General features: G+C 40.0%; 1 protein-coding gene across 4 annotated transcripts; it reads right to left on the bottom strand.

Annotated features, from left to right (window-relative positions):
• Positions 1-25,101: 25,101 nt before the first annotated feature.
• Positions 25,102-126,844, bottom strand: A1CF (APOBEC1 complementation factor). 4 transcript variants are annotated; one of them, XM_072628928.1, is made up of 13 exons: positions 126,741-126,837; positions 94,305-94,448; positions 70,374-70,508; positions 67,105-67,235; positions 64,980-65,218; positions 55,179-55,343; positions 48,769-48,866; positions 46,342-46,615; positions 43,588-43,796; positions 38,793-38,929; positions 37,943-38,079; positions 31,343-31,506; positions 25,102-25,773 (listed from the first exon to the last, which is right to left on the bottom strand). In XM_072628928.1, the coding sequence occupies exons 2-12, from the start codon at positions 94,401-94,403 to the stop codon at positions 31,355-31,357; spliced, it is 1,776 nt and encodes a 591-aa protein (XP_072485029.1). In that variant the 5' UTR covers positions 94,404-94,448; positions 126,741-126,837; the 3' UTR covers positions 25,102-25,773; positions 31,343-31,354. The 4 variants fall into 4 exon arrangements, with proteins under 4 accessions (XP_072485029.1, XP_072485030.1, XP_072485028.1 ...); XM_072628929.1 differs by having other exon boundaries at positions 25,102-31,506; positions 43,588-43,772; positions 126,741-126,844; XM_072628927.1 differs by having other exon boundaries at positions 25,102-31,506.
• Positions 126,845-139,536: the final 12,692 nt, after the last annotated feature.

The following is a 139,536-nucleotide window of genomic DNA, read 5'->3' as shown; positions in this document are numbered from 1 at the left end:
CCTTGGTTAATTTGCTTCACCTCTCTGGTCTCCCCTTTTCTTAGCCATGACATGAAAAGATAGCGTTGACTGGCTGCTAAGATTCCCTTCTGGCTGCCAAATGCTATGGTTTATTTATTACAAGGACAAAGGATAAAGTTCCTTGGTCTGTTGGAACATTGATGCCATTAACTAAACAGGCCACTGGATGTCAGACTTGATCTAACCTAGCTCCTGTCCTCTCCAGGAATGCTATGGCTCACCCATAGTGATTTTGGCTGGAGAAAGATTGAATCCCTGGCTTCCTGTTATAGTTATGTTTGTGAGAAGTCACAGCAGGAGGAGCTCAGAGATGGTGAGGCACAGGGAGAGAGAAGTATTAAGCAGAAGGCAGGGCTGGTGGTGGCTGTTGAGAAACAGAAAGTTGCCAAGGGAGGAGAGGAAGGATATATTGAGACTTGTCTAAAAGTGCACACCTGAACTGAGTGTCTAAGGCTAGTCTGAGAATCACTGGGGATAGACACATGGCATAACCAAAGTGAAGTGATTAGAACTCTGCCTTAGTGTGTGGAAATTTAGAGGACTCTTACAACATCTAGAATCTTCCAGATTCATAGAAACATTTGAACCTGGCACCTGGTTAACAAGAATGATAACTGGGCTTCTTGGCCTTCGGTGGGGACACCCCAAGTGTACATTTCCTGCACTTGAATGAAACAGCTCCCTCAAGCTTCCTTTTCCTTCAGCCCTCAGCCCTGGAGATGATTTTCCAGTATTAGCCTAAAGTAGCCTGCGTTCAGGGATTCTGTCTCTCTGACATAGGGCAATATCTTGGGGTCTACCTAACAACTGAATTTATCTTGAAAATGCTGATTTTAGAGATTGTTTTATGAAGCTTGGCCCAGGTACCCAAGCTGCTGACTATGGTTCTGGCTACTGGGAATATAAGGGCAGCAAAGAAGCCAAAACCTGGGATGAAAGGGTCTCAGCATTTGGTCTGGCTCTAGGTATGAGTACCAGCCAAGGAGTAGGCATGGCTCACTACTTAGTGAATCCAATTCCATTTTATTAAACAACAACAGTAACATCACTATGCTCATCACCACCATCACCACCATCATCATCATCAACAACAGCCATAGCATTAGCTTGTATCACACAGCACTTTAAGGTTTGCAAAGCACTTTTCTTATTAACTCATGTGAGCATTAAGCACCTACTGTGTGTCAGACGTTATGCTAAATACTAGAAATACAAAGACAAAAGGCAACTCTCTGCTCTTGTGAAGCCCTACTATGAGTGGGGTGGGGGCACAACTTCTCCATAGGTAAATGCATGCTAAGTAATATGATGGGCACTGTGAATCAGTGAAGATGTTGGAAGATGACTCCCAGGAAGTGGAAAGTGCCCAGGTCTAGAAATCAGAGGAACTGAATTCAAATCCCACTTGTGACATTGAGTGCCTTTGGGTGAGTCACTCATTGTTCCTGAGCCTCCGTGTTTTCATCTAATGGTATTGATCTTGGAGACTCCTTTTAACTTTAGAGTTATGAGCCCGCAGTGTTTCCAACATTTGCTTTGAACATCTCCACCTCAGAAACTCAACTTATCTTCCACCTTTGAAACTCACCCCTTCTCTGTTGCTACCATCCCCACCTCCCTAGTCATCTGAACTTGAATGCCTGAAAGCAAATTTGATAGGACCTCCCCTACGCCAATCAGTTACCAAAGTATATGAGTCCTACTTTCAAACTACCTGTTGCATTTGTTGTTTTTTTAAATTAATTTGTTTGCAGTTTTGAACAACCACTTCCATAAGTTTTAAATTTTCTTCCCCTCCTTGCCCCTTCCCTCCCAGAGATGGCATGCAATCTTATATGGGTTCTATGCATACATTCTTATTAAACACACTTTCATGTTAGTCATGTTGCATAAAAAAATTAAAATGAATGGGAGAAACAATGAGAAAAACCAAACCAAACCACAACAAAAGAGAAAACAGTCCGCTTCATTCTGCATTCAGATTCCATAGTTCTTTCTCTGGATGTCGATTGCATTTTGCATCAAGAGTCCTTGGGAATGTTTTAGGTCTTTGTGTTGCTGTGAAGGGATAAGTCTATCAGAAGCAGTCCTTACACCCTTTGATTGTTACTGTGTGTAATGTTCTCTTGGCTCTGCTCACTTCACCCAGCATCAGAGTTCATATAAGTCTTTCCAGGTTTTTCTGAAGTTCACCTGTTCATCATTTCTTATAACACAATAATATTCCATTACATTATACTACAACTTGTTCAGCCATTCTCCAATTGATGGGACAGTTTTCAGAGGTAAAACTATCTATAGTCATATGAAAAAATGCTCTAAATCACTATTGATTAGAGAAATGCAAGTCAAAACAACTCTGAGGTATCACATCACACCTATCAGATTTACTAACAGGACAAAACAGGAAGATGATAAATGTTGGAGAAGATATGAGAGAGTTGGAACACTAATTCATTGTTGGTGTAGCTGTGAGCTGATACAACCATCCTGGAGAATAGTTTGCAACTTTGCCCAAAGGGCTACAAAAATGTGCATACCTTTGACCCAGTAATATCGCCTCTAAAATGGGGAAAGGTCCCACATGTACAAAAATATTTATAGCAGCTCTTTCTGTGGTGGCCAAGAACTGGAAATCGAGGGAATACCCATACCTCTTGCATTTGTAATGGGGATTGAACAGAGCACGCATGGACAAAACTGACCTTCTTGCTTCTGATTAATTATGTATGTGACTCAGCCCAAAGAATGACTCAGTATTTTAATATGACTTAGCAAACCCTGAGTAATCCTTTGGTCCTCCCGCAGTCTTTGATGGTGGCAGAGAAGTGGGTTTAAGAAGATAAGATGATTCTAACTTGTTCTCTTCCTTCAATTTTCCCATGTGGGATGCTGATTGTTGTGTCACTAGACTTCCAATGAGAGGTAAAGAAATGGTTTGTGTTTTTTCTCCCCTCTCTGGAGTCATGGCCACATGGATCATGGATGTGTCTGGTTAAACTTGCTCTTTGGGCCCCAGCTGTCTTTTTTGCTTACAGTTTCCTTTCTTGAATAAGTGACCCAACATCATTCTTGAGAAAGTTATGCTCAGACTTGGAGGTGACCTTGTGAGCTTGAATGGCCTTGATTCATTAAGTGGAGTTGACTGGTGGCAAAGGGTAGTTTCTTCACTGGAGAAGTTGACCACCAGCTCAAGAATGCCCCAGAGTTGTTTGTACAGCACAAAAGTGAGGTAAAATGTAGTCTACTTAGCACTTCCTCAAATGGAATCCTTTTCTAATGTTTGAGACATGACTTACAGGTAGAAGATAGAAATATTTCTAAGTTACAGATTGCTTACTTCCTATCAATGTGTGTTTGTGAGTCATTTGTGTTTTGCTACTTCTTTTATGTGTAGGAAATAAATACCTGTCCTATACCTGATTCACATTGCACATAGACTACTTTTCTATTCCCTTTTTAGGAGATACCTTAGATATGAATTAAAATCTAAGTTTTAGATCATTCTTGGAGAGCAAGGGGAGACCTAATGAATCAGAGTGGAGGAAAACGGAACCTAAGACCTTTCAGAGGTCAAGCTCACCTAGGAATGAACCCACTCTGGACTACATGTTAGTTGCTGTCCTTCCTAATTGAAGAGGACCAAAATGACACCACTATGTTGGGCTTAAAGTATAGTGGGTCTGACTGTGGCTCATCAGACCAATATGAGCCAGGAAGGCTCTACCATAGGTTGGGCACAGATAGTCTGTGTGAACATTTGGAGTGGAGATGGCTCTAAATTTGCACATCTATGCTTCTTTTGAGCTACTGCAATTCTGCTTCTTTCATAGAACACAGCACCTTTTTTGCTGGGTGATCCTGTACCAGTACCATGAATGGAGAACAGAAGGAAGAAAAGGTAGCTGGTATATCTCCCCTGCCTTATGTATGTATGAGTCCAGAGTAGAGAGCCCCTTTAGTGAAAAGAAATGGGTACAGAGTCTCTAGTAGCTTGGACACAGGTGCAGTTCCTTCATGTTAAACATCCAAAACCATTTCTCCACTCATAAGCCACTACCATAGCTTGGGATCTCCTCTTTCCCCACCTTGATTATTATAATAACCTTCTACCTAATTTTCTTGCCCCTAGTCTGTCACCTCACCAGTCTACCCTTCCCAATTTTTCCAAAATAACCTTTCTAATTGGTAATCTTGAGAGTAGGAATTGTTTTCCTCTCCTTTCTCTGTATCTCTGTACTTAGCACAATGCCTGGTACATAGTAGGTATAATAAATGCTCAAAGCTTATTGATTAACTCTTCAATGATTCTTCCTTCCCTATGAAATAAAATCTTCTCATGTAGGGAAGACAGTATTTGTGGTTATTAGGGAAAAACAGGGCAGAAATAATCAATTTTACTCAGCCCCTCTGAGTCTTGCTAAGGTGGCTTTCAGAGTGATCTGGATGAACCAGGACATGACTGGAGTTGAAAGTAATCTTCTCACTTATCAAATTGATAGAATTGTGAGAGTAGGAACAGTTGGGGCAGAAGCAAAGCAGTTAAAAGATGGAAATACTGAAGACTTTTTCTAGTTGGCTATGGGTCTGAATCTCAAAAGAGCAGAGATAGTTTTTGAAACTATGAACTAAAAGAACTAATAACCCCTCTCACTATGGAAATAAGCCTCAAAGCTACAGGAATTCAGTAAAAAAAAAAAAAAAAAAAAAAGATCCCACAAGGTGGCAGCATTGGAAGTCCTCTTTAGAGAACTCTGAAGAGACACTAGCAGATGGCAGTGTAGTAAAGCGAATGATCAGGTGCGAATCAGCAGAAAAGGTGATCCACAGACTGATGACATCATGAGATGAGTAGATGACATCAGCAGCTTCATGGGGAGTGACATCACAAGTCATGACTGAGATTGAGCTCTAGGAGCCAGAGGGGTCCTGGTTGGGACAGTCTTCCATGTGTGTTCTCTTTCCTGTCAGTGGTTTGGGATTATCATTTTGAAAAATGCACTTTTTTTTTGTTGTTCTGTACCTGACAAATATCATCACTCACAAGCACTTCTATATACATATTGAAGAAAGGTAAAAGAGGATTATATTTGAAATTCTAAATCTATTATGTACAGCCTACTTAAAAAAGAAAATATAATAAATTCAACATGTTAATTGCAAAGCTGTCCTGTGCATATCTCCTTCTGTTCTCTTTAGTGTACTTACAAATGCTACAATGACCCCCTTTTCCCTTATTTTTGGCATCTTTACCCACAGTTCTGCTCTCAAATTTTTACCCTCTTCTATTAACAAACAATCATAGTCAAGCTAAACAAGCCCATCTATTGGTCATGTCTGGAAATGTGCATCTCATTTTGCCCCTTTGCTTTCCCCCACCCTCTGCCAAAGGGTCAGCATCATCCTTCACCATTGATCCTCTGGAGTGCTGGTCTTAGCACTGATCAGAGTTCTTAAGTCTCTTTTCTTGACAATGTTCTGTTTTTTCTATATATTGTTCTATTGGTACTGATCACTTCACTCTATATCAATTAATACGTTTTCCCAGTTTTCTCTGAAACCATACCATTCATCATTTCTTATTGCACAATAAAATTATTTTCATATGGCATAATTTGTTTAACCAATTCTTAATTAGATATCTCCTTCTTATTTGTTCAGTTTTTTAATCTAGCATAAAATACCAACATAAACATTTCTGAATATGTGCTTTTTTTCCTCTATTAAAAATAAGCTCTTTGATACAGGATCAGTAGTGATGACACTGAGTCAAAGAGACTTTTTGAGTATTTGCAATTTACTCTGCAGAATGGCCAGTGTGATGTTCTGCGAGAGTTTGTATCCCTACTTGTATGGAGATGGAGAAGTTTCTTTGTCTCTTGCTTTGTTATGAGGTTTAATTAAATGTTCTTGCTTTGAACGGATGTTTTCCTGAATTGGACTGCCAACAGAAACATCAGTGAGGGTTTGTGAGCTGTGGTTTTGAGTGAATACTGTAATATGCAGTTGGAGTAATGTTGAGAAGGATCAAGACAGAGAGTGTTTCAGGCTTTATGTGTCTTAATAAAATCTCCTTATACTTTAATAATTCAATGGACTCATGATCTCATCAAGTTGAGTACTCCCTCTTGTGGTATATATCACCACTTATTCCTGTCTTCCCATTTGATGATATTCTCATCCATATTTCTTCATTCCCCTCACAAGGATCTCTCCTGCTTATTGGAGGTCTTCTAGGCCTCACAGCACTTTGTGGGTACCAGTGCATCATTAAGCCTTCCCATCTGTCACTGTTCGGTCTCATTGAATCCTTGGGTCCTTTTCTGATTGTACACGTCCCCTTCAAATGTCATCATTCAATATTATTGTGAGTTATTATGACAGTGATTCTCATAAACCCTTGTCAGGAAGCCAGGGGACATATTGACCATAACTATTCACCACTTTTCTCTGGAAAAAAAAAAAGAACACCTCAAGCAGCATCACTTAAAGGTTGCTAATCTCCACAAGAAGACACGCACACTCCCATGCCCATCAGTGCTGAGTATCTAAGTAGCCTTAAATGCTGCGTGGAGAATTCAGGCTAATACTGCTTAATAACACTTCTCTAGTTGAGACATTCTGCTCGCTGCCTAACTACCTTTGGGGAGGGATGGGCCTTAACTCATAATTATCTCTTCTGTTTAAGTTTCCTTGGTTGTATCCTCATGGTAATGGTTGGAAACGATTTCTCTGATTTTGTCTGTACAAGTGGAGGACTTGGAAGCAACTGCAGAGACAAGAGTGAATCAGACCTCATTTTCTAGACACTGAGTGTTGCCAGTATACTGGCCTCCTACACAGTGTGTGTGTGTGTGTATGTGACAGAGTATGTATTTGTATATGTATATGTGTGTGTATATGTGTGAGTGTATGTGTTTGTGTATGTATGTGACAGAGTGTGTATTTGTATATGTATATGTGTGACTGTATATGTTTGTGTATGTATGTGTGTGTGTGTGTGTGTGTGTGTGTGTGTGTGTGGTTCAAGATGAGGTTGTGAAAGGTGATTTCTGGTATCATAAATGAAGGTGCTCTGCTTGACGGGCCATGGCTTTCAGTGAATGAAAATAAGTCTGCAAAGGACTTGAAAGGCCAGTTCAGATGCCACCTTCCACATGAGGCCTTTTGTCATCCCTACAGTGGTCACTAGATGTGGTTTGTCCTTTGTTCTTGAAGAGGACTGGATGGGGTTTTGTGGGGGCTGTTCACCCTGAGCCGACAGGTCTTATCTGACCAGCAGGGCCTGTCGTCCCTGAAGGAGCTCGCTGTGAGTAATGGATGAGGTGGGAGGCAAAGATGTAAGGCAACTCCATTTATTCAAACTAGCTCAGGCACTTATATAAGGCGTATCGTGTATGCCTTAGTTACATAAGCAGCTCAAGCAAGATTAAACTAGTTTAAGCAAGTTTTGCTACTACTTTCCAGCCACGTTTCAGGAAGTATCTGGTGGTAAACAGGGGAGGAACCCTTCCTCCCAGCACCATCTTGTTCATGCCTTACCAATCTCCCCTCAGTTTACCTGAGCCGTGATTGGTGTATGCCATCCAAGAGAGCTGAGGGTTGGCAATTCCCTTACAGAGGACCATGACAAAAGGGAGATGATGACATGACTTGCAGTTGACTTTGATTTGCGGGACGGAGAGCTGTGCAAGGTCATCAGCCTTGCTTTCTCCTCCACAGCCATCTGGGTCCAGTAACCAGTTATTCATCAGGATGACTGGAGATGGCCCAGGATGCAATGGGAGACCCTGGCCCTTTGAAACTAAGGTCTTTTCAGGTTCTCAGTTTGAGTGAGGCAAGGTCCATTCAGTGAACAAGCCACTTTAAGAAGTAAATCAAGGGATGGCTCCTTCAATAAAAAAAAAATCAGTCTGAGAGGGGAAGACTGGCCAGAAGAGAAATAGTTACTGTTGACATTCACTCTGAGCCAAGAGGGTCCAAAAAATAACCATTAAGCTACTTGGGCAGGGACCTATTGTTGTCTAGTCCCTGAGATCCAGAGTGAATGGGGTTTAGGACTTGGACTAAGAGAAAGAGATCTAACCAGTAAAACTCAAATTAACTAGGCAGCTTTTAGTCATCAAAATTTACCTTCTTTTGGAGAGAACACCCTTAGGTGAGGGAGAGGAGAGGAGAAGAGAGGAGATTAAAGGGACTTTGCATTTGCTTTCTATCTCTTTCCAAGAGGCAGAGTGCTATGATGGACCAGTAAGCGGTTTTGAAGTCAAAGAACCTAACTTTGAACCCAGGCTCTTAAACTTACTGCCTGGCAAATCCATTTCACATCTCAGTTCTGTCATCTGCAAAATGAAGGAGTTGACTCTATGATCTCTGATGTCATTTTCAGCCCTAAATCTATGTTCTCATCATCTATCTACATGCTGTCTCTACTAGATAAATGTTACCTCTTCAAAGGCAAGAAATTTTGTATTTGTTTCCATATCCCTAGAAGGTTGTAGTGACCAGAGGGCCAGCCTTGGAGGCAGGGACATCTTGGGCATATTCTAGCTGTGGGACCGTGGGCACTTAACCAATCAGTGGTAGGACAAATCTGTTAGCCTATCTATTGCAGAATCGAATGATCTAGGTCAGTGGAGAGAATTTCTACACTGGAACTTCCTTGTCCTAAAAAACTCACAGATCTTGACTAAAAAAAGATCTTGAGAGCCTAGAACATTGTCATGTCCCCAACAGATCTTCAGCAGTATTTCTTGAAATGAATTGGTGAATGAGAGATTACCTGTTCCAGAATCAGCCAAGATGGTTCAGAGGGGCTGAGAGTTAGAAGCTGGAGGATCAGGTAATGATTCCTGTTGGTCTCAGTAACTCATGAAGACTATCTACCATACTATGGAAAGGTAGCAATGCATGCCAGAAAATGGATCACTTCCACACCATGTGGTGAAGGGGAAAGAATATTGTTTTTGAAGTTAGAGTGAGACTCTACAGGCTCTGGAAACCCCTTTGAAATTTCCTTGGATCTTCCCACATGATATAGAGTTCACCTGAGGCTATAATCCTCTCAACTGTCCTATCATTATCTCCATGCCCAATTCTCTGTTACCCTTAACCTAGCCAGGCCTCCATTGTCTGTTACCTCCAATCTGACTCTTTCCGATGCTTGATCCTATCTAAACCTCATTCTCTTGGTTTGTCATCCCAGCCTACTCCCATAGATTTTCTCCCTACACCCCTCCTCCAATCACCCCATACTACTTGACCAACCCTAGATTCCTCCTATAATCTTTCTGTGTATAAGATCCATCTTGTTTCCATGTAAGTGCTCATATTTCTTTAGAGTTTAGACAATGCTGAGATTCCTTAAGACTCTGGCCAATATGGCAGATTTTTAATAAACCTTATTTTTTTGGCTTGAAAGAAGGCTTGGGTAAAATTCATATGGTCGGGACCTGAAGTCACTATTTTTGGGTTCCAGCACCCCTAACCTCAACAAAAGTACTCTAGTTCAAATCTTGCTACTTACTTCCCATATTATCTGGGGCCAGCTACTTCTGCTCTCTGGCCACTGTTCCCTTGGCTATATAATGAGGCTGGACTAGATGAGCCATAAGGCCCCTTTCAGGTTAAAACTCCGATCTGATTGGGTTAAGCCACAGGGATGAAATCATGGGTCTTTTGAAGTGTGGAAGGCAGTTTACCCATGGGATCCACTTTGGGCCTGATTCAAACTCCTTTCAGCCAATAGAAATTAGGTATGAACATTCTTGTGGTCAGAGATAAGAAGCCCAGCTCTGAATGTTCCTGTGTTTCTCTTCCAAATAAAGACATTTAGCCATTGGTAAGTAAACCACATAATTGTTTTGTGGCAAGGCCTTTTATAAAACAATCAATCTCATTAAAATCTATAGTTACCAAGGCAACTGTCCTTATAGGAGACATTAAAATATCTGGTATTTGAGAGCTGGGAATTCATCAAGATAAGATAGCTCTAGGGGGTGATTCTAGAATGGCACCCAGGGTTTCACTAATGAGTGTCCTCAGAAGACCACCCACACTCTCTCATGCTCACATGGTGCTTCTTTTCTAAGTCCTGCCCCTACCCGCTCCTAAATCCTCTTCTCTCATCTAATTTAACAACTCACTCCAATTCAATAATTTTTTTTTCCAATTTCCTACTGTATGTCAGTTACTGAGCAAGATTCTGGGAACCCAAAGGCAAAATAAAACACCCCCCTACCCTCAAGGATCTTGGTTGGTTGTTGTCCATCATCTTCGAAGAGGACCAAAATGATATCACCATGATAAAATGAAATTTCAGTGTGTCCGACTGTGACTGATCAGATCAATGCAAGCTCGGAGTGCTCTACCACAGGTTGGGCACAGATAGTCTGTGTGAATATTTGGGGTGAATATCCCAAATTTGTGCATCCTACGTTTACTTTGTGCTATCTTAATTCTGCTTTGCTCAAAGAGCACAGCACCCTTTCTGATGGGGGCATGCCATGCTGAGCAGTCCTGCGCCAGTGTCTCCCATGTTGCACAGTCAAATCCAAAGTTCTTGAGAGAGACCTTGAGAGTGTCCTTGTATCACTTCTTCTGACCACCATGTGATCACCTGCCCCATGTGAGTTCTCCATAAAATAGTCTTTTTTGGCAAGCATACATTTTGCATTTGAACAACATGGCTAGCCCATCAGAGCTGTGCTCTCTGAAGCATGGTTTGAATACTTGGTAGTTCAGCTTGAGCAAGGTCTTCAGTGTATGGTACCTTATCCTACCAGGTGATCCTCAATCTTCCTAAGACAGTTCAAATGGAAGCGATTCAGTTTCCTGACATGATGCTGGTAGACTGGATCAAGGATCTTACCTTCTACTTAGAGGATGCAGCATGTCCACAGAGAAACATATACCAACTTGGTTGGTATCAATGAGTCTGGGATTTGGAATTAAAGAATCTTAGTTCTATGTCTTATAACCTGGGTGAGCTTGACTGAGCATTTTCATTTCTCTGGAACTCTGTTTCCTCATATTTCTTATGGTGGATTGATCAAATTGAGCTCCACGTGCCTTCTCAGTCTAATTCTATGATCCTATGAAGATAATTTGAGGAGGGAGAGAGTATTAAGAGATAGGGAGAAAAATCAATGGATATAATTTTTTTTTGGATACTATGTAGACACGGTCCTGTGTGTGTGTGTGCGTGTGTGTGCGCGTGTGCATGTGAGACAGTAACAATCTCTAGTCATCCAGAAGTTTATATTCTAATGGGATCAGTAGAAAGTGGCAATTGAATGGAGCCCTAGAGTTCTCAAGAGAACTAGGGAGAGAGTGCATTCCAGATGTGAAGGAGGGCTCATGCAAAGGTATAGAGATGGAAGATATTATGTCAAGTTTATATGACAACAAGTAGGTCAATTGGGATGGAATCACCATTTCCTGGATCATGAATCTCAGCTGGGAGCAGTGTACCTTCTAGGTGCTTTTCAGGGCAAAAACAAGCTAGTCAAAGGAAAAGATAAAAGCCCCAAATGCTTGCAATCTTTGACACCTTCTACCACTTGGGCAGTTGTAAGCTGTACCATGTATAGATGTTCTAAGCCATTATTCTTGAAATGGCTTTAGACTTGGACTCCTCTCTGACTATCAGAGACAGGTTGACAACTGATAGAAAAGAATATTAAAGGATTTCATCTTCATTTGTTACGAGTTACTTAGAGCTGATGACTTTCAAAAGAATTCTGATCTTTCTTCTCCATGTGTTTCATTACTCCTTGGATATGTCTCTTGTCAGTGAATCACACTCTTGCTGTGTCATTCTCTCTAATAATAGGAAACCAAGGACACATTCAAGTTTGGAAAGTGTTTTACATATGTAAGGGTGGAGAGATATTGATTCAGTGGATCAATGACACCCTCCCCTCCTTAAGAGTAACTGATACAGGTCTGATCTCTCAATCAGATAAGAGCACATCTCAGACTTTACATTAAACTTAAGTTAACCCTCGAATGTCATTGGATGAATTAGTGTGATATTACCCAAGATATGTGTTTGGATTGGTTGGTCAAGCCTTTGTTGACCAAGCCTGGGTTATCTATAAAATAGTGAGCCAATTTGGGATTCAAAGATTCAAGTATCTAGAGACATGGTGGTGCACATTTCCAGCCAAGCCTTTGACTTAAATAACTTAGGGGAGAGAGGGAGATCATCTCTGCCTCCTCTTTGACTGACTCCCTTCTTGTCTGGAGGAGAGCCTTCTGAGCATCGGAGGATCTGGAAGATTTGGGAGGTCCACTATTCCCCTCAGAATTCTTGCATCACCTCTGGGACAACTGCGGTTGACAGTTGATGCATTGAGAGCTGAGAACTGCCTGGATGTGATAATGAACGAAGACTGAGGATTCTATTAGGAACACTGCAGATGAAGCTATAGCATGTCTAAGTGAAATTCAATAAGTATCCCCCAAGGAGGAGAAAAGTACTTCCGGTCACTAGGGACTGTGAGTTACTCTTTTGCTACATCATATGCTCTGAACCCAAGTCTGCTTTTCCTTGGACTCTGCATGTATTTGTGGGTGAATATTTTCTTATATTTTGGGAAAAAGGGGATGTTTTGTATGAACTGTATGACCATAGTAAAAGCATGTTTCTAAAAGCCAATTAACTTTAGCTAACTAATTGATATCACTGATGTTTGGAAGTAGACAGAACACACCAGTGGGGGCTCATGCCCTACAGCATTAGAAAAGGCATTTTCTTCTCTGTGCTCCCCTTAGAATCCAAGAGAAGACCTAACAGCTGTTCTCCAGGCATTCTGCTCATGAAGCTTGGGAGAGTAAACCCTGAATGTGTGACCTCTTGGAGTTTCACAACATCCCTGTGAGCCACATTCCTTCAGATCTTTTTAGTTTTTCCCAGAATTCTCTCCTTTTCCTAGTTCTTCCCCACCTTGGATTTTGCTTTTCTGTGTTTCTGTTGTGTCTTTGCCCATCCCAGGTAGACTATAAGCTACTAGAAAGTGGGAACGGTTGTTTTTGGCTTTCTCACTTTATCGTAATTCCATCCCTTTGCAAATTCTAGTATATGGTCTAGCCAAACTGGCCTTCTTGGGGTTCCATCTTCATGCCTTTGCACTGGCTGTGCCCCCTGCCTGGAGTGTACTCCCTTCTTCCCTTCACCTCAAAAAAATCCCCTACTTCCTTCAAGACTCAGCTCACATGCTGAGTGGATAAAGCCTTTTCTGATCTCCCTGACTACCAGTGCTCTTTTCCCCAGACTACCTTGTATGTATTCTGTATTTGCTCTGTATGTACTTAGGTCTCCTCTAATAGAATTCTTATTTTTTTTTATTCTGACCTTAAGCACCAAATAGGATGTAAGCTTCTTAAAGGCAGGGACTGTACCTTTTTTGTCTTTTATATACCCAGCATGTAGCACAGTGTCTGGTACACAATAGGAACTTAATAAATGCATATAGATTGATTTCTATCCTAAGCATCTATCATAAAGGCTCCAATATAGTAGGTGCTTAATAATTGTTTTTTGGGTTGAGATGAACTGAAGGATAAGATTGGAGGAAAGAGAAGTAAAAGGTTGCTAACCCCTCTGATCCTAACTGGCAGGACTCTTCAGTTCTGGTAGAGTTTAGGAGGAAGGACTCCCAGGGCACAGGGAGAGAGGCATGCTCATTCTCTTAAATGTCCTGCTTACTAATCTTCTTGCTGTAGTCACATGAGGCCACTGTGGTTTCTATCTCAGGTGTTGCAGCTCCAGAAAATAATTTGTTTCCTCTTTATTTTTCAAAATCCTTAAATAGGGAGTTTGTTGTAAAGCAAGCAAGGAGTTAAGTAGAGCAACCTAGACCCAAGGTGCTTGGGCAGGGAAGAAACAACTGAGCTTGGCAGAAGGTTCTAAAGGAAAATTAGTTTGACTAGGAGATGACCAGCTAGTCTTCTTCTCTGTGTGGCAGAGCCCCTCCTGCCCCCTCCCACACTAAAGTGTGATAGTGGAGCAGAGTGGAAAGAGTGAGTTAGAAGTTCTGGGTTTGAGTCCTGGCTTGGATACTTAATAATTGTGTGAACACACAGCAGAAGGCTCCCAGGATTTGGAATCCAGTGGTACTAATCTGATTTCTGCCTGCTTTTTATCATCTCAGTGACCTTGGACCGGTTATATTCTCTTTCTGGACTTCAGTTTCCTTAACTAAAAAAAGGATATTTCAGAGGAAGAAAGCTTCGGTTTTCCTCCCTCAATTCTATCCATCACTGAACCCTCTCCTCCTCTCCTCCACCAGTAACTTAACAGCCAGTATTCGAGGAGCATTGCGGCTTCAGAAGTCCTCATTCTGTGGCCAGGCTCAGGAGGACTCCCTGCGCTCAGTCAGTCTAGTCTGCTCCTGTGATGAAAAAAGTCACCTTTGGAACTTCTGTAGTGCGGTTGGCCTTAGGAGAGCCTGACCTCTCCTGGCATTGGGGCAAACACTTCGGTGCTGGGAGTGTGCATTTTTAAGGGTTATCCTAAGTTTTACAGCAATAAAACCAAACATTTCTATCAGTAAAAACTTGGGTCACTGAGAGACTAGCCTCTGGCGCCCTCTGGTGTCAGGAATGACTCTTGAACATGAGAAAGGACCCCTCTGTCCATGACCCGCAAGTACTGGTCAGAAAAAGTGGAAGGACTCAAAACCCTGGAAGACCCTGATATCTGTGATGGGGCTACTCTCTAGCGCAGAGGGTGAGCACACTGTGGCTGCTAAGGATGAAAGTGTTGGGAGGACAGCCTCCCCTGATGGAGTCCGGGAAGCACAGGAGGAATTGACAAAATGATGAGACAGAGAGAAAAAGGGGAAGAAGAGGGAGGCTACTGTAGACAGAAGAAGAAAGAGGAAACTCCATGCTTTAGAAACAGCTCCTTGGGCTGGCTAGGGGCAAGTCAACAAGCAGCTTTTATTCAGCGCCTAGTTTGCATGTGCACTGACTAAACTGGTGCAAATTTATTTTTAAAGTTTAAAAGTTAAAAAAAATTTAAAAGTTTAAAAAATTCTACCTTATGTATAATTTGTCATCATTAAAGTACTAGACTAAGAGTTGCATTTCGGACCCAGGACAAGCAAGCTGTCTCAGTGCCTAGTCATAACTTTCCCTGTTTTGTTTTTCTTCTAAGCCTAGTTCCTTCTCATTGTTGTTTCTATCAGGAGACAGAAAGTAGAGCCCATCTGTTACTGTCTGTTCCCTAACTTTCTCCTGTCATAAGTACTGGCTTTACCATGTCACCTATTAATACTTCCTGGAATTGAGAAAATTTGGAGATTTCTTATTATTTGTCTCCAATTCCACACAAGTTTCTCATGTCATGATTCTCTATAATGAGGCTTCTAACAAGAGAGAAGTCGATGTCATTAAAAAAAAATTACCACCAACATTGGCAAGCCTGTTTTAAATTTAATTATCTGTTAGGAATAGCACATTTAAAAAAAAGTTTTGATCTATCTGAGTGGGGTTACAACTATCCACACTAAGGTAAAGAATTGCTTACTTAGTGTTTATTGATTAGAAAGTAGTATAGTTTCTTTAAAATTGATTTCCATGACAAATTATGGTCTTATGGGGTCTTTAACTTCTATACTTTTCCTCTTCTCTTTCCCTCTCCCCCACTCCCTTGATTTTCTCATTCAACTTGCCCTTCACTTCCATCCTTCTTTGGTGCTAGTTTACTGATAGTACCATGGAGGCTTTGGAGACCTAGGAAAAGTGAGTCACCTAGCCAGTCCTAAGTCTTCTTTCAATAGCAGATCCCACAAGATGATAACTTTGAGCATAAACTGTCTACAGAGGAACTAGCAAAAGGGAGTATGTAAATACTCATCAGCAGAAGGTTGAGCATGAGGGTCTCAATTTTTTATTTTGCCACAACTTACAAAAACCACCTACTGAGGCACACAGGGGAAATGTTCTGCATTGGCAAAGAGAGTACTCACACTCACAACAATGTATAAGGTCATTAAAGTTATTTAGAATGCTATAAAAATATGGTTAAACTCAAAATGAAGCTTAAGGGAAAAAAATCTTTGCATCACATCTCTGAAAAGAGTCTGTTATCGAAGCTACACAATATTAACATATGAAACCAAGAGACTTTCCCCAATACACAAGTAGTCAAAGGATACAAAAAGTTCTAAAAACAACTGCAATGTGTCAAAAATAAATCAAATCAAAGCAACTCAAATTCTACCTCATACCCAGTAAAAATTGGCTAAAATGAAAGTAGAAAGTGCCTAAGGAAACAAATATAAAGAATTCAGGGAAGCCATTCATTGAGGAAGAATACAGCAAGCAGAAATATAAACACAATATATACAGTTCCTGTAACAATGTAAATCTAAGAGCTACCAACACCAAAAACCCTGAAACTAAGTAGTTACAATGACCCAAAGAAGCAATAAAAAATTCAAACACATCCCTCCTTCACAGATCTAGGAGATTACAGGATCTCAGAATTAGGTTGTCAGAATTGACTGACGGGTTGGTTAGCTCTGATGAACTACTTTCACCCTCTGTAAGAAGCGATGACCTGCTGATTCAGAGATGAAGGAGGAATGTATTCATAAATAGGTGATCTAAAACCAAAATATATCCATTTTTTAAAATGAAGCTTCAAATTGGGAAGGGGAAAAAGGGAAGAGGAAAGACAAATAGCACATACTATGTACTACCAGACATTGTGTTAAAAGGCTTTTTTACAAATATTCTTTCATTTGATCCTCACAACCACCATGCAAAGTTAAGTGCTACCTACTTGTTATTCCCATTTTACATTTGATGAAACAAAAGCGGAAAACAAGAGATTAAGTGACTTGCCCAGGGAAGACAGAGCTAGTAAGTGTCTGAATCTCCATTTGAACTCAGGTCTTCCTGACTCCAGGTTTGGTGCTCTATCCACCAACTTTCCTTCATACTGCAATTAAAATTATCTTTCTTACCCATATATATGGTCATATAAATAAGCATTGCTGATGTCAGAAAAACGTAGTTCAATGGGAAAAAAATTACAAGACTTAAAAAGTCAAAAAGACCTGGAGGTTCTAGCCCTGGCTTTGAAACTGGCTGGCAAATAACTTCATCTCTTCAAAATTCAGTTTATCTATAAAGCAGGAATAACAATGCTTAAAAGCTCTCTATCTCAGAGGATCACTGGGAGGAAAGCTCTTTATAAAACGTACCGTACTATATAAATATGAACTATTATTTTGTTAGAGGCAGTAGGGTATAGTGGAAAGAATCATAGATTTTTGAGTTGGAGGACCTGGGTCCCAAATTCTGATCCTAAGTTTTTGGGCAAGTCACTTCTTTCTGAGTCTCATACCATGGAGGCTTTGGAGACCTAGGAAAAGTGAGTCACCTAGCCAGTCTTAGTTTGAGGTCCAAGGTCACCCAGGTAGTGTCATAGATAAGGTTCCAGCCCAGATCTCCTACCTCCATGTCTGTGGGCAGCTAGGTGGTGCAGTGGATAGAATACCAGTGTAGGAGTCAGAAGGACCTGAGTTCAAATATCACCTCAGATGCTTGACACTCACTAGCTGTGTGACCTTGGGCAAGTCACTTAACCCCAATTGCTTCATCCTGGGTCATCTCCAGTCATCCTGACGAATATCTGGTCACTGGATTCAGATGGCTCTGGAGGAGAAGTGAGGCTGGTGACCTGCACAGCCCTGCCTCACTCAAAACAAAGTCAAGTGCCAGTCATGTCATTATTTCTCTGATGACATAGTCTTCTTTGGCAACGAAGGATGAACACACACACTGTATGCTAAGCATTGCAGATACAAAGAAAGGCAAAAGAGCAAAGAAGAAAGCCAATGACAGAGATTGTGCTGTAACTGGTGATTGGGAGTGATGTTAATAAATAATAATCATAATAAAAACCCTAATATAACACTTTAAGGGTTTGCAAGGAGGCAGCTGGGTGGTACAGTGCATAGAGTGCCAGGCTTGGAGTCAGGAAGCCTTGAGTTCAAATACAGTCTCGGACACTTACTTACCTGGGCAAGTCACTTAACTGGGTTTGCCTCAGTTTCCTCATCTGTAAAATGAGCTGGAGAAGGAAATGGTAAACCCCTCCACAACCTTTGTCAAGAAAACCCCAAATGAGGTCATGGAGAATTGAACATAACCGAAAAAATGACTGAGAACCAGCAAAAAGGTTTGCAAAGTATTTCATATTTATTTTTTAACCTCATTTGATCCTCACAACAGTCCTATGAAGTAGATGCTTTTATTATGCCCATTTTGTAGATGGAGAAACTGAGAAGGAGAGATATTGGGTAACTTGCCCAGAGTAATTGGTTGAAGGCAGGATTTGGAGTCAGTCTCAGTGATTCAAATGCCAACTCTCTGTCTACTGAGTCATCTACTTGCATGGGGGACAAGGGGCAAAGATTTCTTTTTTTAATTTTTAAATTTATTTATTTCTAAAAAATATTTTATTTATTTTCAGTTTTTTATAGTAAGGGGCAGAGATTTCGAGACTCTTCAAGGCTGCTGCAAGGGAGATGCCACCAGGGCTATGTGTGTAGTTGGACGGAGGGCTGGGCAAGAAAGGAAGCCACCATCTGGTAGATTTCTATTTTAATGAGTCATTCTTGCTAAAGAAGTGCTAAACTCAGGTCTTTCTGAAGAACTAAAAGCGTACTCAGTGTCCTAAACTTCAGTACTATGGTGCAAAGCTCTAGCTACAGGACCCTGGGAGCATTTTCAGACAACTTCAGGCTTAGAAAAGGGAAAAAAGTAAATCATGCAGAAGTGTGTGTGTGTGTGTGTGTGTGTGTGTGTGTGTGTGTGTGTGTGTGTGTGTGTGTTTGTAGAGAGAAGTCTTTATACAGAATGGCACTTCAATGGTGTGGTCTAGTTAACAGAATGCTTGGCTTGGAGTCAGAGTGAATAATTGAGTTTGAGGTGTCTATGGGATATCAATGAGGACACATCCTCCAGGGATCCTGTAATGTGAGTCTGGGATTCAGGCAAGAAATTAGGGTTGGATTTGTGTAGAGATCAACATTTAACCCATGGCAACTGATGTCACAGCTGTTAGAGAGAAAAGAGAACCCTGACCAGAGGGTGGGGAGCTGTCAGTGCTTCAGAGTTTCATGGGCAAGAGATGGCTGATGATGCAGCAGATAGACTGAGAAGGGAGGGACAGCCAGGTGGGAGAAGGATCTCAAGGTCCCCCAATGTTTTAATTCCAACTCTCCCTCTTAGTCCTTGTGAAACCCTGGGCCAGTCACTTTGACTCAGTGAACCTCAGTTACCTTCTCTGTAAAATGAGGGAGGTGGATCAGACAATCTCTAAGATTTCTTCTAGCTTTAAATGGAGGAGCTTATGACCTAGGGCAAGGCACACTTCCAAGATCAAATAGAAAATCTTCCATTTGACTTTTAAAGCCCTCCATAACCTGCTGTCCCGGCAGAGCAGAGCTAAGATGCTCAGTCTAGTTTTCCAACCCACTGGTGCTGAAAGCTCAGTGCCCTAGATTCGTTTAGTCCCTACATGATTCTGCACAGCAGAGGCTCCTGGACCTTGTCATACCAGTGTGGAGGCAGATAACATTTTCCAGCATTCTGTCAAGACCTACCAAGGTTCACTTTGAAAGTTCCCGTGTTCAAACACCAGGTCGAATCAAGCATACTTTCCTATCTCTGGGGGAACATACATAGCTCAGAATGTGAGAATTAGTTCTTGTGCTAAGGGAGCTCACAGGAGGTTGCCCAGTATCCTGGATTCTGGATCAGGGACTGGCAGCAGTTCTGACCACTATAAGGGTGCATAAGCCATTGGCCAAAGCTGTTATTGTTGTGTCCGTCCTTCGTTGCCAAAGAAGACCATGCCATCAGAGAAATGATGACATGACTTGCACTTGACTTTGTTTTGAGTGAGGGAGGGCTGACCAGCCTCACTTCTCCTCCAGAGCCATCTGAGTACAGTGACCAGATATTCATCAGCATGACTGGAGATGACCCAGGATGCAATGGCAGACCTTGACCCCTTTAGGCCAAGGTCTATTCAGGAACTCACTTAGTGTGAGGAAATGCCCATTCAGTACTCTTTAAGAAGTAACCAGGGGATGGCCCTTTTAAGGAGGCATGGGGGGAGGGGAAAAGGACATCAGCCCGGGAGGGAAAAAGCGACAGTTATTATTGATAATCACTCTTAAACTGGAAAGGTCCAGAAGAGAGCCCTTAGGCAGGGGCCTAGTGTCCTCCAAAGTAAAAGCTTCAGAGTGCAGTAGTCTTAAGGTTTGGAGAAAGGAAAGGAAGGGAAAAGAAAAGAAAAGAAAAGAAAGGAAAGGAGAGGAGAGGAGAGGAGAGTAGAGGAGAGGAGAAGAGAGGGGAGGGGAGGAGAGGAGAGGAAAAGCCAGTAAAACCCAAGTTAACTGGGCATCTTCTGGTCATCCAAAATTAACTTCCTTTGGAGAAGAGAAGGAAGGGGAGGGGAAGATGGACAGGAGAGGAGGAGCTGATTTACCCAGCTACCTGGGTCCCCATTCAGGCAACTGTGTCTACTCATAGATGTTGTGTTCATCTTCAGTTGCCAAAGAAGACCGTATGAACAGCCAACACTTCTATTCCTCATCAAGGCTCACAAAGTCACTTAGCATATGCTATCTCATTTGGCTCTCACAATAATCTCTCAAGGTAAGTGCTATTGTTATTTTACAGTTAAGGAAACCAGTTGATGAGACTTGCTGAAAACGAAGTGATTTACAAAGTATCTGAAGCAGGATTAGACCTCTTATTCTTGCTGACTCCAGGTCCAGCGTGCTGTCCACCCCAGGACCCAGATAACCAGAGCTGTACCTTATTGAATGTTCAAAGTAAGGCACATGTTGCTAGCTTGTTGTTTGTCCTTTGTTTTGGAAGAGCACCAGCAGCATCATGGGTGATATATTGACTGGTGGATGAATTGAATTTAAATGAGGCAGAGTCTCACAAAGTTGTCAGCCTCAGTCTTCCAGAGTCACAGAATCCAGTGACAGGACGAAAGTCAAGACAACTGGTGATGGCCTGGGTTGCAGTGGATGACTATAGTATTCTCTCTCTCTCTCTCTCTCTCTCTCTCTCTCTCTCTCTCTTTCTCTCTCTCTCTCTCTTAGTGGTGGTGGAGTATGAATGGGAAACTTCTTGAAAGTCCTTTGAAGACCAAAGATTCAACAGTTCAATTCCACAAACATTAATTAAACCTTTCCTAGTCAGATTCTAATGAGAAGGATATATTTACTTAAGGATAGGTCAGTAAGTCAAAAGTCTATAATTCTGGTATAAGGGAAAGAGCCCTGGCTTTGAAATCAGGAGACCAGGGTTCCCATCTTGGCTTGGCCACTAACTAGCTGTCTAAATTTAGGCTAGACCATACATCCTTGGATGCATGTCTTATCTTTCTGCTCATATGTTCATCTTTAGTATTTAGCAAAGTGATTGCTATACAGTAAGTGGTGTCTTAGCAGTGATTGACACATGATAAGTGTGTTGCAAATGCTTGACTTGGCTGCTAGGCAGCTTCCTTCACTCAGTCCCATGGTCTAGTTGACTTCAAGTCTTTCTTTGCTTTTGGACACATCTCTGAAGTAAAACAAACATTCAACATTTCTGACGTTATCCAGACCTGAAACTTGGCAGAACTTCCAGTAACCTTCCCACCATTCTATGCTCATGTTTATAGCTTGAAATACATCTTGTAGAGACATCATTTAGGCCTCCTGTGGCCTTGAGCATTTGGGCTCAGGAAATGATTACACTTTCTGTTTTGAGTTATTGGTCTGGTCGATCTTTACTGTAAATACAGTATAACTGTCCACAGGGACCTAGCCTCTCTGAGGCAGAGTCATTGTAGCTTAGAGCATAACTTTTGTAGACAGCTTGGCTTTGTATTGTAGACATATTGTAGACAAGTGGCTTTGTAAATCTTCTCCACTGGAGAAGGAAAAGGCAAATCATTCTGGCATCTTTGCCAAGAAAACCCCATGGACAGTGTTGGTGTGATATAGTCCATGGGGTCCCAAAGAGTTGAAAACAACTGAATGACTGAACAACAATAACAACTATAGATAGTCACATAGACTTGTTTCACATTATAATCATAGGTTGTGTTTTCTGGGTATCGGTATGAAGACAGGGAGGGAAATTCTCTAGCTTACACAGTGCTAGGTTCTTCGTGTATTTCCATTTGGTCTCATGTATATATGTTACAGTTAGCCCAAGCTTAGCTGGGAGTTTGGATGAACAGCAGTGGTGGCATTGTCCTTGTGAACTGTAGGTGCCTGATATGGCTATTTCCAGGTAAATACACATTTATACACACATATATGTGTATTCATCTCATTGGTTATGACTTTTGGTAAGTGAAAGTGCACTTTAATTTCCATAAATACAGAAAGATGTTCACACAACTTGGAGTTCATACAAGGGAGATTAGCAAATATTTTCATGTGCTTATGTCCTTAACCACAAAGCCAAAACAAACTAATAGACTTCAAAAATACAAATGTAAACAGAAGAACACTTATGTAACTGCTTATTCTTCTTTTGTGTTGTGGTGTCTAGTTAAATCTTTATCTATGATCAGGGCCTATATATGCAATACTGACTTTCAAAATTACGTTTTGATGAACTCAAACAAATCTTTGGATATCAATAATTTGTTTCCATTTATGATTTCTTCTTTTGCAGTTACTCCTCTCCTCCCCATAGAAACCTAGATCTGGACTTGAAAGAGATGTAATGAGCCATTTGGTCCAACTTTCTCATTTTACAGATAAAGAAACTGAGGCCCAGGAGAACTAACGGTGATAGGAATCATTGTATATATTTATAAGATCCCTTAAAGATAAAGGTTGTATCTTAGGGTCTAGGCTCTTTTCCTCTCCCTCTTAGGATTTAGCATCATGTTGATCACCTGCTAGGTACCCAGTAAATTTATTTCCTCCACTAAGGACCTTGGTTTCCTCACTTAAAATGAGGAGGCTGAACTGTTTTATGCCTCATCTACGTTTTAAAGAAAGTCTACGCTTAAGTTGATCAACTGAGGAGTATCCAGTGGAGGGTGACAAGGATGGTCCAGCTTCTCAAAATTATGCCACGTGAAGAGAGATCAAAACAACTGGGGACACTGTAGCCAAGGGGTGCTCAGGTTTAAATGGAGGGAGCTCCAAGACAGCAAGAATCACAGCACGGTAGCAAAAGGACCTTTATTGAATAGAGGTAAGCTCACATCTTCAGCCTCCAGGAAAACTCCTTAGAGACCATGGGGAACAGTAGTCCATAGGAGAATCTTCTCCAACATTGAAGAAGTCTGTAGATAGTGGAGTTAGAGTCATCCCTAATGCTCAGAGTGCTTCTGGGGATGCAAACTAAATAGACCTACCAAGCCTCTAGGCAGTTCAAAATGGGGGAGTTCACTTGGCCAGAGGCCCCTCATCTTCCTTGCTGAGCAGATCCAGCACAACATTCTATTTTCCAGGCTCACACTGCCATCATTTTTTCTTTTTCTTTTGGAAAGGAAGGAGTGGACCAAGAGAGATCATTTTCCCCCTTTGTCAGTATAAAAACTCCAAATTTGGTCTCTCTCTCAGATGTTTATTTTGGAAAAGAGAAGAGAGTGAGGACTACTGGTCTGGAATTGGGAGGGATATCAGAGCTCATCTGGTTCAAGCTCCTTCATTTTTTAGTTGAGGAAATTGGTCTGGGCCTGGGGCTATCTCCAAACATCTGAAAGCTTGTGATATGGAGAAGGCTTTACCCTATTTCTGCTTGATCCAACAGGGCAGAACAAGAAGCAAGGGATGGAGATGCAAAAGGGACCTTAGGGAGAATTTCCTAATCATTACATGTTACCCCAAGGAGAATGGACTGGCCTGGGAGGTTGTAGATTCCTCCTTATGGGAAACCTCTAAGCAAAGGCTGCTTGTTGAGGGTTTGGTTGAAGGATTTCTTCTTCAGATCTTAGCTGGACTAGTCAGTTTCAGGCTTTTCTAGGCCTCTTCCAAACCCTAAGATTCTATGAACTTCTCACCACAAAGTGATTGTAATCAGAAAAAACACAATGTGCCAGGTAAATCTGTCTCCAGTGAACAAAATGTTCTTCCCTTTAATTTTTTTTTTAATTCTAAGTAATCAGGTGGAGGATTTCTGGGTAGAGATCTGCAGAATTCATAAAAAGATGTCAGAAATCTTTTCCTCCACCAAAGGGCAGATTTAAAATTTCATGAAAAAAAACATCATGAATGGGAAATCAAAGGCTTCACTATTGTGAGCCTCTACAGTTATCCCTTCCATATCACAACTTCATCATTGTGGTTTTGATATATGGCAGGTCGCTATAAGAAATTAAATGGAATTTTTTGGGAAGTTTTGTGGAAACTTCAGATGACATGTGAAGGTCAGCAGAAGAGACAGAAAAACTTTAGAAACTCAGAAATGCATAAAGTATATGTATCATATTGTATAATACTGACCCAAATTTTACAGTAAGGTACTGTAAACTCCCCATAAAAGAAAAAGAAGAAATTCAGACTTCTCTGGTACAGTGGAAGGGTCAAAAATTTTTATGTGAATTTTCCAGATCATGGGGATACCACACCCCTACTCCCTGGGATGTGGAAGGGATAACTGTACTCACTTCTTGAAAAAGTCAGATTCTGAGAAACTATTTGTGTTGAGTTTGTCTCATGAAGGTTGCCTTGTGTTGTAATGTCAACTTTTTGATTGAAGGGTCTGTCCTGCTTTTGTTGGACAGAGTAAGGGCTTTCTAAATATTTCTGGTTCATTTAATGAAAAAATTCTATCTGTCTGTCTGTCTATCTCTATCTAGTTATCATCTATCTCTATTTCTATTTATCATTTCTTTCTCTTCTCCCTCAAGCTTAATTTTCTCCACGAAAATGAATTTTTTAATTTGTAATCTCCTCCCCCAATCCAGTGCAGTATTTAATTAGTGCTTGTTGATGACCAATTGGCTTCTTCCCCTAAAAGAAGTATAACTCCTCTCCTTCCTGAAATGGTGAACCGATAAGGAAAGAATGAATCCAGAGCTTAATTTAGATATTTAATAATGCCTTACAAGTCAATTAAGAGCATCTGATCAGCCTCAAATTATATAACATCTTACAATACTTGGTAGTTTATGGTTCCATTTGATTGACTATTTGAAGGTGCCATTATGTTTATTTATTCCAAACCAATGATTGTTTCCCCAAACATGTAGAAGATGTAATTTTGACTCACTCCATTCTGGGAGTTTACAACGAAAATTCTATACAAATATTGTACTAAAAGGTCAAAATAAGTGCTTTTCACACACTCTTAATACTGTTCATGCCCATTTGGTTTTTGTTGCCCAGTGAAAGAACCTCCTCAGGTAAATAATAGAACAATAATGGCAACATGGAGTAACAACATGGGACTCATGCAAGAAATGTGTTTGTCCAACTGCACGGTGTTTTGTAAGGTGGGGTGAGGTCTGAAGTGATTATTTTGGGCAGTTTTGCCACTCATGATATAACTTCCCCCAAAAGGGAGAGTTTGTCAGAGACAGATATAGTCAGAATTGAATTAAACACCAATCACTAGAGGAAATATTCCAGTTTCTGATCCTGATGATTTGCTTTAAATAGACTTCTCTGCAGTGTGCAAAAACAAAAGTTCTCCAGGAATTGGAGAAGTGAATGCCAAGTTTCTGAGCAAAATTCACATTTGTGAGGAAATCTAAAAATAGAAAAGAACATTTTCATTCATTTCTCTGTCTTTACCACAGGGCAGCTCTGCTTTGTGAACTGCATCCTGGATTTTTCTGTCCGGGAATGCACTTATGAAATTAAAAGAATAATGAACCTAGTGATTTCAGGCTGATAAGAAGTTTGGCTCTTTACTAATTAAGCTATTTTGGCAATTCTGGAATTTGTATTTGACTTTAAAATTATTTTTTAAAAGTATTTCTTTATTTTGTAACGACTCTTTTTTTGTTTAGTCATTTATTTGGCATCTCTTCCCACCTCCATAAAAAATATTTGAAAGACTTTTAATGTAAGCTAGAAAAAAAGAAGATCCAGCTTTTAATTGATCTAAGCTACTCAGCTCAGACAAACTGGGGGTTGGAAACAGAAAAATGCTCAGAAAAGAGCAAATTTGTCATTTTAGGCCTCAAGTATAACTGTTGAAAACACATCTCCCCAAAGTTAAAAAAAACTTTTGGCTATTGATGGGTTGAAATTTAGTGTCATTATATATATTTTAAAAAATGGCTGAATATGTAGAAAGGGAGTTGCCTTGAAGAGAATATTCACTGAAGAACAGGTGTTTCTGTAGCCTCCAAGAGAAGATGCAGTGTCAAATGCTTACTATGGTCTTCTACAATAGTGGTAAGAGGAGGAGGAAGAGGAGAAATTATTTTTTAAAAATATGTTATAGGGTAGTTCTCAGAATCCTTCCTCTTCCATCTTACCCCCGTCTCTCATATTTTTATTTTAAAATATGGAAAGGATTGGGATTTATGTGAATATCTAGAGTGGAAAAGGTCCAAGATGAGGGATCATGATGGAAATAAAGTGAGGGCATCTGTGTGTTTGCAGCCTGTTGTTTGAGAGAGATGTATGTGGGAGGGAAAGTAAAAGGGGGGTAGAGAGGAAAGAGAAGGAGGGAGGGAGGGAGAGAGGGAGGGAGAGAGAGAGAGAGAGAGAGAGAGAGAGAGAGACTTTGTAAATTAAGAGTGTGCTTGCAAAGTTCACTTTTCTTTGGCCGGTTTCTTCATCTTACAGATGAGGGAGGTATACTAGATGAGGTCCTGTCCGACCTCAGATTTATGAAACTGGTGGTCATCAGAGGTGTAACAAGTACTAGGAAAGCAGGCACTTATTTTAGGTGCACAAAGCCAAGGGCATAGATAAATATATCTGTTCCATTCTTGGCATCACTTAAATAAAAAGCAATAATGAAGGCTGAAGTGGAGAATTTAGTAATGATACTGTTGCTATTTCTTATTTTCCCTGTATAACCTCAGGGAATCATGGTGACGCTCATGTATAGACTGCAATGTCCATGAGTTTGCTTTCTCTTATAATATCCTCTAGTTAAATGTTATACAAAGAAGGCCACCAGCTGTACATTAACCACAAACATCTTATTTTCTTTGTAATTGCTGCTAGAAAAAGTTGGCTATTTTAATCAAACACATTTCTGAGCAAAATAATATTATTCTGCATTCATGTTGCTTTTTTTCTGGCCACATTTTGTTTCTTATATTGTGTGATTAAGTACTATCAGATTAAAGTAGGGTTTGGGACCAGAAAATCCTATTTGTATAATGATTTTATATTTCAGATCTAAGGATCTAAAGAGGAGAAAACACAGATATCATTTTACTTCCTATAATTATGTACTGGGGATATTCAGAGCATCCTCCTAATGCTTTTAGAGTAAAGTTAAATCTCAGGCCAGATCTTCAAAAATCAGTTCCACAGGACCCAAAGTTGGATATTATTGTCTATGGCTGGTTACTGCGGTTGTGGATGAACATTAGTTGTTCACATTCCACAAAATACTGGGCATGTTGTGACGAAATTTCACTCACTTGTTTGCTAAGTATCTCAAGGCCTCCACATTATATATATATTTTTAAAAAGTCTGATCACAGAGTTCATTAATAAGTGTGAAATGGAAGACTATTTCTCCAATGTGTATTTACAATATATAAAAAGTGTATTTGCAAAATCTAAAAAAATGCCAAGGATCTTTTTAGGTTTATTTTTTAGTATTGCCCTCATCCATTAATTACCATGCATATATTGGTCTAAGAAGGTTAGGTAATAGAATTAGAAAAGGTCTTTAAAGACAACTTCATAACCAAGCACACTGGAATACAAGCTATAGAAAATAAAAATCTCACATCATCTAAACAACCGTGTGACCTCCCTTCAAGAAATTTAAATACTCTTACATTCACTTTTGCTATTAAGCAAAAACTAATCCTAAACTAGGATAGCCCCGGGCAATGGGTGAGCCAGTTTGATGACTCTGCATCAAAGCCACGGCCAAGGATAGGTATTGGCATTCAACATCTCTAACTCAACAAGTGATTCAGGCAGACTGCTCCTGATCCCAATCAAAGAATGACTCAGTAGCTCCAAATAAAATTATAAAATGGAAGTAGTTAAAAGTCTAGTGACACTCAATATAAACTGAAATTTAGATGGATGTTGTTTTGGTGAAAGGCTGCACTCTGGGCTGGGAAGAACATGGGGCTGAGTGTTTGTACATAAGTAAAATAGTGTCCAAGAAAAAAAAATGTTTCTTTGTGGTTAATGCTGGCAAATAATTTACAGTCTCATCCTGATTTCAGTGCAAAGGAATACCTGAAATGTAGCTTGAAAAGGCTTTGCTTTCTCTTGTGAGAAGTACTCTCAATCCAACATTTTCCTGACCTGAGGGAATTTCCTGGTCACCTTCTGGTCACTTTCTTGCTAAGAAAATCATTGGCTAAATATCCAGACATTTGGGATAACATTGAACTAGGACCGGGAGGATCATCCAAAAGGGTGATTGAAGTCAATGGTTTTCTTCCCGTAGGGAAAGACAAGGCAACCCAACAAGGACAGAACCATGGAAAGCTAATTGGGACAAAAATAGCATAGATTGGACTGCCTCATTCACACTTATGGAATGAAATTTACATTGGGCTATTTCCCAACAGTCTGTATTTTTCTCAGTATTTGAATGTCACAGAATCTGATGATTCTAGGCTTATTCCATTGCTGTTCTGACTGGGGGGGAGGGGAGGTTGTTGTTTTTTTAGCTGTGTGTCTGTGGACAAATCAGTTAAACTTTCCGAGCCTTAGTTTCTTCATTTATAAGATGAGGGGTTTGGACTAGACATCCTTGAATATCCCTCGCAGCTCTAAATTTACAATTTTATGTTTTATTAAGAAAAATTCCTTTTGTGTCTTGGCCCAATGATAAATTTTCTCACCCTAAGAAATGTTTTTCAATTCCCGTCTCTTGTCAGCACATGTGACGGGAAGATGGGATGCAAAGCTTTCTATTAGGAGGTGAATTATTTTTGTTCCCTAGCTTGGTTTTGTTTGTTTTTCTTTTTCTCTGTTTTTATATTACCGAGTCAGGACATGTGATTTCATTGATAAGGAATATCCCTGTACATTCTTTTTAACTTTGTCTTATTGAGTTGCCCAGAGCATTGACAAGTCCTGATTTGATTTAGGGTTTCCACTGCCTTGAACAGCACTTGGCACATAGTAGGTGCTTAACAAATGTTTGTCAGATTGGATTGGATTTGATAAAAAGAGACAGAATTATGAACTCAAGGAAACAGGATTTGCGCTGAAAGGAAAATGGATGCAAGTTGGAGTCCCATTTCCCAGAGGATTGAAAAGCAAAATGTGCTTAGTGAGATACAGCCAGAAGGAGAGACAGAGAGGCGGAACACTTTGGGGCTTTCAAGGCACAAGCTGCCAGTAGGTTCTAACAGTGTTTTTACTGCTGGACTAGGCAGTGCCTGGGGGTTCATGGGGACAAGGTCAGCCTTGGTCTGCTTTGGGATCCCATTATCCCTTTCGGGATCTGACATCATTTTCAGCCAGTCTTTTGATTTGCGTCTTATAAATGTTTATGGGGACTCAGGGATTTCTGAACGGGAATTTGAGTATGTTTTATTGATTTTCCATTAATGAAACCAGAAGGGGGGCCTCATCCAGGAAATAGGTGCCTGAGTGGGCCCACAGCATACAGCATGCTTGGTCTGTTTCACAAACCATCATTCTGGCAAATGTGGGGCTGGGGCACCTTTTCTTCATTTCCCTGCTCCCATCAATGTTTCTAGAGAAGAGGGTTTGTTTGGAATGGTGATAAGAAACCCAGTCTCTGGAGAAATAGCTTGTGATTGTTGGGAGGATGGGGGAGAAAGCTTTCCTGGGGAAGACACATGAAAAAATAACTCTGATTAAGCAAAGTTGTTTGATGTTTTGGGAATAGAAAGAAATCTAAGGCAGTGAGCTCTCATATTCATTGTCTTATAGTCAGATTTGAAAGAAGGGCCAGGGAAAAACCTGAGATAACTTAATGGTTCATGATAGCTAGGAAAAATGGAAAAGCTCCTTTCTTTCTTCTTGCTATAAAGGCACCATTTGTACTCATTTCTCTGTAGCTGGTAATTCAGTTCAGGAGATATGAATTGATCTCCTAATTAATCATGTGATGAATAGAGCTCTGGCCTTAGAATAGGAATGTCTGGATTCAAATTTCACCTGTGACACTAGACATGGAAAAGTAGTTTAATTTGAGTCTCAGGCAACTTTCTTAGACTATAAGTTATAAAAGAGTTGCTATTTAACTCAGTGGAGGGATTTATCATGCCAGGATTTCTCTCACCAATTAAACAGTAAGTCTGATGTATTGGCATCTGTACAGGAAACTGTGTTATGAGCAGGGAGACACAAAGATGAAAAAAAATGAAAACTTTCTCTCTTGAGGAGCTTACAATCTGCAAAAGACTAGGTCAGAGACTTCAGGAGCAAACTGAGATCTTGCTCTATTTCCTAATGTACAGGGCCTAAACAAAATAGATTCAAAGGGAATCTACCTGGGAGTCTATTGGAACTAATTTGAAAATGGAGTTAAAAACCCAGAAGTTGAACCATTTTGTGTCTACACATGGTGCTGCTTTCCAGTGGGGTCACAGACTGTCTTTAATGACTTTAAGGAAGATCTGAGTTAACTAGAAGAGTATTTGTGTTGGAGAGATAAGAGTGTACAGATCCAACAGTGATTACTAGAGAAATCTTCCTGGCCTTTAAGGAGGCCAGAACTGTAAACAGAGCCCAGGGTAGAGACGGGACCTCCTAGAGAGGGACCAGGGAATGTTAGTCTTCTGGGACATTGTACCCCACAAGTTAGGTTAGAGTTTAGTCTGAGCTGCTGCTGGTCCCTCACCTCTATAAATGGCTCAGCCCATGCTTCCTACTGGCTGAAATATCTGACTCCAGTCTACACTTTCCTTTGTAAACATACCAAGGGAACACCTAAGGTCTCCAATAATATAGGATATATCCTGGGGCCAAAGTTGCTTCCCCTTCTACAATAGAAAATGGATTCATAACCATTTCATTTAATTTTGGAAAATTTGCTGAAACAACCCCACTGGCTGATGAGTAAGAAAATGTAGGAAATAGATTACTTTAAAATTATGTAGAAAAATTAGGAGAGTTAGGGGAGGTTTTGTCTACATTGAGCTTTGTGTCTCTTGCTTTTAAATAAAAAACAAACATACAAAAACTAGTCCTTAAAAGGTCCCATATCCATCCCCACGAGCAGCCATGGCAAAGGCAGGGTAGGCTTCATACGTAGCATATGCTGCCAAGTCTTGACCTAAGGTGACTGCTTGTTTCAGCTGGGCTGCACTCACAGTGGCTGCTGCATTGGCGATGGCGTAGCCTGTGATGGGACACAAAGGAAACACATTTAGAAGGCCTGTCTCCCAACTTTCTGATTTATTCACTTGTTAGACCTGAGCTTAAGGGCTATCTCTGAACCATCCTGGCTGGGTGACCCGAGGCAAAATGCTGAGCTTCAGTGCTCCAATCTGTACTGCCAAAGAGAGATTCCTTCATGGGAGTTCCTGAGGATACTGCAAAAAGAAAAAATGGCACCCTAGGCACAAAGTTCTAGTCACTCTACCTTAACTACAGCTTTGTTCAGGAGGTCTGTTTGGTAATTTGAGATTTACTACTTCAATATCATATGGGCTGGGGTGGGAGCTCTAAAATTCATTCCAGCTCAAAGTCTATGACCCAATAAGCGTAGTCTGGAAAGGACCTGAGAAGCCGTCTATTACCCCTTCCCCCATTGTACAGAAGAGGAAACCGAGGCCCAGAAAAATGAAGTGATGCCCAAGGTCTCTTCCTACTCTAGTCCATCCTCCACTCAACATCAAATTGATCCTCTCAAGGTACAAGTCTGACCAGGCCCTCACCTCCAGGGAAAATGTAAAATCCTTTGTTAGAAACAAACTTTGTAACCTGGTTCTCCCTCATCCACCCATCCCAATACCTTTCCAGGCTTCTCATACCTCCCCCAACTCTGTGATCCAGAGACATTCCATCTCCAGACTCTAGGCATTCTCATGAGCTTGTTCACATTCCTAGAATGTTCTGATTCCTCATCTCCTCTTCCTAATTCCTTCAAATCCCATCTCAACCCAACCTTCGGCAATAAGGTTTTCATTATCCCCCTTATCATCAGTGCCTTTCCTTTGGGATTATCTCCAATTTATCCTGTATGGAGCACAGTTGTTTGTATGTTGTCTGCCCCATGAGACTGTGATCTCCTTGAGAGCAAGAACAGGAACTTGAGAGCAGGATTTCTTTCTTTCTTTCTTTCTTTCTTTCTTTCTTTCTTTCTTTCTTTCTTTCTTTCTTCCTTTCTTTCCTTTCTTTCTCTCCCTCCCTCCCTCCCTCCCTCCCTCCCTCCTTCCTTCCTTCCTTCCTTCCTTCCTTCCTTCCTTCCTTCCTTCCTTCCTTCCTCCCTCCCTCCCTCCCTCCCTCCTTCCTTCCTTCCTTCCTTCCTTCTTTCCTTCCTTCCTTCCTTCCTCCCTTCCTTCCTTCCTTCCTTCCTCCCTCCCTCCCTCCCTCCCTCCCTCCCTCCCTCCCTCCCTCCCTTCCTTCCTTCCTTCCTTCCTTCCTTCCTTCCTTCCTTCCTTCCTTCCTTCCTTCCTTCCTTCCTTCCTTCCTTCCTTCCTTTCCCTTTCTTTGTATACCCAGTGCAGAGCGCAGTGCCTGGAATGTAGTATATGTTTAGTAAATGCTTGATGACTGGATGGGTCTCTCACTTCCTACAGAACTATCCTTTATTACAAAGATTAAAAAAAAAGATGAAGATAAAAAAACTCAGCAGAATTAAGCAACACATTAAGAAATAAACATGATGCTATACACAATGTTCCAATGGACCCCTACCTTTGCAACAAGGCAGAGGAAGGAAAGGCCTCACGCCTCTTCTCTGCAGCCAAGCTTGGTTTAACAGTTTGGAAAAGCTCACTTTTGATTCTTTTGTGGTTGTCCTTTCCACTCACACTATTGTAGTCATTGTGTCTATTGTTTTCTTGGCTCTGTATCAGTTCATGTAAGTCTTTCTGTGCTTCTCTGTATTTATCAAGTTTGTCAGCTCTTCCAGCATAGTCGTAGTACCTTACATTCATGTACCACAGGGAGTTTAGCCACTCTGCAATAAATGGGCATCTAATTTGTTTCTAGTTCTTTGCTACCAGGAAAATGGTCACTATATTTTTATGTATACAAAGTCTTTTTCTTTTGTCAAAAGACGTCATCGATATATGTATGTATGTGCACGCACACACGTACATACACCTAACAGTTGTTTGGTCCATTTTTAAAGAGGACCAATGACATCATGGTGTTATATTTTGAATTGTGCAGAAATTATATTAAAATCAAGCAGAGTTGCCCAAAGTCATCAGCCTCATTTTCTCTTCAGATAATAACAGTGGAATCTCTAGGTCAAAGACCACGGGAATTTTAACCACTTGATTTGCATACCTCCAAATTGCTTCCCAGAATGGTGGGATGAATTCATGGCCCCACAAAATTTGGGCCAATTTTTTTCAGATGGTTGTTACTAGTTACTGTTCTTCTTTTGAGAATTATTGGTCACTTATTTATTGGAGAATGGCTTTTGGACATACATTTCTATTAATTGTTGATATATTTTGGACGTCAGAATCTTATCAGAGATGTTTGATATCAAATAATGTTTTGCTATTGATGTGAGAGGCTGATTCTGAGCATATTTCCTCCTACTATCTGAGAAGCAGAAGATAATGTGTGTGTGTGTGTGTGTGTGTGTGTGTGTGTGAGAGAGAGAGAGAGAGAGAGACAGGGAGAGAGAGACAGAGAGAGACAGAGAGACAGAGAGAGACAGAGACAGAGAGAGAGAGACAGAGACAGAGAGACAGAGACAGAGACAGAGAGAGAGGGAGAGACTTAAAATTAAGGAAAAAGCAAGAATCAGCTTCGAACAATGAGTCCATTTGGCTGATGTGCTGTGTAAGCCTGCCCAACCCCAGACAAATTGATTTTATACACGTATGTGTGTGTGTGGCTTTTGCAAATCTCTGTGGCAGGAAACTGGCTGGACCCCATCATTGTCATATTTTCTAAAATTGAAACCACTCCTTAGTCATTCTTCACTGCATTTTAATGTTCACTAATCCACATTTCAGCTGTCTGACTTTTTTTTTTGTGCCTCTGAGAAGTTCACTGAGAACAACTTCCATACCCCAGGATACTTCTAAGAGAAATAATACAAATATACAGTCTAGGGAAATTTACATCTCAGGGGCTTCTGAATTTTCTTTCTCACATTGGGCTGATGACTCAATTCTGTGCAGTCTTTGGACAGAAGCTTTCCTTGGGTTCATTTCCTTGTCTTTGCTTGATCCCACAGGGAGCTATGACATATGACTTCCTACTAGTCCCGTGGTGATGGGGCAGCTCTCATGTTCTAAGTATTTCTCTCTTTTGGCTTCAGGAAATGGAATCAAGGACAAGATAATAAAAACAAAAAACTTCCATGGTGAAAAGAAAGTTTACATATATGTGGAAAAGAGTCCAAACTTTTCTGGCTGTTGATAAAATAAGATTATCTGTCTATCTATGTATCTATCCATGTATCTATCTATGTATCTATGCATCTATCTCTCTATCTATGTATCCATCTATCTATCTACACATGAGCAACCACATGCATTTGCGTTTATATATGTGTACATATGTCTATAAATACACATATATATCTTGCAAACATTAATACACTACATAAATACTAGCCACTATCATCATTGTCCACCATTATCATCATCATTCAAACGTGTAATTTCGTTAGCATAGAATTATAGTATGGTATAAATAGTATAGTACATATCTATAGTATAGAATTAGAATAGAACTCCATGAATGCAAATTGCCACCTGCTCTGCAAGTTACAATATGAGAGTTGCCTGAGATACTTAGAAATTAAGTGACTTGCTCTGGGTCTCACAGTCAGTGAATTAAGGGGAGGATTTGTTCCTAGATCTTCCTGACTTTGAGGCCAGCTCTCTGTTTACTCCACACCACTGTCCCCTCTTATTCTTATGGTTGATCATTTTCCCTAGTGACCATGGCTAGTGGTTTGGCTTCCTACAACATGATGGATGGGTCATACTGCTTCATGGGCTGATAGATTCAGAGCTAAAAAGGACAGTAGAGATCATCTAGTCCTACCTATCTTATCAGTAGTGGAAGAGACTGAGGTCCAAGGAAGTGACTTACTCAAGGTCACCGGTAATTAGTGGCAAAATCAGAATTAGAACTCAGACCCTCTGACTTTAGATCCAGTGCTCTTCCCCCTAGACCAGCACATATCACCTTTCCTCAGGCTTTGAAGTTTTTGGCTTGAAAGTCTTAGTAGGTGTTTTCCTGCATAAATTTCCTTTATCATCTCCCACTCTTCCTTTCAACACTGATGCTGAAAGGACAGGACCCGGAGCAGAAGAAGAGTAAGTGACTTGCTCAAGGTCTCGCACTCTGCTCCTTTCTTGGATCCCTAACTCGGGGCTAAATAAAGTCATGGGGAATAAAAATGACTGGAAAATGAAAAAGTATACTAACTAATTATGAAAACTTATTAATTCATCCACCAAGTACCCACTAAAATATCTTTGTGTAAGGCACTGGGCAACGATTAAGAGCCAATGTTGTGATCTGGGAGGCACGTATCACTCCCAAGCTTTCTCCTCTCCATTCCATCCTCCCCAATGCCACATGAGGGTGCCAAGAGCAAAGTTCTGATCTTGTCATTTCCCAAGGGTCAGTGGCTCTGTCACTTCCTCTGCTTGGGCTTTCAAGCCTTTCCTGATCTGGCTCCAGTCTCTTCTTCTTGTTGCTTCTATGTTCCTGACATCCTGGAATGTTTGGTCTTTATGATTGTCATGTTCTATTTCCTGCCTCCTGTCTCTGAAGTGAACTTCTAAGAACGTCTAAAGTACAAGACCTGCCAAGTCCTATTATATTTTACAATGAATTCATGAAAAATGGGCAACATCCACTGTGAGCAAGTAGTAGATATGGGAAAGTCCTTGGGAATATTCCAGACTGTTCATACTCTCATCCTGGTCAGTTAAGAGGATCAATATACAGAAAACCAAACTTAAGGAATGCATCATGATGATAATCAAGGGGGAACTGGCTGGTCACATTACAAAAATAATAACTTAATATACATGTATAGCACTTCAAAATTTACAAAACATATTACATATATTATCTCATTGGATCTTCCCAACCTTCTGAAGTAAATATTGTTATTATCTTCCTTTTACAGAAGAGGAAACCAAGGCAGACACGTAAATAGTTTGCCCAGGACTGCACAGCTACTAAGTGCCTGAGGTAAGTGGTGAGCTTGGGTCTTACTAGCTGTGTGACCTTAGACAAGTTCCTAAATCTCTCTTGGTCTCAGTTTCCCCCTCTGTAAAAAGGGGATAATAAGAGCACCTACCTCCCAGGGTTGTTGCGAAGATAAAATGAGAATGGTACTTCACCATCTTAATGCACTATTGCTGGGCAGAGTCACGTGGGCAGAGACAACCTCCTCACTTGGCAGAGGAGGGACTTGCCCAAGGTCACGGAGGCAGTAAGCCACAGAAGTGGATGGCAAATCAGGGTTGCTGACCCCCAAATTCATCCTGCTTTCCCCTGGGCTACACAATCTCTGCTTTTTCCTTGAAAATAAATTGACAAAAATTGTATCTCTTTATAACTTTCAGAAATTCATCTAGAATGCCAAGTGAAATGGAATCATACTTTTTTTTGAGCTAGAGGGGCCCTTTGAAGTCCTTGTTTTAATATTTCTATATATGTTGTAATCTTGGGCTCTAGGATGGTGTAGTGGATATGACTAAGGACTGGACTAGGAGTTAGGAAGACCTGAATTCAGATCCTGTTGTTATTGACTTATTGGCTCTATGACCCTGAGCAAGTCACTCTCTGAGTCTCAGTTTCCTCATCTGTAAAAAGGAGATAATAATATCTGTAGCATTTAACTTATAGGTTTATTGGGAGGATGAAATGAGATAATATATGAGAAATAGATCTACAAACATGTATTTGAGTCCCATCTCAGACATTTCCTAGGCTATCTTCTCTAGGCTCCAGTTTCCTCCTCTGTAAGATGAAGGTGTTGGATTTAGTGACTTCTAAGGTCACTTCTGTCTCTAGAGCTAGGATCCCATGATTTCTCCTATAACATGCAAACTCCCTGAGAACTAGGGGTTCTTTCATTTGTTTTTGAATTCTTAGCACATCACAATTTGCCTGTCACATATCAGGCTCTGAATTGCTGGTTGACCAATGCAGTTCAGTTTTCCTCCTTCCATTGTACAGATGAGTAAATTGAGGTCTAAAGGGAAAGTGACAAGTCCATAGTAACACAACCAGTAAGTTGCAAAGAAACCCCCCCCTCCAAATTTTTAGTCTTGGTCCAGTCCTTTTTCCATGAGAAAATGTTGTTAATTTCCTTGGCAAACCCTTTTGTTCATGTGTGTGGCAAAGGTAAATTTATCATGAACATAGTGCAAATATATTTTCATGATTCTAAAAAGAATGGAATTTAACTCAAAAGAACCTCAATGATATTCTAGTCCAAACCTTTCATTTTACAGATGAGACAGCTGGGGGTCAGAGAGGGCAAGTCACTTGCCCCAAACCACCCAGCTAATAAGTTCTGGCTTGAAATCAGAAAGTTCAATTTTGTATCTAAGATGATTTAAAATGGAACTTTCTTGGTGGAGCACAAATTAGTGCCAGCTTTCACCTACCTGGAAAAGCAGCAGCAGCAGCTGGCAGAGCCTCAGTTCCCTCTACAGGAATGCCCAGGGTTTGAAGGGTGTATTCAGCTGCATATGTCTTGGCTTCATCAACAAAGGCACTAAGTTTGGGAGGAGTGAAGGGGTGACTGTAAAAAAGAAGTCATGTTAGATTTGGGACCATTTTCCACTTTTCTCAGATAAATGGATGTTGTTACTCACAGATTATTACTATAAGAAAGTGGGACAGTTTAGTAGAATTGTAGGATTCAAAACTGAAAGCTAGAAGAAACATGAAGCTACAGACTATTCACAATGTATGATGAAGATGATGATAATGGTGAAGATGCTCTTTTTTTTGGGGGGGGGGAGTCGGGTTTGAGCTCCTAGATATAATTTTTTTTTGCATACAAATCATCTTAATTCTATACTCTAAGGCTTGACTTCCAATGAAAAGTAAAGGGAAATGCTGACTTTAGAAACTGTCAGAAGTTAATGGCTATATGTATTCAACCCAAGACCTTTCCCAATCTCCCCATGCTCTTTCCTATCCCACAATGTCTTTATAATCACTTGATATGTGGTTTGTATTAGTTTACCTGGGCGTATATTGCTTCCACCCCCATCCCAGTGAAATGTAAGCTTCTTGAGGCAAAGGACTGTTTTGACTTTGTTTTCCTAACTCTAAACCCAGAAAAGTATCTGGCATATTAAATTGACAGGTATTTTTCAAATGCCTGTAGGAAGCCCCTGTCCTCAATAAATTTGTATTCTTTTGGGGGTTTAATAGATGCTTGTTGAATTGGATTGAGCAAAGAGAAACCACCACAAGTGAACAAGAAAAAATGGAAAAACTACCCACATTGCTGGGTTCTGGTTGGCAAGAGCTGGAATGGAGATTTTGTAAAGGAAAAGTTGTCTTTGGTCTTGGCCAATGGCTGAGTGCAGCTGGTATACTGGCTGCCCCCAGTTATTCTTCTGGCAGATTTCTTCTAAGACCTAGAAGAATAAAAATCATGACCTTTATTTTATGTGTTTTTTTAAACAAATGTTACACTTGAATTACTTCTCTGACTTTAAGAGTCTTATACTTCCATCTTCTGCATTCATGCTAATATAGGAAAGGCAGAAAATACCTCATGGTTTAATGACTCATAGACCTTGAGTTGAACTCAGTTGAAAATTCAACAACCATTAATTCATAAAGATGATTTTCCCACCACTTGCTCTAATATGTTTTCTGCATGGCTGTTAGTTGTTTACCTTTGTCCCAAGTACTGAAAATTGCTATTTCTAGCTTTAATCTCAATTTTGTTTGCATTCAGATTGCTGCTAGATTGACTTTTCTTTCCTGTGATCACCTTAATTTATGCATAGAACACAGGATGAAGATATACCTTCCTTTCAGTTCATTGGATCAGAGCCATCAAATGTCATCTTTGTGTAGAAAACCTAAGAAATGTGCTGCCAAGGGAAAAATTCCAAATGGGCAGTCCTGTATTATTTTATTTGATCCCTTTTATTTCTCTGACATATCATATTGACCATCTGTGGAATCCTCTGCTTTTTAGTCATTTCCTACACTTATTTTTTTCTAAATATCTTGCCTCCAGACTTACTGATTTAATTGTAATAACTGTCCCAGTCTTTTCTCCAGACTAGAGCCAATTTGGATGATGACCAGAGTCTAGGACAGACTACAGTAGACCATTGCCCATGCAGTAACATGTTTCTAGAAAAGCCCACAAGGTATAAGGGAGAGGCAAGAACTAAGAGTACAGGTGTATGAGAATAATCCTCCAAAGTACCAAGTCTCTAGAGGGATGTTATTTCAGTAACCTTTTTGGAATTATATCACAGAATCACTGAATTTTGGCAGTAGAAGGGACCTCAATGGTCAGCTAGTCCAGTCCAAATTTGAACTGGCATTATCTCTGTAACATATCTAGTGTTATACATAACATTATGCATAATGTTATATAGAATATGATATAATATAGAATATAATTATTTAACATATCACACAATCTTGGCTTGATCACCTCCAGTGAGGAAGTCTGTTCATTTGGGCGGCTCTTAACTGTAGGATGCTTTAAACCCTGAAATCAGCCTAAATTTACCTCTCCTCATCTTCTACCCATTATTTCTAGTTCTACCCTATAGGGCCTTCTACAACAAGACTCTTTTATGTAGAATCATAGAATTTGAATTGGAAGGGACTTTAATGGTGGTCTAGTCCAACCCATCAATAGAAGAGTCACCACTATAACATAACCAGAGAGTGATATCCAACTCTTTTTGAAAACTTCCTAGGAGGAGGAACCTTCCACCCTTCAACATTAATCCCTTCCACTTTGGATACTTGAGGATAACAATCATATCCCCACCTTAGTCTTCTCTTGTCCAGACTAAGCATCCCCAGTTTATTCAGCAGATTCTCATATAATATGATTTTGGTATCCTTCACTATATTATTGCTTTACCTCTAGGTACTTACTCTCGAGATTTTCAAGGTCCTTACTTTAATATGATCCAGAAGGGAACAGAACACTCCTGTACACTGCTCTGGATGTGGTCCTACACTGCATGAGATGTGGTCTCACTGGTGTTCCAGGCAACGCGGTCCCTGTCCTTCATACTCCAGGTGTGGTCCCACTGTGGCCCTAAAGTGCTCCAAATATGATTCATTCTAAGAACCATCTGGGTTCACATTTGGCTTTTCAGTTTGCTCCCTTTCTACATCCAGTTTGTGGGTGCCACATTCAGCTGCCACTCTGGGGTTATAACTAATATACCTTGAACATAATGAAAACTACCATGTTTGGGATAGAGTTTTCAACGGGAGCCATGACATCTCCTCTGAACTTGGGAGCATTGTTGATCAGAGACCTCCTGAATAAGCTAATGTTCTCCCCACAGCACAATTCTGAAGTCACTGAAATAGCCACGGGTAGCTTTTTCTCTATTAGGGGATATAAGGCCCATAGGCCAAGATCTGACCAAGTTGAAGTAAGCAAGTCTTTAACAAAAATTTTTTTCAATGCAGAAAAATCAATTTTTACTTGCATCCATCGCCTTTGAAAAAGAAAAACATAATTGTTGTAATAATATTGGTCAATTCTTAAACAGCGACATATAGTAATTGACATTTATACAGCAACTTAGGGGTTGTCCTTTATCTATATTGTCTTGATTTGATCCTCACAAAAACCCTGGGGAGGTAATATCATCACCCCCATTTTATAGATGGAGGACCAAGTCTTTCAGAGTTTGAGTGACTTTCCAAAGCCATAGATAGTAGATATTGGAGGCAAGATTCAAACTTAGATCTCCCTGACTGCTCTTCTGGTATTCTAGTGAGTAGATTAAACAGTCTCATAAGAGTACAGGGCAGTCTGAATTTTGCTGGACAGAATGCTAGAGTCTCAGAGTTAGAATGGGCCTCAATGGAATCCCATACTGGAAAAAAAGTGTCTCTTTGGTTAATTTGGAACTGAATCCAGTGTGTTTTATAAACTGACAAATGATAGTTCAATGTAGTGTGCCATCAGCAGGGACTTGGAACTGTGGCTACAGGTATTTATGGATTGGGTTTGATTTCTAGAGCTTCTAACTCAGTATCATCCTCTCTCAGGATTTCCCCTGGAGAACATTAGGATTTGTCTCAGGCTCATATCCTACAGAAAGGGTAAAGAAGGAGATGGTATGGGTAGTTGAGTGGTGCAGTAGATAGAGCACTGGACCTGAAGTCAGGAAGACCTGAGGTCAAATCCAACCTCAGACACTTCCTAGCTGTGTGAATCATGACAAGTCACTTAACCCTGTTTGTCTCAATTTCCTCATCTGTAAAATGACCTGGAAAAGGAAGTATATATACTTTGCTAAGAAAACTCCAAATGGGGTCACAAAGAGTTAGACGTGACTGAAAACTGCTGAATGATAGTAACAAGGTACAATGGAAGAATTTAAAGGTCCATTTATATGATGCTGGGTAAATAATTTTGCCTCTCTGTCTCAGTTTACTTATTAGTAAAATGAGAAAATTGGAGTGGATGACTAGTCTACTCCATACTTAGGCTGCTATGATCTATGATTCTTTAGCTCCCAAGCAAGTGGTTGTGCTTACAATCTATGAAATACAGGATAGGTTTTATTTCCTGCAGCTTGTACTTGTGCCAATATGCAGTCAAACCACAGTCCTCCTTCCACTCCCATGAGTCTCCACCTCTCCCTAAGAACATATTTGATGTCCAAGAAATGATGAAGAAATGTGGAAATAGTTCTATATGATACAGAACAAAGGAAAAGGAACGATGATGTACAGAGAAAAACAAAGCCAGTAACAAAATTTGAGGTACATTCATAGCGAAAAGATTAAGGGGAAGAAGACACTTGTAACTTCAATGCTATTGTGATTATTTTGGCAAGCTAGTTGATGAGGGAAATGCTGTGGATACCCATTTACCTAGATTTTTATCAAAGCTTTTGATAAAGTGTCTCATAGCATTCCTATGGAGAATGTGGAGAGATATGGATTAGACCGATATAGTTGGATTCTGGTGGGATAGATTTGGACTCAAAAAGTAGTTGACAATAGCTCAATGTCAACATGGTAGGAGGGTTCTCTTAGGGGACCTAGGGATTTGGGCTTGGTGCTATTCTCTTTAATATTTTGATCAGACTAGAATAAAGGCATAGATGGCATGCTCAAAAGTATTGCCAACAGCACAAAATTGAGAGGAAGAGTCAACACTGAATTCAGGATCCAAAAGCATCCTGTTAGTCAAGGGCCAGAATTAAACAAGGATAAAGTCTTACACTTGGGTTCAAAAAATAAACATCACAAATCCAAAATGGGGGAAGCCTGAGTAGACAGTTTCAAGATGATTTGAGGGTTTCAGCAGACTTAAGACCCACTATGAGTCAGAATAATGCTATCTTGGGGTGCCTTGAGAGAAAGAGCTTTGAGGAATAGGGAAATGATTGTTCCACTGTAATCTATCTTCATAAGACTTCATCTGAAGGATTGAGTTCAATATCGTGGTTTAAGGGAAACACTGGACAAGCTATAATGTCCAGGAGGGCAACCAGCATGGTGAAAGATGTTGAGTCCATGACACATGAGGAATAATTGAAGGAATTGGACAAATTTAGCTTGGCAAGAAGACTTAGGGGGAGATATAATGTCTTTCTTCAAGTATTTGAATGGCTACCATGAGAAGAAAAGATAGGCTTTCTTCTATTTGAACCAGGAGACACAGGTGGGAGATGTGAAGAAGCCAATTTAGATTGGATATTAGGAAAAGCTTAACAATTATAGCCACCCCAAAGTGGATTGGGCTCCCCAACTAGGTATTGGCTCCCTCTACCTGGAAGGTCTTCAATCAGAGGGTAGAAAACTACTTTCTGGTATGTTACTGGGGGAGGAATTTTCCTTTCATGTATTTGTTGGGGTCCCTTCCAAATCTTTAGTTCCATGATTCTATTCAAATTTATATCTAGTTGGCTTCCTTTGAACCAACTAAAATAGTTAAGAGGTTATAGGTTCCACATGCCTTTATTCTTTATTTTGCTTGGTTGTCTATGAAGTTAGTTATTCATTTTATTATTTAAGCATTTAAAGGAAACAGGACTTGGTGCTTTTTCCTACTACCTACCTGAGGAGCAAGTTTAATCCCTTGAGGCTTTAAGGTAACTGGATTCATGGGAGTGAGCTCCATCCCGGGTAAAATGTCGTAGAGTTTATCTTCTCCCCTCTTGTCTCCTTTGGCCTGATAGCCACGCCCCCGGCCTGGGTAGGCCAAATATCCACGACCGCCCAGTCCTCTAACTCCCGCAGCCCCTACAGGGACATTCATGTAAATTTCTAGGAATGTAAGAAGGTATTAAACTGAATCAAACCACCAGAAAATCACCCTGATTCTTACTGTAATGGAAAAGTTAGCCCCCATCACATTGATTATGACCCTGAAGATAGGACATGAGGTTGGATTCTAATGGAATGAAACTCAATGCAAAGTATAGTTCAGAAGAGAAAAATGAGTGACCTTTGAAGGACACCAGTACCATAGAGATTTGCCTTTAGTACCTATAGCAGGCTGAATCTCTGAGCTAGAAGTGACATTTTCAATTTTGGCTGGTAATTAACTTAGCTCTCAGAGAGATTTAGCCAGAGAGTAAGATGGTAGAATGGTTTATTAAGGCATCCCAATGCAGTATCACCACCCTGCTTATAATATTCTGTCTTGCCTTTGAACTCTCCTTTAGCAACAAAATCAAAGTCACTGCCAGCACATTAGGATACTGGTCTAGGAAGCAAACTGCTATTTTGGTTAAGTTCTCTGTATTTGCTTCTTGCTCTGTCAATGAAAGTTCAACTTTTCATTGAGTTCATGCATGGATTACTTTTGATTTTAGCTTTACTATTTTTGTGTGTGTGTGTGCTCCATATTGTTGATTTGATCTGCCACGGATGGCATAAAGGGATAGGAAAAATAATTACATCAATTACTCTTCCTTTAGTCAGCATCATTGGTTCCTAGTCATAAGACATAGATTTTTCCCCCCTTGCTTAAAGCATAGAACATTCCCACCTCCTTCCTCTTCCCCCATACACACATTACAACTGGTTCATTTTAAAGGTATGGAATTTTGATTATTCATTGACATGATTCTCCCCAGAAAAATGTAGAGGGCTGCTTCTGGAGACAGAGGAGGTCTTCAAGCAAAAGCTGAAAGACCACATGAGGCATACTGTAAAGGAGACTAAGGGGAGGGTGAGGGCTGAAGAGTATTTAGCTCTGGGATCCCTTTCCACTCTGAGATTGGGGTTGTATGCAATGTTTGATTGGGGGTGCAATTAAGTGTTCCTTAGTCACCTTCCTCTCTGCTCAAATGATCCAGAAGCTGGAAGTCTGCTTATGTGTGGTTTTTTCTCCCCTGCCTTCATTAGATATTTTATAACAGGAAATAGAAATTATCTAGCAGCCAGGCTGATTGTTTCCTTTTCTGATTGGAATTTAATCCCTTATTTTCTAATATCATTCAAAAACAAGTTAAGTTCCATATTCACATCCCCAGGAGAAGATGCAATCCATATTTCTAAATGGAGGGAAGATGAGAGTACCCGTTATATTAGGTGTTATCAAACTAATAACAACATGCTGTTCATTGACAAAGATGGTACTCCTAACCCACTACCGATAGAATGTGTATTCTGAATTGTTTCTCCATTAGTGGTGAGTGAATTATACTGAGTCTGTTTGGGTCATAGGATGCAGAGCAGGGAAGGAAGGATCTTCCTATTTGTATCCCTAACTCTTAGCATATTAGGCTCTTAATAAATGTTTACTGAATTGAAATGAATTGAGTCTAGTCCTAGGCCCTCATTTTTACAGAGGAGGAAACTGTAGCCAAGAGAGAGGAAGTGGCTTATCCAGGGGCCTGTGGGTAAGAACTAGCAGGGCTCTTCTGTGCTTTGTGGCACACATTTATTCCTCTGTCTCCCCTCTCAGCTACATACAGAGTTGGTCTTGATTATACCCTTGATCTTGCCATCCCTTTCAAGTGGAATGCCCCTAATATTCCACTTACATGATCATGAACTCTGAAATTCCTTTATTTGTTTGTAATCTATTGTCATTCCACCTGCCCCTCTGCCCTACAACCCCAGACCTTGTTCTTGGTCCTCGTTATGAACTCCAGTTCTTTCACCTCTAATCTTTCCCAGGCCTTCACTCCTGCACCAGTTATCCTCTCTTTCCTTTCCCCTCTTGACACTTTAGTGAAGCAATTCTACTTTACCCTGTCCTTTTCTGATTAGTACCTTGCCCCATTTCCCTATCATTTTATCTTGCCCTGCCAAGTCTCAACCTTAGATGATTCTTATCTGCAGGGCCAGGCAGAGTGTCCCATACCAATGAGCTCCTATCTCTATCTAGATACTCATAAAAATGGCTTATTAACATGGTGATGGGGGTTGGGGGGAAGGGAGTGAACCGTAATTGAGGTCTCTGGATGGTGTATCTATACCGATAAAATCACAGATGTTTTGAATAATGGTAACAATGACTACTGCTACTCTTAGGAATAGGGTCCAAACTGGGACTTGGGCTTTACATTGTGCATAACCAAATGACTCAGCTCAGAACAAATCATTTATCCATATTTAATTGACTCTCTACGTTTTCTCTCTGTAAATCTCTAGTGAAAATGTGAAATCGTTTACCAGTTGTAATGTGATTAAAAAAAAGATTCCTGGCTTAATATAGTGGATATAACATGATTTTTCTATGAACAATTTCCATTCTCTATAACTACAATATTCCCCATGTAATCATCTAAAGCTATTGCAAACAAATTATCTGAGATCTTTCGATGAATCTTTGACATTTCTAAATGGCAGATGTTACCTCTGATAGAAGGGGGCCGAATGATGGCTCTATTGCTGAGGTGTCCCTTGGCCACTGGAAAGTGGAGGTTTGGAATGGCTGCATAGGCCTGGGGGGCATAGAAGACAGGTGCTCCCAGATAGGTTGTGGCTGGGTCATAAACATGACCCAGTGAGTAAGTATATTCCCCTTGCAGGACAGTGCCCCGGCCACCTGTGCCTCGAGTGTATCTCACGTAACTGTCTTTATCCACTGGCTTGGCTAATGTCACTTCAATAGGAGAACCATCCAATACCTTTTATAATAAGAGAAAGAAAGGTAAAGTGAGGAACCGCAAAGGCAACCCAGTTCAGGTAATATCTGCCTCACCTGTTTTCTCTCACTTTCTAAGTTTATTAGGGCAAACACATTCTATGTCCCATGGTCTTACAAAATAGCTAAATCACCAGTGGGTGGAAGGTGGTGGGAACAACAAAATGGCACCGTGAGGGGCATGGTAAAAAATAGGTGTAACTTCCATAACAGGCCCAACCTTTGGGGACATGTCCCCAAAGGGGAGTTGAATAAGGAAATTGAATAAGGCTTGATTGAATAAGGGAAAAAAAATCAGTCCTCCCTGATACTCTTTGTATCTTACCTCCTGTCCCTGGATTCAGCTTGTAGCTGATTCCATATGCCTAATCAGTGTTCTGAGCCCATCCAACTCTGTCTATAATTCTGATTCTATCATCTCAACCCTTTGAATACAAAGTTGAGATCTGAAGAAATCCTGTACCAACCCAGACTATTGACTTTCCGTTCTGATTTGGACCCTACACATATCCCCTCAAGGATTCCTTATCTTTCTTACCCTGATGCTTGACAGAATCATAGGCAACCTAGGTGTTTCTCTGGGTGGGATATAGTATCCTATTCCAATGAAGACATACTCCTTTTTTCCTCTTCTTAGTACATTACCGCATTTTTCATGCAAACTAACCTTACAGGACATGGCCAGTCTGACAGTACACCAGCCCTGAAGGCAGTGCAAAATTAGCTTAAATTTAGGCTCTTTCTCTAACCCATGTTTGTATGGAGAATCATAAGTTCCTGTCCTAAGTGTGGGATCAACTGGGTTTCTCTACTCCTAGGCCCACTGCCTATGCAAGATAGATTTAACTCCATGACCAAATGATTGTTGACATATGACTGCAATGTAATGAAACTGTTTTCAGAAGCAGCATGTGGAAATCACCTTCATTACTTCTTGTTTGCCCCTTGAATGTAGGGATGACAGGGAGGAGAGAGGAAGAAAGTAAAAAAACAGGTAGTGGAATACAGTGGAAAATGTGCTAGTTTGGAAATCAGAGGCTCTGGGTTCAAATTCTGGCTCTGCTGCTTACTACCCTAGGTGATGTCAGGCAAGGAATTTAGCCCTATGGGGCATAGCTTCCTCATCCATCAAAAGAGGTGCTTGGAGGGTGAGGTGAATAGGAAGGGATCATATCTAAAAAAATAAAATTAAGGGGTGAGAGAGGAATATGTTGAGAGGAGAAAGGGAGAAATGGAATGGGGCAAATTATCTCTCATAGAAGAGGCAAGAAAAAACTTTTCCAATGGAGGGGAAAATGGAGGAGGTGAGAGGGAAAAAGTGAAGCTTATTCTCATCACATTTGGTTCAAGGAAGGAATGCACGCTCAATTTGGTGTGAAAATCTATCTTACGCTAAAGGAAAGTAGGGGAGAAGGGGATAAGCAGGGTGGGTAGGGGATGATGGAAGGGAGGGCAAATGGGAGGAGGGAGCAATCAGAAGTAAAAACTCTTGGGGAGGGACAAGGTCAAAAGAGAGAATAGAAGAAATGGAGGGCAGGAAATGTAGTCTTACACAACATGACTATTATGGAAGTCATTTGCAAAATTACACATATATAGCCTATATTGAATTGCTTGCCTTCTCAGTGGGGATGTGTGGGGGAGGGAGGAAGGAAGAGAAGTTGGCACTCAAAGTTTTAGGAACAAATGTTGAGAATTGTTTTTGTGTACAACTGGGAAATAAGAAATACAGGTAATGGTGTATAGAAATTTATCTTGTCCTACAAGACAAGAGAGAAGATGGGGAAAAGGCAAGGGAGGGGTGTTAGAAGGGAGTGCACATTGGTGGAAGGGGCTATCAGAATGCAAGGCGTTTTGGGGTGGGAGGAGGGGAAAGATGGGGAGAAAATTTGGAACTCAAAATTTTGTGGAAATGAATGTTGAAAACTTCAAATGAAAAAAATTTAAAAAAGAGGTACTTGGGCTAGATAGCTTTGAAGTCTCTCCCAACTCTAATTCTACCTGTGAAACTCTGACATTATGAAGCTAAATGTTCACATCAAACTCTTATATTGGACTTTGGTGGTCATTACACAGTGCAGGTATCTCTTCCCCCTATATATGGAAGCCACTCATTGGCTCATGTTCCTGTAGTACCTTTCCATTTAAAGCCTTCATGGCGTTCACCGCATCTTCACGGTTATTGAAGTGCACAAAAGCATAGTCACGGATTTTCTTCACTCGCTCCACAGAACCTACAACGAATGAGGGAAAATGAAGCTCTTACCAGAAGTCATGCCAGGCTGACTGCACATGCCGGCTTCTCTGGCTACCTGAACAGCAGAAGAATATTGAGGTCATGTAGTCCAACTCCCTCATTTTAAAATGTGTTTATTTAAAAATTCTTATATTGACAGATACCAAATCAAATGGCATCCATATGCATTATAGTCCAGTAGGAGAGGATTGTATGTGAATCGCAAAACTCTGTTACATAGATCTTATGTTTCATTTTATATGTACAATAAATACAGCATGGCTTTCTTTCTGTTCTCTTTCCTTTTGGGAAAGGGGCAAGAGGGGCAAATCCTTACCCCGCTGCTCTCTGCCCTCCCTCCCAAAATGAAAAAATTCTTCTAAAATATTGATAGTATATCTATGATATATAGACCACGTATATTATTGATAATGTATGTAGTATTGCTATATATACTATTGATGTATAGTGTATGTGTATATATACATATATGTATATGCATATGTATATAATGTATCTATCTATCTATCTATCTATCTACATACTATTGATATTGAATATTGAGGTCCTTCAGAGGTGTGTTAGTGATGGCTGCTATAACAAAATGGATGGACCACCAGTTCCGATTTCTTTCTACAATGAATACTACACACATACACACACACACAAATATATACAGTATATATGTATATGTCTACATATATACATGTGTACATATTTTTATATATGACATAGCCATCATGGGAATTTGTGTTACTTATCAATATTAAAAAAATTTAATATAAAAATTCATACATGTATATAATATATTTCCGTATATGTATCTATACGATGCACATATATTTACACAGGTGCACATGTACATATATGTATATGTGTACATATATTTCTTATGCTGTAACTTGAGTCCCTCACGTGTTTGCAAGGAAATGAGGAGTATGCTTCATAATTCATACTCTAGAAATGTAGTTGGTTATTTTACTGATAAGCACTCAAGTCTTTCAAAGTTTTTTTGCACATTATTCTATATAATTTTTCTCATGGTTCTGTTCCTCACTTCACTATATGTTTATTCAGGTTTTTCCCAGATTTCTCATTCTTTTAATCATTCCTGATGATATATTAATATTCTATTACACCCATATGCCGTATATAGGTAGATTATCCAACTTGCCTAAGATTTCACAGGTAACACACAGAGCAGGTTTAACCTGGGCCATCTCCCTCCAAATCTAGCCCTCTTTCAATTGCCCCATGTTTTGGCTTCCAGTTGTCTTTTCAGGAATACTTTAGTTGAAAAAAATAAAACACACCTGTGTATCCAGGTGAGAATTAGGCAAGTAAAGGTCATATCTGGAGAACCACCAAAAAAAGGAAGCCTGTGGAGCTCTGCTTGGCATAGGGTTCTATTTCCAGCCTATTTCCCTATAATGATGACAACTTGTCTCAGGAGGAGACTTTGGCAACATTTTTACAGTGCTGTGGTCAGAGGGTGATGGAATTTTAGATGTCTGTTAGGCCCTGGCAATTGAAAATAAAGTTGGAAGTTTCTCCAATCTGTCCTTGCAGCTCATTTTCTTCTTAGACTTTAAGAGAAGTGAGACTCTAGTGGAGTTGAAAGTGGCTCCTTAATAGGACATCCTGGTGCTTTGGTATCTTCTCTCTGTAGGCCATACTTCTCCTTCCATGAAGACTTTCACTACCCTCCATCAGCTCTTTTCTATTTATTCTCTTCTGAGCATGAAAATGAGTAAGTATGATGGGCGTCATTAGGGAGCTTAGGAGGCTAGGTAACAAATTAAGGGGCCTATGCACAGCATCAGCCCAAAGGGAAAGTGATCTTGGGAGAGAAAGGTGGATGGTTTTTCATTATTCGTTTCAATAATGAGATCTAGACAAAGCCTTAGCTTACCACAATGGTCTGGGAAGAAATGCTGATGAATGTCGGGTCTTGAAATCTCTTTAAAAAATTTCATCTGTAATTGTTATTCTAAGCATCACTTGCTCCTGGTGGGTTGTATGACAGCCAAGAACAGAGAAGGAAAGTGGCTCAATTCACATAGATACACAGGAATGTATATGTTTAATTATGACTATTATTATTGATATCTAAGTATGTGTTTATGTAAATATATATGTGTGTGTATGTATGCTTATATATGTATTATACACATATGTATTATACATATATACACATGCGCACACATACACATATGTATATTTATATATGTGCATATATGTATATACACATATACATGTATACATATACACACACATATATCCATACCTAATTGTAACCTTCTGGTGGGGAGGGGAGAGAAAAGGGGAAAAAAGAACAAGGGAAAAAGTACACAGCAGAGGATAAAAGAAACCTTACAAGGAAGCAAAGAAAAGACGAACAGCTCTCAACACATTGCTTGGTATTTATTATACAGACTTTCTTGAAATGGAAATGTATTGCTGTATATTTCAAATCTCCTCTCACATTGTGCTGTGCACATGGCAATGCTTTATTTCTTTTCTCATTTTGTATTGTTTTAATTTTAATATTTAAGCTAGTTTTTTTTCTTATTTTGTATTTAAGTTAAAAAAGAAAGAAAGAAAATCATTCATGCCACCAAAGACAAGCCAAATTCTGAGTCAACAGTATAACCCCAGAGCAGGTAACATTCCTCCCTCCTCTCAGTGGAGAGGTGATGGACTATGGGGGCAGAATGGTGCCAACAATGCCAGAAGTGATTGCTGTATTAATTGTTTTTGTATGTTTGTTTTGTCTATTTTGTTACATGGGAAGGTTCAATTCTGAATGAACAGATGGTAGCATCACAGATGTAGAGCTGGAAGGGACATTAGAGGCCCCAAATCCAACCCCCTTATTTTACAGACAAGGAAACTGAGGCACAAAGAGATTAAGTAACTTGCCCAGGGTAGTGGAGAGTAGGGAGGAGAAACAATATCTAGAAAAAACTGTGTTATAAATACAAGAGGATCAATTAAAAATACTCTGAGTGCTCTTAACTAGCTGCCCCCAATCTGAACCAGGACTCTGTGAAAATTGTCAGCTGTTGTTATAGAACTACTTGTGGGCATTTTGGAGACACCTAACAACTGCAAAATCAAGTCATAGCAAACCAACTGTCATTTTAATAGTACTTCGTGATTGGTAAATTGTCTTATTGTGGTACAGTGGATAGAACACTGGATCTGGAGTCAGGAAGACCTGAATTCAAATCTGACCTCAGATACTTGCTAGCTGGGTGACCCTGGGTAAGTCACTTTACCTGTTTGCCTCAGCTTTCTCATCTATAAAATGAGCTGGAGAAGGAAATGGCAAACCACTCCGGTATCTCTGCCAAGAAATTCCACCCCCGCCAAAAAGGGGTTATGAAGAATCAGACATGACTGAAGTTGACTAAACAACAACAGAAAGTATTTTATGGGAACTGTCTTATTTGATCCTCATAACATGTGTGGGAGGCCAGGGTCACGATCAATATCATTTCCCTCATTTTCTAGGCAAGGAAACTGAGACTCAGAAAATATACTTGACTTGCTCAGGGTCACAGAACAAGTAAGAGTCTGAGTTAGGACTTTAACCTGGGTCTTTCCTGGCTCTGAGTCCAGTGCTCTGTTCACAGGAGCATGGTGCCTTTTAAATGGATGACCAATGGTTTTGCAACATCCTGGGAAAACTGAAACCCTTTGACTTCCAATGGAAGACAGTCATTCCTAGTTTTGGGATTAAAGGAATTGACCAGGTACACATGGAAGCTTCACCTGGGCAGGTGGGAGCTATTAATAATTTAGAAGAGGAGAAAAGAATTCAGGGTGATCTTGAAAAATTAGAGAAATAATTCACCTAGATGAATTTACACCAAACAGTGAGCTATGGGGCCCAAAGCCAAGAGTCTACATACAGGCTGAGAAAACACCCATGAGGCCTGAGTATGGTAGAGGAAGACCTGGCTTCTAGTGGAATACACATTACATGTGATTAACAGAATAGTGTTCTTATAATTTAAGACTTATGGATGAATGAACATTATATCAAACTAGTCTTTTTTTATGATACTTCGTGTTTCTTATACTTCACACACTAATTCATAGGATCATAGATTTAGAGGTAGAGTGTTAAAAGAGCTGCTTTTGTGGTTGAAACAAAGATTATCATGAAATTAATAGAGGATAAGTGATGAGAGGCAGTCAGGTGGCACAGTGGATAGAACACTGGGCTTGGAATCAGGAAGAGTCATCTTCATGAATTCAAATTTGACCCCTGACAATTATTAGCTGTGTGATCCTGGGCAAGTCACTTCACCTTGTTTGCATCAGTTTCTTCATCTATAAAGTGAGCTGGAGAAGGAAATGTCAAACCACTCCAGTATCTTTACCAAGAAAACTCCAAATAAGGTCACAAAGAATTGGTCATGACTGAAAGGACCCAACAACAAAGATATGAAAATAATATAATTAATGGAATATCAAATAGGTTTTAAAGGGAAAGGAAACTACTTGGAATTTTTTTTTTGTGGATGAAGATGACTTTTAAAATTCAAGTAATTAAGATGTAGTTCCATGTTTCTCAAATGTTTCAGGCAGCACTTGGTACACAATACATAGTACCCAGGACTAGGAAAAAGATAGTCTTAAGTACTGTACTCTGTCCAGATCACACTGAGAGCTGGGCACCATGGAGATAAACTGGAGAGCCTGTAGAAGAGTTAAGAAAGGCCCTGGAGCACGCATTCTGTAAAGGGCACTTGAAAGAGTTGGGGATGGCTATCTTGGAGAAGAAAAGTCTCAGAAGAAGGGAGAACAAGATAGTGACCTTCAAACATCTTATGGTCTACCATACAGAAAAGGGATTGGTCTTGTTCATCTTTGTGTAGGAGTAGTGGGTCAGAGCTGGAAAGAAGTGAATTTGGGCCTCATGTACAGCTAAATTTGCCAAGAACAAGAGCTGTCCAACAGCAGAATGGGCTGTCTTGGAAGGCAGCGGGCTTCCCCTCAATAGAGCTCTTAAGAAAAGGGTGGATCAATACGAACTGAGAGTATTGCAGGAAATAATATTCTTCAAGCAAGAATAAGTTTAGCTGCCTCTGAAGTCCTTTCCAATTGAAATTCTATGATTCTGTGACCTTGTTTAGACATCCATCAGATAGACAGCTGATAATACAAGGCAATACAATAAATTCTCCATTGATACAAAGATAATAAATGTCCTTCAGTTTTGTACAAGTGGTATGTCCTTTCAACCCTGTGTACATGATAGCTCAGGATAAGCAATTTATGTCTATGAAAAGCAGGGGAACATAATGTTTCCATGGAGTCTTTGGTGAGGCAATAGACTACACAGGTTGCCTTGGCAAATGTGAGCAGAAACCCCATGTTATAGTGATTCTGATCCAGTCTTAACCTAGATTGCTTCCAATACTTTAAGAATTTTGCAGAGAAAATGACATTTGGATTAACTCAGAATATCAATACAGAAGCTCAACACTGGCTGGGACTCCCTCAGGGTTCTTCTTGTCCTATTAGCTCCCCAAAATAAATCCTTTTCAAGATCCCTGACAATTGTTCTTCCTATCTTTGCTTAAAGACCACCAGCAAGGGGACCCCCCCCACCTTCTGAGGCAACTCATTCCACTTGGGAACAATTTAAATAGTTAGGAAGTTCTTCTGATACAAGTTTACTTCTTTGTAATTTCAACCCACGGCTCCTCTTTTTTCGTTCTGGGGCCACACAGAACAACACTAGCCCCTCTTTCACAGCACAGCTTTTCAAATACCTAAATATCACTCCCTTAGTTCCCTGAATCCTTTCTTGTCTATGCTAAATCCTCAATTCCTTCATATGGCATGCTCCCAAGTAGCTTCACCATGCTTGGTGCCAATGCCCTTCTTGAACTGTGATACCCCGACCTGAACTTAATACTCCAGACTGACCCACCCAGGAGGGAGTATGGGGGGAATTATCACCTTGCTAGTCCTACACACTGGGATTTATTCATGAATTCAATAATTAGATATGAGATATGATTACCATATCTCATTGTTGACTCATTGGGATTATAGTCCACTATCCCCTAGATCTCTCTCTGATGAACTACCTTTTTGACTTAATTCCAAGGCTGAGTTTCACTATGCTTATTTCACCTTTTAATTTTCTCACTAAACATTCAACTATAGGACTATCTGAATGAAGCCTTTCTTCATCAAAGCTGTGAAGAGTTGTATCAAGGCCAAATGCATGAATATCCTCCCCTCCCCTTTTCAAAATGGAAGAGTCATCTCCCACAGAAGTCCCTACCTGGTCTAATGTTGTTGAATTCTTTTTCAATGGTCTCTTCAGATGTAGACAGCATGAGGTTTCTCACATAAAGGATTTTCACAGAAGACATTGTATCTTCATCAACTTCTACTTCTGGTTCTGCCCAGTCTACAGCAATAGGATGTCCCCACAACTGAATTCTCCCTGTTGAGAAGGACCAGAAGAATGATTGATAAAAATGATAATTTAAGTAGCAGGCTATCCTGGTCCTTTGAATGGTTTCTTACATGCCATTTAATTATAGGTTCAGAGATTGAAGTCTCAAGGGGAACTTAGTAATCATCTAATCCAACTCCCTCATTTTACAGATGTAGAAACTGAGGCCCCGAAAGATAAAATGACTCATTTAAAATTATAGACAGTAAATGGCAGAATTAAGATTTGAACCTGAATCCTCTGACTTAAAATCCAGCATACTTCCTATTGTACCAGGCTGCCACATACAGGAATTCCACCCAGCCTCTACCCCTTTGATAATTATCAGCCCTGTGAAGGTTATTTTCTTTCTTTGTTTCAGTTTCCCCCTTTACAAAATGAAGAGATTAGACTAGGGTCTCTAAGGTTCTTTCCCACTTTAAATCCATGAATCTAGAAACAAGAGAGGAGGAAACATTTACAGTAGAAAGTGAACCTTGGGATGCATCCTGGAACAGATCTGGTAGAGAAGTCGGGATGATACATGTGTCTGCATAAGTAAAGTGGAAGTGGAATTTGAAAACAGGTAGGAAGGAGCCTCTGGGATATTTCTGGTTCCTAAAACTTATTGATTGATTTAAACAGTCAATTACCATTCTTAAGTACTCATCCTGTGCCAGGCACTGTGCTAAGTATATGGGATACAAAGAAAGGCAAAAAACATTCTCTGCTCTCAAGGAGCTTAAAGTCTAATGGGGGAGATAACATGCAAAGTACTATGGATAAATAAGGTATAGAGATAAATTGAAGATTATCAACAGAGAGAAGGTGCTAGAATTAAGAAGATTTAGGAGAGTGGGACTGGGTCTGGCTTTTGAAGGAAAGTAGGGAAGCTGGGAGGTGAAAATGAGGATGAAAGAATTCCAAGCATAAGGAAAGCCAGTGAAAATGCCCAGGGTTTGGAGATGGAGGGTTGTATTTGAAGAATAGCAGGAAGTCAGTGTCACCGGATCACAGACTATGTCAATAAATGGGTGGGATATAAAAATATAAGAGTATAAGAAGATTGGAAAAGTGGGGAGGTGAATTTTGAAGGCCAAAGAGAGGATTTTTGATTTGATCCTTGGGCTAATATGTAGCTATTGAAGTTTATTGAGTGGTACATGTGTTGTATTGTATGTGGCATGTATGTGTGTGTATGCGTATGTAATGGTCAGATCTACATATTTGGAAAATCACTTTGGTAACTGAGTTGAGCATGGACTGGAGTGAAGTGGACTTGTTCAGGGAGCCCAAGGAGGAGGTTTTTACAATAGTCAAGGTGTGTGGAGATGAGAATCTGCCCTAGATAGGTAATAGAATCAAATATAGGAACATATAGAAGAGATGTTATGAAGGTAAAATGGAAAGGCTTGGGCCATAGATTGGATCTTGGATGGAGGAGTAAAAACTTGAGGGTGTCATCTAGGTTGTGGGCATAGATGACCAGGAGGATGATGGTTCACTCAACAGTACTGGGGGATTTTGAAAGGAGAGAGGATTTTGGAGGCAGGGAAAGATGAGTTCAATTTTAGACATGTTGGATTTAAGATGTCTACTGGATATCCAGTTAGAGATATCAAAGAGGTAGTTGGAGATGTGAGACTAGCATTAAGCAGAAAAGTGAGGGCTGGATAAGTAGACTGGAGAATCATCAGCCTAGAAATGATAATTGAATTCATGGGAGTTGATGAGTCCACCCTGGGAAATGTGCTAGAATGACCTCCACTAACATCATTTCCTAAAGTTTCATCATAGCTTGGAGGTGACCCTGAGTTCTGGCAGGCCTTTCTAGTAGAGCACAAAGTCTAATATATCCAACCATGCTGAAAAGATAAATATGATTCCAGCAATATATTATAGCCCATCAGATCCATTTTGCTGAGTTTGGAGATGCTTATCACTAAATTGGTCACAGGGTGCTCACCCAAAGACATTGTGCAAGGTGGTTTATCAAGCCCTAGTTCATGATGTGTGTCCATGATAAGATGATTCCCACTGATGAAAGAAAGGATCTTTGGAATATTGAAGTATGTACCATAAGAAAGATGTCTGTGAATGGAAATTCCCAAACTGGTTAGTGTTCTTGACTAAACATGGTCTTACATCTCCATTCAGTGGTTGAATGTAGGGCACACTTCTATTGAAGGGAAGGGAGACAGGCCACTTAAAGGGAAAAAAAGATTAAGAAAGCATTAGTTTCTTCTTCCCAAGCAGTGTGGGGTAATGTATCCAGTGTTAGAATTAAGATGACCTGAGTTAATCCTGATTCTGGCAATGGCCAGCTGTGTGACCCTAGGCAAGACTCAACCTCTTTCCAATTCTTGCTTCATCACCTGTAAAATGGAGATGATAATAGCAGTATGGTACAATATGATGCAGAAAAGGATGGCATGGTCCTGGAAGTTGGCTTCAAAGTGAGGAAGATCTAGGTTGAAGTTCTGCCTTTGGCACCATAGTGCCAATGCACTACCCAGAGCAATTGCTATATGCATGTGTATTTCCAGAGTAAATTCACAAAATGTAAACTCTATTCCTCAAAGATGAAACCAAAATATTTATTAAGATCCCAGAAAGCCAATTCCACCATAGTAACATTGAAGTTTGTACACATTACCAATAAAGGGAGAACAGGTATCCCCAAGCCTTCCCTCCATCAGGTATCCCCACAAACAAGCTCCCTTAGGAAAAATCACTCCCTCTGTCACTCATGCTAGCTGCTCTGCTCTGCCTGCTCTCTCTCAGTTCTGCCTCACTCTTTCTTCCTGCTACACCCTTCCTGCTCCACCCATTCGGCAAGCTCCTGCCACCAAACCAAGTGACTCAGGTTCCATGTGACTTAGGCTGTGGGCAGGGCCAAAGCTCAAAGGAGGTAACACGGGCCTATTAGGGAGCATGGAAGATCTTTAAATTCCATTATCATTACAGGCACACACTAGTTGTGTGAATCTGTTTCACTCACCTTACCTTACCTCTCCCTAACCCCCAGCCATTTTCTTGCCAGCTACCTTGCTAGCTGTTCATGTACCCTCACAACCTTCATGATCTCTTCAACTCTGGAGCCATAATCAAATCCACTTTGCCATTGCTCTAGGAAAGGGTCTATCAGTATGTACCTCCTCCTACCATCCCTGTAATTTTCTAAACCAGAGTAATCCTCCCTGACTGCCACCCACTTATACATGTTGTCCCTCCCCTCAGAATGTAAACTCTTCAAAGGCAATTATTACCTTCACTTTTACATCTGCATCCTCAGTGCTTAATGCAGTATTTGGACTTAATCTGTACTTGTTAAATGCTTTTTCATTCATTTACTCACCCATTCATCAATTCCTTCATTTACTCAATGCTCTAGGAAACTTTCTTAGATAATAAGTTGTGGTACTACCACTGACATGAATTGGTAGAGGGAGTTTCCTCCCCAGGAGTTCCCTATTCCAGTGGAATAACAGATCTAAAAAAAAGCCCCTACCACAGTGTTGTGAGGTTGAAATTAGGCAACATATGTGAACCATTTTGCCAATGTAAGAAGGCTATGCACATTTTAGCTTTTATGATCATAGAAAAGATTTATATTTCACAAGCAACAAATAATGTGTCAAAATAAATACAAAAATCTAGATGTTGTAAGTTTTGGGATTGCTTAATTAAACATATGGGAAACTATGATCTCCATTCAAAAACTATTTTTGTTTGTTTTGGAAAATAGTAAAAGCTTCCAGGACATGGAAGAAAGGAAGGAAGGAAGAATGGACAGATGCTGTCTACAGAGAGTCCTCTATTTTCCAAGTGTAGTTTGTCTAACACATCTGGAGGCTAGTTTCTTACTTCTCACTGCCTAGGCATATGATTGAGCACCCTGGTTGGAGTACATACAGCACACTGAGGACCAGACCTTCACAGTTATGTGTTGGGGTTTCATTATTGCTGAAGGAGAAACTGTTAGAGAAATCTTGACAGATCTTTACCACTTTTGCCTGTTTATGGTTCTTTTTGCAAAATGAATTTTAAAGACTCTTGGATGATTTGTCTTAATTGGGACTCTTTAAAACATATCAATCTGCCTATAAACTTGTCACTCCCACTATGGTTTTTTTCTGTTTTCATCTGTATGATTTTCCCTTGTTGGGCATTGATTTTGATCTTTACGCTGACAAGTCAGTTATCTGAGTGTACAAAGACATGTTTTGAAAGCTGCTGCATCCGTTACTAGTCATTTCCTGTCTGTTAAATTATAATCAATTTCATTTTTGTGAGGTTATTTGTTGGTTTCACATCCTGTGCCACCTGACACTTTTTTTTCCATTAAAGATTTCATAAAACACAGGTCTGATTTATCACATAATCTAGAAGCTTTGGGGTCTTTTTAGTTTCTTAATCCTGAGCCATATTTTCTTTTTTTGAGGGGCATCTTCTGTGTCCAGGTTGCATTGAATTCACAGAATATTAAAATATATGTTGTTTTGATTTGCAAAGGAATTATTGAGTTCTTAATAGAATATTTCTACATTTTCATTTCTGACACAGATACTAGAACTGTCTTCATGGTGGTCTTTTTTTATAATATGAGATGACCAAAGGGACCACTAAAATATATCTGTCATTTTTCTTTCTGTTGCTGTACATTGTGTCTGACTCTTCATGACCTCATTTGGGGTTTTCTTGGCAAAGATATTAAAGTGGTTTGTCATGTCCTTCTCCAACTCATTTTGCAGATGAGGAAATTGAGACGAATGAGGTTAAGTGACTTGCCCAGGGTAGCATAGCTAGTAAGTATCTGAGGCTGGATTTGACCTCAGGTCTTCCAGACTTCAGGGTCAGTACTCCATCCATTGTGCCACCTAGCTGCCCCATTATTTTCCTTAGGTGTAGGATAAGAATTAACTTTGCATATTGCTTCTCTAACGAAAACCTTTGAGTAGTCTTTTCATTTAGTTGAAAATTCCTTTTGCCTTCTGTTTCATTTATAGCACGGATGTCAGTATAGACACCATCCAGTTTCTCCTTTTATTATGTCATTACTTATTTGAGATATACTGGTATGATTTTACTTTGGCCAAGTAAAACTCTTCTAATAAAGTGCCTTTTTCTGGCCACCTCGTCTTAGGGATCACATTTATACTCATTCTGTTGGGGTCAGAATCATTGTAAGTATGGGTTCAGAGCTAGCATAAGTTAGCTTCAAGTCAACATGATTTGCTGAGATGAAAGAGTATAACAAAAAGAGAAGAGAAAAAGCCAAATATATCCCTAGTCATCCAAAAGGGAGCTGGAGTTTTCCTACTACTCCTACCACCTCTCAAGTGAGAAAACAGGTCTGACCTAAGAAAAATGCATTCTATGCCAAGTTTGTACTTTGTAGCCACAGGCTTCCATTTCTAGCTGTATCAGCACCCTGGCCAGGGACAGTGACAAACCTGAGAGCGGTGAGCTGAATCAGCATCCTGGCAGAGTTTCTGAACAGCTCTCAGTTTTGCCACAGGGACATTACGGAAAAGGGAGGAGAGTGAAGTGTAGTAGAGGATTTAAAGGAGTTTCACAAAGATGTTCGTCTTCAAGTATTAAAGAGGGGAAGAGAGATTTGGCTGTGTTTGGCTCCAGACAACAGAGCCTGGCTCAATGGGTAGAAATTAGAAAGAGTTTAGGCTTGAGGTCAGAGAAAGACAAAAAGAGTTGACACTGAGGAGTGGAATGTGGAATGAGATGTTAGGAAGTAGCTGGAGATCTTCAAGCAAAGCTTAATGAATGTGTTCCAGAGAGAGTTCTTCTTCAGGTATGAGTTAGACTAGGCGAACCCTGTGGTTCTATCCCCTGCTGTGATTCTGTGATTCTTATGAAAATGGGCAGACTTAATTGCTCATGTCAAGCAATAGCCATCATTATGAAACCTTGAGGCAAAAATTCTCGAGGTTGCATACAGAATGCTCCAGACCCAGGTCAGCCTCCATGGTTGGGAAAAGTTGTGGCTGTCCTTTGTAGGTTCCCAGGAGATTTCCCTGATGTGGGCATGTCTCTTTAGACTTTAGTAGGATGTTCATTCATACCTAACAGTCTTGTGCTAATTCACATCCATCTTGTGTGGCACATGGAAGGTGGCCAGGGCAGCAGGGACCCTGTGTGCTTTGCTTTTCCTGAATTGCTATGTGTGTTGTGGCTGTATTTGGTCCCTCTCCATTGACCACCTGTTAGACTTCTCATATCATGTGTCTGTGACTCCAAAGACTTTCTGAGGCAACCTAGGTCACATCTGTTTGAAACTGCCTGGTAATTTCAAGGGCTGTGTGAGAACTCAGAAATGATGCTCGATCCCTGTGCTGGGGGTGAGGATAGCATAAGCCTGTTCTTTCTTCTTCTTGCTGTTTCTCAACCATCCATGGAACAGAATTTCTAGTGCTATAAGTATACTCTAGTTGGAGAAATCAGTGGAAATGAAATGCTAATAGCACAATAATGACTGGCATTATATAGTTTTAAGGTTTATAAAATGCTACAATTTTACTATTTCTTACAACAATTTTGTAAGGCAGGTGCTACTGATACCTTCATTTTACAGATAATGGAACTGAGGCTCAGAGCAGTTGTGACTTGTCCAGGGTCACAAAGAATTCAAATTTAGGTCCTCCTGCCTCCAAGTCCAGTGCTCTATCCACTATACCATACTGGAAGCCCTAGCTATGGTTAGTTACTTCTGTTCAACCTAGTCTTTTCTCTATGAAATCTGGCAGGAAGAATTTATTTTTTCCTTCTTTCTTGGACTGATTTAAGTGGCCAGTGGTAGAGTGGACTTTGACTTCTTGTAACTTGGTCTTCCTGAGACTATAGCTTACCTGAATCCTTAAAAGACAGTAAGTATTCCTGGGCTGAACTTGGAAACAGGAAGACCTGGGTTCAAATACCATTCTCTGTCATTTATTGGCTCTGTGTTGGGGAAACGCTTATGCTCTCTAGGTCCAAGCATCTTCCTCTGAGAACAGATGCTTGTTGGGTAATGTTGTTGTTGGGTAATGCCTGTTAGGCTCTACTTCAAAGGTTCATTGTGAGGCTTAAATCAAAAATGCTTTGTTGACCTTAAAGGACAGCTCTTGTCATTGCCATTGTGATACATCTTGTCCTTCCCTTCTTTTTTGAAGTGAGGCTCTTCAGGACTCCCTCTTTAACATCAAAACCATATTCTGGCTCTGTTTTGGACAGGTGGTAACAGGTGAGGGTGGGCAGAACCCCAACGGACTCAAATGATTTCCCCCCAAAATGTTTTGTTTTTTAGCAGTGGTTCTTGACATTTTGCATGGAACTGGAATTCAGGTTCTGACTCTTTCTCTTATTTTATGTATGATTTGACTAGGTAATTTCAGTTTTTGTTAGTTCAACTGTAATGAGACTGACCTAGATGACCATATTCTACATTGACATTCCTATGACTCAAGGGTGGCATGCTTTAAAAAGAGATACTTTCCATGAAGATATAAATCCTCTGGCATTTTTAGTATATTTGAGTGTATTTTATATCATTTTAGTACACAAACTATGAGTGTAGAACTGATTTAAAGACTGTGATAACCAATAAAAGTTGAGTAAATGTTGTGGCACTTTAAGGCAACTAGTTCAAAGATTATAAAATTGGCAAGAAGCATCCACTCCCATTCATGAGTCTCTTTTGGTGTATTATTGTTTTCAATCATAGAGGATGTGTAGAGGATGTGGAGTTTCAACTATCTCCTGTGATGTAATGACCCTGTTATTCATGAGATTAATGGTGGTCCAGCTTTCCATTTCTCCTTTGAGTCAACTTGTCTGTTTGTCATTTTGGGTGTTTTTGTGATCTTGCAGGTAGCCAACAATTCTCCATCTCCTCCATCTCCAGAGATCCTCTGTCTCCTTTGATTGTTGCTCTAGTAAAGTTTGTGGTCAGTCTTAAATTGTTTGTTTTCTGCGATGTGTTTTCTCCACCTATCACTTTGTCCTTTAGACTTGTACTTTTACTTGTTCATAAAGAGAATCTGGAGCTTCTGATATGCTTTTGTTTTCTAAATTTTTCCTTCCTTTCTTCCTTCCTTCCTTCTCTCTCTCTCTTTCTCTTTCTTTCCTTTAATTGGGTCACATGGAATTCTAGGGTTTTTTTATTTGATTGTTTGCAATGTGAATACTAGTTAGGTATTGATAGAATCTTACAAAACCTCTTCACATATCTTCAAGAGCTATCTTCAGAGTTAATTTTACCATAGTGATCATCCTTAGGAATAATGCAATAATGGCCAGTAAGAGCCCAGTTATCAAGATTGAGCAAGTTACTTAGCCTCTACCTATCACAGTTTCCTTAGCTGTAAAATGGGTATAATAATAACATCTAACTCCCATGATTGTTGTGAAGATCAAATGAGTTAATGTTTATAAAGCACATTGTAGACCTCCAAGGGCTGTATAAATGCTGCCTATTGAGAACTAATGCATATACTTTTGTGTGTAGCTTCCAAATTATTTTTATAATTTTCTCAAATATTGTGGGGGGCCGTGTTTGCTCATGAAGGTTATTGCAGATTACAGCTATTTTTCAATGATTCTGTTCTGAAATGATTAGTTTTTTTAACTGGTTAGACTGGTGCCCACAAACGCCAAAAGGGGTTTTTTGAGAGTTCTGTTTAAGCACATCCTTTTTCAAAATAATTTCAGACAGCAGGTTTCTTTTGATCATCTAATTTATCATTGGGAGAAATCTGAGAAATTTGTGTTGTGTGTTTCAATGCCTTCAGATTCCACAGTTTTTCCCTGTTTTGATTTAAGTATGTTCACAATTTGTGCTCTTTTTTCACTTACCCTAAGCCTAAGGATGAAATGATATCTTATGATTGATCTTAGTGCTCTGCAATTCATTGTTGTGTGACTTAGAGCTGAAGGTCCCACTAAGTAAATGCATTAAGAAGCCCTTGTCTCTAACTTGTAAGATCTGTAAAGTTTTGAGGTTATCACCATCACCATTACCGTCACCACCACCACCACTACCATTCCAAACTCAAATAAACAGTGGTATAATAACCTGAAACAAGGAATATCCTGATTACTGCTGGTAGCAGTTTAGAAATGATGTAATTCCAAGAGAAGCACTAACAAACTCAATGTCTTCATTGGGCAACAATTAGTCATATATATAGTATATACACAAATATACATATATGTATGTATGTTTGGAAATTATCTTGTCAACTTAATGTATTTGTACTTCTGAGTATAATTTATGATATATAAGCTGGATGAGTCATCCATTTTAGGATCCTGGGACCTGAAGCTGGAAGAGACCCCAGAGACCACTGAGACCAATTTTATCCTTTTCTAGGGGAAGAATGTGAGACCCAGAGGAGGAGGAGGGGCAGGTCTTGCCCAGTGTAACACAAGTAGGACCTTACACCAAGGTCCTCTGACTGTATTCTTTTTTCTCATCCATCCTGTTTGTATAAAACATTCTAAAATTTAAGGCACAAGACCAAAAGAAAAGAATATTTGATTTTGAATGGCAAAGGAAGAAAACTCATTTTCTGTCATTCGCAATACCAGTTGTAGAGAAGGGTATGGTAGGCTCTTTCCTTTGGTAGGGGGCTGGGGAGAGCTGCAAACCTGGAAGTAGTTTCCTCCTGCCCATGGCCGCAGCTCGGTGACTTTCATATTCTACAAAAGCGAAGCCCCGGTTCTTGGTTTTGTCTGCAGCGCTGGGGTAGACGATGACATCAACCACGCCTTCTGTGACCTTTCTCATCTCTGACAAGATCTCTTCCCTCTTTTTGGTCTTGGGGATTCCCCCAACAAATAGTCGACAGTTGTCTACACTGGCACAAACCCCGAGCAGGCGTCCGTTCCTGCAAGAAAGCAGTTGTTTTACTTGGTGAGCCCTATCCTGGCAAGTTTTAAACACCTTTGGTTCTCCAGATGCAGTGCCAGATACTTACTCATAGATACCATGGTGGGATAGGAAGGATCCTTAGAGAGACTGACATTGAAACCCCTCACATTTTTGGTGAGGTCAAGTGATTTACCCAGTGACTTGCAGAAAGTGGTGAACACAGGCCTAGACTCTAGGATTCCTCTCCCTTGCAGAGAGAGTTCATTTCAGGACCATCACTCTGTTTCCCTATGAAAGGCAGGCAATCCCAGGCAATTCTGCTTAAAAGCTAAGGATTAAGGTCCAAACCTGAGATTTCATTGAAACAAGTCGCAGGTGAGGTAACAGTCTTTACCAGTACAGGTCAGCATCTCTTCAGCAATGTATGGTCTTAGATGCTCAGGGAACTGCGATGATAAATAACTTGCTAGGATCACTCAGTCAATGTGTGTCAGGGCAGGACTTGAACCCAGGTCTTCCTGACTCCAAGGCCAATTCTGTTTGCTTATTGCCTATCAACAGTGTAACATGAAGGTAAAAAAAAATCCCTATTGAAATCTTGGACTATACTAAGAGATGATTTTATACTTTTCTAAGAATGAAGAGGTGATAGTCACATTCATTTCTGGATGCTACATTTTTGAAAGACCAATGTTGGGCTGAAGAATGTCCTAAAGAAGGCGAATCAGATGAACAGCCTTGAGTGCATTGCATATTAGGGCTCACTGGAGCAACTGGAGATGTTTAGCCTGGAGAAAAAGAGACTAGGAGAGGGAATGATTGTTATATTTGATTATTTGAATTATCTATCATGTGAAAGAGCTGACTAAATGTGTCCTATTTAGCTCTAGAGGTTAGAATGGAAGAAGAGGAAAGAATCTCTGGAGGCAAATCTAGGCTTGATATTAGAAATTACTTCTTTCTCCTCCTCCTCCTCCTCCAGAGGTCATTCCTAATAACTTTCTAATGGTGTGAGAGGAATGGGCTATCTCAGGAAGTAGTGGGTTCCCCATCCTCAGAAGCCCTCAAACTGAGATTGGATGACCACTTGCCATGTGGGTCAATATGGGGATTCATTTTGGGGTTGGGTTTAGACTGAGTGGCTGCTGAGGTTCCTCCAACATCCTATAATTTTGTAGTAGCTGCCATTTATGTAAACTTGCATTCTTTTCATACTATGACCCTGTGTGGTAGATTCTCTGGGCTTTCACTTCCCTCCTGACTTTGCTCCCAACTTTCCAGGATTCAAAACCAGGCTTCAGTGTCACCCTGGAAGCTCCCTTGGTACCTAGGGTCTCCTCACCCTGGAACATCCAATTCACCTTCTAACTCTGAAATCGTTCTCTACCGGGCTGGCCCACTTCTCCCATTTGTGAGTTTGTTCTGAGTCTTCTGTTTTGCTTAGAAGTTCAAATCAACCAACCTTCATTGTCCCCCTGGTTCTGTTGCTGAATTTTAGGACTTTCAAGCCACCCTCCTGCACTGGGTACCTTCATCTCTCCCATCATCACCCCATGTCCTTCAGTTCCTTTCTGTGATATCTCCCCAATTTAGAATATAAGGGCAAGACCTTTATCCCCTTTTTGGTTTGTATTTGTACTCCCCGCCCTGTGCCTTGCACACAGTAAGTGTTTAATAAGGGCTTATTTTCTTCCTTCTTATCTCCATTTTAGAGATAATTAAACAATGCCACTGACCTATCTTCATAGTTAGTGGATGTCTGAGATGGGATATGAGCCCAGATCCTTCTTGACCCCAATAGCTGCACATAGACCATTATGCCAAGTTGATTCATGCATACAGTCCGATGAAAGGAAACCCTGATGGTGCAGTCATGATGACATGCAGTGAGAGAAGTCTTACCTAATTTCATAATTATTCAGTTGCTTGATGGCATTTTTGGCTTCCTGCTTGTTGGAGAATGTGACAAAAGCATAGCCTCGGTTATTTCCGTTAAAGTCCATCATCATCCGCATTTCATAGATTTTACCAAACTATAAAAATACAAAACAGAGAGAAGCCTTAACACTGAGTTGGGATCCCACATGATCCCAAAGTCCTTTCCATTCTCATCTTGGTATCCATGTTCTGGGGGACTGGTTCTTGGTTCAAGTCTGCTTTATGTCTGGTTCCTGATTCCTTCTATGCCAAGGTTAAAGCATTCTTTATCAAGAGATAGTGGTAATGGGGGTGGGTGGGATGGATTTGGGGGAGGAACTAGATACATTTCCAGATTTCTGGAGGGGCCTTAAAGTACACTCATCAGCAAAAGTCGTAGTTCCAGGAATTGACTGAGTCCTTCCCCCTAAAGATAGAATTTGAATCTCTGGAAATGCTGACTCTCTTTTTTCTTCTTTTATTTAGGAAAAAAGCACTGGATTTGGAGTTAGCAGTTCTACACTTGGATCCTTGCAATGTCTCTAATGGCCTGTATGACTTTGGTAAGACATATCACTCCTTTGGGTCTCAGTTTCCTCAGTGAGAAAACTAGGTTGATATAAACTGCCTGAAAGGGTCCCGTCCAGGTCAAAATCCTTGGATCCTATAATTTTCTTCTTTGTGAAAGGAGATAAAAATAACAAGAAATACAATAAGAAATACAAAGTATCAACCAACCATAAACTTAGAGAAAGGGACACCAACTTGGAGCACACCAATCAGAAATAGAACTAGAGTGGGGCTAGCAGAGCTTTGTCACAGAGTGCCAAATTTTGAGGCTATTGATTCTTACAGACCTTTGAGGTCCTAGAAAGAGAGCACCTCCCTAGCTCAACTCCAGTTCTCTATAGCAGCCTTCCTATGTTGATATTTCATGGTCTCCACCCCTACCCCCAACTGCCACAGTCTGTGGCACTTGCCCCAGGCACAAACATTCCTAGTTACAGTTGTGGTGACTTCTTTCTCTGACCTATTTCTATCCTTATTTCCATATAAAGCAAAGTTGCTAGTTGATGAAGACAGCTGTCAAAAGAACCAGCTGGGAGCAAGCCCCTATCATCTTCGGAAAAAAAATAACATTTAAAGTGTAACTTTAAACAGGCTAAATTAAACTTCTACTTGTAACTGCTTTGCATAGATACATGTATGTATATAAATATATGCATATTTCCTTTTACATAGATGCAATTAATTTATATACTGATTTGAGTCTTCTTCACATTACTTTGTATATTTTCACATTTCTTCATATTTTAATAGTAGTATTAGTAGTAGTAGTGAGGTCTTTGATTACATTGAAAAATCAGATTTTTAGCCATTTTATTTCTTATGTTCAGAATAAACCAAATAAAATAGTGCCCTCCAAGTCTCAGTTAAACTATATTATGCAGTTGCAAATAATGTTAATATAAGTATATTAGAACAGAATGTTCTTTTGGATAATTTTGACAATTTTTTTTTAGGATTTATTTCCCTTAAATAAAATTATTGGTCAAAGGGAATGGTTATTATGGTAACCACTGGGGATTTTTAACCAGATTATTCCCCACAACAATCCCACTAATTTGAAATTTTGTCAGCAAAGTATAAGAAATTCATTGACTGTTAGAGATGGAAAGAATCCTAGAGATCATCTTACTGAAACCCATAATTTGCTAACAGTAGAAAGAGTTCCAGAGAAGTTAAATTATTTACTCAAGATCACATAGTTCAGAATAGCCCAGATTCTCAGATGCCAGAGGCAGTGATCTTTCCACTCCACTCTCCTGAATTTGTTTCATCTAGCCCTGCTGACGTTGAGTTTAATTACCAATTTGATTGGCTTGAGTTGATATTTGAAATGGTTTCAATTTGTATTTTTTAATTAGAGAGTTTGAAGAGCTTTAAAAATGTTTGTAATGTATTTTGTTAATTGTCTATTTATAGCCTTTTTTTCCATTTTTCCACTAGTGATTTTATGTTTTCCTGGAATAGGATTGGTTCTTTGCATAATTTAATGTCAAATTTACTCGCCTTGCAATTGCCATAAATGTTTTCCATATCTTTGCTTTGTCTTTATCCAACTGTGCTCCTTATAATTAGTTCTCTGTCAGTCTTCCTATTTCTTTAATAGACATTTCATTTCGAAACATTCATTCAATCAAAAATAATTTATTTTTTTCTGGTATTGTTCATTTAATTCTTTTTTAGAATTTAAATTTATGGAATAAAACAAGCATCTCCATAACATAGCACAATAAAATAAGGAAATTTACAAAAAACATTTATGAAACCATTTTTTATGTCCTAGCACTGCTTGCTAACCTATAGAAATACCGAAAAAAAAAAAAAAGGAGTCTACCCTCAAGGAGCTAATATTCTAATAGGGAGACATTATGTAAATAACTATGCACAGCCAATATTCAGGAAGCATTTCTGACATAGTGTGCACCTAGTACCATGCTAAACTCAGATTAAAAAGAGAAAAATAGAATGCTCCCTGTCCTTATAATGATTACATTCCACTGGGGAGAAACATGTAAAGTGAATGCAAAATATATACATGTAATTACAAAACACATGCAGAGTAAATACAAAAATATGGGCTGGGGTAGGATGGTATTATGTGCAGGTGACATGAGATGACCCTTGATGGAATGTAGAGATTCTAAAAGGCAAAAAATAGGAGTGAGCTCATTCTAGATTTGGAGACAACTTGGCCAAAAGCATGGAGATAGGAGATAGAGTGTTGTTTGTGGGGAACATTAAATAAGCTATATTCATCAGATCAGAGAGTGAATGAAGGGTAATAGTTTGTATTGTCTGAGTAGGTACCATCCTACCTATCTACCTACCTACTACCTACCTACTGTGGAGGACTTGAATTACCAAACTGGGGTGTTTGTATTTTGTTCTAGTACTACAGGAGTTTACTGAGTAGGGGAGTGACAGTCAGATCTATGAATCAGGAATATCACTCTGCCTGCTGTAGGGAGGATGATTGGAAAAGGAACTCAACAGACTTAGCCAGGGGGCCCAAGATCAGGAGGCTGACATCTGAGCTTCAAGGGATACCTGTAATTAGGGATAATTAGGTGGACACTGGACATCTAGTGAAGAATAGGCTGGAGGGAGGCTCAGAGGAAAACAGTCAGCCCAGAGACTGGCAGAAATTAGATGAGAGTAGGTAGATTATAAAAGGGACCACAACTCACTTTTTCACAGAGTGGTATGAGTTCATCTTCAAAAAGGTCTCGGGGGAGTTTTCCAACAAAAATTTCACAGCCCCGTTCTGGGGGTGCAGCATCCCAGCCAGGGGGAGGTCCGCCATATTTTCTTTGTCCATTTTCCTGCAAGAGGAAGGAAGAAAGGAAAAGGAACATAAGTATAACATGCTTCATCTCAGTTTTCTTTGTAGATTGCATCACAGTTTGTAGCATATATTGTATTATTGCAAAAAGAAGACAGAGCATCCCATATAACCTCAATAGTTTGAGTTCTAACCCTAGTTTTATTATTTATGTGACTATAGATTCAGAACTAGAAGAGACCTGAGATATCACCAAGTCCATTCTCCTTATTTTACAGCTGAGGAAACTGAATTGAAGTAATGGATCTAAAGTCATGCAGCTATTAAATACTATCCAAGAGTTGGACTCATACAGCTAAGGTGGCCAAATGGATAAGACTGCAAGATCTGGAGTTAGCAAGACTTGAGTTCAAATCTGTCCTCAAACACCTTCTAAATGTTTGACCATGGGCAAGCAATTCGCTTAACTGCTATCTGACTGCTTTCCATATATAAAACAGAGATAATAACAAACCCTATTTCCCAGGGTTGTTTTGATGATAAAATGAGATGGTAAAACCATTTATTATACTATTTCAAGCCTTAAAATTTTATATAAATGGTGATGATGATGATGATGATGATGATAAGAATAGTGACTCTTATTCTTTGTACTTTGGCTCATGGATATGTGAAGGCATCATAATCGAGGCTTTAGTATAGATTACAACATAATAGATTTAGAGTTAGAAGGGATATTGAACATCATTTTGTCCAGTCTCTTCATTTTTTGGATGTGGAAACTAAGTCCTAGAGATGTTAAGTGACTTCCTCAGTGTCACCCAGGGATTAAATGGCAAAGGTCAGATTTGAACTGGATCCTCTGACTCCATATTTGGTGTTCTTTCCAATATATCATGCCATGTTTTGTTATTGTAATTTTTAAAACTCAATTTTATTTCATTTTTTCATGAAGTTCTACTTTCCCCCCCCTCCATCTCTACTACTCACTGTGAAATTAAAATAGCAAGAAGAATAAGACAAGAAACACCTTAATTACAAAAACGTGGTTGAGCAAAGCAAATTCCTACATTGGCTGTGCTCTCCCTGTCCTCTCTCCATATATCTCAGTCTACACCCAAAATGGTAGGCAGTATGCTTCAGGTTGAGTCCTGTGGAATTGTGGTCAGTCATTGTGTAGATCAGAGTTGTTGTTGTAATGGTTTACATTGCTCTCTTGGTTCTACTCCATTCTACATGAGTCCATACAAGTCTTCCCAGAATTCTCTGAAATCATCCCCTTCAACTTTCTTTTTATAATAAAATGATATTCCATCACATGCATGTGTACCATCACTTGTTCAGACATCTCCCCATCGATAGGTGGAAATTCCTTCAGTTTCCCATTCCTTGCCACCACAGAAAGAGTTATTGTGCCATATTTATAAATTTAACCAACAAACATTTATTTAAAAAATTCATTAGATGTTTAACCAGATATAAAGTATTGATATAGTACAGTCCCTTCCCTGATAGAATTTACAGGCTAGTACAGGGGTAAAACATCTCTCCTTTCTGTGCCTTGATTTTTCTATATAACAAGCAAGCAGAGATATAACTGGAGTGGAGTAACTGGACACCATCCCAAGGCATTTACAGTGATAATTTAAAGGGTTCTTACTGCCATTTCAGTCCAGAAGCCTACAAACCAATGGATTTAGAAAGATGACCCCAGGGCATTCACAGGGAGGATGTGAGGGGGAAGCTTTTTCCGCCAATTATCTCATAACAACTTCTCCAACAATAACCTAGATTCCATGCCCTAGAGTCCCCAAAACTGAACCATGGGCTCATGCTGTATAGCTCAATGGAAACAGAACCAATTTTAGTCAGGGGGCCTGAGTTTTAGAGGAGGTTGTTCTCCTTAATGCTTGAGTAATCTTGGCCAAGTCATTTGCCTGCTGTGGGCCTCAGTTTTCTCATTTGTACCATGTGGGAGTTGTACTAGATGCCTCTGAAGTCCCTTCTAGCCCTAGAACCTTTGGAATTCTTTAAAACAAAATAGACACAGTGGGTGGCTGAACTTTCGTATTGAGAATCACAGTTAACTCGTATTATTACGTATTTCCTCCAATTTTCAATAGTGGCACACAAGGAGAATATGTGATTTCATCAGTGGGGTCAACTCTCGGCATGAGATCTCCTCTCCAGGGAGAGCTCAATCCATTTCTGACTCCGTAAATGACATTTAGTCTTTAAAGAAACAAACTGACTTCTCTAATGCCACACAGCTAGGGAATGTGAAGGGCAACATCTGAATTTGAGCCAGTCCTTGGAGGTCTTCAAGTACAGAATATATAACTACTGGCCAGGAAACTTCTACTGACATGGGGTAGACTAGATGATCATGGTGCTCCCCCCAACCCTCAGATTCTGTCTTGAAAGCCAATCTTCCTGTCTCTAAGACTAGTATCATATCCACTGCGCCATGGTGACCGTAAGAAACTGGCATTAGTTGTTTAAAATCAAGGCACTCTAGCTACTAAATCATGCCAGGGCTTGTCCTAGTCCTGTTGACAGTTTTCTTATTCAGAGTATTGCTTTATGAGGTAATGAGTTAATGTGGTTTAGGTCAGGACTAATTATGATTTTAAAATACACTATGAAGTAATTATTTCAAATATAGCAGGGAACGGAGATAGGAATGCTTCTCAAGTTTTAATTTTAACTTTTGACTTCAGTGAAGCTGGATTCATTTCTGCTACATTAAATATTTAAGTTTTCAAATTTCTATACCTTCATTCTTTCTCTATATTTGTGTCTAATTAAAAAATCTCTATTTTGGTAACATGCGAGGTGATTTACTTTATACTAACCAGATACTCTTGGATGTTCAAAAACCTAGACTTATATGATAATTAGTCACAAATGATATTTTCAGAGTGCTGGTGATCTCATCTGAGTCTTATAACCTTGTGAGACAGGCTATAGATACTGTTATACCATTTTACAAAAAAATTGAAATTCAGAAATTGCTTAGGGTCATAATTAGTAAATGAAAGAAGCAGATTTGAACCCAGGTCTTCCTGACTGCAAGTCCAATACCTTAGCCACTATACTGTTCCTTTGGTGCCAACATTTAAAGAATTTTCAGTGTCAATTTGACATTTCTAGGTACAGTCCACAGAAACTCCCACTATTTACCTGAAGAAGCAAAGATATTTTATAGTACAAAATATCTCTCCATTTTATGAAACAATACAACATGTTTTTTAAAGCTATCAGCTTCCTAGGACATTTAAAATTGGATTGATAGATCACAAATCTAGACTCAGAAAAGATCTCAGGGATCATCTACTCTGAATTCTGCCCATCCCTACTCCCCCAGCCAAGGTTTACATGTAAGGAAATTGAAGGCCAAGGAAGCGAAGTCCCATTGATTTGTTGTTCTGCCGTAGTCACAAAACTTTGGGAGATACATGTGCTCATCGTGCACAATTGAAACACACACATATATTCCACAAACATTTCTCTTAATTCAGAGAATGAGCTGCTATTCTGAGCACATTGTTTTATAAGTCACTTGTTTAGGCTCAGCAAAAGCATCGCTTTGTCTATGAAAGGTTTCCTGATTCTCTCAAAGTTAACGTTTTCTTCCTTTTCAGTTTTCTTTGTATTAGACTTGGCTGTGGCCAGGTTGAATCTGCAACACTCCGCTCCCCATAACCCACCAAGTAGAATATATGTTCCAATGGTACAAGGATTGATTCTTTTTTATCCGTGTATTCCCCAAACGTGGCACAGTGCCTGGCATCCAGCAGGACTTAGTAAATGGAGGAGGAATTGAGTTGAATTTTAACATTCAATGAAGCATTGAGATAAACTGAGTGTGATTTTAGAGGATTTCAAAAACTTTCCCTTTTCCCCCTTCTCTTTCCCCTCTGCACCCTCCCCACCACCAGCTCTCCTCTCCTATTTTCCTCTAGTCTAAAATTCCATCCAGTGGTAGGTAACACTGATTTTCCACAATTGTCATCTTATTTGATTTATATCTTATGATCGTCTGAAATAGAGAGGCAATCAACACACTGGGCCATTCTCGACTTGCCCCAATGGCTAAAAACTGCACCACCAAAATGGTGTCATGTAGGTCTGGGAAAGTCCCTTGCCATTGCTGAGTTCCTTCCAGCCCAGTACATGGCCATAGAAGGTTTGATTTTCTTAGGAAAAGAAATGATTGGTTGGGAAGCCTCATGATGTCTCCTCCCCACTAAGTCCTGGTGTGGCTTCTCCTACCATCAGGAAAAAAGACCAGGGGATCCTTTGAGGTCGGTAAAGCCCCTGGCAAGCCCAAAGATGCTGCTAACTCAACACATGGTGGGGGAGAGGCGGTGTGCCACGTGAATGCTGTTTGGAATTTGCCAAGGCCTACGAAAGACAGGTGTGGAAAATGAGTCACACAAGGACAGAGAATAGCCCTCTGTTGCCCATGGACGACAGATGAGGCCTGGAACTTTGGGTCTTTGGGCCCTATTTTTATAAATCAGGGGATGTAAATAGCCAAAGCCAGTTTAAAACTACCTTTTACCAGCTAAAGTCCTTCTCAGATGACACATTCCCCAGAACAGGAGAGCTGTATTAATAGGAGGCCTAGCAGTGCTCAAAGAAAACTAGATATTTCTGCTTTTAAGGCAGGAATGTTCATTGAGCACTCAGAGGGGCCCAAGAAAGTTTTTGCCCTCTAACAGCAAATAAACAAGAGAAAGCTCTTTCACTCCAAGTAGGTTAACCATCCAAAATCTGAGGTCCCTTCAGTGTTTCTCATCTTCCCCCCTCAAGGGCTGCTGTTTTTAAAATTAGAGATTCTTTCTAAATAAAGTGGAAATGTTAAATATATTAGTAGATGACCTCTGTGTTAGAGAATAATAATATTGGTAACAACATTAATAATAGCTAGAATTTATATAGCCCTTTAAGAATGGTAAAGAACTTTACATGTGCTATCTTATTTGATTTCCATGACAACCTTGAGAGGTTAGAGCACTGAGGGACTTGCCCAGGGTCACTCAGCTAGTTAGTATGTGAGTCAGCATTTGAACTCAGGACTTCTTTAGTCAGTACTTACCCTGTATAACCTAGCTGCCCAACTTCCATCATGAGGCCATAATAGCTTTTAGAAGCCACTTGGCTCACCTTTTTGGTCTTAGACACAACTTCCTTTAGAAAACTAGTCAGATGATCTTTGATTTAGAGCTCAGAGGGCCTTTTGAGGTGATCTGATCACAGGTTTTTGGATTTCAACATTCAAGGGACATTAGAGATGATCTAATTCAGCCCTTTCATTTTGCAGATAAGGGAACTGATGCTCAGAGTGATTTGCTACATATAACCCAAGTGAGAAGTGTCATCAAGAAAATTGAGGTCTTGGTGACTCCACAGCCTGTCCATCCTGTACACATTCCTTGTACAGGGGAGCAGCCATGGCTTACTGAAGTTCGTGCACATAGAGTCAAGAATTTCCTTCTTTACTTATTCATACTTTTATGGATCTATATCTTTACTGGTGCTGGGACCCCTTCTACTCTGGCAGATCTATCTAATCAATTAGTCAATAGACACTTATTAAGTGCCTACTATGTACGTGTCAGGCTAAGCCTGGGGATACAAAAGAGGCATAAGGTGATACTTGCCCCTGGGGAGCTTATAATCTAACAGATGATATGCAGTTCATTCACCCTTTGATGTCCCACGTTATCTGACATCTGAATTGACTGTCTTGGATGGATAGTCTTCACTGAAGGTCTTCAAACAAAGGGTGAATGATTACTTAGGGTCATAGGTTTATAGATTCAAAGTTGGAAGCAACCTCATCGGCCATCTTATCAAATCCCCTTATTTGAAAAATGATGGAAGCCAAGGGATTTGACCAAGGGCGCATAGGTAGTCAATCATACAGGTGGGATTTGAACATAGATCCTCTGATCCCAAAGCCAGTAAGGACTTTTCCCACTACCCTTCAATTTTTGGGGTATGATATTTTAGAAGGGATTCTTGGTCAGGTATTGTCTATACTATATGCCCTCATTCAATAGTATTTGCTATGCGGCTACTATTGGCAAGATCCTGTGTGAGATACATTGCTGTTATACAGTAAAGAAAGGAAACCATGCCTACCCTCAAAGGACTTACATTCCGCAGGGTGGTGGAGGAACAAAATTGTCATAGATAAATGAATAAAATCACATACAAAGTACATGGCCCTTGGAACTTATTTTAGCTTGGAAATTCTGTGATTTTGTGCAATTATGTTTATATCTTTTTTAAAAAAAAATCCTCCACAGGGTGTGCTGTCAGGACATGGGGAGAATCTCCCTTAGTTTTTTTATGTTTTGGGTAAACCAGCATAGCTCTGGATCTGCCCACCTGTAATTCCTGTATCTTGATGAAGATCTGCCATATTTCCTTTTCTTCCCCTCTATGACCATGGTAATATTTTTATGTTATTTCTGTCACATAAGTCATTTTTGGCAATCCACCATAGACTACAGCCACCTTGTGCCTTTCTTCTACCTTTTGAGACCTTTATAAATGTTTATCTAAAGATGGTGATGTTCTACAAAGCACAAATTCCATGGTACAGAAATATTTTGGGATGATGATGATCTATATTATGGAACAAGATGTACAATGGGAAAAAAAATGGGCTGGTCACATGGTGCTAGGATAAGATTACCAGTAGGACAGTGCTTGTGATCCCCTGTCATCTTCCCAATGTCAAAGGGAAGTGAGGAAGGCCCCCAGAAAGTTGGAGGGACTCCTTGTGGTGAATTGGGGAGAGGGTGAGGATGAGAGTCCTTGGGGTGGGATATAATCAGTCTCACTGGAGGAATCCTCCATCATGGTGAGAACACAGATATCTTGGTACTAGAGTCTTGAGTATGTGGCATGAAGGGCATCCATGACACTCCCAAAAAGAGAGAAAGATGAAATGGACCATAAGGAGAAAAGTGGAAGTCAGGGATTTAAGAACAGAGGCGAGAGTGGAAGGAACCAGAGACTGTGGGGAAGGTGGCAACATTGGAGCTATCAGGCTGATTGATTTCACTGGGAAGCTTTGGCTAGGTTACAAGGCTGTGAGAGATGCAGTCAGTTCTAATCTATAGGAGGCAGTGAGATGAAATGGAAAGAGCCTGGACTTCGGTCAGCATTTCAACATTCACCTCTTACACTGTCTCTGTGATCTTGTGAAAGTAACTTAGCTATAGGTGACTTCTGCCACCTCTTCTGCTAAATGAGAGGGATGGAGTCCGTGACCTCACAGGTCCCTTCTGGCTCCAAATCTATGATTCTATAAACATATCAAACATTACACATTTTAGGTGGGTCTGCATCATATAAAGACTTCGTCCTGAATCTCACATAGAAGTCACATGGGTATGGAAATCAAGGCATGAGGGCACTAGTCCTGGCTTTGTCATTTAGCTGGCCTTGGAGATTTGGGTAAGTTCCCACCTACCTCCTGGCCCCTTTTGGCTTCTTTATCTGATAGATTGGGGGCTGGGATTGGGATGGGCAGACAACCTGTGATCCTAGGATCCAATGTAGTATAGTGTCTAGAGTCATTGAACCTGAATTCAAATTGGTTGGGACACTTGCTTCCTAAGGACCTTGGGCAAGCTGCTTGAGCTCTCTGGGCCCATGTTTTAACATGTTTACCATGAGGGGATTGAACTAGTATAATTAATAGTATCTTATTATATTAACTCCTTCCCCTGCCTAGATCTCAGTTTCTTCATGTGTAACATGAGAGGCTTTAGGCAAGACCCTAAGGACTCATTCATCTCTAATGATCTAGGACAGCAATATTACATGCTATTTATAACATAACTGAAGGCTTCTAAAACACTTTGCAGATTTATGGTTATCTCATAGAAAAGAAGTGCTGCTGCAGTGGCTAAAACACTGGACTTGGAGTGAGGGAGATCTGAGTTCAAGTCCAGTCTCAGATACTTACTAGCTGTGTGATCCCAGGTAAGTCACTTAACTTCCCTCAACCTCAGTTTCCTCATTTATAAAATAGGCATCTACTTCATTGGGTTATTATGAGGATCAAATGCAAACCATAAGGTGTTATATAAACTCCTGTTTTTAGTTTATTTTCTTATTAGTTTATTTTTACAACAACCTCCCTGAGGTAGACATTTTTATCACTACCACCCCCTTTTTAAATTTGGGAAAATAGAAGCTCAGAGAGATTATTTGCATACAAGTACAAAGTGTCTGAGGTGAGGTTTGAATCTAGGCATTCCTAATCTTACCTATCTGGAACTCTTTCCTCTATGCCATCTTGCCCCTATGCCTCTTTCCATCACTGGACCTTAGCATTCTCATATGTGAAATGAAGGAATTGGACCAAAGTCAACAAAGATTTATTGTTTCCTGCTATGAGCCAGGCACCGTGTTTGGTGCTGGAGACAGACAAACACAAAATAGTCCCTGCCCCCTATTGGGGGAATAAGATGTATAAAAGCCATTAAATACAAAGTATTTTCAAGAGGGAAAGAGCACTGGAAACCTGGGCAGGGGGTCAGGGAAGTCACTGTGGCCATACTTTGAAGGACAAAAGATACTCTTAGGCAGAGGCAAAGAAAGAAGAAATTCATTCCAGGTATGGGAACTACTTGGGCAAAGACGTAAGGGCCAGAGATGAGATGTCATGTATAGGAAATAAGGAGGAGTCAGTCTGACTGGAGAAGAGAATGCACGTTGGAGGAGCAATGTGTCATTAGCTGGGAAAGGTTAGTCAGAGTTGTGTGTTGGAGGGCTTCCAGAGCCATGTTGATGATTCAATATTGTGTCTTGGAGGCAGATTTGGGGGATGGGGTGGGATGTTCAGATCTGGGATTAGGAATATAAAAGATCCTCTCCAAACTCCCTCCCTGTTTGAAACGCCAGAGTGGAAAATTGTGAAATCCATGCTAAGATTCTGTAGTGCAAATGAATGATTATGCTCATTTTATACCTAGAGAGGCTCATAGTTTAAGACCTTTCCCCTTCATGTGAGGTGCTAACATCATAATTCGAACTGACTCTGAATCAGCAAAAAGAGAGCATTGGATTTGCATTCATAAAACCTAGACTTGAATTTCCACCTTTGCCACTTGCTGCCCTGTAGGACATGAGGGAATTGATTTCATTTTAAACCTCAGTTTCCTCACAGGGATAATTAACACCTTTCAAAGAGGTGAAGCATGATCACACAACTAGTCACTTTCAGAAGTTGGGAATGAACCCAGATGTTCAGGATACCAGGCTGAGCACTGCCCAGTGGGAAATGCTACCTCTTCTAATGACCAAAATGAAAATGGCAAATTCAAGAATCTTCCTGGAATACAATTAATATTACTTATCTGTGGCTGAATTAATGGAGGACTAAGCAGTCACTTTCTTTGTCTTCCTCTGGTGTTTTCATCAGGACTGTGCTGCTTTTGAGTGCTAGCGATTTCATTCTTGAGCTGATACCTTTGTAAAGATGGACTTTCAATGTTTTCTTTATTGTTGCTTGTTGCTGTATTGCAAAGCCTCATTGTTGAACACTTCCAGAGGTCAGGAATGGGTTTTTTATTGACCTCTGCAACTGGCAAAAGCTTCCTACAATTTATGAAATTTATGGCTATATCCTAGGGATTACTAGTTAGAAGGATTTTGTTGTTGTTAGTAGAGAACCTCTCAGAACAGTAAAGGACTCCAGGACATACTTGGTGATTTCTGGTCCTAAGTTGGTCAGTAACTGTAATGACACCAGCTCAGTTCCAAGGGTCTCTACAGAGAGTCACAGTCTGACATACTCTGGGGTAAAATGTTGGTTTTGGTCTGGTCACAGCTTGCTGGACTCAGCCTGGTTCCTGAGTGACCTAACAGGCCAAGGACTAGCTTCCACATTTTGAGAATGAACTCTGTGTCTTTGGAACTTCTCAGCGAAAGCAGAACATGATTGAGTTTGAAGCTTTGCTGAAAGCCTGAGGGATATAATGGAAAGAGCACTCTGCCTCTGACACTATTTGACTGTGTGCCCATGCTCTCCCCTTCACTCCCCAAGTCTCAGTTTCTTGATCTATGAAATAGGGATAAACAATGGAGCACTCTGCAGTTACATGTCATAGGACTATTGTAAAGGATGTTTAGAAGGTGCCTTGTCTCACTGATTTTTTGTAACTGATTATGTGAACTGTGGCAAGTTACTGCCCCTCTGAGTTAATTTCTTGTCTGTAAAATGAATGGATGAACTACAGGCTCTATATGATCTCTTACCACTCTGACCTTTTATGTTCTAAGTTCTGTCTCTTCTCAATCAATCAAGTATTTATTAAATACCCACTGTGTGCTAAGCTCAGGGGTTACAAAGTCAAAAGGTAATTAGTCCCTTTCCTCATTGAGTTGACTTCTAAAGGGGGAGAAAGCATGTTATATACTTACATACTTATATACATGTATAAAGTGTAAGTTTCTATGCTTATGTTTGCATGTATATCTCTATCTGTCTATCATCTATCTATCTATCTATCTATCTATCTATCTATCTATCTATCTATCTATCTATCTATCTACCTACCTATACATATGCATGTGTATAATCCCATAGATAACCATGGTTAACAAAATAACCTTGGAAGGGAAGGCATTATTATTAAGTAGCTGGGGGTACCAGCAAAGGTTTCATGTTGACCTTAGTTCTTTATTCTAAGTTCCTCCTGGCTCTAACATCCATGTTCTATGTTCTGGTGCTCTTCTGGTTCTGAGATCCCTCCAAGTTTTCTTAAGTTCCATGTTCTATATTTTGGAATCTTTTCTTGCCCTGGTATCCTATGTTCTAAGGTCCCTTCAAATTCCTACATTCTATGTTCACATGTCCCCCCTACCTCTGACATTTTCTGTTCTGAAATCCCTCCCAGATTTGACATTCTGTGTTTCAAGGTTCCTTCTAGATTTGCCTTTCTATCTTCTCAGATCCCTCCCAGCTGTGATATAGTATAATCTGAAGTCCTACCCATTTCCGACACTCCATTTTCTTAGATTACTCCTAGGTTGAATATTCTGTGTTCAGTGTTCTGAGGTCCTTCTCATCTTTGATATTCTATGTTCTAAGGGTTTCTCTAGTTCTAACATTTTCTGATTCTGATCAGTTCCTGACTTTAACCTTTACTCATCTCTTTCTTCTCTCAGACTTCTCATTCCATGTTGTTGAATATTCACACAAAACTGCTATTAAGATTTAAGGGTGGGATGCAGCTTATTTTTGGTTGGTTGGCTTATCCATGATAAAAAGGATATAATGTCATTTGTTGCAATTTTTTTCTTCTGAAAATCCAGAAATTGCCTGTGAGCAGAGGGCTGGCCCTAATGGCCTCTCTTTGCTCCCAAATACTGTTGGCCCTGAAATTCAGGTAGGTCTTCAAATAGGAACAAATAGCAAAGACCTTTCCATCCTTTTCTGAGGGCTACAATGACCCCTAGTTCGTGAGGCTCCAGAGCAGTCCCTTAAAGGTCACCTAGAGAAGGCCAGGGATGATTTAGAGATCTGACGTCACTTTAACATGAAAATAATCTCTCAGCTACATTTCCCTTGTGTGGTATGCTAGATCTCCTTGCTTCATGGCTGTGTACATGCCATCTACCTATTTTAATGACTTCAAATTGCTTACCCATTTAGACACATCCACACCATGCTCTGGCATGTCCGGCCAGTGGATCCAGGGATTCTTCTGAGCCTGAAAATAGCCCAGGGGTGTGGGCGGCTGGGACACAGAGCTTAGGGAAACATGTGGACTGGGGGTGTGTGTTAGTGCTCTGCTGGCCCAATCTAGACCCTAAGACTTCTGCTACCTATTTAAGACATTGATGGTCATGCATTGTGTGCATGAGCTAATGTCCTGGGATGGGCAGCAACTGCCAACCAAGTGAAGAAGAAGGCCCTGGGGCTTAGATTTTATCTTCCAAGAATATGACTATTTTGGTCACTGGCAGTTTTGCAGTGGTTGGGGAACAGTCTAAATGTCAAACTATTTTTCACTTGTTCTGATGTGGAGGAGACAACTCTAGGGCCATGATTCTCTTCTGGACTTTTGGAATCATTTATTTGGTAATTTCTAGAAAAAAAACTGATTTGGTGGTGGTTGCTGGAGCTCCCATTGGGATGGCCTTATGGAAGCACATCCTCATCATCCTCATCATCATGCGTTTACTAAGTGCCTCCTATTTAGCATGTACTGTGTTAAACAGAGGATATAAAAACATGGTCCTGCCCCTCAAGGAGCTCATAGTCTAATAGGGAGACCACATGCAAATTGATTATATGTACACAAACTAGATAGAGTGAACATGGAAGGATGAGGACAAAAATTGCACAGGATGGACAGGCACACAAAGGCTTCAATCTATACCACTGAGGGGATCACCCATATTGAAGATATAATGGATCCATCAAAAAATTAGAATGTTAATGAAAATAATAATGACTCAAAGGAAAGGCAGCACAGCATGGTGGAGGGAGTCAACCTTCAAGTCAGGGACTTGATGTTAAGTCCTGGTCATGTGACAGGGTACACATCTCTCTGTGCTCTAATCAGCTCTCTAAATTACAGAGTTGTCAGTCCTCATTGCTAGAAGGAGTCCTTGCACCAAGTACAACCACAGGTCTGGTTCTGTCCCAAATAATAAAAAGAGGAGATTTGATATTTATATAACATTTTGAAGTTTACAAAATACTCAATGGGTACTATCTCCTTGGAGCCTCACTACAAATCCATGGGGCAGACACTATAGTCCCTTTAATCCCCATACAGATGAAAAGACCGTCACTGGGAGAGTATGGTTTATTCAAGGTCACACAGTAATTGTCAGAGGTGAGATTTGAACCCTGGTTTTCCTGGCCCCAAGTCCAACGCACTCTCTAGTCAACCATGGAATTACAAGAAATCCTTGAAATCACCACTAACAGGTATCCAATGGGCCCAATGGAAGAAGTTCATAGTTGAATTAGTGCTAGGATTATTTTTCTGTAGACCTAGATGTAATAGAACATATATGGAAAGCAATGTCATGAGGGTATAAAATTCATGACACCATGGAAGATGGAAAGAATATCAACAGGAAGCTGGATGGTTTCCAAATCTGCTCCTCAGAGACAACAGGTAAAAATGAGACCAGCAAGCCCTTATAAGGCTAGAGTAAACACATCCAGTGAAATACATTCAAGAGTGTCCCCTCTGTGCCAATGGCCTGGGTACAAAAGATGTCCAATTTAGGTTTGGAAGCACCTTTAAAATCATGAAATCTGATTTCTCTATTCTCATACATGAGGAGGAAACTGATAATTGGATCACAGAGTGAGAGCTTGAAGGTCTCAGAGAGCATCTAGTCCAATCCCCCCATTTTACATCGGAGTAAGTGGAGGTCCAGCTATGAGCATCAGTGACCTTATCAAGACAGACCTAGCTTCCAGGAGCTAGAAAATGTCATTGTCCCCTCCCTTCATCAGACTTTCTGTGGAGTACTATACTCAGTTTGTTGGGTAGTTCTGGGTACCTAGGTTCAAGAAGGATCACGGATAAGCTGGAAAGTATTCAGAGAAAGGCCATCATTACTTGAAGGAACTGGGATGTTTACCTTAGACAAGAGAAATGTTGAGGAGGGGTGCATGATAGCCACATTTAGCTATTAGAAGGGCTGGTAGTAGAGGTGGACTCTGGAGGGGAGAACAAGAAGCAGTGGATGAGACCAAGGCTCACAGACAGGAAAGTAGAAATGGAAATGAAACTTGCTAACAATTAGAACTGATCTCCAGTGGGTGGGTTGCCTCTGGAAATAATGGGTGCCCTTTCCATGGAGGTCTTCAAGCAGAAGCTGGCAAATCACTTGCTGAGTTTGTTAACATGATGATTCTTTCATGTTTGGGTGGGGCAAGATGGCTGTTGGGATCCCTTCTAACTCATATTGAGTAGGAAGTTATGTGACAAGACCAAAGTCATATTGGTCATAATAAAGGAAGCTAGGGCTCTATCTCAGGACCTCTGGCTCCAAATCAAGCTCTTTCCACCGTACTGCATGGCCTCCCAGAAGGAGAACAAAGGAACTAGCTCTAGTTCTCTCACCTCCCCTCTGAGGCTTTACTAGACTTTTCAATTGATGACTCCTCACAGTCCTCTTTAACTCACCCCATCACATATTCTTTGCAAATTCTATTTGTAAAAGAGTTATAATTACAGTGAATCAGTGCTTACATTTTTGGGAAGAAGACAGTGTAAGAATGGAGATGGTGTGGTAAAAAGAGCCCTGGATTTGCAGTCAGAAGAACTGAGTTCAAATCTTGGTTTCTACTTGCCTTGGGCAACTCAATTAATATCTCACAGAATTCCAGAGTTGGAAGGGAATTTCTGACCCCTTTCTATCTCTCTATCCCATACTCCACTCCTTTTCAAGGGGATCTGAAGTTGGGGGAATCCATTGTCAGGGGATTTCCCTAATAAAGAGTATGTCTCAGGATAAATCATCTGCTTCTCTTATTTCTCTGGCTGATGGACAGGTAGGTTAGGAGTCAGTTGATTTTTCAATAGGAAGTGTTCAACCTGTGTGACTTTAACTAACTTATTTAACTTCTCTGGGACTCAATGTCCCCACCTATAGGCATTGGACAAGGAGACCCTTAACAATATCCATTCTAGTTCTATGTTTCCATGAAACCTGGAATTTTCTAGGAAGTAGTTGTGTGACCTTAGAAAAGTCATTTCCCTTTTCTAAGCTTCCCTCAGTTTCTTTATTTGTTAAATGAAAGGTTTGGATGAGATGATTTCTAAGGCAAAATGAATCCCTGCTCTTCAGAAGCTCCCATTCCAATGGGGGAAACAATGTGTAGATGAATAACGATGCTTGATGACATGACTGCATAGATGAGAGACAGCCTTTGAGAGGGAGGTAAAAGTTCCTGTGAGGGAAGGGACTGAGAAAGATAGGAATTGGCTTTGGAGCTGAGTCTTGAAATAAATCAAGGGTTCTTAAAGGGGGGAAGGAAAACATGCAGCCTGAAGGACAGCCATTGCAAAGGCATGGAAATGGGAGATAATGTCCTGTGTTAAGGACAAATAGTCCAGAATAGCTGGGTCATCAAGTGCAGGGAGCGATGTGTGTGTGTGTGTGTGTGTGTGTGTGTGTGTGTGTGTGTGTGTGTGTGTGTGTTGGAGAGGAGGGGGTGTTAAACAGTAGAATGATAGGAAGAGGACAGGGTGGAAGAGCTCTCAATGCCAAACTATGGAGTTTGCATCTGGCCCTATCATCTGAAAGCTTCAAAATTGCAAAGAGACAGATTTGGGTTTGATGGAAGGAAAAAAACTTCCTATGATTCAGTCACCAAAAAGTAAAGTGGGCTCCGCCTCAGATGTTAATGGGCTCCTTCTCATGGATAGGCTTCAAGCAAAGCCCTGTCAGGTCCATTGTAGCCTTCTTGTAGGATTCCTTTTTGGCCATGGGTTAAACTAGATGATGACTGAGGTCTCTTCACAGCTCTGAAATTCAGAAATTCTGGGATATCATCCACCATCCTCTAATTACATCCTTCAAGTCATAAAGTAGAATAGCTCCCTAGGGCAATGTTCAGGCTCCTTATATGGCAACTAGAGCTCTCTGCAGTCTGGTCCTTTGACCTCTTCAACCTTCATTATTCAACAGGTCCATAGTCATCATCTACTCTGCCCACTCAGCTGCCAAAACGCAGGGCTGATCATAGTGTCCACAACTGAAGACAGCTCTCTATCACCTCCAGGATCAACTAGATCTGTTAGTTCTTCCAGCCCTTCACAGCCAGATCCCATTGTAGCTTTCCAGTCTCCTGGATGTGCTCTATGATCCAGTGATGTTGGCCTCCTTGTTTGGCCTCAAACATGATATGGCATATGCTATGTGTGTTTGTGCTGACTGTCCCCATTCTTGGAATACTTGCTCTCATTACTATTTCATCATTTCCCTGGCTTCCTTGGAGCCACTCCTCAAATCTCACCTTATGCAAGAGGTCTTTCCCTGTTACCTTAACCTCTACTGCTCTGAGATTGCCTCCTTTTACATTCCACATGTATCTTGTGTATATATCGTTGAGCTCTTTGGCAGAGACCATGTTTTTGTCTCTCTTTGTGCTTAGAATGATGCCTGGCACATAGTCACTGCTTTATAAAAGCTTGTTGACTGTCAGTCAACAAAACACAGTGCTAAAAGCTAAGGGCCACAAAGTCATCCCTGTCCTGGTCAAACAGGTCAAATGATTTCAAGTTAGAAGGGACCAGAGAGGCCTTCACAATCACCCTCTCACTTTACATATGAGGAAACTGAAGCTCCGAGTGATTAAATGACTGGACATAATACTTACCTGAGGCAGAATTTGAACTGAATTCTTCCTTAATCCAAGCCCAGCACTCCACCCTCTACTACTCCACACAGCACCTCACCATGCTGTCAAATAAGTGTTATGGTTATTATTATACCCATTTTATGGAATAGCAAATCAAAACTGAGAGAACTCAAGTATTTTGCCCAGAGTCACAGGACTGATCCATGTTGGAAGCAGGATCCAAACTCAGGTTATTCTGACTCCAAGTCTAGCACTCAATCTACCATGCCTTATCATTTCTTAAGCACAAGGAGAACCAAATGCTGGAGTATTTCTTGGTTCTATTTTTCCTCTCTTGAAAGCGATATCTCTAAGGGATTCTGTTTCTTCCTGTTTGGGGAAATGGTCTCTTAAACTTAAAAGTTTTACTCATGCTAAAAAGCCAGGTCCCAATCAACCCACAGGAATGCAGGGGTGCTATTTGTTTCAGGCATTTCCTCCAAGTTTCTCTATGGCTTTTTCTAGTATCAGCATCCAAAGTAAAAAGAACATCACACAACAGGGTTTCTTGAGGCTTGTGTGCACACTAGGGTCAGCCAGCAGCTGGGGAGCTGATTGGTCACTGTAATCAAGTAACTCACAACACTCCATCACAGACAGCTGTGTTTGTCTTTCAAGGTGATAAAGAAAGGAGCCCAGAAATAGAAACTTTCAGGTAATACAGTTCTTCCAACCTTGCCCTAATTTCAATCTTCTTTCTGGTGCAATATTAAATTATTCAGAAAGACAGTGACTTTAGGGTCATAGATTTAAAGCTGAAAGGGACCTCGGAGGCCATCTTAGATGAACCCCAATTTATAGTGGAGCAACCTTGGGAGGTCCAAGGGGTTTAAGTGACTTGCCTAAGGTCACATGGATAGTCAGGAGCAAAGGCAGGATTGTGGAAGATGGATTGGAATATTCCCTTTAATCCCAGAAGACAGAACTGGGGCCACTGGGTAGAAATTTCCAAAAGGTCAGTTTTGGAACATTGAGAGCTATCCCAGAGTGCAATGGGCTGCCTTGGGAACTAGTGGGTCTGTCCTGATTGAAGGATTTCAGACCAAGACAACATGATGACTTGTGGTTGTATTGTAGAGGGATTTCCCAGTCATGTATGGGTTTGACCAGTTGGTCTCTCTCTCTGGTTCTTTCCAATGAGGAGGTTCTGTGATGCTGTGGCCCGAGAAGTCGAGTGATTTAATTCAGGTTCTTCAGGAAACAAAGGAGCAGAGCCAAAATTTGAATTCAGTACCTTTGATTCTGAATCCAGATGCTGTGATAATTCTCCAAGTATGGTTCTTGAGACTTCAGTTAATTTAAAAGATACATAAAAAAATTAGATTATTCCTGAAAAATACTGTGCCAGAAAAAAATTACGAAGCTGAAATTCCAAAGTAAAATGTTTTCTTTGTATATCTTGGAATATGAATAGTTAAACCTGTTGCTGTGAAGATAATAGCTTTGCCCTCTTTGTCTTCCAGTGGCATTGGACAAGAAATGAGATTGTACTGTTCTGTACTCTTGTAAATCTCAGCTTCCTTTGTTAACATTTGCTACACTTGTAACATCAACAGTTGTTACACTGTTACTGTTTTGACAATGGTGTGATGTGTTGCATTTGTAACATCACATACATTAATATTTACTTATTTAATTTAATGTAGCAACATTAATATTCTGTTACAGTGTTTCTTTTCTAATAGAAACGGTTGTTTTATTATTATTGTTTTGTAGCAAACATTTAATGGAGTAAAAGAAGTTCAATGTGCAGAAATGGCCACTGATTTTTTAAATCTTTTTTTTTTTAATCCTCAGAGCAGTCTTACAAATAACAAAAGGGAAAATAGCTTCCCCTCATCCAGCAATTCCCATCCCAACAGATAAACAAATGTCTTCATTATGTTAAATATCTTTGGTTCTGTACTAACTAAATTTTGGATGACTAAATTTCCCTCTAGAACTAGAAAAGAACCTCTTTTCTCAGTGGGCAGCTTTACAGAATTTTGTCATCAGTCACTTGGAGACCTGTATAGATTACTTGTCAGAGTGGGGACCATCTTCTGTGTTAAATATCTCCTGAATTGAAAACATCTTGAAGATCTGCTTTAAAATCTTAAATAAAACTGAAAAGCTAACAAGAACTCTCCTAATCAAAATGAACTCTTGAAAATTGAACTAAAAAAAAGAGATGTCCTACTATATGTCAGATACTGTACTAGGGTCTGGAGATCTCTAATCAATAGCAAAACTATTGTTGCCCTGAAGGACCTTACATTCCAGAGGGGGACACAGCAGGCTCATGCATTGATATGCAAAACACATGCAAAGCAAATGGCAGATGATTAGGGGCAGAGGAGAGGAAGTACCACCAGTTGTGGGTACTAGGAAAGACTTCATGCAGAACATGGTTCTTGAGCTGAGCCTTGAAGGAGTGAGGAAATGCATTCTGGGTGTCAGGAATGTCCACAGCAATGGAATAGGGATGGAGTGCCACCTAGGAGACCAGTAAGGGAGCCAGTGTGACAGAATTGTAGAGTTTGTAGAGGAGAGTAATGAGTGATGGGGTTAGGAAGGTAGGTGGGAGTCAAGTTATGAAGGAATTTAAATGCCAGAGAAATTTATATTTGATCCTAGAGGTAGCAGCAAGTTTATTGAATGGAGTTTATTGAATAGAGGTGTTGGCACCATCAGCTTGTTCCTTTGGGAAAATCACTTCGGTGGCTCTTCAGAGTATGGACTGGAGTGGGGTGAGATGAGACAAGGAGACCAACTGGGAGACCAACTCCAGCTCTCCTGAGGATCTTTTCCAGCAGAAGCATGACCACCATTTGCAAGAGTCCAGGTGGGGTATGGTAAGAGGTGAGGTGGCTCTGAATGAGGGTGGTGATTGTGCCAGGGCAGAAAAGGGGCCATATATGAGATGAAGAGAAGGGAGAAACAGGAAGATGAAGCAACTTGTTGGTTATGTGAGATGAGTGTGTGTGCATGTGCGTGTGCATGTGTGCACACGTGTGTGCGTGTACATGTGTATGTGTGTGTGTGTGTGTGTGTGTGTGTGTGTGTGTGTGTGTGTGTAGTTCAGGAGGTTACCAAGGCTGGAAGAAAAGCAGTACCCTCAACAGACATAGGAAATTTTAGAAACAGCGTGGGTTTGTGGGGAAGGATAATCTGTTCTGTTTTTGACACAATATTTTGAGTTGCCCATGGACCTATGTATATATGTATATACATATATGATATGAATATTATGAATAAGTTATACACTATGAATGTTATCAGTGAAAACAACATAATATATTTATATATATAATGTGCACATAATTATATGATATATATCATATATTAGAAATAGTATGAATATATTGTAAATATTAAAATTAAAATATATACATAGAATGTATATGTGTATATATACATACATGAATGTGTATATATATATATAGATATGTAGATATATCTGTGTATGTGTACACACACACACAGGCACATATTCCTATGGACCACTCACAATGAACATGTCCAAACATGTCGTTTCTTCCCCAAACCTGCCCTGTTTCTCAAATTTCCTATTTCTGTTGAGGTCACTACTTTTCTCCCATCTTTGGTGACCTCCTAGCCTTCCCCTCCCCCACTCACCTCACATATCCAAGAAGATGCCCCATCTTATTGTTTCTCCCTTCTCCTCATCTCACATATGACCCTTTCTCTACCCTGGCACAGTCACCAGCCTCATTCAGGACCACATCACCTCTTGGCACACTTCACCTGAACTCTTGAAGGAGCCCTCCAGTTGGTCTCCTTGTCTTGTCTCACCCCACTCCAGTCCATACTCTGAAGTGCCACCAAAGTGATTTTTCCAAAGTACCAAGCTGATGGTGTCAATAAAACATATACACATACATATATATGTATTATACAAAATGTATATAATATATACATACACATCGATGAGAAAAGAAGACTGAAGTGAGACAGGACAAACTGTCTTCAGGTACCTGAGGGGCTTAGACTACACATTGCTTGAATCCAGCGGGCAGACAACTTAGACAGAATGAGTGAAAGTTGTAGAAGAGCTGCTTTAGGATTGATATCTGGAAAAATTTCCTACTGATTAGCCATGTCCCAAAGGCAAATGTGTTGCTTTGTGAGGTAGTGGGCTCTTTCACTGGATCTCTTCCAGCAGATCACCATTTGCATATATTATAGGAGGTTTGTTCTTTCAGGTATAAATTGGACCAGGTGGCACTGAGGTCCCTTCCAACTCTAAGGTTCTGTGATTTTGTGACTTTTTCCCAGAGGTCAAGTCATTTTCAGATTGCTTGGAAAGTCAACAGTGAAGAGAAAGTGAAGCAAATAAATGTTTGATAAGAAAACGGACACACATTTAAGGGTTTTGTTATCTACATGTGAATTAGTTTATATCAAGATGAGAACTATGGCTCAGAGGAGTTGGAAAAGCACACAGGAGAAATAAGATTTTTGGTGAATTAAAGAACAGTGCTCTTTTGTTAGAACAGTGGGGATATTGGCTCATCAAGTAATTAGTTTAATTTATGCCTAAATCTGCTTCGATTTTCAGTGCATCCCCCAAAGGAGATGATTAACAGCTTCATGACGTTGGTGTTGGTGATGAGGATAGTGATTAGAATTTATGAATATATAGATTTAAGGTGGGAGGGTCTTTGCCCCCTCAAAAGAGACAAGGTAGTGATTACTAGGGTCACCAAGGACAGTCATTTTGCTAACCAATTGTCTCCATACTCTGGGTTGGTTTGATCTTGATTTTATAGGCTGGGGAAGCAGAAGGGGGGATAGGTGTTTCTACCCAAGAGGTGATCTGTTGGGTACCCAGTTACAGATTATGTTCTGTGACTACAGCAGTGACCCCAGAGGCCAAAGTCAGGGGCCTATCTTCACATAGTTTTTGATCCCATCTCAGGATGCCTGAATCCATGATATTACTGGATTTCATAGGATTTAGATGTGGTTGGAAGGGAGCTCAGATTTCATCTGGTCCAACTTATTTGTTTTACAAATAAAGAAATTGACTCACAGAGATTATAGTGTCTTGACTAAGGCTATTCAGGTAGCCAGAAATCTTATATTGGATCTCTTTAGACTTGTCAGATTTATTGAAGTATTTAGTGCCTCAAATATAGTAGGTGCTTAATAAATATTCATTGATTGATTGGTTGGAGAGCTAGTTTGAACATGAGATTGGATTGCTTCTGCCTGGTTACCAACAACCAAAAAGAGACAGTACAGCATAGTGAAGAGTGTGGTGGCTTTGGAGTCAGAAAGATGTGGATTTGAATACCTCCTCAGACACCTATTAGCTGTGTGATCTTGGTTAGGTCACTTAACCTCTCTAAGTCTCAGTTTCCTCACATGTAAAAAGGGATAATGATAGTACCCACCTCACAGTTATTATGGAAATCAATAAGCCTGAAAGCCCTATTAAAAAGACAGTTTTCATTATTACTGGTGTTAATCAGGGGTAATGGAGGAAGTTTCTGAGAGGCAGAGTTCTGTTCACTGTAAGCAGAAAGTTCCTAAAAAGTAGGATGACTCCATGGTATTATAGGCTTCTTTGAAGGACTGGAGGTTCTACATTACTGCAAGTCTCCAAGTAAAGGTACAAGAACATGTTGGAGACTGGTAAAGGGAGCCTTGATCTACACATTGAACTAGATGGCCCCAGGTCTTTTCTGATGCTGAGATTCCCTGACTTCCCTGACAGTGTTCTTTCCCATAGAAGCCTGAGGGGCCAGGTATGTAGCTGTGAATCAAAATCAGATACTCATAAAGTTGGAAGGAACTTTTTAGATGAGATGAGATAGCCTGATATTTTGAATCATATGAAATTCTCAAAGATGATGAGATTTTTCTGAAGTTTTCCCCACCAATTAGTGGAAGAGCCAAAGCCAGAGTCCCCAAATCTCATCTAGTCCTATTGCCAATTCATGAGGTGCACCCAGAAATCTTTAGTACTTACCCTGGGCATTCTCAAGCTGTCACAGCCTCTAGGACCAAGAGGTACTCTTATCTTCTAGATATCTCTGAAGGCTTTTCAACAATATTTGAGCAAAATATACCACTTCTTATTCCAGCTGAATTTTTAATGGAAATAATTTTAATTTTATGAAATTGAAATCATCTATTTTGTCTTTTGTGATTTTGTTCCATATTCTAACCTTATCATATCATAGACTTGGAGCTGAAATGAACTTTGTCCAACCCCACCCCTGCTCATTTTATGTTTGGGGAGATAGAGCCAGAGAGATTAAGTGATTTGTCTAAAGGGACCCACAAAAAGAGGCGGAACTGAGATCTCAACCCAACTCCTCTAACTCCAGAACCTGTGTTCATGCCACTGCACCATATTCCCTCCTTTCTCCATCTCTTTAGTTACAAATTCTCTCCCTACTTCCCAACCCACCAATCATTTCTGGGAAAGGGAACTCCTCCTATTCACTTATTCAATAAAAATGATTGCATCCATAGGTATGGAAGATTGCCTTGAAGACCCAGTCCTCATATTTCTTAAAAACTCTAACAAGTGTTGTGTTGGAAGGGCCTTTATTCAATAGGATCCATTTCTACTACATCTACATCTCTGTTTGTGTGTTCCATTTGAATCAACATGAGTTCCTATGCTGTGTCCCTCAAGTCTGCCAATGCTGGTGGACAACCTCTTTGCAACTTACAGTGTCTGAGAGTTCTCAGCAGAAGTGGAAGTAATATAATGTCCCTCTCCCCTTCAGGGTCACACAGGGAGCATGTAACAGGTGAGACTTGTCATCCTCCCTCTGAGGCTAGCCCTCACCAGAGAGCTTCCTACATGGATGAAATCATAGGTCTGTACCAAAGAACCCCAAATGGTCCCAATAGAATGTAAACTCATGAGAGTAGTAATTGTATTCAATTTCAGTTTTGTCTTTCAAGCTTCTAACACAGAGATTTACCCTTCATAGTTGCTTAATAAATGCTGGCTGAAGTGAGTTTAATTGAAATCATTATTATGCTAGCTAGGCTAATACCGTAGGGTGGAAGTAGTGCCATGGATGGGATAGGAGAAAAAGAATTAGCCTTAGAGTCAGAGGACCTGAGTTCAAATCCTGTCTGTACTCTCCTAATCTCAGATCCTCCATTTCCACATCTATAAAATATAGAAGTTGGGCCAGATGGCTTTCAGTTTCCTTTCCATCTCAAAATCTGGGACCTAATTCTATTGAAAGAAAGCAAAATCAGCTCTCCAACTGAAGGAGAAAAAGCTTGTTTTAGTAACTTTCCCATTGAGGACTTCTTACCTTGGAGGAGATCACCCATCTGTGGAGTCAGATGAGTCGATGTTGACCTCGTGAGGCCATAACCCCACCAGGACCAGACACATGCAAGGGTGTGTAGACAAGAGCTCTGGAGCATATCACTGAGAGTTCCTACCTGGACCAAGCTATATCCTGTGCGCTGAATGAGTGCACGGAGGGCTGCTTCTTTCTGAGTGCCGCTCAATCCATCCCCGGATTTTTGATTTGATTCCATTGAGAGTGATTATCAGCAAAAAATCAGGTTAATTAGGGGAGCTCACTGCAATCAAATTTAAGATAAATTAAGAAAATTAATATTGCCAAGGTGACAAATCTTTTTGTGGAGGGTATTTTTAATCAACCACTTAAAATAAATCAGTCATTCATTGTTTAATTAACACACAAAGTCCTTTAAACATTACACCATTACATTTATAAAACATTTCCTAGGTTGCAAACTGGATTCACAGACCTTGTCATTAAAAAAAATGGGATCTGAGTATCATCATTGCTCTCTCTTCCCATTCTAAGGATGAGAAAACTGAGCCCCATTGAAACTAAATACCTTGCTCACAACTGGTAGCCTCCCCACAGCTGCTAAATGAATATTTCTAGAGCGCAGTCTGGCCACATCACTTCCCTTTCTTAAAAAGTTCCTTTTGTCTTAGCATCAAATACAGGCTTCTTTCTTGAGCCTTTTACAATCTGACTCCTAGCCTTTTGCTTATTGCAAATTCCTCCTTCCCTAACTTTACACTTCAGATAAATTGGTCAGCTTCCTGCCTCAGTGATGATTCATTTCTCATCTCTCTGCCTGGTCCTCCATGTCTGTGATACATCCCCTCCTGCTCCTCCTCTCTGGTATCCTTCAAAGCTGACCTCTAACCCCATCTTTGGCATGAGGATCTTTCTGACCTTCTCAAATGTTAGTGCCCCAAACATTCCTTCAAATATATTCTGGGTTTAATTTTATGTGGACATGTTATTCTTCTCTCTCCTAATAGAATATAAAATCCTTCAGGGCAGAGACTGTATCTCCTGCATAGCATCTGGAACCATCACAAGCACTTGTTGCATTAAAATGAATTCAATGAAACAGAATTAAAATGAAGTGAATTGTAGGCTTCTGCAGTCACAGAGGCACATGCTCAGGCAGACCTGAAGTAGAGGAGTGGGCATGGAGATAGAGGGCAATGGCATCATGGAGGCAGAACCATGAAGACTGCATGTCCTGAGATCTTATGGTCTCTTTTACATGACTGACCATTTATCACTTCTGCTGGATCCTAGTCTACGTCCCATCACCTACACATGTGTTCACCCCAGGCTTCTGTCCTCGGCCCTCTTTACTGCTCTCTGGACCCTCCCATTCTCCCAATAGTGAGAGGGAATGTTCCACTTCTACATCTGTATCCCCCCAGTACCTGACAGTGCCTGGCAGATAGGCATATATTCATAAGTCAGGTCATGACTGAGTTGGCAGAGGCGGGCAATGGTCCCAGTTATTACTACCTCTGAGCTACCTTCCCATCCATTAGGCAATATTGGATTTATATTAAATATATTAAATCCCTAATAAGGGATTTAACTGTTTGTTGCATTGATTGTAATTGAATCAAGCCACTTTTCTCTGCTTTATTTTTCGTTATTTACTAAAAAGAGGGGATCTAGAATAATGTTCTCTAACAAACCTTCCTGCTTTAAATGAGAGGGAGAATCATATCACAGGTAAAGGGCCAGTGCTGGAGTTAAGAACTCTTGGATTTGAGTCTAGCCTGTGACAGATACTTGCTCTAGGACACTAGGAACATCATTTGGTCTCAGTGCTCTGGATCACTTTCTAAATCTCTAAGCTGCAGAGAAAGGTACTGACCTACATTGGCCAAGGGAGTTTCCTTACTGGAAGTTTCAAGTACCAAGGAGATCACAGGTCCAATCAAGTCTTACTTGAATCTCTAATATACCCACCATGTAAGTACAAAACATATTATCTCTGGTTTTTAGATAAGGAAATAGAGGTTAAGAGAGATTTGTTCTTGGTCACACAGCTAGTGAAACTACAAGGTAGACTTTGAAACCAAGCTTCTCCTGACTTCATATTCATTCTCCTTTCTCCTTTTCCAATTTAGATTCAGGATTTCCAGACCCAAAGGTTGTCATCACATTCCTCTGACTACTCCTAAATACTACCCCTTGACTTGACACAATTGAAAGACTTTTTAGGTGTGTGTGTACATGTGTGTGGAGGGGAAGAGACTGTAGGAATCCATCAAATTACACAAAAACTGGGTGTTGCAATCTCAGAGAGGTCAAGAATTAGGTACCAAGATCATGTGATATCTGAAATCATCAATCAATAAATCAGGGCAGCCTGTGCCCTTCTAGGCTTCCCAGAAACCAGCTGACTAGAATCTGCATCTCTCACACTCAAATAAAGGAGCACTGGCTGTTAGCCTAAGGTACCATGGAGAGAACCTTCTCTGAGTGATGGATGGTTGGCCTCACACCTGCCCTGAGCTTCCCACAGTGCTACTTCTGCTTTTTTCCCCTCTTTGTGTGTGTTTTTGTAAAAAAAAAAAACATTTGACCCACAGTACATCCTGAATTCTATTAAACTGAATCTTGTATATGTCAAGATAATTTTGGCCCCATATTCTGTCATTCAGTGGGATAATGACCCTATCTCCAGCTTCATGCCATCTGAAAATCTGGTGAATATGCCAACTATCCTTTGATTGAAGCCACTGTTAAAATGTGGAACAGCTCTCCATCAAGCATAGATCCTTGATCTTCACTGGAGACCCACTTCTGAGTGGCCATAGAACCATTAATGACTACTCTGAATCTAGTCATTCATTCATTTTAGAATTCATTAAACCTTATTATCATCCAATTCACAATCTTTTCCATAGGAATACCATGAGAACCTTAGTGGTGAAGCGGATAGACCACTGGACTTTCAGTCAGGAATAGCTGAGTTCAAATCCTGTCTCAGACATTTTCTAACTATGTCACCCTGGACAAGTCATGATCTCTGTCTTCCTCAGTATCCCCATCTGTAAAATAGGGATAATAACAGCAAGCTACTTCACAGGGTTGTTGAGAGGAGCTGATTTCATCAAGGGCAGTTAGGAATCCTCTCATTATCTTCCCTCTGCCTCCTTTGGTATCTGATCCCAATCCATGTCAATCCACCAGTAGTTGATATTTGAATAGGTTTGAATCAAATGCATCTCAGGATCCATATCAATTGAGATAGATATTGATTTATCAAGCCTCTTGAATATTTTTTGAACACAAAAGATTTTTTTCTTTTGTAAAAGACAAAATTGACTTTTTTAGGCATTCTCTTCATATCTTTGTGTCTTCACAAGGTAAGGCTTAAACCATATTCCCTCAGAAAACAAGCTCTTTCAGTCTGTTTCCTTTGTCCTCATTTTATCCACTTTCCCCAGTTCACGGGTCACCATGGCCAAAAAAGTCATGATCTCATGGCCAACTGTTTCGTGATGAGCCTCTGGTACTTAGGTTGGACCTTGCATCCAAATAGTGCATTGTCAGGCCCATAACTGAAACCATTCCAACATGGTAAAACTCAAACTGACCTGGTTTGTTTTCTATTTCCTGAATGCCGAGTCCCATCTCCTACATCTTATCTCCCATTTCTATGCTTTTGCCCAGGCAGTCTCCCATTCCTGGAATACTTGCCTTTATGATTTTGGCTTCTTAGATTCCTTAGCTCCTTTCAAAACTCAGATTATGTACCAACTGCCACAGAAGCGTTTGCTGATTTGCTTTTAATGTGTTTTATTCTCTGGATACAGAATAAACCTTCCTGAGGTTGGAGATTATTTTGCATTTTTCTGTATTCCCACTCCAGCACAGATCTGTACACATAGTAGGTGCTTCATAATTATTCACTGGATTTTATTATATATATTATTTTATATATATTTTATTTTCTCTCTCTCTATCATCTATCTGTATGTATATATATAACCTGCCAGAGCTTACATTCCACATGGCACAACCACTGAGAATGTCAGATAACCAAGATGTCACCATAAATGACAGAAAAGGAATCTGGTTGAGTTTTTTCTTTCCTGAAACTTCCCAGACCGCTGGTGAGGTGCTGTTTAAATTAAGGTACAAAATGAATAGGTCCTTGGAAATGTGGAAACCTTTGGTAAATGATTCATGGCATCTAGAACCATAAGGGAATTTAGAGACCATCTGGTCAGATTCTCTTTTAACCTAGAGAAAGAGCTGAGGCATGTGAGACCCAAGATCACAAGGAAGTACAAAGCTATCCTTTGAACCCCCATTGTCCAATTTCCCATCTAATATCTTGCCACTATTCTGTCTCCTTTATTGGATCAAGCTGGTTTCAGGGGGTGGGGACCAGAGGAGAATCTTCTGATTGGGGTTATAATTTCAGCAAATCAAAACTTTAAGATGTAAAAATCTTTTAAAAAACATGGTTGAAAATTCCCGAGCTAAAAGATAATTATTACATAAATAATTTTTTTAAATGTAACTTATAAAACCAGAAAGGAACAGGTCTGCCCATTTCTCATAGAAGGGTTTTTTTTAGGGCCAAAGAGGGAAGTCCCCTTTGGATTATAAAAGAGGAAAATTTTATCTCTCCCCCTAAAATAGAGCATAGAGGGTGGAGATAGGACCACTCAGCCCTGTAGATGCTTAGGCAGTAACAGAAGGGCCCATTTATGGGTCTGACTAATTTCATTTGGATGACACTATGTTGTGGGCACTTTGGAAGGCTCCAAACAGGTTAACATTCTTGTCAATTTCCATAGCTTCCATTAGGTGAAGGCTTGTCCTAGTGTGGGCCTTCTGGGGGACCCAAGGCAGTATGGCTAACAGGACCACATCAACCAATCAGAAGAAATTGTCTTTCTGACTTCACAGACTCATGGTCAGGAAAATATTTTGTATTCCTCAAAGTCCTCCAGAAGTGTGTGTTATATTCTGAAATTGTGATATGTACAGATGTTGGGTTTATATTCCTTTCACATGTGATTCTTGGAGTTCTATCCCAGGGTTATTGATGATAGTGATGAAGATGAGGAGTGACGATGTTTACAAAGAGGTTCAAGGTATGGAGAGCACATAAAATATTGTCCTACCTCTGATGTCCACTATCTATGTGACCTTGGGCAAGGGATTTCATGAGAGTCAGGTTCAGGAGCAAAATAGTAGAATGTATAGGGCACCAGACTTGCAGACAAGAGGAACTGAATTTAATCGCACCTTAAACATTTATCAGTTGTGTGACCCTAGATAGTTAATCTCTCTGCACCTTAGTCCCCTCATTTCTATTGCAGCAGGAGACAGATTCAATGGCCCTTGAGGTGTCTTCCAACTCTAAACCAATGTTCTTATGATCTCATGTAAACCTTGTAGCAACCCTGGGAGGTGGTACTATTATTATCCCCATTTGACAGATGAAGAAACTGAGGTGAAATGGCATCATATAATCTCACAGGAAAAAGTATCAAAAGCAGGACTAGAATTCAGACTTCAAGTGATGCGCAATCTAGCGCCCTTTCCATTACATTCTTTGAAGCTAATTACCAAGCCCAGCACATAATAGGTAATCAGTGACATCATCAATACTTACAGTGATTTGGAAATCAATTTGGTCAATAAGTTTTTGGTATAGCATCCAGGGAAAAGGGGACTGATATTCCCCCTGTACTTTGCCCTGGTCAGATCATAACAGGAGTGTTGTGTTCAACTCTGAGTGAGCCACTTTAGGAAGGACATTGCTTGCTGAGCTAGGGTGGGACCAGAATGGTGAAGGCCCTCAAAGTCATGGCATGAGGATCAATCAAAAGAATTGGGGCTTTTAACCTGGACAAGGGAAGACTTAGGGAGAACATGGAAACTGGCTGCAACTATTGAAAGGGCTCTCTTCTGGAGAAAGGGTCAGGCTTGTGGCCCCAAAGGTCAGAACTGGAAGTAAAAGGACACAGTGGAAAAGAGGCAAATTCAGGGATGATAGAAGGAAAGAAAAACAAGTGGCATTGTTCTTCCTTCGTGGGAGGTTTTCACATAGAAATTGCATGACAATGGATTGAACTGGTTGGTTAATATTAAACAATGATGATGATGATGATGATGATGATGATGATGATGATGATGATGATGATGATGACAATAGCAGTATTTCCATAGAGTTTTAAGGACTTCACACATATTATCTCATTTGATCCTCACAACAACCCTAGGAGGCAGGTGCTGTTATTATCCCCACTTTACAGATGAGGAAACTGAGGCTGACAGAAGTTAAGTGATTGGCCCAGGGTCACACAGCTAATATGTGTTTAAAGTTGAGTCTTACCCTACGAACAGGGCTCCTTCCACTGCATTATCTAGCTGCCTCATACACAGAGCCCTTCCAAACGACTTTGATTTTCTGAGTTTCTTCTATGTGCTCTAGATTTTTCATTCATCCCTCTTGATTTATCTTCTATCTCAAACTAGTCCCCAGACCTTGCCAATTTTCATACCCCTTTTTTGCCACCTCCAATGTTTTAGTTGAGCCTCATATTTCTTCATTCTTAAACCACTGCAAATGCCTTTCAACTGACCTCCCTACCTCCATCTCTTCAATCCACTTGGTACAGCAACTCTCAGACCAGAAACAACTACTTTAATCATGTCATCCCTTTGCTTAGAGAAAGCATGGCATAGAGGAAACAATTTAGACAGGGGATCAGATGGAGTAGTGTCTCTGACACTAATGAGTTTATTTCCCATATCATTCCATTCCATTCCATTCTATAACCAATTAGCAAGAGATCACTTTATACAGAGCCCTGTAACTAGTGTTTTGGTTTACAAAGAAAAAAACACCAACAATTCCTGCCTTTAGGAAAATTATGTTCTACTGGATAGATAGAGCATCTATGCACCACGGGCTACTCTACTCAAAGAGTCAATCAGAATCAAAATGACATTGTGCTGAAAAGCTATACCTCCTCTTTTGGAAGGGGATGATTAACTAAACAGCACTAATCTTCCTCAGGACCCATTAAATAAGAGAATTTTCATTTCAGGAACAGGATTTACCAACAAAGCCAGAGAGTTGGGAAGGCTTTCAAGAAGACTGGTTGGATGTTGAAGGGATGAGGGAGAATACAGATTCAGCTGAAATGAGCAAAATAAACAAACAAAAAAATGAAGAGACACAGTGAAGCACTTTTTTTTAAAATAGGAAAAAGCAGAAAAGCAGAACAAGTCACAAATAAATAAGACAGTTTGTTTACTATTACATAGACTTTTCCCCTTAAAACTACATATTTTAACAAGAAATAAATTCAATAAAGAATGCTAATACTCAGAACCAAGGCATTCGGAGATTTCAAGTCATGCTTTTTTCTTAGTTCCAAAATTGTATCAACTAAGTTTTCAGAAGTTTTAGAGCAAACATTACTCATAAATGTCACACACATTACACAGACTTAAAAAAAACCCATATGTATCTGTTCAGCTATTCCATGACAGCACATTCACATACAATCAATCCTCTTTCTCTTCTTGGCATATTGAAATGTTCCTATTTCTTAAGTTTATAATGAAAAACAAAATTAAATAAAAACTTTGAAGTTAAAAAGAAAACCTATGAAAGGTGTAGGAATTAGTTTCTAAGAAAACCTGCCCCAAATAAAGTAATTCTTATGTTTCTCCTCAAAGTCCTCAAGAACGTAGTTGTTGATGAGGGTAATGACCCAGTTTTACCTCCAGAAAGTCACCTCCCAGTATGAGTGATATAAGGTAGAAAGGATAGGGAACCTTGGGCATTATGCCTGGCTGTCTTAGAGCTGTTTGGATCCAAAAGCAATAGTATGTTCACCTTGGGATTTTTTTTTTTTTTGCTAAAGGTCATCTTTCCATTGATAAAGTTACAACAGATGATGCTAAAGTGACAAGTTCATAGTTGCAAAATCTGCCTCTCCTTTCAGTTAATCATTAGAGGTGAGGGTGGAGGAGGAAAGTACTTTGACATCAGCCAAAGTCTTTGATGCTGAGTCACTCCCAACTAAGGCTTTTAGGTCACTCATGTATGTTTGTCCTTCGTTGCCCGAAGAAGACCATGCCGTCAGAGAAATAATGACATGACTTGCACCTGACTTTGTTTTGAGTGAGGGAGGGCTGTACGGGCCACCAACCTCACTTCTTCTCCAGAGCCATCTGAATCTAGTGACCAGATATTCATCAGGATGACTGCAGATGACCCAGGATGAGGCAACTGGGGTTAAGTGACTTGCCCAAGGTCACACAGCTAGTGAATGTCAAGTGTCTGAGGTGAGATTTGAACTCAGGTCCTCCTGACTCCTGCTCTGGTACTCTATCCACTGCACCACCTAGCTGCCCCTGGTCACTCATGAGAGTAATATGATAGAAAAAACACTGGCCTAGAAGTCAGAGGACCTGGGTTCAAATCCTCCAGCATTTCCTGCTTGTGGGGTTTAGGTAGCCTTCAGCTTCCTTGGGTCTCTTTTTCCTTTTCTACAAAAAGAGAAGTCTGGTTTCCTTCAGCTTTAATTCTATGATCCAATGAGAACACTCACTTCAGATCTAGATTTTGCCTCCAAATGAGAATGAAGTCTTCTTTCTTCTACACTTGAGGACTCCTTCCCCAACCCTCAAGTAAGCATTTCTTTTAAAAGAAACTAAATGTACCTTTCCCCACCCCAAATTTGGCCAGTGGGAATAAGCAGTTCCCAGTATATTTGCAAATATCAGGTTGCCATGGTCAAGTCCAAGATACCATGTGTCTTTTTTCACATTTATTTTATTTTTAATTTATAGAATAAAATAAGCATTTTCATTACATAGTATAATAAAAATATGATAAACATGAAATTGCAAATCTATTATGTACAACCTGCTATTCTTTGAAAACTATAATACAGTTATCATGTAAATTTTTGTCTTTTTTCCCCTAGAGATGGATACTATTACCCCAACTCAGGAATAAAACTTGATAATAATAAAAAGCTGCTAAAAATAAAATTAAAACAAAATAAAAATAAAAATGAGTAATGTCAAGTGGCTACAAGTCCCAAAAGAGTTCTTGGAAGAACTTAAAAAAGAATTCAGAAACCAAAGAAGAAAGACTGAAGAAAAAATAGGAAAAAAACCAAACAATCCAAGAAAATTATGGAAAGAAGGTTAACTAACTGGAAAAAAGAGGTACAAAATCTTAAGGAAGAAAAATAGCTCCTTGAAAACTATAACTGGGCAAGTGGAATTGAGAAATGTTATAAGACACTAAGAAATAATAAAATAGAAAAACTAGAAGAGAATCTGAATCATCTCATTAGAAAGACAATTGATTTGGAGAATAGATGGAGAGGCAACATCAAAACTGTTAGACTACCTGAAAGTTGTGATCGAGACAACATCTGCCTTTGCCAGAGGAATTGCACAGTGGGAGTGGGGGGTTGGGGGGAAGGTCTGGTGCTCTGAGATGTCACAATGTCATAGGCAGCAGAGAGCAAAGCACCACTCTGAGTGACGTTATAGTCACTGGGAGAGAAAAAAGGGTCAGGGTCCTATGGGAAGGGCATCTACTACATTGGATTATTTACTCAAATGAGCAAAGATGAAGGGATGAGATAAAGGTCTAAGAATGTGCATGCATGCACACGCTTGCACACACACACACACATACACACACACACACCAGTGAAAGTCAGTGGAAAGAGTTGCTGTGTTCTGTGTCAGAAGACATGAGTTCAAATCCTGCCCCTCTCACCATCTGTATGACCTTAGGCTATCCACTTGACCTCTTCTGACCCTCAATGTTCTTATCTATAAAATGTGGGAGTTTGACCATGTGGGGCCCAGAGAGGACCAGGGCCTCTGAGGCCCTTGTAGCTAATCTGAACGCTTATTGACTTGACTCACGGAGACCTTGCTTTTCTCTGAAGATGCCATATCTTTTGGCACCTTTTTGACATTTGGCGACCTGTTTCCTATACTGTGGTACAAATAGGACCAAGAGGAGGAATTGGCAACCCCTGCTTGTCCCTTATGACCGTCTCCTCTATGGAGCTGCGGGAGACAAATTGTAGCTGCTATTTCAAGCAATTTTCTCTGAGGAGTCTCCTCTAAATTTTGAGGAAAAAAGAGTCATATCATTGTACTTAATTACATTGTTGGGAATTTATAGCCAACCTTTGTTCATTACCTGATGGTGCTAAGTCAACAGTATTTGTGGGTTGTTGATAAAAGGCATAAAGGTTAATCAATGCAGGAAAAAATTTCATGAAAAGTGTATTGTACTGTTAGAATGCTAACTGTTGGAGTACGGGAAGATTTAGCAAGTGCAGGTCCAATTTTCAGCTGGTTCACAGGTGCAGGTCACTTTATAATTTACAAAACACTTGCCTCATGACAATCCTATGGCAATGAAAAGGAATGGCTGTAGTGAGAGCCCCCAGGTTTAAATTCTGATCACCATTTACTGCCTGGGTGACCTTAGACAAATAATTTTCCCTCTTAGGGCCTCAATTTACTTATTTATAAAATGGGTGAGTGGGGCTAGGTACTCATTAAGTTTTCTTCAATGTTGAAAGCCATGTCAGTCAGCAAATTAGGTGCTAGGGATATAAAGACAAAAGTCAAATAATTGCTGCCTTCAAGGAGCATACATTGTGCTCATCTGTGAAATACGTATGAGGAAAGCATTGTGCAAACCTTGAAGCACTAGAGAAAGGAGAGTTATTATTACTGATGTTTTAGTACCTCTTCTGTATCCTCCCTCCCTTCAATCTAGTACTGGGCACACAATGGACCCTTAAATATACTTATGGGTTAAAAGAATGCACCTGTGCTGGGGGGATAAGAGATGAGTGCTCAAGCTCCCTCCCTCAATCTACTTGTCCTCCATCCCTCAGGCTTCTAGCTCCCCTGTGATGAGCAGTATGGGCACTACAGGTTCTCAGAGAAAGAGGTTAAGGGGAAAAAGTCAGGAAGGAGGTCATGGAAGAGATGGTGTATGGAGTCAAGTATGATTGTACCTGCCATTAGCAGAAGCCTAGCTATGAATATTTCCTTTGACTCTTACTGGCTGTGTGACTGGGGACAAGTCACTTTATTTCCTTGGACCTCAGTTTCTTCATCTGTAAAATGTAGGTAATAATGTCTCAGGGATGTTGTCAGGATCAAAGGGGATAATCCATAGATTATCCATAATCCATAGAGATTGGTCATCATCAAAGGATGAGAGAGAGGAAAGTGGAGCTCCTACAGCCTTGGGACTTAGGAGGACCTTGAGAGCTCCTCTATCCAGCCCTGTCATCTTACAGAGGAACTGTCCCAGACAGAGGTGAAGTAACTTTTCTAGGGTCACATTGATCCAGGATTTGAATCCAAGTCCTCTGCCTCCAAATCCAGAACTCTTCCTATGATAGCAAGCTGCCTCAATATAAAGGAAGCAAACTTCTCAGCAATATGTTTTTTTCATCCAAGAGTTGAACCCAGGTTTTCAAGGAAATAGTTAAAAAGACTCTTTGAAAAGCACCAATTTCCTCAGGGTCTTGAGGGCAGGCACTGATTTCTAGTTTTATACTCGTGTGCCCAACACCTAAGCCAGTGCCAACTACATTCCAGGGACTCAGTGAATGGTGAATTATCTGAACTGGGGGAGGGGCAGAAGTTCTATGGTGATTGACAGTGAACAGATGCAGAATTGCAAGGAGGCATTTTCTCCTTAACTTTCCGAGTAACCTGTGCATCCTTTCTGGACAAGCCTGTGGCTCTGGTTATCAGAAATTCCATGCCACAGACCAGGGTTATGAGAACTCCTTTGCAACAATGTCTGACTCTCATTTGAGCATCAGCACCCTCTGTCCTGGTTCTCCTCTTACCTCTCTGACTGCTTCTTTGCTGGAACTTCCTTCAGATCATGTCCTCTAAATGTAGGTGCCCCTTAACATTCTACCTTAGGTCCTCTTCTCCTCTCCTTCTGTATTACTTCACTTGGTGATCTCATCAGCTCCCATGGATTTAATTACTATCTCTGCGCTAATGATCCCCAAATGTGCCCTTTCTGCCTCAATCCTGCTCACCTCCAATCTTGCATCTCCAACTGCCTTTCAGACATCTTGACTGAATGTCTAGTAGACATCATAAACTCAATATGTCAAAAACAGAACATCATCTTCCATCCCCAGTCTTGCACCCAACCTCATTTCCCTTATCACTGTAGAGGACAACATTAACTTCAATCAAGTTAATGGGAATGCTCTGCCTAAAGAGGAAAGATGTAGGGGCAGGGCTATTTTCCTTTCTGTCTTTGTATCCCCAGAGCTTACAACAATGCCTTCTATGTAGGAGGCCCTTAATATATTTTTAATTCAATCGAATAACCCAAAATCTATTAGAAGTTACTCTGTTTAGCTACCATGAAGGACTACAATATTTTCACAAGAAAACTTGGAAATGTGTATAAATCTGGTCCAATTGAAAAAGTGTCTGTGGGATAAGATTAGTAACTGTAAAATCAAGTCAGTGGAAGTCTGTGTCAAGTTATGCCTCAACCCAAATCCATCTCATTCCATTTAGTCCAGGCCCATCCCACCCATTTTACATAAGCCAATCCAACCCAATCCAATAACCATTTATTAAGTATATTCTGTATGGTAGGCATAAGGATTTGGTATGGGGGCCATGGGTATTTGTAAAACCAAAATAGAGTCCCTATTCCCTAGCAAATTGCCATCTTCTCAGAGAAACAACATGTACATACAGAAGCCAATGCAAAGAAAAAAATAGAAATTAAGTACAAATCAATTTAAAGGTAAGGACTAGAGCCTCCCAGGGATTCTGAGCTCACGTGGCCTAGATTCAGTCCTGTGGGCCTGACTCCAGAGAGGCTGGTTTCTCTCTTTGGTTTGTTGTCAGAGTTTTAGTTCAGGAAATTTCCAAAATAAAACCAACCTTTGTTCCAGCAAATGTCTAGGTTTTCTCAGATTGAGTAACAAGGTCCTCAACTCCTGCACAGACACAAAATAAGCTAAAAGCACCTTGGTTCAAGGACAGCTTTTGTCACCCCCCCTCCCCCTCAGCCAAAAGCACATACCATTCAAAGTACTCCCAGGAACTCAAGAACAGATGATGAAATAAAGTGAGCGCACAAATAGCCCATCCTTCCTCAGTCTTCCCAACTTCCTGACCTCTAAGGACCTCTATGGGAGGAGAGCTGGAATAGATTAGGAAATGCTAGACTGATGACACAGGAAAGCACAGATACTTTCCAAATATCTTAAATGTATTAGCTAGTAGTCCCCAGAGGGCATTGCCACATTTGATGCAAATGTCTCCACTTATACGTGGACTATAGTGTCTACAGTCCTGGGACCAATTATCTTGTGACAAAGGGTGGAGTCATTTCATGAGTTATCAAGCTTGTATTTCAATCATTTCCTGATGGACACATTTACTTCTCTCATTTCCAATTACAGCTATATCTTCAAAGCATTTTTGGAGCATATCTAGTGTTCTGAATTTTCTCATCAAGCACACGCTTTTGCACATTAGCTGGAGCAAGTGGAGCTGTGTTCCAGAACCACACAACCTATAGCAAGACCCCCCTCCAACTTTCTATTCTCTCTCTTTGGGTGTCGTCTCTCTGGGTCAGATAAATGGTAGTCCCTATCTTCATGTTATCCCAATGAGCTTCTGGGTTTAGGCACCCAGGCCATTTGAGGAGCACTTATGGATCAATGAGAGGTATACTCATGTATATTCACCTCACTAAAAATCCCCTCTCCCACAAGTAGGCATCCAGTGTTTTCTGGATGCCTTCTTGTAAGGGAGAAATGACTACCTCTTGACGTAACCCACTCTACTTTGGAATGGCTTGAATTGTTAAGATGTTTTCCTTTACATGGAGAAAACTAAATTCACCTTTTAGCAGCTTCCCCATTGCTCCTAGTTCTTCTTTCTGAGTCCAAGCAGAACAAAGCTAATCTCTCCTCCACATGGTCACTCTTCAAATGCTTGAAAAAAGCTCTCCTCTGCCGCAATCTTCTCTTTTGTAGACTAGGTATCCCTAGTTCGTTCATTCAGTCCTATGTGGCATGAACATGAATCCTTTGCCAGCCTCTTTGGCTCATGCTTCAGATTCCTTTTAAACCTCTAAAGGTGTAATAGAAAGGACTAGGCTGCCTCTAAGGTCAGAGCATTTTGTTTTAGAAGTGTCTAAAACAAATTACAAAAACCCCCACTAGAAACAAAGGATAGATGATACTTTCTGCTCTTTCCTCAGATCAGATAGTTGATTAGTTAGGATTTTAAGTGTCTGCTATGAACCACACACTGTGCTAAGTGTAGGAAGTAAAAAGAAAGACAAAAGACAGTCCTTGTTCTCAAGGACTTTATGGCCAATTGTCGCTATTGCTCACATGTTTCAGTCATGTCCAACTCTTCCTCACCCCATCTGGGCTTTTCTTGCCAAAGATACGTGAGTGATTTGCCGTTTCCTTTTCCAGATCATTTTACAAATGAGGAAACTGAAGCAAACGGGGTTAAGTGAGTTACCCAGGGTCACGTAGCTAGTAAATAGTCTGAGGTTAGATTTAAACTCAGGAAGATGAGTCTTCTTGACTCCAGACCCATTTCTCTATCCATTGCATCATCTAGCTACCCCTCACAGTCTATTAAGGAATATTATATACAAGTGAACATATATAAACAGGACATACACAAGATGCATTTAGCAAAACCCTAAACTTTAGAAGTAGGGAAGGATTCTGGCTACAGGTTGGATTTTAGCTCAGACTCAAAGGAAGGTAAGGAAGTCAAGAGGCAGAGATAAGGAAAGGTTTTCAGGCATGGAAAATACTGGGAAAATGCTTGGAGTTAGAACATGGAATATCTCATGCAAGGAAAAGTAAGGAGACCAGTGTCCTAGAGTATGGGCAGGAGAATAAGGTGTAAGAAGACTGAAAAAGTGGGAAGGGACTAGCTTGTAAAGGGCTTTAAAAGCCAAACAGTAGCTTTATATTTGGTCTTATAGCTACTGGAGTTTATTGAATGGGGAAGTGACTTAGTCAGATGTGCAATTAAACAGATCATTTTGACAGATGAGCATAGGATCGATTGGAGTAACGAGAAACTTGAGGCAGGAAGACCAAGCACTAGACTACTGTAATAGTTCAGGTCGGAGGTAATAAGGGCTTATATCAGGATAGAGTTCATGTCAGAGGAGAGAAGGGGGCATATGGAAGAGATGGCACAGGAGCAGATATGAGAGGACTTGATAACTAATTGGATATATGGGCGGTTCACAGAGAATGAGGAGTCAGGGATGACATCTGGGTTGTGGGCCTGGGGTGACTGGGAGTATAGTGGTACCCTCAACAGTAAGAGGGAAGTCAGGAAGGAAAAGGATTTTTGGGAAAAGATAATAAGTTTAATTTTGGAGATGTTGAGTTCAAGACATCTATGGGATATCTAGTTCAAGATGTCTACTAGGCAGTTGGAGATACAAGACTAAAGATCTGGAGATAGCTTAGGCCTGGTAAAGTCATATGAATAGAGATGCCATATGTCAATAGAGATGTCATATGAAAAAAGATGGTAATCAAACATGTCGGAGCTGATGAGATCACCAAGTGAAATATCTAGAGGAAGAAGAGAAGAGGGCTCAGGACAGAGCCTTGAAGGACACCTATAGTTGGGGGTTGATCTGGACAAAGATTCAGCAACAGAATAGTGAAGGAACAGTCAGACAAAGTGGGAGAAGAACTAGGAGGGAGCAGTATCATGAAAACTTAGAGAGAAGAGAATATTAAGGAAAAGAGGATGATTGACATGTCAGAGGCTGCAGAAAGATCAAGAAGAAAGAATACTGACAAAAGGCCATTCAGTTGGACAACTAAAAGGCCATCAGTAGCTTTGGAGAGTTTAACTACAAAAATAGTAGAGATATGAGACAGTAGATAGTAGGAATAGATGCATCCAGTGAGGATTTTTTGAGGATAGGGGAATCATGGATATGTTTGTAGGCAGTAGGGAAGAAGTCAGTAGACACAGAGCAATTGGAGCTTAGTGAGAGAGTAGGCATGATAGAGGGATTAAGCTTCCATCAATGGAATGGAATGGGATCATGTGTACATGTAATCAGGTTTAGTGTGGCAAGGAGAAAGACTATCTAAAGGGTGAAGGTGGAAATAGTTGTAGAAGGCTTTTGAATGATGTGAGATGAGGAAGAGGAGAAAAGATAGAGCCTTCTGTGAACAATCTCTTTTTTCAGTGAAATATGAAGCAAGGCTTTCATCTGAGAGGGCTGGGGGAGGAGGAGCAGTCGGAGTCAAAGGCCAAAGGAATATCAAAATTCATGAACATGGATATGGAACGTTTGGAGATGGCAAGATGAAGACTATCTCTGTGTATAATTGAGATGGGTTAAAGGAGTCAGTCATTTGAAATGAATAAGTTGAGGAACCAGGATGTAGGAAGTAGGATGTAGGTATACACATACAATGTGTATATTGAAATTGCCTAGTAAGAGGGCAGGCTTTGGGGAGGAAAGGAAAAACTGTGGATAAGCATTGAACTCACTCAGTGTCCTGGAGGTTGGTATACAACAGAATGTAAATTGACTGATGAGTATTAATTGTACCGTACTAACCTCAAAGGAAGAAAAGTTAGCAAATGATGAGGGTAGAAAGAAAACCTGCAAATGGGCATGAGGAATAAAGAGTTTTCTATTTTTCACCAACACTAGTGAGTTGGGGCTATAAGAGATGGCTCTCCTCTTGCTGGAAAGGGTGATCAGGAAAGCTGCAGCATGAAGAGGGAGCTAGGTCTCAGAGAGTACAAGAAAATGGAGGGAATAAGATAGTAAAAGATGAAACTTGAAAGCTAGCTTGTTTCCCATGGGGCACAGTGCAAGGATTGAGTAACTTGAGTGAGATGTTGTATGGGGGGTTGGGTCAAAGTGGATGGCAATAAAGGCTGAGGGGTAAGGTTGGGTTAGTGTTGGAATTAGGGTTAGGGTCAGTGCGGGGTGGAGAATAGAGTTTGAACAAGGCAACTGATGACTTCAAAATCAGTGGAATGCAGTGGTTATGATGAGATAAAAGGTGGGTGGATGTGGAGAAACGTGGCCATGGAGGGCACTCAGGAACACAATGGAACAGCTGCTTAAGCAGGCAGGTGCAGGGGGGGCATCCTGGTGGAGTGGGGCAATTTAGATGGTATGATATTCCCAGGATCTAAAGAAAACTGATGCAAATACCACTTGACACATTTTCACTCTTATTAATATTTGTTTCTGGGCCATGATCTGATTTCTCCCGGGGAGTGATTTAATAAATAAATGCCATGATCACTGAGGTCTTAGAAAGTCTAGGCAATATTCTTGGCAATATCACCTCGATTATCTAATAGAAATATATGGAATCATAGAATCTTAGTTTTTTGGGTTGGGTTCTCTGAGCATCTCAAGTTCAAGCCACACTCAAAAGTATAACTGGGAAGCCATCATTCAGTCTTTTCTTGAAGACTTCCATGGAGATGGGGTGCATGAAGCTTGACACTTTGGAAAGTAATTTCCTTAAAAAATTGCATGAAATGCTATTTAATCATCCAAATAGTTGAGAATTTAGCATTTTCTATCCATTTGAGCTGCAGAAGTTTTCACAGCTTTCATTCATTTTTGTTTAGGTGCTGTCTTTGTGGGTACTCTAGCAGTGGAATACACACATACATGCACACATATGTGTATATATCTGTGTATGTGTGTATGTATATGCAAATATATTTATATCGAGTTTGTATGTTTAGCCTTTTTTTTGCTTCCTCAGCAGCTGCAATATGCTTGTTCTTGTTAAACTTTTAAACTTCAGGTTTCTTTTAGTTCATTGAATCAGTAAGGGAAATGCTAATGATACCCTCCACCCCCACCAATTTTTACAGCTCAGTAGGTTCTTTTCTTTTGACTCTCTTCCAACTGTTTTTTCTTGCGTTTTCTTCTACACAAGGCAATCCAGTTGATGTGCTGTGGATTCCATTCCAAAAGAAAAGTAGACTCTACTTTGATGTTCAAGAATGGGAAAAACTTTGTATTGATCCAGGCATTTGTAGCTAACTCCCAGGCACATTTAAAAATGTATTTTTATGATTTTAAATTTTTATATCATTTACACACTCCAGTGTTTCCTTCCCTTCCTCTTCTCCTCTCAGAGAGTTATCCTTTATATCAAAGAATAAGGAGGAAAAAAGAGTTCAGTAAAACTGAGCAGCATACTGAAAGTATGTCAGTAGCTTCAGGGATGCTCATCCAGACTCCAAGCAGATAGAGGTACTTCCTCATACTTCTTCAGGTGGAAGTTTGGTCGTTGTAAGTTCATAGTACTCCTTCTCTTCCTTTCACATGAGAAATACCTTATATCCTCTGAAGTCACACCTTGTGATCTTCCTGGCTGTGGGTACCAGGGACATGGTGAAGAGCTGTATTCATTTTTTTTTTGATTATTTGCTTTTTTTACATCAATATAATTTCTCTCATATTTCATCCCCACTCCCTTATAAAGAATCATCCCATATAATGAATAATAGTTTTAAAGACAATAAAAGGAAAAGAGGGAAAAAAATCAGCAAACTAATGAATGCATTGAAAATGTTTGAGACTGTTTTGGCATACAACTGGGAAATAAGAAATACAGGTAATGGGGTATAGAAATTTATCTTGTCCTACAGCACAAGAGAGAAGATGGGGATAAGAGAAGAGAGAGGTGTTAGAAGGGAGGGCACATTGGTGGAAGAGGTAATCAGAATGCTTGGCGTTTTGGGGTGGGGGAAGGGGAGAGATAGGGATAAAATTTGGAACTCAAAATTTTGTGGAAATGAATGTTGAAAACTTAAAATAAATAGAGAAAAAAATAAAACAAAAAAACAAAAAAAAACACACAAAAAGAAAATGTTTGAAAATGTGTATTATGAACCTCACTGTAGAATTCTCATATCTCTGCAAAGAGCTGGGGTGGGGGTATCTTCTCATATCTTTCTCTTAAGCTATGCTTGTCCTTTATAATTTTTATACATTCTTTTTTGAGTGGTTGATTTAAATTTACATTGTCATCATTGTGAATAGTTTTCCTGGCTCTACTTCCTTCACTCTGCATTAGTTGGTGTAGACCATTCTATGCTTCTCTGTATTCAGTTTGTCATTTTTTCAAGTTGCTGGGGACCTGTTTATGGGCTGTGTGTTCCTCATCATGTGGGAAGGATGTTCCTCCAGCTTTGTTCCCTTAGCTCTACTCCTTTTTTCATGATGAAAATCCTGATCCATACAGGAAACCAGGCTTCCCAGGAGAGGTTCCAGACAAATCAGAAGAATAATAATAGTGACAAGATTAATCTCCAGCAAACGCCTCTTCTGATGCTTCTTCATGGCATGGCAGGGACCCTGAGTTCTTGAAGAACAGGCCAGTGGAGGCCAAGAATGATCAGGTCCTACCAAGCTGAAAAGGTTTTTAAATGGTTCCAGCAGCAAGTTGTCTTCTGTCCAAGGACAAGCCAACACAAGTATGGAGAGACTCGTTGTCATGAGGATGGTGAGGTGGTGACAGATTCTTTGACCATGACAACTCGTAACAAAGAAAGATACAAAATAGCTCTGAGTTCTAGGCAACTGTCTGCTGCTTCTGCAATGACAGTGATTGAATCCTGGAAAAAGTGGCAGAAGGGGCTAAGCTTCATACTTTTTTTAGACCACCTATAAGCGTTGTTTTAGCAGTTGATACTCAAAGTTAGGATCCTTTCCCAAGAACAATTTATTCAGTATATTCCTGGAGTAACTGAAGTATGTCAATATTGACAATCTAACTGTAAATTAGAACAAAACACAGAAAGACATGGCTGCTGTATGCAAGGACAACACCATGTCTATGATCCTATGGTGAACTGAGTTGTCCTGAGCTATTAACAGGTGATAATGATTTAATGTATTACCCAAGTATTTGCATTTTAACAGGGGCCTTCTGGTGATACAGTGCCTTAGCCAAAAGGGTAACTCTAAAGGGGGGGAGGGAGTTTGGACATCTGAACTTGCCTCACATCACACCTGCAAGTAGGACTGGCTTTGCAGACATATCTACATGACAGAAATTATCTGCCTGACTGTTCCTTCCACCGTGGGAAAAGTAGATTTTCTGCAGAGAGATGACAATTTCCTTTCCCTTAAATGCTGAGTTACTGCCCTGCTCTGAATTCAGGTCCCCCAACTGATGGAAACCTGTTGTTACAAGGGCTACTGCTCATTTCACCTCAGTACAGCCATTGGTGTCATCAGGAGCCTGGAGTATGTCTGGAGTCACACAATACATTTCCTTTCATCCCTAAGTCAGCTCGTTTTCTGGGTACATCTGACAAAGTGGGGAAATGTATTTGAAAAAACATCTGGGGGCTTTAGCAAATGGCCAGTTCCATACTAGGCAATGGCACGATAGGGACAGAGACTGGACTTGGGATTTCATGGACACGGGAAACTTCCAAATGAAGAATCTCCCTTTTCCAAGGCATGTCAGAAGCTACTCTGCAGTCTACAGCCTTAGAGAGTTACCTGGGGCACTGAGAAGCTAAGGGACTTTCCCAGGGTACAGCCAGGAAGTCTCAAAGTTGAGACTTGAACTCAGGTCTTCCTAGCTATTAAGGCAGATATCTGTCAATGCTATCCAAAGGTATGATATGGCAGTTAAAAAATAGCTAATGATCTTAGCTATGATCTTAGACTGTGTTAAGAATGGCATGGTGCCCAAGACTAGAGAGATAAGAATTCCGGTTGACTCTGTTCAGGTGAGGTCACAACTAGGGCATTGTGTTTGATTCAGGGCAATACATTTTGTGAAAAGTCATTGATAGAACAGCATTCTACTATATGAGAAAGATGAAGGAACAGGGTAGATTTGACTTGGAGAAAAGAAGACTTGTTGGCACATGAGAGTTGTCTTCACCATTTGATTCCCATCTCACAAAGGAAAAGGACTAGGCTCCTTTTGCTTGACCCCAGTGGGCTGAGCTAGAAGGAATGAGGGGGAAACTACAAAGAACAAAATGGGTTTGGTATAAGAAAAAATTCCTAAGTCTTGGAGTCACCTCAAAGCTGCCAGGGCTGCCTCTGGAGACAATAGGTTCTTGCTCATTGGAGGAGACTGGATGTCATCGCATTGAGAATATTGTCAAGGGTAGCTTTCTTCCAGTACAGAGGAGATAGGACTGCCTTGAAGGCCCCAACTAACCATGGGACACTGATTCTTAGATTTTGGACCCTGGCTATTCAAGAGGATAACCTTGAGGGGAGATGGAAAGGAGACATTTTCCCTCCCTGGAGGCTTCTTTCCCTTAGGCCTTAGTAAGTTCAATGAGACAAGTTAGAAGTTCATTCAAGTCTTGTTCCATGTTCTTATGGCCAATAATACCATTGTTTGTGTTCTACAGAATCAGCAAGATGGCTTTCTCTCTCCCATTTCACGTACACAGAGAGACACTATATTGTCAGAATGACCAATAAATTCAGGTTTCTGATGAAAGATAAATTCATTTATAAACATGCCATGGATGGAGAATTTCAGCATGTTGTTTGGAGAAGACAAATCTAAGTGGTTTGCTGACTAAAAGCATTCACGTCTAGCTCGCTGTGAGGGTTCGAGTAGTAATTAGAGGTTATCTTCATAGTATTTCATATTCCTCATAAGACAATGACTGGAATCCACTCACTCTCCACTTCTTTACTCTTCCAGTCTTAGGATCAGCTTAAATATCAAAGCACAATGAAGGGACTCCTGTCCCTGCCATATGGGGGTCAGTTAAGGGAGCTTGGGGTGCTTAAGCTGAAGAAGAGACTCAGGAAACACATAACAGTTGTCTCCAATATCTGAAGTGATGTCAAGTGAAGGAGAGATTGGGCTTGTTTCGTTTGGGTCCAGAGAGCAGAACCAGGAGGATCGGGTAGAAATTGCACTTTATATCTGCTGCTCTGCCCTGTTTCAACTCCAAGAAAAGAGATGCCCCTCCATGCTACTGACTCTAGCCTTGATCAACACTACCTCCCTCAGCCTCCTCTTCCCTTTGATTGGAGGGCTTGAGGGCAGAGCACCAAACTCCTCCTAGAGAGCAGACACCACTTTCAGATCTCTCCAACTTGCATCTGCTTCTCTGCCAGAATAAGGTGTCTCCATTCCAGGTACCTCCCTGACCCACCTCCCACTTCCCTGACTACTTTTTTGTATTGTCTTTCCCTTTCAACCCTTGAAAGCAGGAGCACTTAACACAGTGCCTGGCACATAGTAGGTTATTGATCTTTGGATATTTCAAAAGTGGATATTTAGGATTAATATCAAGAAACGCTTTCAAATAATGACAGTTGTCCTAAAGTATAATTCACTGCATTCAACGGGAGCTAATTTTTCATCACTGAGGTCTTTGATCAAATGACCTTTGATAATGACCACTTGTTGAGGATATCACAGAGCAGGTGCTGAGGCTAGTGTTAGTTAGACTAGAAGGCCTCTGAGGTCCCTTCCAACTGTGAGATTCCATGAACCTGTAACTATTCTAATAGCTGTCACAGGTTGATTTGGATGCCTTCTAGGGTCTCTTCCAACTCAGGTTCAATAATTCCATGAAATATCCCCTTCTTAAGGAACCCAATTGAACTTGGCTTCCAAACTCCCTTCTCCAACCTTTCCTCTCTCCTCTCTTTAGCTCAATCAGTTTTCATTGTTCTATTTCAATCAGTACATATTTGTTGGGATTCTATACAGATGCTACATAGAATTAAGTTTACAAAAATTGGGGTAGAATGTCTTTCAACTAACTAAATATAAGAACAAAGATAAATGACTCCATTTTATCAATTTCTCCTACTCCAATTTAATTTTGGTAACCATAAAAGTTCTATTTTTTTTGAATAGAACATGGGCACTTGGGGGAACTCAATTTCTTTTTTTTTTTTTATTTTGTAATGTTTAACAATCACTGCCATAAAATTGCAATTTTTTCCCTCCCCACCTACTCCCCACTACCCCCCTCCCTCCCCACGACTGCATACAATTCTGTATAGATTCTACATATACTTTCCTATTGAGTATATTTTCACTATAGTCATGCTATGTAGTCAGACTAAGATAAATGAAAGAAATCGTATAACAAATCAGAACATGATACACAAACACATACACATACACAAACATGATCTGCTACAATATGTGAGTGACTTCCATATTTCTCTCTCTGAGTGTGGCAGGCATTTTGCCTTGGGGGGAACTCAATTTCTACCACACTTTTTTCCAACCAATGTTTTTATCCATTCCACGAGTCATCTTGACATCAAAGCATTATCAAAGTTTGATGGGACAAGTTGGTGTGTGGTGGAAACAGAGAATCATGTAGTTGCATCATTGTGGGCAACTCGATGCAGACTGGCAACTGTTCTATAATTTACAATCTTAGAGAGCTGCCCAAGGTCCTAAGAGGTGAATCTGCTTGCCCATGCTTATGTAACTGGCTTTCAGAGTTAGGGTTGAAATCCATGTCTTTTTAACTGCAAGGCCAGCACTCACTCTATTTAGTCCCTAGTTAGCAAGAATAATTAGTTCAGTTAGGAAGCTACTTGATAATAATATCCATTTGTAAGTCACTATAGCAATTAATTCCCCCTCTTGAGCAACAAAATTTGCCTTTATTAGTTTGTACATTATTTTTACGTCATGAATTCTAAAATTTGATTTGAATTGTTTTCATATTGTTTGCCCAGTTCTCCCAAATTGACAGTGACAGTTAGACCTTTGCTCCTGTCCCTCTTGACCTCTACCTTCCAAGACTCTTGAAACCATCTCTGACTGGTTCCTCACCTCCAGTCCCTCTTGACTCCAATTATACAGCTGCCAACTTCATCTTTGTCATCAACAGGAAGGGGCAGCTTACTTCTCTGCTAAAAACCCTTCTGTGGCTCTTTACTAACCACTGACTAAAGTCTGAAGTTCTGAGCTTGGTTTATAAGACATTCTAAAATCTCACACCACTCTGCCTTCCCAGTCAGACTTACCTGAGTATGGCAGTTCATTTGCATTATGTTTCCACCTACACTGAAGTACTCACCATTCCCTGCATTTGTCCAATCTTGCCCTTTGCTAATGCTATTCTATGCACATGCTCAAAGGATCTCATCCTTGATAAATTCTCCCCAACCTTCAAGATCCATCTTAGGGCCATCCAGGAAGCCTTACCAAATTCTTCCAGTTAGTATGTTTCCTTCCTCCAATTTCACACAACACTTTACAGTCATCTTGGGAGCTTTTATCTCTTCTATCCTATATCAGAATTTCTGTCCAACTTTGGTATCATATGCATATTTTGAAGGCAGGGGGATTGTCTTCCTAATCTTTTTACTTCTCCAAATGCCTGCCACAATATTGGGAAGAACTTTTGGTTTCCTTTACCAATGCAGATCAACACTACTCTGCAAACTTACAGCCGTAGAGTTGTCTAGGGCCACTAAATGATTTATCCTGGATCAGACACTCAGTACATGTTAGACGTGACTTGAACTCAGGTCTTCCTGGCATTCTCTCCACTTAGGCAGTTTCTCTTTTTGTACATAGTGAGTTTTAAATAGATTCTTATTGAATCAATGAATGTTGTGTTGGAAAATAAAGGGAAAGGAGAAAGGTTGAATTGAATTGAATTGGAAGGATATGTGAGTCTTCCATAGTCAACATGTCTTTTCTCTTATTATTCATTCATCAGGGGAACAAATGCCAAGGGAAGCCCTTAGGGAGTAGCACATGGATATCCCCTCCCTCTAGGAATGTCTGGTAAGCCTCTCAGAAAGTACTCCAGTTCCATATTTCAAGGGATGTGCCTCCTGGCTTAGCTGTCTGGCCCTACATCCCCCAATCAGCTGTATGAGAAGTTTTTGGGCTGACCTTCCACAGGGTCTGGATATTTAGCTCTTTAGTTTCTATTATCCCAATCTACACTCTACGAAATCTGTCAGGGGTTCTGGAAATATATTTGTTTTTATTTTTTTCAAGTTGGAAAGATTAAGCCCCAGTGAATGTTGTATTGTACAGAATTTCAGCAAGATTTTCTCTTGGTGATAGAAAGCTTTCTACCGTCACTGCATAGGGCAGAACCCTATGAATAACCTTCCTGATACCTATTTCTCACTTAGTGCTATCAGTCGTATTACTGGGAGCAAAGCAGGAAATTCTTTAATTGGTGGTATCGACTTACATGACCAAAATAAGAATTACTATTGATATTTAAGTTACGTTTACTGCTTTAAACGAACTCCACGCTTATTTATTTTTTCTGAACAAGTATCAAAAGAATAGAAAAAATATTTTAAATTCTGACAGATTTAACAAAAATATTCAAGATTGTTAAAACTTGATCACTAAAGCCAATCCCTTCTCTCATTTTGCAGATGAAGAAGCTGAAGTCCAAATAGAATCCAAATAGACTTTCCTGGTTTCTACCTCTATCCTTTGAAATTGTTCTCCAAAATGACCAATGATCACTCAATCTAATAGTATTTTCTTAGTCCTCATCCTCTCTTTCTCCCCTTCTCTCCCTCCCCCTTTCTCATTTTATTTCTTCCCAAGAGCTCAGCGATCATCTCGATGCTGATCATTCAGACATCTTCATATCCAGCTTCAGTCTCTCTTTAGCTCTGATCCTGCATCACTTATTGCTTTTTAGAGCTTTCTAATTATCTATCCCATAGATATTTCAATATGTCCAAAGCAAAACACATCATCTTTCCCCCTTAACTCATCTCCCTTGCCACCTTCCTTTTCTTATAATATTTTTATTTTCATCCTTAGTATTTAGTAAAGTAGCTGGAACATAATTGGGGATTGATAAATGTTTATTAAATGAATGAATTAGATGTGGGACAGATGGACAAGGAGTTTCTGATAAGGATATCATTATCCTTTCGGTCATCTAGGTTCACAACCTCAGCGACAGCTAGACACTTCATTCTTCCTTGTTTTCCAATAGTCAGTCAATATCCAAGTCTTGCCAATTCCATCTCTATAATCTCTCTTGTATCCACCCATTTCTCCTTATTCACACAGTCACCACACTAGTTCAGGCTCTCATCACCTTTTCCCTGGATTATTTCAAAAGCTTCCTAGTGCTTGATGACACCTAAAGTTTCTTCCTTCTTCAATCCATTCTTCCAATACCGTCCAAAGTAGTATTTGTAAAGAAATATCTGGTCATGTCACTTCCCTGCTCAAAAACTCTCATGGCTCCCTTCTGCCCCGAAGATAAGGTACACAAGCCTCTGTCTGGCATTTCAAGCCCTTCAAAGCTTACAGATATATTGTCCATTACTCTCTATTCTCCCCTACATTCCAACCAAACTGGACAATTTTTTGTGCCCTGTACTTAGCTTTCAATTTCAAGCCTGGTTCTCTTTACCTTTGGTTCTTAACATCTTCTGTTTCCTGTAAGCTCAATTCAAGCACCACATCCTACATGAAGCCTTCCCTGATAGCACAATTTCTAATGGTCCGCTACACAAATGACTTCATATTTAAACTATGTACAAGTGTACATGTTTTCCCCTCCCAAAACAATGCAAGGTTCTTAGCAGCAGGTACTGAACATTTTTGGCCTTCTCTCTAGCATTTAACACAATGCCTGCCACGTAATAAGCACTAAATAAGTGCTTGTCAAGTGGATTAGTGAATAGAGTTTTGAACCTGAAAGTGTTCTGTCCACTGCACCACACCGATTTATGGTATGGCAAAAGCAAAAAAAAAAAAAAATGGTGTTTCAAATTAGTTTGTGGTAGCTCTGATAAAATGTGAGAAAGTCAAATATCCCAAGTGATATTTTTTGAAAAAGTGAAACCATGGGTTTGAATCCCCAATTATGACTCTCCACAAGATACTTCCTCACTCTGGGCCTCAGTTTCCTCAACTATAAATTATAGTTGGACTAGGTCATTTCTAAGGTCCCGTTGAGCTCTAAATCTATCTTAATTTGATACTAACAGCTTTGTGTATTTTGGAACCTTAGATCAGTTTGGGGGAATGGATGGACAGAATAATGAAAATCCTAGGCTTTTCCCCACCTCATCCCAAATCCCAAGGACAATCTTGGATAACAATAGTAGTCACCCATTTTGAAATTCAGCAAAATCCTGAGCCAGTGTGGCTCCCATTCACCGAATACAATTACCCAGTATCCTGAAAAAGCCCATGTTAAGAGAATTTCACTTACACAATTACCATAGAGACCAAGAAAGCCTGTGGAGATGAGGCCCGTGCCTGGATTAACCAATTTCCCTTTCTATTCTGATTCATACAGAAAAGTTGATAGTGGAGTAAAAGCATCTCTTAAGGAGAAGATGATAGTTTGATTTAAGATAGAGAAGGGAAAGTGAGATGCTTCTTTCTGTTTGCTTTCTCTGGGAAGAGTTGTGACAGTTAGAGCTGCTCTTTAGATGAACCTGGTTACTGGTTCTGTAAATAAGATAACAAATGGTGTTTATCATTTGCTGATCAATACTGACTTGTTTGAGCTGTTGGCATTACTCAGAAGCATAAAAGGTAATGCAAACCATTGGGCAACAGTGTTAATACTCAGGAAGGACAGGAGCACCTTCTTCCCTCCCTTTAAGACTTCAAGAACTTTTGGATTTCATCTTTTCTTAAAGAAAATGCTTTATTCACATTTTAAAAAGCATGCATAATTATCTCTGCCCAATGACTTCTTGCTTCATCAGAAAACTTTCTTATCACAAAAAAGCAGAGGGACTGGAATTATCATTTTAGTGGTATAGGGAACTCCCAGGTGAGTTGAGTTCCTCCACCAGTGCAGGGCAGTACTTTCTCTGCAACTTTTAGTCTTAGAGAGTACCCTAGAACACAGAGACACTAAGTAGCATACAGTCAATATGGGTCAGAGGTGGTGCTAAAACCTGGCCTTTATCCATTGTATCAAGATGCCATATAATGTGTGATATAATGTGTGATACATCCTGCATCACAGGACAATATATTAAATGGATACTTGGAAGAAAGAAGCTGAGTTAAGCTAAAAAGAGTAAACATATTGGCCATGTGTTGATGGTGTATATGTTATTCCGTATTGAGTCCATCATCTTTGTTTAGAGTTGGGAGGTCATGCTTCACTATTAGTGCTATGACTCTCTTATAGACCATTATGCTACCTGTTTGAATTTATTCAGATAAGTTTATCATCCAGATGTGAGAATAACCTTTCCTAAATCAATAGGGGTTCTTTTGGATCACAGGACAAAGGCCATTTTGGGTAACTCTGAAGATTGTCCTTAAAATCTGTCCAAATTTGGGACTATGCTCATGCTCCCATAAAAGTAACATGGTTACAAATTTGGTAATAATTATGGAATTATTTGTAATAGTTCTCCTCAAATTATATTATTTTATGAGCATGTTTGTGAAACATTAGATATTAGATGAGCTAAAGAGTGAACTGGACCAGATAATGACATGGAAAATGTCCTATACCAGTGGTGTGCGATCTCCATTGCTCTGAGTCAACCTTGACATTGATTCTTTGGTGATCATGATGTTGCAAGGTTTGCAGCTGTGCTGTATTATCAGGAAAATATTTGTGTTAAAGACATGTGTTATTGAGTCCTTGAAAGCACTGGTCAGTTTCCCAAATTTAATCCAATGAACTTTTTACTTCCTATTTAATTCTGGTCTAACTTATTGTCTGTCTGTCCCACATCTATATAATTATGGTCTAACTTATTAGTTCCTTACATAAGTGTTTACTATAAACATTTTCTCACTGGTTCCTTAAATAAGCATTTACTATGTACTTGGTACTTTCCTGGGTGCTTGGGGTATGAAGACAAAATATGAAACAATTCCTCTTAGTAAGGAACTAACAATGGATGGCTGCCTGATTGTGTCAGAAAAAATAATGGACCAGAAAAGGAAGAGGTCCTATCATGTAGCAAGAGAGAATGATACTGGAATAGCAATGTGAGTAGTATCTTGGTCCCCATGGGCTGTGAGAAGTTCTAGAGGAAGACTTCTAGCATTTTGGAGGGATATGTTTTGGAATATCAAAGGGAGATACAAATTATATCAGAAGATACAGAGATATTGACAAGATATAGTTTACAATGTGTACCAAGGAGAAACCATTTGAAGTTTTGAAGTATACTGTGAATTCCTCGAGCTGAAGTAATTTATGAAGTCACCTTACTCAAATCTGTATGGGCTGTTATCTGCATTTGTGAAAGGAGGGCAAATATTGATAAAACTGCTTCAGAAGTATTGAATAGGATAACAGATGATATTCCCACAGTATCCCTTTGGTTTGCAAAATGCTTTCTTTACAATAATCCTTTGAGACAAAGTTAAGAAAATTTTGTGAGGCAAATATTATTACCCCATTTTACATGAAAACACTGAGGTTTAAGGAAGTGCAATGACTTGGCCAGAGTCACACAGCTGGTATGTGAAAAACCAGAAACTGGGCAATCTCAGCTCCCTGGATTCCAAGTCAACTGTACTGTGCTGAATTTCAGCAGGAGACCTGGATAAGAAAGTCTTTTTGTGTTTGATGCTATATATGTATGTACATTTATGTCACTTTGAAAATGATTTTTTATTCTATCCAGATAGTTTATAGAAGTAAAATCATTTGGGTCAATAATGATAGCCAACATTTATAGAATTCATTAACTTTACAAAGCATTTTATGGTTATTATCTCACTTGAGTCAATCAAGAAACACTTATTAAGACTTTAGGATGTGTCAGGCCCTCTATTAAGCGCCATGGATGCAAAGGTCAAAGTGGCACCGTGCTTACCCTCAAGAGCCTTACGCTATAGTGGAGGAGACAATACATACACACATATATGTACATGTGACCATATAGAAGTATAATGTATTCAAATGAAGTCAAAACAAAATAACAGAAGCACAACAACATTTCCAAAAAACAAATGAAGATCCTTTTGAGAGGCCAGGATGAGAAATGGGTAGAAAGAGTGGATCTAGATCTGTGATTTCATCCCCTGGGAACTTGGCAGATTATACTGGGCTCTAATCTCCTTCCATTGATACAGATCAGAAACTTTTTTTTCTAACTCTTAGCCTTAGAGAGTCAATCCAAGCAATGAGAGATTGACTTATCCACACAGTTGATTGGTCAATCAAGCAAACATTTACTAAGTACCTACTGTGTGCCAGGCACTGTTTTTGGCATTGGAGATATAAAACCAAAAGCAAAACAGATCGTTTTTGTTAGAAGTGGGATTTGAACTCGGTTCAGCTTGACTCCCAGGCCAGCCCTCTGTTCATTAGGCCACACTGCCTCACGAAGAATTAGCTTTGTAAGGAGAAAAGTGCTCTCATTTGTTTTATTGCTTTACCAGATCCCTTCTTCCTTCTTCCTCCTCCTGCTGTATAATGAGCAGGGGAAGGAAGTCATTAGTAATGTCCAGGATTATCAATATCTCTCCATAAATTAGACCTGAGGTTTGTGGCTAGGTGGAATGATGGACAGAGTGCCAGGCCTGGAGTAGGAATTCAAATCTGGCCTCAGACACTAGCTGTGTGACCCTGGACAAGTCACTTGACCTTGTTTGCCTCAGTTTCTTCATTTGTAAAATAAACTGGAGAAGGAAATAGCAAACCACTCCAGTGTCTTTGCCAAGAAAACCCCAAATGGTGTCATGAAGAGTCACACATGACTGAAACAACTCAACAACAACGACTTGCATGTTTGTCTCACACTTTTGACAAAGTAAAGGCCTGGATACTTGGAGAAGCACATCATATTACTGTTATCAATCAATTAATCAACTGAAGATTTATCAGATCTCTACTATGAGGAAGTCCCTAGGGATACACATGCAAAAAATGTAACAGCTCCTACTCTCGAGGAACTTACAGATGGCCCAGACGCAGTCATAGCATAGACTGCCAGAGTGCTTTAGTTATACCAATAAAAATGCAAATCCACCTCGAAGATTAAGGCCTCCATCATGGTTAGGGGATTCCCTTGGGTTGGATGAAGCCATGCTAGAAAACTCACTTCCTGTTAGACCAGAGTGAAATAAACTGTTTATGAATGATCAGCCAGCCTCCAAAGCAGTCCAAATGAGTGACTGTCAAATTGAGAGCTTTGCTGGTTCCTGAAAGAATATCCCTAGGTAGACGGCTCAGATCCTTCATGCTAATAATGGCAATTTTTGAAAGTATAACCTGACTTTTAATGAGGAGCCTTTTTTCTTCAAGGGAACAAAGTTGGGAAGGGAGAATATTGTGAACGAGCTATCTTGGATGACACCACCAGCCAGGTCACTCTGAAAGGGGACCGTCTAATGACTAGCCTGACCCATCTAAGCTTTAACAGGTCCAAAGCAAACTTTCTCCCACAACACCCCATTTATTCATTCATTTATTTGGCCTGAGTAGAAAGTGCTCCCCTGAAGATCATCCACCTCTTGTGCAGAGGGAGATTTTGGCAGCATCTTTGTAATAATGTTAGTAACAAAATAACGATTATTATTGTGGATAATAATTACTAAGCATGTCACAATTGACTTGGCATCCCGAGAACTGGATTCATTCAGGTTTGAGTTTTGTCATATATTAGTTGTGTGACTCTGGGCAAATCACTGAACCTCCCTATGCCTCAGTGCTCTCATCTATAAAATGGAGTAATAATTGTCTCACAGTATTGTTGTCTCCTTACCTCAAGAAGTAATGTATAAGGCATATAACAACAAACTTCACCCACAATGACTTACACATACTTACTCGAAGGCTCTACATACATTAGTTCACTTGAGCCTTACAATAACTTTGTAAGGTGAGTGCCACAGTTTTTAACATGCCCATTTTTCAAGTTGAGAAGTTGAGGCTCAGAGGTATGATGAAATTATTTTCCAGGGGCTAGACAGTTAAGAAGTGTCAGAGGCAGGATTCGAATCCAGAGTTTTTTGACTACAAGTCCGGTACTATCTTTGTTAACCAGCAAGCACTGATTAAGCTCTTTATGTGCTAGGCTCTATTGTGGCAGTGAAGACAGTAAGAATGGCCCCAGAGTGAGGAGGGAAGCATTGAGGGGCCAATAGTTAGTTGGAAATTGGAGGCAGCATTTGAGAACTGGGGACCTAAAGGGAGAGTACAATGTGGCATCACTTGAACCCTCATATTTGACATATTTAAGAGAGCAGGTCTGCAGCCCACCCTGCAGCCTATCTATCCACTTCTACGAACGGGCCAGACCCCAGAGTGCCAAGTCAACACTTTTTTTTCTTCTCAGAAATACGCTCCACATTCTCAGCTAAAGGGCAGGCCATCCTGTTACCCAGTGACAATGTGCCCAGTGCCTCCTTTTCCTTCAGGCAGAAACAAGACTCACTGAGCAGCTGGTCCACAACCCTTTTAGTCCAAATGAAGCTCAGAGATGCCCTCACCCAGTACCCACTGCTCACCCACTGCATAGATTTTAAAAATTCAAATGGCAAGAAGCAAAGCCCAGGTACCATACCTGAGCCCTTCCAGCGATCCCCACCCGGAAACTCGCTCCTTGGTTATGGAGAATTGGCAGCAACGTGTTGCTCTGCTTCTCCTCTAGTCATCATATCAAACTCCAAAGGTTCAGTGCCTCTGAGTTTGGCTTAGAATCTCAGGAAGTTAAACGTTAACTCAGCCTATCTCCCTTGGCCCAGCAGCCCTTTGACCAGCTCACCAGGTCACTAGAGCCAGACAGAAGCGACGAAGCCACAATTGTTTACAGAAGCTGCTGAAATTTGTTTGAAAAACAAGTCATCCCATGTTGAAGCCCACCTGTCCCAACACAGGGAACCCTACATTTCTTATTGGGAATCAATCGGTACTTTGAGGAAAGAATACTTAAAAAAAACCCTTCTTACTACAAACTAAAATAGGACCAAAGATTTAGAGCTGAAAGGGATTTTCAATGCATTCTAGTCCAGCCCCTTATTTTACAGAGGGCGAAACTGAGGCTAGGAGTTCAGCATTATCATCATGATTCAGAGGTAGGATTTTAATTCAGGCCTTCTTGATTCCAAGCAACGGCTTTTTATGTATTTTAGTATGAGAAGGATCCTAATCTAAACTGCCTATTTCTTAGACATATTCTAAGTAAAGTATGCCAAATGTAGTAGACAATAGGGGAAGACATATAGGTGAACGCAAGGGTCCCAGCACATTAAATGCAGAGATGACTGTGAGCCCCACAGTGTGCAAGCCAGATGAAAACATGAAGAAAGGTTTCCTTTCCCTGGCTTCTTTTGAAGAGGATTATTGGAGGCCTTTGGATAGATCTTTTGTATAGGAACAGAGTAGACAGTTCCATACTAAAAAGGTCAGGATGTGAGATGAGAGATCTTAGTTCGATACTGCTTAAAACCTCTGTGGTAACTGGTTCAAAATTCGATTTGATGTTAGGCATTTCATTGCTCTTTGCCTCAGTTTCCTTATATGTAAAATGAGAGGCTGTATTAAGTGGCCTCTAAGGTTCCTTCTAACTTTATGATTCTATGATGAGCAAATATTTATTTAGGACCTACTATGTGCCTACTACCTAAGGACCTATTTACTACTGAACATTGGGGCTAGAAAGACAAAATTAAAAGCCTTCTTCCCCCAAGAAACTTCTTTTCTATTGTGGAAGATCCAGCATCACATAGATACATACATATAAAGACTGTACAAGATAATACAAATAATGTCAATAGAAGGGAGGGCTAATAATTGGCTGGGAGGGAGTCCGCAAAGACACCATGTAGAAAGGTGCACATTCTATGAGCTGGGGTTAAAGAGAGTACTCCAGGCATAGGGGGCCATTTGGCAGCAGGGATTAGAGCTGGGAGGGGCAAAGTTATGCAGCCCAACCCCCTAATTTTATAAGGGATACAACTGACGTCTAGAAGTAACTCATGTGATGAGTTAGTGATAGAGGGAATTTGAACCCATGTCTTCTGACTCAAAATCCAGTTCTCTCCTCTACTGTACCAGAACTGCTTATTTCCCACTTTCAGTTCATTTCAACACAAAAAAATACAAATGTCAAGCCAGGCAGTAGAGATTCACAGAAAAGACTAAAGCAGGTTCTGCTCTCAAAGAACTTCCATCCTTCTTATGATAAGGCAGAGAAGTGGGAGAGCAGATGCCATATTCAGAGTCAGCAAGTCACTTTTTACCGGAGCAGTTTGTTCTCTTGTAAAAAACACAACAGAATAAAACAAAACAATTCTATTGTCAAGGAAGCTGCGGATCCTAAACTCCTCGATACCTGGGTCCCACCTGCATCTTCAGTTTTCCTCCAAGTGAAACAAAGCCCATTTCTTTTTTTTTAATTCATGGAATAAAACAAAAATTTCCATAACAGTACAAATAAAAGATGATTGCACACGAAACTGCATATCTCCTATGTACAACCCACTATTTTTTCAAATAAACAGCAAAATTTTATGTAAATTTTTTTCTGTTTTTCTTCCCTCCCTCCTCCCTCCCACCCTAGAGATGGCTACCATTAGACATAAATAGACTGTCTTCTCTCTCTCTCTCTCTCTCTCTCTCTCTCCATATATATATATGCATATACATATACACACATACATATGTATATGTATATATATGCATGTATGTAAAATTATTCTATACATACTTCTATTTATCAGTTCTTTCTCTGGATGCCGAGTGTCTTTCTTCATGTCTTTTATAGTTACTTTGGGTATTTCTAATAATCTAAATAACTTATTTGCTCAGTCATTCTTAAAATAATGTTGCTGTAACTGTATACAATGTTCACTTGTTCTCTCTGTTCATTTTGCTCTTCATTTTTTCATGAGAATCTTTCCATGCTTTTCTAAGATCACCAATTTCATCATTTCTTATAACTACAATCATATACTGCAACTTGTTCAGCCATTCCTCAAATGATCAGTATTTCTTCAATTTCTTGGTCATTGCCACCACAAAGAGAGTTGCTTTAAACATATTAGAACATAGAAGTTCTTTTCCTTTTTCCCTAATCATCTTTGGAAATTTCTTTTTTGAATAGTGCTCCTGAAAATCAAGGCTCCACTGCAGCCAACCCTGACCCTGGGGTTATAGTCCTATCTTGATTGGCTTTCTATTTCAGGAGTTTGAATTTCATTCTCTGTAAGTCAGCCCTCAGAGCAATCTTTTTTTCCTGGGGAGAGGGACCCCAGGTTGAGTCGGCTAGCTGTAGTATTGAATGCACACAGGGAAACAAATAGATTCAATAGAACTTCAGAAATAAAGGATGAGAGGGAGAGTCAAGGAAGCCTGGAATGTAGGCATTTTGATTTTATTTTTCTATTTCTAGACATATTCTCCAGCCAGAAGGAGGTCTGAGTGACTTCCTCTGTTCCTGCAGTGCTACTTGGATGGATGACTTTTAAAACAGTATGTGTGTAGATAAACAGTTCTCTTATGAATTTAAAAACATTAGAGGGAGCCATCAGGGTGCAGTTTGGTAAAGCACTGGCTGGTACATGTATGCCAGGTCAAAGAGTGCTGATGTAGGTGGGGGCCACTATTGATGGAAAAATATGTGGTTAGTGTGTTCTCTGAGCTATTCTCCATACACATAATCGTCATGTACCAGGCAGGTCTTAGCCACTAAGCCAGCAACCACATTCACAGAAGCACAGAGTCTGAAAGCTGGATGGGAGATGCTAGTTAAGTCAAGTAAACCAATTATCCAATAAACATTTATTGAGCACCAACTGCATGCTGGCACTGTGCTAAAGACTGGGGAGACAAGAGACTGACAATCCTTGTCCTCAAGGAACTTATTTTAAGAGAGGAGATGACAGGCAAACAGCTATTTACAAAGCAAGCATTAGACATGATAAATAATTAGCAGAGGGAAGGCACTAGACTTAAGAGAAACTAGTGAGGTTTCCAGTAAATATGGAAAGCATTTATTAAGCACTTACTACATGCCACACTGGGATACAAATACATTAAAAAAAAGAATGACAATCTCCACCCTCAAGGAACTTATATAATAATGGGAGAAGAAAATCCATAGATGGGGTAGGGGGAAAAGGTACCTCTACAAGGGCATAGTGGCAAAGTCTGGAGAGTCAAAAGAACCTGGAGAGTGATGTAGGATGACTGGTTTGGATCATTCCACAAAATAGGTGTCCCAGGAGAAACCCATGAATGGGAGGAGGGGATCTTCAGGGTGAGAAGGCAGCTGTGGCATGGTGGTAAAGTCCAGAGAGTCAGAAGTAGAGCCAGAAGAGAAATGCCTTCAAGTTGGAGGCAGGCTGGTATGTAGAGAGCGTGTTGTATTTAGAGTCAGAAAGAACTGAATCTTGCCTCCGACACCAGCTGTGTGATGTTGGGCAAGTCATTGCTATTCTGGGCTGTTTCTTTCTTTTAAAAATGGGGACAATATAATATCTCTAGCCCCTACCTCACAAGGCTATGTGAGGGTCAAAGGAGATCATAGTGGGATGTCAAGTACTTTGTATACCTTAAAGCATTACATATGAAGTATGAACTACTGCTATCATTAATGAGCAGTTAATAAATACTTGTGGAAATAAATTTAAATGATGCAAATCTTGTCTCAGTGTAGCTAGTAAATGTGCATTTGATGCCTGTAAAGAACTTTGCAAACCTTATGGCAGTGTCATCTATTATTATGAGAACCATTGCCCATGGGGGACCTTAGAGATCATTCTAGTCTAAGTCTACAAACTCTCAGTCTACCAACAAGGAATCCGAGACCTGGGTAGGGCAGTTGGGGAGGTGGAAGAAAGCTGCAAAGATCACATCACTACCAAGTGGAAGAGCAAGAACTTGAACCCAAATTGAGCACTTATCCTCCATGTAGGAGGGTGGCCGTTGGATCCTTTTCAACTGTCAAACTGTGATCCATAGTTATCATCTCATTTCATCCCATCCTAGCAATAGTCCAAAGACAAGTTTCTATCCAACTATTATTCTTTTTTATTTAAGATTGTTGCACAGGTAGATAAAGTGACTCCTGTTTGTCATCAAAGTATTAGGATGTCAGTTCTTCCTTTGTAGGTTCATGAAAGCATCCTTGGCACAACCAATAGTGGATAAGGAAAGATATGCAGCTTGTTCTGTTCCCATGTTACTATCTTCTACTAGGTCTCCATATTTGGAAAGACATTCATTCCATGTGTGAAAGAAAGAAGGAAGAAAAGGAAAAAGGAGGGAGAGAAAGAACAAAGGGAAGAAGGAAGAAAATATGAGTTGGAGATTAAAAATTTTTATGGTAATATTCACTGGAAATGTTCTTAAATTTTTTAAAAAATGGTGTTATATCTGGGTGGTTGTGGGTAGTAGTTAAGTCTGTGATAATGGTCTGCTTCCAATACTATTTATTGACTGAGTTCTCTGGGACGTTTTGAAATAAATATTTGTAGTATGTAGATTTTGTTACTTGTCAGTTCATAAAAGGTAACGAATATCATGCATAATTCTAGCTACATGCTCATATTTTATGAGGTATTCAATAGGTGCAAAATTTTTGCAGCTTACAAGATGTGCTTCAGGTTCTACCATGAGCCTACTCAGACTGTACTGCTTCTCAATTCAAGGCTATTGTATGGCAACACTGCATATAATAACATGTCCATCAGAGACTACTTCCTGGCAGCCTGCCAGCAACCTTGCACCCAGTAGGTTAGATCCTGTGTCCTCAGGTCTCAGCTCATACACAAAAGTAGAAAGGGCTTGCTGCACTTTAAAAAATAAGTTGGTTTTGTAACTGGAGCCATCTAGTGTTAAGTTGATTTAAAAAAACACCCATGAAAATATCCAGATAAAAGTTCTGATTTGGTTCTAGTGGTTACCTTGTCTGACCCTTTGAAAACCACACACTGGTAGCAACAGCTGGAAGAAACCTTGAGAAGTCATCTAGTTCTTTCCTCAAGTTCAAATCTTATCTTGATTTGATTTTTTTTTTTTACATTTCTACATTCTTTCTTCAGACTCATTTCTACATTTTACTACCATCCACATTAGCTAGTGGTGGTGGTGGGGACAGGAAAGAATGCCTTCACAGTGACCACTTTGTGTTAAAGGAATATTGTTCCCATGAACCAAACCATTAGCAATGAGAAGCTTCTGGGATGGGCGACGTCAGAGGAAAAAGTGGCCAGAGTTGAATGGTATCCTTAGGTAGACTTTAAAGAAGAATGACAACTATTATCAATGGTGGCAAAGAACTTTGGGAAATCAAGAAATGATATAGTCCATGGAAGTAGAAATATCATATTCACCCTTTAAAATAAAAGGCAGGACCTAGAGCCTGGAGGGGTCTTAGAGGCCACAGAGTTGTAGGATCATAGATCTAAAGTTGAAAGGGTTATCAAAGGTCATTCAACCCAATTTCTTCATTTTGAAAATGAAGAAACTGAGGCCCATGGAAGTTAAATGACTTGCCAAAGGTCACACAAATAATAAACATCATAGAGAGGATTGCAACCCATATCCTCTGACTCCATTGTACCTCACTGCCTGTACCACACTGCCTCAGTTTACAAATGAAGTGACGTAGGCCAGCATAGTTAGGTAAATTTATTCAAAGTCAGACAGCTGGTAAGTTGCACAGCAAGGACTGGAACCCAGGCCCTCTGATCATCCAGTCCGTTCTTCTGTATCCAGGAAGACTTGAACTATTCCAGCCTGGAAAGATTTGCTTCTTTTGTTGTTGTTTGTCCTTTGTTTTTGAAGACCAGTGACATCAAGGGTGAATTGGATTTAAGTGAGACAGAGTTGCCCTGTCATCAGCCTCGTTCTCTTGTCCAGAGTCATTGAAGTCTAGTGGCAAGACAGAGATTAAGACAAATGATGATGGTCCAGGATCTGGTGGATGACCTTGGCATCTTTAATATCTGACCAAGCTCTAAGGTCTCCCCAGTACTTGCTTCAGCCACCTTCATGGCCGTTGGAACACATTGTTCTCATCTGTCCATTCTACTGGGGGAAGTCTTCAGATACTTGTGAAGACTTCCCCAACTCACTGACAGGTTTGAGACCTGTTGGTTACCCTCAACCTAGTTTAGCCCATTGGCCAAGATGGTTTTTGCTGGGGCGTGATCACTGAGGAGGCCATAGATTCTTGGAGTCACAAGTAAGAATTGGGTGGCAGGCAGATACCAAAGGTGAATATAGGGTGTTCTGGGAGGATGAGCCCCTTTGGGGTGAGGACTTGATGAACGCTTTTCAGGGCTACTTATCCATATTTGGTGTCCACTTGATCCATTCAATTCTTACCTGTTGAATAGAGTTCTCTCACAAGTCAGAAATTGGACTGGCCTCATAAATTTATTCAGTTATGAGAATTGTGAGAAAATTTTATGGCACTATTTGAATGTATTCCTGTATGCCTGGGAAGCTGAGCCACCTTTACCTGATGCTTAACCTAATGACCTAGGTTATGCTGACCAGAAACCCAGTCAGATCCAAAGACTGATTTCAATTTTCTCACAGTTATAAATCTCATGCAATCCATATGTTCTATCTGAAAACTGGCCCCATACTGATCAGTCAGACATTGTTTCTATGTTCCTTTGATTGTTCACAGATACTTGGGGAGAGTGGGTCACCTCTTTTTCAGGAAATTGCTCCTATTCTATTTCCCCCTCCCAACTTAGAAAGTCCCTAATCTTTTATCCAATTAGAAATCAGATTATCTGATGGTGTACTGTTTCTTTTTAATTCATTTGTCTTTTTTGATCAATTGTTTTTAATGTACAAAAGTTTGGCCCCCCTTCTATTTGGGGTCCAAGCCTAAACTGAGGAAGCCGGGTCTTAATTTGTTTGGCAATTGGCATCCATTGCTTAATAAATGAAAATGCTCACAAACTTGGACCTTTATTTTCTCAGTCATTTCATCTTGCTCCCACCATGGTAAAGATATCTATTATATCACCCTTGAGACTTTTCTTCTCTGTATTAATATGCACGGTTTCTTCAAGTAGTCCTCATATTATCAGGGACCTAAGAACCTATATTATTCTAGTTGCCTTCTGCACATTCTCCAGTTTAATCAAGGTCATTTTTAAAATTGTGGTGCCAAGAATTGAATATTTCAGAAAAGATTTAACAGAGTCAGAATAAAGGGGGGTTATCACCTGTCCATTTCTAGAAGGTATGCCCCCTTAATGCAACACAAGATTACATTACAATTTTGGCTACTACATCAGACCAAGGGTTCATGCTGAGTCCCCTAAAACCCACAGATCTTTTTCCAGAATAACTACTATCTATCCATACCTCCTTTTCTACCTATAAAGTTGACTTTTTTGGTACCTAAAGGCAAGATTTCACACTTATTGCTAGTGAATTTCATCTCATTAGATTCAATCCAAGATGCAAACCTTTTAGAGCTTGACCCATTCATTCAATGTGTTAGCTACCCTGCCCAGCTTCCTGTCATCTGAAAATATGATGCACTCCAAACTCAGAGCTCATATCTTGGGTTTATTTTGTAAGAATTTTCTAAATGCCTGTCTTTAATTATTGAATGTTCCTCTTTCTTCACAGATGATTAATCTCAGCTTGGTAATGTATATAATTTTGGTTGGCATATTGAATTCATTTGCTTTTCAGTTAATGTTATTACATTTCTTTTTTGCAGTTTCAGGTGGGTTCAGAGTGGTATTACAGTATTAGAATTGCTTTTCCTTTGTATTTTAAGACTTCTTTCTGATTACTTGCAGAATTTGTTATTAGCCATTGGAACTGTTAAATTTAATGACTGTCTCTTGGCGTTTGTTACCTAGGATTTCTTTCCTGGAGGGTATGTGGAGATTCTTTTGATCCATGCTTTGCTTTCTCTTCTCAGAAATTCTAGGCAGCTTTCCTGCATTATTTATTGAATTGGAATAGTTAGGTTTGTTGAATTGTGTTCTCCTGAGAGGCCTATGATTCTTAAGTTGTTTCTTCATATACTACCTTCAAGAGTAATGTGTTTTGCTTATATAGACATATATAGACTTTTTCTATTGTTGCTTTTTTTTTATTCTTTCCATCTAGATTGTTTTTTTGGTTGAATATATTTCTATCCCGTAACTAAGCTCTCATTTTTAGTTCTTTTGAAAGACTTGCCACAATTGATTTTTTATTTTGTTAATTATTTCATTTGGGCAGACTATACATTTTGCCATGTGTTCACATGTAAATTCTTCTCTCAAGATTCCAATTTGTTTCTTGAACTATTCTGCGACATCTTGCTGTAGTCTCGCGCTTCTTGAGAATCTGCAAGATTGTGTGTTTCATCAGGTGTTGATTTCATTCCCTTTGTCTTACTCCATTGATTTAGAGATATTTGTTGTCTTTTAGACACCGTATTATTCATCTTCCCTTCTAATGTTAGCATCTTCTGAGTTGATTTTTCTGTCTTTTATGGTTAAGATTCAAACCCAGGTTTTATGAAGACAGGTCCTGTGTGCTTCCTACATAGCCACAACTGCTTTTTAAAAACTATTTTCTCACTTCTATATTTCAGAGTACAGAAAGTTCAAGTGGTGAGTTACCCAAAGGTCAAAAGGAAGGGAATAAGCATTTATTATTACATGCCAGGAAACTGTGCTTGGACCTTACAAATATTATCTCCTTTGATCCTTACAACAAATCTGGGAGTCAGGTGCTGTTACTGTCCACATTTTACAGTTGCAGGAACTGAGACAAACAAAAGCTAAGCGCCTTGTCCAAGTTCACACAGTAAGTAAGTATAGGAGGCTGAATTTGAACTTATCTTCCTGACTTTCGGTCTAGTGCTCTGTCCATTGAGCAACCTTGCTGCCATGTAATGGAGAAGTCCATACCGGTGTAACTAGTATGCAACACATTAGATGTGAAGAATTGTATAGGAGAAGTGGTATAAAATATGTCATTCAGCCAGTGTTTATTAAGCACTTCCTATGTAGCAAGGTGTGTGCCACAAGCTGGGGATATAGCAGTTAAGAGAATAGTGCAATGGTATCTGCTCTCATGGATTTTACCATGCTGTTGCTTACATTCCTCATGTCAGGAAGATGTAGGAATGGAAAATATGAGCTACTGATATAACAAGGACAAGGAAAGAATCCTGATGTTATAAGCAACATTCCCCACCTGTGGATCTCCTTACTGCATTTCTTACTCTGTCCCCCATATCACTCTTTTATCTCTTCTCTGGGGCCAAGCTTATTCTTCATAATTCTGTAACATTCATTTTTAACTGTGTTGGATTGCCCTTTCCACGTACAATATTATTGTATATATTGTGTTCCTGGCTCTGCTTACCTCATACTGTATCACTTCATGCTGTCTTTCCATGCCTCTTTCTTTTAATATAACATCTAGGCTCCAGGGTCTAGAAATGGTTAGTGGTTAAGCCAGGATTCAGACCCAAGTTCCCAGACCTACAACTCTGTCCTATATCACCCACACCACGCTACCTCTTCGCAAACACCCACTTCTCTCGTTTCTTCTTTGGGTTGGAAGGCTACGGAAGACACAGAAAACCATGATACTTTTCTGAGTGGTTGGTAAATCTTCAGTCCACTCCAAGAAACATTTATCAAATGTCCTTTGTGCCAGATACTGTGTTAGATCCCAGAAATACAAGGACACAACCTAAAATAGTCCCTGCCTTCAAGTAGATTACATACTTTTGAGGCGATACAAGCTGTGCCCAGATAAGGATTTTTTCAAGAAAGAGAAAACTCTCATGATTGGAGAGATCACGAAAGGTCTCATATATGAGGTGGCACCTGAGCTGTGCCTGGCATTCTTGTGGGATAATAGCTCAGAACGGAAGCTTCTAACATTAATATCAATTCCCCAAGCTAAGGGAGGTTAAAGAAAATGGGGTTCAGGTCTGCTAATAAATCCAATTATTTTAAATGGGAAGAAAATTTCTTTTGAATCATTGTTCACTTTGGAAAGCTGTAAACCAATTGTAGGCTTATTTTAAAAAGTGAAATTTGCACCCTAAGAGACTCAACTTGATTTGTTCTCACTTATGACTAAATCTAGAAAAACTGGAAAAAAGTACGACTTACGATATAGATAGCATGGTGTAGTGGGAAACGCACTAGATTTGGAGGCAGTGATTCTAGGCTCAAATTCCTATTTACTATCAGTGTAACTAACTTACATCTTTCTGGTCCTCAGTTTACTCACCTGTAAAATAAACAGAATGGACTAAATGATATATTGGCTCTCTTTTAACTCAAAATCTCTGATGCTCTGAAATCTCCATTCATCTATGAAAAGGATAGATAGTTGTCCTTTAATCATTTGGAAGTCTCCCCAAATTCTCTGAGTCTTAGTATTTTCCTGATCCCCTCTACTTCCTTAAAACCATCCCCTCTCATTTCTCCATCATCTCTCCTTTTTGTCTGCATTTTGGGAATCATTACTTCATCTGAGTCAAACTCTGATGACACATGATTCGTAGTGAGGGCAAGATCATAGCTGGACACTAGCAATGCAACGATTGGGAGTAAGGGGGAGGATTGAGAGGAGTGATGTGTGTCTTTGTGCTTGGAAGAGGTAAAGAGATCAAATATGTCTTCTGCTGCTTCATTCAGGGCTCTTTAGCACCAACATGAAGAAAATCTTAAATAAAAAAGAATTTAGAATATGATAACCAGTGACTGTCTGGCAGACAATGTTATCCTTCAGTCTTAGGTACTGCTTTGTTGACTTGGCAACAAAGTTGACAACAACTGCTTTGTTTCTTTGCCATGTGGAGGAGCCCTATGCTTCCAGGCCTAGATTCTCTTTCAACTCTACCAAAATTTGGGTGATGAAGATGAATAAGAATGAGAGGGAAAGGACTTTTGGGGAGCAAAATGGGGATCCAAAAGGACCAAAAATGGAGATATTGGGCATCAGTCAATTTGTGACAGGTATATATGCTAATAAAATAACTAGAAAAATGTAAGTCATTTCTGAATGTTTTTAAAGATGAATAACTATGTTGGCATGGAATCATAAAATGTTGGAAATTAAAGAGATCTTAGAGGCCCGTTACTCTAGCCTACACCTAGACAAGACTCCCTCTACAGCAAAACCATCCAGTCCTGTTTGGGGTCACTAGCTATCCCAACAGAGTTGGCAGTCACTTGGATATGGGATTTGAGAGAGGTAGAGAGTTGAACATGATGACTAGGTTGTGAGTTTGAGTACTAGGAAGACAGAAGTACCCTTCACAGCAAGAAGAAGAGAAGTCAGGAAGAGGGGAAGGTTTGTTCAGAACGATAATGAGTTCAGTTTTAGACATGATGAGCTTAAAGCATCCAGTTTGAGATATCGAAGAGTAGTCAGAAAAGCAAAAATAGATTCAGGAGTTAGTTTGGGGCCAGAAAAATAAATCTGAGATTAATTTGCAAAGGGATTATAATTGAATTTATAGGAGCTGAGATCACCACATGAAAGAGTATGGAGGACCCAGTACAGACACTTAAGGGACATCTACAGTTAATGGACATGGCCAGAATAAAGATCTAACAGAAGGACTGAGACAGAGTGGTCAGCCAGACAAAGGAAGATCCAGAAGAGAGCAGTGTCACAAAAGCCCAGAGAGAAGAGAGTGTTAAGGACAAAGAGTGATTAATAGTGTTAAAGGGGGAAGAAACATCCAGAAAACTGAGGTCTGAGAAAAGGGCATTAGATTTGACATTTAGGAGCTCACTGGTAACATTGGAGAGAGTAGTTGTTAATGGGATTTTTTTAACCCAAGGACAGAAATATACGTTTATTATATTAAATTTAATCTTATTCAGTGTGTCTCATTGTAAAGATTTTTTTAGATCATGACTTCATTATCCAATGGATTAGTTTTCTTTCAGTTTTATGTCATAGCAAATTTGATAAGCATACCATCTATATCTTTATCAAACTAATGAAAACACTGTCAAATAGTATGGAGCCCAGCACAGATGCCTTGCACACTCCACTACAGATCTCTTTCCAAACTGACTTGAATACACATTGTTGACATTGAGCAATGAATTAGATAATGATATTTTAAGAGAGAAGTAGAAATGGTTTATTCATGGTAAAAAATGCAATTAAAGAAATACTACTATTCCTGAAAATTTAGAAAAGAATTGACAATGCCTCAGAATGCAGCAAATCCTTAATCTTTTTATTTGAGGTCAAATTTTACAGGTAGGCAAATGGTCAACACTGTGAAATCTGATAAATAATGTGTACACAGGTGAAAGTCCATATCTATCAGCAGGTCATACAGGTTCAAACCCATCAAAGAGTAGGGATGACCTTGGATTTGAGCCTGGTTCTGT

This window comes from Notamacropus eugenii, chromosome 1 (assembly GCF_028372415.1).
Source record: "Notamacropus eugenii isolate mMacEug1 chromosome 1, mMacEug1.pri_v2, whole genome shotgun sequence".
In the NCBI taxonomy this organism is placed as follows: Eukaryota; Metazoa; Chordata; class Mammalia; order Diprotodontia; family Macropodidae; genus Notamacropus; species Notamacropus eugenii.
The sequence above is the reverse complement of the archived record's forward strand: the minus strand, read 5'-3'. Positions and strand labels throughout refer to the sequence as shown.

Excerpts from the sequence above, each read along its gene's own strand:
- A1CF (XM_072628927.1), bottom strand. The coding sequence starts at position 94,403 with ATGGAATCAAATCAAAAATCCGGGGATGGATTGAGCGGCACTCAGAAA. Across the intron at positions 38,080-38,792 it reads GCCAACCAGAACCCAGCAAT|TCACCCCTTCACTCCTCCCA; the intron begins GTGGGTAGTTTT and ends TCTTTTTTACAG. Across the intron at positions 31,507-37,942 it reads TGCTGCTGCTGCTTTTCCAG|GCTACGCCATCGCCAATGCA; the intron begins GTAGGTGAAAGC and ends GTCCCATCACAG.